Here is a 123723-nt window from a genome sequence, read left to right on the forward strand (position 1 = left end):
ACCCTGGCCCCATGAGAGTATCTCCCCTAACTCCCAATCAATAATAGGGTTATGTCTCTTTAGCCATGGGTAACCCAGGACTATGGGAACAGAAGGGGACGAAATAAGCATAAGCGATAAGTTTTCCTCGTGTAAGATACCAACAGTTAAGTTAACGGGTATGGTTTCATGAAAGATAACAGGCTCAAGTAAAGGTCTACCATCTATGGCCTCAACGGCCAAGGGTGTATCCCTTAACTGGGATGGGATAGTGTGTTTAGTAGCAAAGGCCTGGTCGATAAAATTCTCAGCAGCACCGGAATCTATCAAAGCCATGGTCTTTAGTACTCCCTTCTCCCAAGTTAAAGAAACTGGTAGCAGAAGCCTGTGATCTTTATAGTTATGAGTAGAGGACAAAATAGAAACACCCAAGGCCTGTCCTCTAGAGAAACTTAGGTGCGGGCGTTTCCCGAGCGATTAGGACAATTCAGGCGTAAATGACCTCTGACTCCACAATACATACACAATCCCTCCCTTCTCCTGTACTGTCTCTCCTCCTCTGAGAGGCGAGTATTGCCTATCTGCATAGGTTCAGGAAACAGTGAGGTAGTGGAATCAGGACTTTGAAATGCGGGAGCTAATTTAAAGGAAGGTCTAAAGTTCCTCTCTCGAGTGTTCTGTCTCTCTCTTAAACGCTCATCAATACGAGAAATGAACGAAATTAAATCCTCCAAATTTTCAGGAAGCTCTCTAGTAGCAACCTCGTCAAGGATTACCTCTGATAGGCCGTTCAAAAATACATCAATATAAGCCTGCTCATTCCACTTAACTTCTGCCGCCAAAGACCTGAACTCTAGTGCATAATCCACAAGTGTTCGGTTATCTTGTCTCAGGCGCAAAAGTAATCTAGCTGCATTGACCTTTCTACCAGGAGGGTCAAAAGTTCTTCTAAAGGCAGCTACAAAGGCATTATAATTATATACTAACGGGTTATCATTCTCCCATAATGGGTTGGCCCATCTCAGAGCTCTCTCAATGAGTAAGGTAATAATAAATCCAACCTTCGCCCTATCTGTAGGATAGGAGCGAGGTTGTAATTCAAAGTGGATACTGATCTGGTTTAAAAAACCACGACACTTCTCAGGTGAACCACCATAACGTACTGGTGGGGTAATACGGGAAGAGGCACCTACAGTGGCTACCTCTAGGCCTGAACTCACAGGGGAAATAGAAGTAGTACGTGTCTCCTCTGGTGGGTTATTAGCACAAGATAATAACGCCTGTAGTGCTAGGGCCATCTGATCCATTCTGTGTTCCATGGCATCAAACCTAGGATCGGAAGGACCAAGCTGACTGTTTGTACCTGCAGGATCCATTGGCCCTGTCGTAATGTCAGGATCGGGACAGGGATCCAACACGCAGAGTACAGACAGTAGAAAGGTACGTATACCGGACCTTAGAATGGCCGGACTAACGTACGGAGAAAGATAGAATGGTCAAAGGCAAGCCGAGGTCGAGGGAACGAGAAGACAGGTAAGCGAGGAACAAGCCGAGTCAAAGGGTAACAGAGATAAGCAGAGTAATATAAACAAGCCGGGTCGGAACCAAAAGGAATCACTGGAATACAAGAGCGCTGGGTGACTAGACAGGCTAGAACCACGACAGGGCAATGAGCAAATGGAAATGGAATGTATTATGTTTTTTCGTTTTCAGATGTTGTTTGTAATTGATAATGTTTTGCTGTAGTTTGATTTCCATGGACGGATACAGGTCATCCGTCTTGTGGTTTTTAATTTGGGTAATCTCACTCTTTAGTTTGAGGTTGCAGGCTTCAAAATTGTCAGTTTCTAATTTTACCAAGAAATCCATAAGTTTAAAGGAGCAGCTTAGAAGGATCGAGTTCCATTCGCCAAGCTGTTCCTCGGTTTGGACTTTATCTGGCAATAAAATCTCTGGGCGTAGACCTCTTGGTACTAGTTTCTGTTCTAGGTACTGTCTGAGGCTTGTTAGTTCCCAGAAACTTCTAACAGCCTCTTACGGCTTAGAACCACTAGCTAATCCCTAGAGGACACTGGGGGAAAAAAGAGTAACCACATATCTGTGCTCTGCGAGAAAAACTGCCTTATCCGGAACACATGTTGACAAATAAATGTGGTTACAAATACATTGCGCTATACAAGGTGACCTACATCTGTATTCATTCACCTGGAATACTTGGTGATATAGTAACTTGGCTATATACGTATTACGCTACACAAGGTGATTTGCACACTTGTATCCATCCCAATGGAAGTACTAAAAAGTAGCGAAATATTTGTTCTCTGGAAAGGTCTTTAATACATTACCTCATCTGGAACATCTATTAGGGTATTTACCTGGTTACAAGTGCATTACGCTACACATTTTGACACTTGTTTCCATTTAAAGTGTAGAAAGTTATTCCACTTGTAGACCCATACTAGAGGAATAACGATATTTGTGCACACAGAGTTGGATTATCACACAACCTGCGTCCACATTTTATGTTGTGTCTTTCCCTCAATGTCTACCCCCCTACCTACACACCCCGATTTTTCTCGTGCTAGTAAGTCTGGATGCTAGCTAAGAGCTAGCCATCACACTACTGCAATTTAAATTGGTGACTGTTTACGTTAGGATCGTCTATTTCCCTATTAAAGTATTATGTTTTAACGCTTTTTTGCTTCAGTACACCAAATTCTTTTGGGTAAATAACCCTAAGAACTTTTGGCTCCTAACAAATTAGGAAGATCTTGTCTGAGACTAACATCCCTATATTAGGAACTTCATAAGGACAGTCTCTTCTCCCTTTGCACATTAAAAGCTAAGTTTTAGATTTTACTGAGCTGGATTTTCTGTGTTTACACTAGTTATCCCATTTTTTGGGATATTTTTTCAGCTAATCTCTAGACATTTCTTCCACCCCATCACCCTTTCTTTTGTGTTCCTGTAATATTTTGACATCCAGACAAGATGAGTGCAAAAAGAAAGAGCTATTCCGTACATGAAAGAAATTGTGGAGGACTCCCAGGGCAAGAATCTTACAGCTTTCTACAAATAGAAGAAGTTGGATCGCCGTATGGTCTGAAAATTGCAAGCTGAGTCAGATAACTTCAAGCAACAGGTGGACAAGGGATAAGTCAAGAAGCGCAGGTTTGAATCAGGTCAGCATCCATTATTTCCTGAGCTGGAAGGCATCATCTGTGAATGGAGAGCAAAGGCTTTAGTTGTGCACAGGGCTGATATTCAAGCAATGGCACCAGTGTTAGAATTATCCCCAGAAGATTTCAAAGCATCACAACACTGGCTGGATGACTTCCTTAAGCGACATGAACTGTCTCTAAAAAGATGGACAACACTGTTCAAGCTGGAAGATACTGAAATTATTAAATGTGCACTTGCATTCAATTCCTTTGTTGATCTCATTGCCTTTTCTAAGTAATAACTCTCCAATATTATTGCTATGGGTGAAACTGCAGTGTTTATGGGTCAAGCATCTCAAATGACAATTGATCAGAGGGGTGCCTCGTTGTAATAAGTGGGGGGATGTGATTAACATCCAAACTGTATGCCGATTAAGTGTTATTGTGTTCTAATACAGGGATTCAAGCCCCCATTCTAATAATGGAGTCCTCTGTGAAGCACATGGTCTTTCACCAGGCAAATTCAGTTGGGTTGTTGATAAACTCCTCCTCCATCCCCATACAAAGCAACCCCCCTTCCCCCAGTAGGCACTCTGGTTCTGTTACATCCTAAGGTATTGACTGAGGAAGGTGTGTCCAGCAGAAGGGGGGGCTAACCTGTTAAAAACCCTATGATTAGCACATTTTCGCTCTCTTTGAATTACCTCTCTTCACCTTCTCTCTCTCTCTTCCCTCTCCCCACTATACACACCCTATCTCTCTTACTCTCAGTTGATCAATGGAGTGGTAACTTTATCACGTGTCTATGCCTGTTTTACTATGTTAATTTAGCCTACTTTCCATTCAGTCAATGATTAGTTTTAGTAGCAACATATACTAGCATATTTCAAATGTATATGTATTGTTTATTTGTTTGATTAGCCTCTATTAATAAATATTATTGAATTGCCGAAAGCAAGGAGTGTGGACTCTGACTTTACACTCGGTTTTTAAGTTATTATTTTTAGTTATTAATGTTATTATTAATTCCAAGTTTATTCCAACTTGCGAGTTAAAAGTTTATTACACTTGTCAATCCACATACCCTCCACTTGTTATGAAAGCACACGTGTTACCTGTATTTTGGCAATTCGTCTGGATGGAAAGCCCCACCTCTAATCGACAAGAAAGATAAGATTGAATGTGTATCATGCATTTATGTTCCTAAAACCAAAAAAGCCTGGTGCACACAAGCAGTTATAAGGAAGTGAGTCGATTTAATGCTGCCACTTGTTTTGCGAGGTGGCCAAAGAGGTCTGGGATTCAACCAGCACTGGCTATCTCCAGACTCTTGATATTGCAATAAACAAGCCATTCAAGGGCCATTTATGCATGTAAATCAATTACTACATTGAGAAAAGAATGGAGAGAAATCAGCGTAGAAACTTTGTGAAACTTAGCCTGAGATCGTGACATGGGTGAAGAATTCATGGGATAAAATCATTGACAGCTGTGTTGCCAATGCACTATAAGCAGGATACATGGACAAGAAGTAATTTTTTAAGGAGAGCTATATTGCTAGACACGAGAGATTGGGGACAAAGCTTCTACAGGAAATAGAGTCGCAAGAAACTCAGGCCAGAATTCAGGGTTTTTAGAACTATGACGATGTTCCAGAAGAAGATGACATGATTTTATTTGAATAAATGTTTTGTCGTACATTTATTTTTTTACCGTATAATAAATGTTTTGTTGTACATTCATTGTTGTACCGTACATTAAAAATAAGACATCCCCTGAAAATAAGCCCTAATGTGTTTTTTGGAGCAAAAATTAATATAAGACCCAATCTTTTTTTTCGGGAAAAACGGAATGCAAACTAAACCCGCTGCATATTTGACTGACTTAAACCAGCGTAATAAAACAATCTGTAGGGCACCACTCTTGATTTTTTTTTTTTTATTCCGTACAAAAGGATCAGATCACAAGTCCTCTGCTCTATAATACTCCTTGACATTACTACCACTGTCACTTAATGCAAAAGACAGATATCTTGTAATATGTTGTACATCTTTAATTTAAATTTTATTTTCTTTAATCTTGCCACGTGATGCGATTTGCTCAGGAGGTAAAGGAATGACTGTCCAGACTGCAATATAGAAAAATTATGCCTTTCAGGATTCTAATTCTGCTTAACCTGACAGCTAAGCAGCAGCCAGAGATAATTCAATCATTACACTATAGCTCCCTGCCCATGGAGACTCAGGTATAAATGTATTGGACCTTAGGATAATTGGAAAAGACTGAGTATTGAATCTTAGCTCAATAGCACAACAGCATTGACACAGTGTCTTAGCTTTATACTTTTGAGAGTCTAGATGAGACATTATAACATAGAGGAAAAAAGAGAATACGAGAATTCCTCCTGCTACATAGGGTTTTTTGTTCCCTCTGTTCCATAAACCAGGTCACATGGCAAAATGTCAGACATCCAGGGTGTTTTAGCAGCTAAGCAGCAGTATCAACACACTAGCCATATCTTTGCACTGCATGCACACCTATTACCTTGTTTAGAAGAGATTGTCTACCTAATCGGTGAGTAACACCCCCAGAAATCATTACGTGCTTACAGAGACTGAGACAGACAGAGACAGACTGTCTCATTTGTGAGCAGTAATCACTTGCAGTGGGAGGAAAGGGGAGACCGAAATGTTAATGTAATGCAAACGCAATCAGAATCTACGTTAATGTTGTTGTCCTACAGCTGAACTTTCTACATGATCCCAAATGTATTTAATGCTTAATTTTATTCTTAATGTTTCTTAAATATTTTCCAAGATATATTCAGTTTACTTGATTCGAAATCAAGACTTCATGAAGACGAGGTAAAAACCAATGCTGATTACATGTAATGTGCACTGTTTGAGTCAACATCACTCTAATTTGATATGATTTGTGATTACAATTTGATTCCTTTTCACATTTCTGCATCGACTTGCAATAACCCTTATATATGCCATTAAACTAGCTGTTAACATTATATATTACACTGATTAGCCACAACATTAAAACTACTGGCAGGTGAAGTAAATAACATTGATTATATCCTTATATTGGCACCTGTCAAGGGCTGGGATATATTCAGTGGTGTATTTAGCCCAAGGAAAACTAGGCATTTGCCTTGGACAGCACTAACCAGGGGCCGGAAAAAAAATGCCACCCTGAAACACTCACTTGGATGTCCCCTTTGTTCCCCCCTGTCATGGGGGGTCCAAGACCTGGCCTGCTGGACACCATTTGGAACGCCCAGCGTGCAGCTGTATTGGAATCTGAGGCGGTGAGGGAGCTCTGATTTTCCTGCTCTGCTCCCTCGCCGATTGCGGTCATAGCCTGGCTACATCAGTAGACGGCCCACGATGCGTGAGGGAACAAAGCAGGGAGATCAGAGCTCCCTCGCTGCCTCGGCTTCCAATACAGCCACATGCCTTCCAGCAGCCCCACTGGACCCCAGAGACAGATCCACACCAGCTCTCCAGGTAAGGAGGCTGGGTGGAAATTTTTTAAGTAATTTAATAATATTAACAATCAGCGACTGGATGTGTGTGTGTGAGTGTATGTGTGTGTCTGTGAGTGTATGTGTGTGTCTGTGTGTGTGTCTGTCAATGTGTGTGTGTGTTTGTGAGTGTCTGTCAAATCAGTGAGAGTCTGTTTGTCACTGCAACTGTGTGTGACTATCAGTGTGTGTCTGTCAATAAGTGCCTGTCAGTCTGTCTGTCAGTGTGCGCATCTGTCAGTGTGCGTGTGTCAGATCTATCTAAAACTAATTAATATCAATGCTGAATATTTTTGGAAGTAGTTTTTAGATTGTTTTTAGTTATAGCTATTTTAGGGGGATATCTGTGTGTGCAGGTGACTATTACTGTGCATAATTATTAGGCAACTTAACAAAAAACTAATATATACCCATTTCAATTATTTATTTTTACCAGTGAAACCAATATAACATCTCAACATTCACAAATATACATTTCTGACATTCAAAAACAAAACAAAAACAAATCAGTGACCAATATAGCCACCTTTCTTTGCAAGGACACTCAAAAGCCTGCCATCCATGGATTCTGTCAGTGTTTTGATCTGTTCACCATCAACATTGCGTGCAGAAGCAACCACAGCCTCCCAGACACTGTTCAGAGAGGTGTACTGTTTTCCCTCCTTGTAAATCTCACATTTCATGATGGACCACAGGTTCTCAATGGGGTTCAGATCAGGTGAACAAGGAGGCCATGTCATTAGATTTTCTTCTTTTATACCCTTTCTTGCCAGCCACGCTGTGGAGTACTTGGACGCGTGTGATGGAGCATTGTCCTGCATGAAAATCATGTTGCAGACTTCTTCCTGTACCACTGCTTGAAGAAGGTGTCTTCCAGAAACTGGCAGTAGGACTGGGAGTTGAGCTTGACTCCATCCTCAACCCGAAAAGGCCCCACAAGCTCATCTTTGATGATACCAGCCCAAACCAGTACTCCACCTCCACCTTGCTGGCGTCTGAGTCGGACTGGAGCTCTCTGCCCTTTACCAATCCAACCACGGGCCCATCCATCTGGCCCATCAAGACTCACTCTCATTTCATCAGTCCATAAAACCTTAGAAAAATCAGTCTTGAGATATTTCTTGGCCAGGTCTTGACGTTTCAGCTTGTGTGTCTTGTTCAATGGTGGTCGTCTTTCAGCCTTTCTTACCTTGGCCATGTCTCTGAGTATTGCACACCTTGTGCTTTTGGGCACTCCAGTGATGTTGAAGCTCTGAAATATGGCCAAACTGGTGGCAAGTGGCATCTTGGCAGCTGCACGCTTGACTTTTCTCAGTTCATGGGCAGTTATTTTGCGCCTTGGTTTTTCCACACGCTTCTTGCGACCCTGTTGACTATTTTGAATGAAACGCTTGATTGTTCGATGATCACGCTTCAGAAGCTTTGCAATTTTAAGAGTACTGCATCCCTCTGCAAGATATCTCACTATTTTTGACTTTTCTGAGCCTGTCAAGTCCTTCTTTTGACCCATTTTGCCAAAGGAAAGGAAGTTGCCTAATAATTATGCACACCTGATATGGGGTGTTGATGTCATTAGACCACACCCCTTCTCATTACAGAGATGCACATCACCTAATATGCTTAATTGGTAGTAGGCTTTCGAGCCTATACAGCTTGGAGTAAGACAACATGCATAAAGAGGATGATGTGGTCAAAATACTCATTTGCCTAATAATTCTGCACTCCCTGTATATAGGGTGCCCTGTGTGTGCCAGGAATGTTGTGTGTATAGATGGTGCAGTGTGTGTCTATAGGGGATCCAGTGTTTGTGAGCGGTGTGAGTGTGTTGAACCTGCATTGTCTGTGGGGGGGGGGGGCGGAATGAGAGGGGAGCAATTTAATAAATATATATTTCTTTAAAATAAAATAATACATTTAAAGGAACACTATAGTCACCTAAATTACTTTGGGTAAATAAAGCAGTTTTAGTGTATAGATCATTCCCCTGCAATTTCACTGCTCAATTCAATGTCATTTAGGAGTCAAATCACTTTGTTTCTGTTAATGCAGCCCTAGCCACACCTCCCCTGGCTGTGATTGCAGAGCCTGCATGAAAAACAAACTGGTTTCACTTTCAAACAGATGTAATTTACCTTAAATAATTGTATCTTAATCTCTAAATTGAACTTTAACCACATACAGGAGGCTCTTGCAGGGTCTAGCAAGCTATTAACATAGCAGGGGATAAGAAAATCTTAATTAAACAGAACTTGCAATAAAGAAAGCATAAATAGGGCTCTCTTTACAGGAAGTGTTTATGGAAGGCTGTGCAAGTCACATGCAGGGAGGTGTGACTAGGGTTCATAAACAAATGGATTTAACTCCTAAATGGAAGGAAAGTGTAAAGGATTGAGCAGTGAGGCTGCAAGGGCATGTTCTATACACCAAAACTGCTTCATTAAGCTAAAGTTGTTCAGGTGACTATAGTGTCCCTTTAAGAATGTTTTATTCTCCCCTCCCTTCTTCTTATCCTTGTGTAATAGGGGGGAGGCACTGAAAGCCTTGGTGGTCCAGTGGTATGTGGTCACTGTAGACCTACACCTCTGCCGATGGCTAGTCTGAGCCTGTTTACCATTAACCCAATTATTCTAAGTACCCCTTATACCACAAGCAGGGGCGGACTGACAGGTCGGGCAGTTCGGTCATGGACCGAGGGCCCGAGGCAGTCAGGGGCCCGGCAGCACAGCCATGCTTCTGCTGTGGAGGTCAGAGATCTCCACAGCAGAAGGAGTTAAACAAAAGCAAATCCACTAAAAGGCTGCAGGGGGCCCATAATGACTCGAAGGGCCCCTGCAACCCATCACTATGTAAACAACCCCCCCATCCAGTGAGAGACCTGGCAGCATACCTTGCTCTCACTGCCAGGTCTCCTCTCTCTCTGCTCAGTGCTTACTGCTTAGTGCTCCGTGTGAGGATGGGAGGCGGGGCAGGAAGTGACATCACCCCCTGTTTCCCTCTCACACGGAGCACACTGACAGCATGGATGGAGGGTGAGAAGGAGCCTGTCTGCCCCACTGCTGCTGGAGGAAGAAAACAGCAGATTGTACAGGTAAGCAGGCCCATACACACACATTGCCCCCCACACATACACTGCTCCCATACACACACTGCCCCCCCCACATACTCTGCCCACCCATACACACACTGCCCCCCACATACACACATTGCCCCCCACACATACACTGCTCCCATACACACACCCCATATATACACTTCCCACCCATACACACACTGCCCCCCCACATACTCTGCCCACCCATACACACACTGCCCCCCACATACACTGCCCACCCATACACACACTGCCCCCCACATACACACATTGCCCCCCACACATACACTGCTCCCATACACACACCCCATATATACACTTCCCACCCATACACACACTGCCCCCCCACATACTCTGCCCACCCATACACACACTGCCCCCCACATACACTGCCCACCCATACACACGCACACTGCCCCCCCCACATACTCTGCCCACCCATACGCACACTGCCCCCCCACATACTCTGCCCACCCATACACACACTGCCCCCCACATACTCTGCCCACCCATACACACACTGCCCCCCACATACACTGCCCACCCATACACACACTGCCCCCATATATACACACACTGCCCCCCCACATACTCTGCCCACCCATACACACACTGCCCCCCACATACTCTGCCCACCCATACACACACTGCCCCCCACATACACTGCCCACCCATACACACACTGCCCCCATATATACACACACTGCCCCCCCACATACTCTGCCCACCCATACACACACTGCCCCCCCATACACACACTGCCCCCCACATACTCTGCCCACCCATACACACACTGCCCCCCACATACACTGCCCACCCATACACACACTGCCCACCCATACATACACTGCCCACCCATACACACACTGCCCCCCCACATACACTGCCCCCCCACATACACTGCCCCTCCACATACACTGCCCACCCATACACACACTGCCCCCCATATACACACTGCCCCCCCACATACTCTGCCCACCCATATACACATGCCCCCCCATATATACAGACACACACTGCCCCCCATATATACACACACTGCATACATTGCCCACCCATATATAGACACACACTGCCCCCCCCCATATATACACACACTGCATACACTGCCCACCCATATATAAACATACATGCCCCCCCCATATATACAGACACACACGGCCCCCCATATATACACACACTGCATACATTGCCCACCCATATATACACACATACACTGCCCCCCATATATACACACACTGCATACATTGCCCACCCATATATACACACACTGCATACATTGCCCACCCATATATACACACACACACTGCCCCCCATATATACACACACACACTGCCCCCCATATATACACACATTGCATACACTGCCCACCCATATACACACTGCCCCCACATACTCTGCCCACCCTTATACACATGCCCCCCCATATATACAGACACACACTGCCCCCCATATATACACACACTGCATACATTGCCCACCCATATATAGACACACACTGCATACACTGTCCACCCATATATAAACATACATGCCCCCCCATATATACAGACACACACAGCCCCCCCATATATACACACATACTGCCCCCCATATATACACACACTGCATACATTGCCCCCATATATACATACACACACTGCCCCCATATGTACACACACTGCCCCCAAACACATACACTGCCCACCCATACACACACACACACTGCCCCCCCACATACTCTGCCCACCCATACACACACTGCCCCCCACATACACTGCCCACCCATACACACACTGCCCCCCACATACACTGCCCACCCATACACACACTGCCCCCCACATACACTGCCCACCCATACACACACTGCCCCCCCCACATACACACTGCCCACCCATACACACACTGCCCCCCATATACACACTGCCCACCCATACACACACTGCCCCCCCCACATACTCTGCCCACCCATATACACATGCCCCCCACATACACATGCCCCCCCATATATACAGACACACACTGCCCCCCATATACACACACACTACATACATTGCCCACCCATATATAGACACACACTGCCCCCCATATATACACACACTACATACACTGCCCACCCATATATAAACATACATGCCCCCCATATATACAGACACACACGGCCCCCCATATATACACACACTGCATACATTGCCCACCCATATATACACACATACACTGCCCCCCATATATACACACACTGCATACATTGCCCACCCATATATATACACATACACTGCCCCCATATATACACACACTGCATACACTGCCCACCCATATTTACACACATTGCATACACTGCCCACCCATATTTACACACATTGCATACACTGCCCACCCATATATACACACATTGCATACACTGCCCACCCATATACACACTGCCCCCCCCACATACTCTTCCCACCCATATACACATGCCCCCCAATATATACAGACACACACTGCCCCCCATATATACACACACTGCATACATTGCCCACCCATATATAGACACACACTGCATACACTGCCCACCCATATATAAACATACATGCCCCCCCCCATATATACAGACACACACGGCCCCCCATATATACAGACACACACGGCCCCCCATATATACAGACACACACGGCCCCCCATATATACAGACACATACTGCCCCCCATATATACACACACTGCATACATTGCCCTCATATATACATACACACACTGCCCCTATATGTACACACAATGCAAACACTGCCCACCCATATATACACACACACTGCCCCCAAACACATACACTGCCCACCCATACACACACACATACACTGACCACCTATATACACGCGCACACACACTGTCCCCCCCCACACACATACACGGCCCACCAATATACACACACACACTGCCCCCACACACATACACGTCCCACCCATATATACACAAACACTGCCCCCACACACATACACGTCCCACCCATATACACACACACTGCCCACCCATACACACACACACTCACTGCCCACCCATATATACACACACTGCACCCCCACACACACACATTGCCCCACATACACTGCCCCCATACACACACATTGCCCCACAAGCCCTACACATTCACTCACTGCACCCCCACACACACACTGCACCCCTCACACATTGCACCACTCACACACACCACTGCTCCTATGCCCTACTACAGCCTGATATCCCAGCAGACCCCAGGTAAGTTGTCAAACTGTTCTTAAATGGCTTGACTACTTACTTTAAAATAATTTTTAACATTTACTTAGTCCTTAACCCCTTAAGGACACATGACATGTGTGACATGTCATGATTCCCTTTTATTCCAGAAGTTTGGTCCTTAAGGGGTTAAAGGACCACTATAGGCACCCAGACCACTTCGGCCCAATTAAGTGGTCTGGGTGCCAGGTCCCTCTAGTTTTAACCCTGCAGCTGAAAACATAGCAGTTTCAGAGAAACTGCTATGTTTCACTGAGGGTTAATCCAGCCTCTAGTGGCTGTCTCACTGACAGCCGCTAGAGGCACTTCTGCGATTCTCACTGTGAAAATCACAGTGAGAAGACGCTGGACGTCCATATGAAAGCATTGAGTAATGCTTTCCTATGGGCGGTTTGAATGCGCGCGCGGCCCTTCAGCCCAGAGGGTGGGGGCGGACCTAATTAGCTTATAGTGCCAGGAAAACAAGTTTGTTTTCCTGGCACTATAGTGCTCCTTTAATATTTTGTCTTCGAAGGGCCCTGGATTTAATTTTGTCCGGGGGCCCAGAAAGCTGTCAGTCCATCCCTGACCACAACTATAACCACTTGCAAGCTTTTAATCCTTAAACACTCTATGTAATCTTACTCTGATGTTAACCCTCCTCATACCTTAAAGTGGCACTGTCATGCCGAACTTACCTTTCCTCAATCTCTTCCTCTTCTCCCCCTCTCTCAGGATCTGTTCTTCTTTTCTTCCTGTCTTCTTTAGTTTTCTTTAAAATCATAAGACGAAGTAGGGACTCTTTGCCTTATGGAGATTTCCTCCGCTTGATCAGCTTTGACCAGCGGAGGAGCAAAGTGTGCTTCATTTCCGCTGGTCAGAGCAATTTTCCCATAATTCTTACCTTTCCTCAGTGTTCCCGTTATTCTTCCTGTCATTTTAGACGAAACTGCCTAACTGAATGAGAACACTATGTTTGTTTCTTTTAGAACTCAATTCGGCACTTTGTTTGTATCAGAATTTCATTCGAATTAATGAAACTCCGATACAATTTGTGCAGTGGCTGCATCTTGCAGCTGCTTAGTAGATAACTCCCTAATTCCCACGGTATCAGGGAGCTATCTACCAAAAGGCTGACCTAAATTGGTCTTTCAGCCACATTTACTAATACTAAGTAAAGATTACTTAGTATTAGTAAATTATGCCCCTACTCACTATACCGCGAGTAGGGGCATGTCTGCTAACTGTAAAAGAACAAACAAACATTAAAAACCTATTGGCCCCCACCCTTGCGCGGTGGGTGGGGGCCATAAATTACATTGGTGGGACACCTACTGTCCTCCCCTCCCCGGCCCCCACCCTTGAGCGGTGGGTGGGGGCCATAAAGATAATGGGGGGACCTACTGTCCTCCCCACCGGCCCCCACCCTTGAGCGGTGGGTGGGGACCATAAATTACAATGGGGGGGACCTACTGTCCTCCCCCCCAGGCCCCCACCCTTGAGTGGTGGGTGGGGGCCATAAAGATAATGAGGGGGGGACCCACTGTCCTCCCCCCCTCCCCGGCCCCCACCCCTGGGCGGCGGGTGGGGGCCCTAAGACAAATTCCTCCGCCCCCCCTGTCAAAGGTTACTAGGTGTTCCCAAGCCCCTAGTAAAAAAAAAAGTAGCCCCCTACCTACACCCCTCACCCTAAAAAATAGTGAGGGGGAATAAAATAACTAACCTGTAAAGAAAAATTAAACTTACCATTTGACGTCTTCTTTTTTCTAAAATCTTAATTTTTCAGCTCCAAAAAAGGCCAAATAAAAAACCATCATACCCGTCGAACTTAAAATAAAATAAAAACCTGAATGCAAAAAAAAAACCTGACAAAAAGAAAAAAACGAGCGCAAAAAAAATAATCCATCTTCACTCATGGAGGGCTCCAGGGGCGGACTGACAGGTCGGGCAGATCGGTCATGGACCGAGGGCCCGAGGCAGTCAGGGGCCCGGCAGCACAGCCATGCTCTGGCTGGGGAGATCAGAGATCTCCTCAGCCAGAACAACATGATTTCTCCGTTATTCTAGTGATATGCTGCAGGACCCCTGCAGCATATCACTCTATTAACCCCCTCACCCGTTTCCCCTCTCTCAGGGAGACCTGGCAGTGAGTATTCAGTTCTTGCTGCCAGGTCTCCAGCCGTGCGGTGCTGTGTGTGAGGAGGAAGAGGCGGGGCCAGGAAGTGACATCACGTCCTGCCCTGCCTGAAGAGCAGCCGGAAGATATGGAGCTGCAGCAGCCTGGCAGACAGCACAGGTAAGCTTCAAATAATTTTAATTCAGCTCAGCCCCCTGTACCCACCTCAGCCCCAGTACCCACCTCTGATCCCACTGTACCCACCTCTGATCCCACTGTACCCACCTCTGATCCCACTGTACCCACCTCAGCCCCAATACCCACCTCTGATCCCACTGTACCCACCTCTGATCCCACTGTACCCACAACTGATCCCACTGTACCCACCTCAGCCCCAGTACCCACCTCTGATCCCACTGTACCCACCTCTGATCCCACTGTACCCACAACTGATCCCACTGTACCCACCTCAGCCCCAGTACCCACCTCTGATCCCACTGTACCCACCTCAGCCCCAGTACCCACCTCTGATCCCACTGTACCCACCTCAGCCCCAGTACCCACCTCTGATCCCACTGTACCCACCTCTGATCCCACTGTACCCACCTCAGCCCCAATACCCACCTCTGATCCCACTGTACCCACCTCTGATCCCACTGTACCCACAACTGATCCCACTGTACCCACCTCAGCCCCAGTACCCACCTCTGATCCCACTGTACCCACCTCAGCCCCAGTACCCACCTCTGATCCCACTGTACCCACCTCAGCCCCAGTACCCACCTCTGATCCCACTGTACCCACAACTGATCCCACTGTACCCACCTCAGCCCCAGTACCCACCTCTGATCCCACTGTACCCACAACTGATCCCACTGTACCCACCTCAGCCCCAGTACCCACCTCTGATCCCACTGTACCCACCTCAGCCCCAGTACCCACCTCTGATCCCACTGTACCCACCTCAGCCCCAATACCCACCTCTGATCCCACTGTACCCACCTCTGATCCCACTGTACCCACAACTGATCCCACTGTACCCACAACTGATCCCACTGTACCCACCTCAGCCCCAGTACCCACCTCTGATCCCACTGTACCCACCTCAGCCCCAGTACCCACCTCTGATCCCACTGTACCCACAACTGATCCCACTGTACCCACCTCAGCCCCAGTACCCACCTCTGATCCCACTGTACCCACCTCAGCCCCAGTACCCACCTCTGATCCCACTGTACCCACCTCAGCCCCAGTACCCACCTCTGATCCCACTGTACCCACCTCAGCCCCAGTACCCACCTCTGATCCCACTGTACCCACCTCAGCCCCCTGTACCCACCTCAGCCCCCTGTAACCACCTCAGCCCCCAGTACCCACCTTAGCCCCCAGTACCCACCTCTGCTCCCACCTAAGCCCCCATGTAACCACCTCAGCCCCCTGTACCCACCTCTGCTCCCACCTCAGCCCCCAGTACCCACCTCTGCTCCCACCTCAGCCCCCCTGTGCCCACCTCAGCCCCCCTGTGCCCACCTCAGCCCCCTGTACCCACCTCAGTGCCCACATCAGCCCCCCTGTACCCACCTCAGCCCCAGTACCCACCTCTGCTCCCACTTGAGCCCCCCTGTACATACCTCAGCCTCACTGTACCCACCTCAGTGCCCAGTACCCACCTGTGCTCCCACCTTAGCCCCCCTGTGCCCTCCTCAGCCCCCCTGTAACCACCTCAGCCCCCAGTACCCACCGTAGCCTCCAGTACCCACCACTGCTCCCACCTAAGCCCCCCTGTACCCACCTCAGCCACCTGTACCCACCTCAGCCCCCAGTACCCACCTCTGCTCCCACCTCAGCCCCCCTGTACCCACCTCAGCCCCCAGTACCCACCTGTGCTCCCACCTCAACCCCCCAGTACCCACATCAGCCCCCCTTTACCCACCTCAGCCCCCAGTACCCACCTCTGCTCCCACCTCAGCCCCCCTGTACCCACCTCAGCCTCCAGTACCCACCTGTGCTCCCACCTCAACCCCCCAGTACCCACCTCAGCCCCCCTTTACCCACCTCAGCCCCCAGTACCCACCTCTGCTCCCACCTCAGCCCCCCTGTACCCACCTCAGCCCCCAGTACCCACCTGTGCTCCCACCTCAACCCCCAGTACCCACATCAGCCCCCCTTTACCCACCTCAGCCCCCAGTACCCACCTCTGCTCCCACCTCAGCCCCCCTGTACCCACCTCAGCCCCCAGTATCCACCTCTGCTCCCACCTCAGCCCCCCCTGAACCCACCTCAGCCCCCAGTACCCACCTCTGCTCCCACCTCAGCCCCCCTGTACCCACCTGTGCTCCCACCTCAGCCCCCCTGTACCCACCTGTGCTCCCACCTCAGCCCCCCTGTAACCACCTCAGCCCCCAGTACCTACATCAGCCCCCCTGTGCCCACCTCAGCCCCCAGTACCCACCTCTTTTCCCACCTCAGCCCCCCTGTGCTCCCACCTCAGCCCCCAGTACCCACATCAGCCCCCATGTACCCACCACTGTACCCAGTACCCACCTGTGCTCCCACCTCAGCCCCCAGGTTACCACCTCAGCCCTCCTGTACCTACCTCTGCTCCCACCTCAGCCCCCTGTACCCACCTCAGCCCCCCTGTACCCAGCTCAGCCCCCAGTACCCACCTCTGCCCCCACCTCAGCCCCCCAGTACCCACATCAGCCCCCCTGTGCCCATCTCTGCCCCCAGTACCCACCTCTGCTCCCACCTCAGGTATGTGTGGCTCTCACGCAGCCATTCTGTGTGCTGGGCAGCCTACACATAATATATGTGTAAAAGCGGCAGAAAGAAGGGGGAGAAGAGTAGCAGGGGCCAGAAAACCAGGAGGGCGGGCCCTTGATCACCCACTGCCCGAGGGCCCTGTGAGGTGTCAGTCCGCCCCTGGAGGGCTCCATGCAGACTGAGCTCTGCAGGGTGGGGGAAGGCTTATAAAGCCTTGCCCCGCCCTGCAATTAGGCTATGAACACTCTGATTGGCTGGTTTAAGAGTGAGGGGGCACATGGGGGGCTTAGAAAGTGGTGGGGAGCACTGCTCCCTGCTGCTTTTATCTTTACATATTACAAGGAGGGAGCTGCACGCCGGTAGCTCCCTCCTTGTGCTAAACTGCACGAACAAACGAACACTGATATTTCTTTCTTTCTGACGAATTAATGAATAGATGAAATTCCCGTTCGCATGTCCAAGTGTTTAACTGGGCATGTGCGGGAATATCACAGTCTATCTAGTGTGGGCAGATGATGTGTCCTACAGGGACTTCATCTATCCACACAAAGATGGTGGCGCCCTAAATATAGATCGGGGCAGAAAATAAAGATATGGGGGGCTTAGGGGCGTTTGGGGGTGACTAAGGGGTCGGTTAGATGTAGTGGAGTTGGGAGGGGGGTTAGAAAAAAAACGGGATTCGGCCACGACAGTGCCGCTTTAAATCCTACTTTACCTTAACCACTTAACATTATCTTTAACCGTTTTTGCATTAAAACAGCTGCATACATTCACATATTCTGAGATATTTCTAAAATAAGCATAAAATAATAATTTTCTGTAGCTCTAGGATAAGTTGTAAAGGATAAACCCAGAAAGAATGACCTTTGGTAAGGCAACTGCTATACCTGCTAGGCTGCTACACATTACTAGTGTGCCGACTTGAAGTGAGCATTCATTTGTTCTTTGAAGGAGCAATGACTGCCATCATTGTATTAAGCAGTTTCACTCATTAGTTTTAATTAATAAAATTCCTGTTGAACTACATATCCCATAACCCCCAATATTTTATGGTAACCAATTAGACCCATGGACCAGAACAAGAGGCTAGTGATAGCTGCTGCTGCTGTTTGCTGTTTAACATACATTTTTATTTACACTTTCTTGCAAATGCTTAATGTATTATTTATGTAAAGTGGTGTGGATGTGTTTCTTGCGATCACTTAGTCATTGATTAAAGGACCACTCTAGTGCCAGGAAAGCATACTCGTTTTCCTGGCACTAGAGTGCCCTGAGGGTGCCCCCACCCTCAGGGACCCCCTCCCGCCCGGCTCTGGAAAGGGGAAAGGGGTTAAATCTTACCTTTTTCCAGCGCTGGGCGGAGAGATCTCCTCCTGCTCTCCTCCTCCGATCCGCCTCTTCTCCTCCCCGTCGACTGAATGCGCACGCGCGGCAAGAGCTGCGCGCGCATTCAGCCGGTCACATAGGAAAGCATTCATAATGCTTTCCTATGGACGCTTGCGTGCTCTCACTGTGATTTTCACAGTGAGAATCACGCAAGCGCCTCTAGCGGCTGTCAGTGAGACAGCCACTAGAGGAAAAAGGGGAAGGCTTAACTAATTGATAAACATAGCAGTTTCTCTGAAACTGCTATGTTTATAAAACAATTAGTTAACCCTAGCTGGACCTGGCACCCAGACCACTTCATTAAGCTGAAGTGGTCTGGGTGCCTAGAGTGGTCCTTTAAGTATGAATATTATATTAATATTTTTTTTAAATAATGAGGGACATTTTTACATACATATATAAACATATTGCAATAGACTTCAGCAGGCTACATTCAGGATTCCTAATCGGCAAAGCGCATGATGTCAATTTATCTTTCTAAGGAACCGTTTGTTAAACTGCATTTTATACAGATCAATATTAGTGCATCCAAATGCAAATTTGAATCATGGTTAGGCAATGCCATTGCTGAGTTAACTACCGTTGAGAGACTGCAGTTCCCATCATGCACAGCTGGTTTTCAGTTAGAACAAGAGGCTGCCTGGTCCTGTTTTACATTTACTGTGTTTGATGCTACTCTTCTATCAACCATGTTCTACAGCAGCAAGAAACTTTCCAGATGGAAACAGGAACTTGTGTTTGGTTGGTGCATTATTGTTATGTTGACCTTGTTTCCTGTATTTGTCAAGATCACACTGAAAGCATTTTAGGCCGATAACGCTAAATCAGGAAACAACTTCCCACAAGACGAGCAAGCGGAGAAATGGCTTGTACAATTTACAATATTCCAGATGTCGCTGAAGGTTCACAGACAGTAGAGAATTTCTACTGCAGGAACTGTGCTGCGCTCTGCCATGTAATATTATTTGTACTACTCTTTAATAATAGTAAATAAAGGGTTACATAATCTCAATGCACACAAAATTATACAGTACAGTACCATTTCTGCCAGCGGTTGAATGGGCAGGGGAAGAAAGTGAGTGATTTAGAGTGACATTTGTGACCCAAAGCAAGATATAAAACTTACAATGGTAGGACCGGGAACCAAACCTAGAGAATCCCACTGGAAGTGCGACTATTAGGTATGTATCAACTTGCAAGCCATTAAGGGAGACAGTTTAGCAACTAGCTCTTAGAGAGACCAGGAGGTTTGGGATAATTCTTCTCTTCAAAATGCACACTTCAGGCAGCATCGCGTATCCACAGATCAAGTCATTTTTATTCCTTCTCCAGTATTCATGTGATTCTATTATTTAGGTTAAATAAAGGAGACTTATACAAAGATGCTACTAGAATCAAACTGGTTGACAGCTGGTTGACGTTTACTCTTAGAGACCATAAGCTGTAGCAGTCTGACTGTGCCATAAGAAATCCATTCCTGCCTAGAGCTCACAGCAGGCAGGAATAAAGTTTAAAAGAGCTAAGCTGCTCTGGGACCCTTTGCTATAACTATTATTCCTCCTCAGCTTCAGATGTTTCAATCCACTGTGTACAGGGCAGAAGAATGCAGTTCACATGACCAGACTGCAGTCTTTCAACACAGCACTATCTTCTTAGCTGTGGTCCTGAAGGGATTGAGAGATAGATAATAATATTGAAAATCCTTAAATTCAAGGCTTTAAACCACAATAGGGTCCATCAAAATGGCAAAATTTATAGTTTTTTAATTATCAAACCTTTTGTCTCCACCTAGATTTGTAACTAGAAACCACGGGGACCAGGTGCAAAAACTGCCCTGGGGTCCTCCATATGTCACCACCCCCCCTTTTCTCAGCCTTATGTGTTTCATTCATGCCCCGCAGGGTGAGTGTGGCATGGTTGGGGGGAATGAGTATGACAGAATTGTAGGGGCTCATGTGATAGGGTGAAAGGGGGCGAGTGTGACAGAGTCATTGAGAATGAGTGTGACAGTGCTAGAGAAGGTGAGTGCGATATGCAATTACAGTGTGTGTGGTGGGGTACACAGACACACATGCAGATAGACAAACACACTGACATACATGCAGATACACAGCATATAACATACAGATACATCCACGGACACACATACTGATACACAGACACACATACAGATAAAGATGCACAGATACAATACACAGACACACAAACTAACACTCAGATGCACAGACACATATATACATGCAGACACATGCAGATACACAAACACACAGAATAAAACTCCTACGGATACAAACCCAGACACACTGACTGGCTGTCAATAAGAAACTGAAGGCACTATACTCTTTGTTCAGTTAAAAAATAAAAAAAAAAGCCTAGGTAGGTGTGGCTAGGGCTGTAAGTTATGTGAGTTAACTCCTGAACTGCAGAGAGTTGATCAGTGAGACTGCAGGTGCACGATCTTCATGCCAAAACAACTTCATTAAGCTGACATTATTTTGGTGGTTAGATGTAATATTATTTTTTTTTATTATTATTATTGGTGTGCATTAATCAAATTGACAAGCTTAGTAAGACACAGTATACAGAGTAAAAATAATAGTAACCATAAAGATTTTCCTACCATGTCTGAGAGGAAATGCTGCACGTTTCTTTTGTGTACAATACTGTCTGGACATGCACGCAAATGCAATAAGAGAATACTGAGCTTATGAGCTAGAAAAAGTGCCTAGACCTGATAAGTAAGTTGAGTAGCATTAATATATAGCATGCTGGTTGAGCAAGTAAATAAGGCAAAGTTTAAGGTAAGTTTAGTTAAACAATGAATAATTAATAATACCACTGGGTGCTATATTGCATGATGTGTCATAATGCAAAAGAAATCAAAGAATCAGGCAACTGCCACAGGGAGAGAGCCGTGGCTACTAAACCAATGAAATGCATAAAAAGGTTCAGCCTATACCCGTCATATAGTGGATACTGTCCAGATAAAATTGGTGACCTGACCTCATAGGGGTACCTCACCAACTCCAGACGCCGTTGCACTCCTGTTGCATGGCTCTGTGGAAACGGCAGCGTCCAACTTCAGGAGCAAGATTCCAGGCTTGTCTTGTTGCACGCCATATGCCTTACTGAGCGGGAAACCTCCGAGTGTGCCCGCGGGCTTCTTCACCCCCAGGGGGGGTTGTGCGGGAGCATGGTATCGCGGCTTTGTGGATGGTTTTCTGTGGGATTGCAGGAGTTGTGGCTTCAGCCATCTGTTCTTTACCACCCTTCGTGTGCTGTGGAGTTGATGTGCAAGCTTTGCCAGGACAACATTTGCAGCTTTACAGGCTGTCTTCGGCTCAGGTTGGGTAAGTGTTGGTCTTCGCTCAGTGAGACAGTACCAGAAGGCCTGTCAGATTGCCTCAAACCTAGCTTCAAATACCTCTCTCCAATTCTGGCCTATTAGGCTTGTTTAGCTGCTCTTGGATATTAATGCGGTGGCCATCTTGGATGAGCCGCATGGCTTGTGAGTTTCCGTCCTCTGAGCTTTGTGGAGCAGGCTTAATGGACCCAGTGGAGACCGTTGTAAACCCCACCAGTCCAAAGGGGATCTGAGCTGTATGTTGCGCGCCTAGTAGTGGGAGATCGGCCGCGTCTCCTCACCATCAGCACGCCAGGTGCAGTAGGCCTCAGACGTGAAGTCCTGCTTGACTTTAGAGTGTCAGCTTATAGTTTGCAAAGCACTTTTATATAAATAAGCACTGTTTTCGCGTAGTTATGACCCAGATCGTGGGAAGCTACAGGCAAACATGTCCGGTCATGTTGGAGGTCAAGCCCCGCCCCCAGTTAGATGTAATATTAATATTGGTTAGATCATAATCTCATATTATATTTTAAATCCTCAGTATTTGTTATAAAGGTCCATACTATTCAAGCATCACATTTCATTTTCTTTATTATGATCCTGTTCAATTAGTTTTACACCACGGATATTAAACAAATAAAGTCAAAATATGGCCTAAAATACCTCACCAATAGCAGTACCATTTAGACTTGACTCACTATGTTGCTTCAGACAAATTAACTGTAATATCTGCTTTAGAAGGCAGAGAAATGTTTTGGCATGCTAAGCAGTGAGGACAAAGACATCAACTTGGCAAATCATTTAATATCCTTTTAACTGATTAAAATAGGAAGTTAGCATTTTGTTATTCAGCTCACTCTTTCTGTTTGATAAATTGATATTGAGAATTCCCAGAATATACGAATGCTGACCACAAGAATCTAATGTAATGCAATTTTTCAAACCTTTAATGAAATAAAAATAATAAATGTATCTTCATGTATGCTGAATTCGTAACAAATATGGTGTAGGTCTACTGAATGTTATTTTTTCCATACATTGCAGCCAAGAACTATGGGATACATAGCATACAGAAAAATCAGAAAAGTCAGTCTCTTAACGGTTTGTTACAATTTTATGGCAAGACAGAAGTCTTCGTATTTCCTTTAACCTTCTTTATTGAACCTTCCAGCAGCAAAGAAACAGTTAAACACATAGAGAAAAAAAATAAACCAATCAGAATACATCTTAGAATATATTAGTATGTGAGGCTTCTCCCAACTCCTCTTTCTTTGCTGCTTGTCTCTCAGATGAGTCTACTCAAAATTATAGATCTGCATTTATTTAGTCTGCATTGTCACTTTGTTTAATGGTAATATTTTATCCATTTTATTTACTTATTTACTTTATTTTTTTTATGTTTTATGAAGTGATTTGTGGTTATTTTTTAACTCTCACTTTTATTTGACCGACATTCCTGCTGGTCAGTCCACTATCCAGGCTCTTTCCCCTGTGGTATTTTGCCTATTTTCTGTCTTGGTGTTCTTTGCCCTTTAACTATCAATTTTTCTGGCTGCTTGCTTCGCGCTGCACAGCTGCTGTGGCTGCGACCCGACAGCGGTCACGCCCGCTACCAGTCCTGGCCGCTCTCTAACGAGACGCGCAAACCTGCCCCCATCCTTCTTGCCGGCGGCCTTCTTTACTTTCAGTGGTTTGCTCGTGTTTCGCACGCTTTTTTTCCACTTTGGTTCTTCTAATTTTTGTTAGATTTCGGCTCTAGAATTGACCAGAGTTTCATCTCTGCCAAACAAAAGTATTCTTTGTCTAAATTTATGCTTTCTAAAATTAGAGCATATCAGTTACTTTGGTGACCAATTTACTTATTTCAGCCTATTTGTTTATTTACAGGCTTACACCTCATTAAATACAGCTACTGTGCCTATTGAGGGTGACCACCTCGTGCCTTTTCTCTGAGGGTGACCCGCTCTTGCCTCTTTTATGAGGGTGAACCCCTCTTCCTTACTACTTTTACTCTATAGGGTGAATCCCTTGTTAAAACTGATTACACAGGTTCCACCTATCATTCTTACATTGGCAGTCTACCTGCCATAATACTGTGGATGAACTCCACTGATGCCTTTTTGTTTCAGTTTCCTTTAACAGTGACCAAAAATATTTTACCACGGTGAACCCCAACAAGAGAGTCCATTGTCTTTGTTTTGTTGTTTGGGTGACAAGTTTCTATAAAAAAATTAAATTAAATTAAAATATATATTTAATTATATATATACTCGTTGGTATACTAGTTGTGGTGATCCCACTACCATGAACTGGTCACCGTGTCTTACCAACCAGAACCTGCTGTGTCAGCGGAACTAAAGGCCTGGCTTCAAGCTGCAATTACAGACTCTATTCCCAAGGCCTTAGCAGCATTCCGTGAGCAACCATTATCAGCCCATATGGCCACCATTGCTCAGTTGTCTGATTCTGATGATTCCAGGGTCTCTGAACATGATGAGGCCCCATGCAAGCACCCTTGGAAGGGAAACTGTGCTTTTGCTTCCAAAGGCAAAGCCCCAGCAAAAACTGCTAAATTGTCTCATGCCAAATCCACTCTTAATAAAGAGTTTGACCCCTTAAACGGTTTGACATCTAGCTATCACCTACAACTGGTGGACATATATGGTGCATGGTACTTAGATGAGGACCTCCCGCCTTCTGATTATGTTATGGAGAAGTTTCACCTATCCCAAACCCAGTCTTTACAGGACACTGATCCCATGGCTAACACTCAAATTGATAATAGTAAGGACGATATCCTACTGGATACCACAGGCTGTCCTCTTTTTGACCCACAATGTATTGGACACCCTCGCTCTGCAGAATGGACACCTCCTGATCACATTGCCAAATACTGCAGATTATGGCTTCCTAAGCAGTTAGAAAAGGAGGCTAGAGACAAATTAAGGGCAGAATGCCCACGGCCTAAAATCCCTGATATGGTGGCTGTCACCTCTGAACTTGACCCTATCCTGGTCACTTTTCTAACAAAAATGGATAAAGATCCCCGTAAAGACATCAAAGTAGTCTTAACCCCTTAAGGACCAAACTTCTGGAATAAAAGGGAATCATGACGTGTCACACACGTCATGTGTCCTTAAGGGGTTAAAGGCCACACAAGACAAGCTGATGGATATTGCGGGCCTGCTTATCCAAATTTTTATAATTGCTGCCAAAACCTTGGCATGTGGGAGCTTGATGCACACATGGTGCATGAATGGGCTCAGCTAGCATTATGCCTTTTAAACAACACCAACGTAGCCATTTCAATAGAACGGCGTAAAGCCGTATTGTATAAAATCAGTGGCAAATTGGCAGAGCTAGGCACCAAGGAACTTGGTCCAGAGGCTAACGGATTGTTATTAGGGGACAGATTCATACGTGACCTAAATAAACATTTATCCATGTTTACATCCCTCAATAAGGCACAATCGTCCCTTCACAGGGTATTTAGAACCCAGCGTTTTTCTGGGAGAGTTGGTCACTATAGAGGCCGAGCGACTGGCAGAGCAGCCTTGAGGCTTCAGGCCTCAACCATCAGACGCATCGAATTCGGGCAATGCCCGTTTCTACCACAAACAGTTCTTTCAATCTAGAGGATCTATCTATCTGCTTCCCTCCGTGGCTGCACAGGTACAAGTAATCGACTTTCCTTATTCTCAAGTTCCTATTGCAGGCAGATTAACCCTTTTTTTTCCAGACAGTGGTCTTTATAAACTCAGAATCCATGGATCCGTCTAACTGTATCAGGTCTCCCTAAAGATTTTGCAAACAACCCTCTGCAGATGTTTTCCCCTCCTCCTCTACACATGTCTCAAGAGGACACTGTGACCATAGACGCCGCGCTCAGCGACCTTTTCATCAAAGCCCCTGTAGAACATTTACTGTCCCCTCACAGATTCATAAGCAACATGTTTTTGCCCTGAAAACAGTCAGGAGACTTTCGACCAGTTATCAAGCTGAAAGACCTAAACAAATTTATTGTTTACAGGCATTTCAAAATGGAGGGTATCCATCTCTTACGAGACATAATCTATGAGTGAGACTGGTTCTACCATTTCAACTTAAAGGATGCTTATCTCACAGTGCCTATAACACCAGCCCATCGCTGTTTCCTACAATTCAGATGGCATCACACGCTTTCCATTTGGACTATGTTCCGCACCTTGGTGTTTCACCAAGCTGATAAAACAAGTCATGGCTTTACTACACTCTCAAGGGATTCGCTCCATCATATATCTGGACGATATCCTCCTTATGACACAGGACCCGGATACTCAGACAGCCACGGCACTATTACAGAATTTAGGGTTCGTGATAAATGTACAGAAATCCGCCCTCGTTCCGACTCAGGCAGTTCAATTCCTCAGATTTCAAATAGATTCTCTTCTGGAGGTCCTACAACTCCCTTCAGTCAAGATCAAGAACATCAATAAAAACATCCAGAAACTTCTGGCCTCACTGAATATCCGTCTGCGTGATTGGACTCCGCCTCTATTTAGGCAATTTTCCCAGCTCCTCTGCATTATTGAGCAATGCAACGACTGAAAACCTGTTTTTTAAGTTTCTCTGCATCTTATGATCAACAGATCTTGCTGATGGACATGGTCCAACTCGAACTGAACTGGTGGCTTCACCATATGGATGCATGGAATGGGAGAGCCATCTTTGGTTCACAACCAGATTACATCCTAGAGTCAGATGCCAGCCTTCTGGGCTGGGGTGCGACATGTTCCGATCTCTCTACCGGAGGTCTTAGGTCCCCATCGGAATGTACTATGCACATCAGTTGCCTCGAGTTGAATGCTGGTCCGTTTGCGATTGGCAGCTTCGCAATTATTTCCTAGTGCTGAGGATGGACAACATCTCAGCTGTTCAATACGTGTATCGTCTAGGGGGATCCCGTTCCAAGATGCTCTCAGACCTCACAACGGACTTTTACCAATTTTGTCTGGACAGGAACATGTCTCTTTGAGCAGAATATCTGCCTGGTTCCAACAACCTAGTCGCAGATTGGTTCTCTCAAAACTAGATGGACTCCAGCGACTGGCAACTGGACCAACACGTTTTTTATCTTCTACATCTACTTCAGGGTCCCCTCAACCTCGACCTATTTGCGTCTCGGCTGAATCGTCAGACAGACACCTTTTTCAGTTGGTTGCTGGATCCGACCTCTCTAACAGTTGATACCTTCCTACAATCCTGGCTGAGGACTGGAGATTATGCCTTCACTCCATTCTCCATGATCCCTCACACCCTCCATCATCTCAGGACTCTAGGATCCACAATAACACTGCTGACCATTTTATGGCAAACCCAACAATGGTTTCCCAGTCTGTTGGAGATGTCAGTGGTTTACCCACTATTATTACCGGCAGCATACGATCTCCTCAAAGCTCCAACAGGCAACTTTCATCCTCTCGTGTTGAAGGGTCAGCTCCAGCTAGTGGCCTGCACTGTTTCAGGGGATCCTGGAACGTCTCAGGACTTTCGGATACTGCTCGAGAACTCCTATGGGACTCATGGACTCCTGGGACCAGACGTTCTTACCTCTCGGCCTGGCGAGTTTGGAATTGCAGGTGTTTGGAAAGGGGTATTGATCCCTTTTCAGCTTCTTTGATTAATGTTATGAACTTTCTGCCCTCCCTCTTTGATTAAGGAAAATCCTACAGATCTATTAATGTGTTTCGTTCAGCGATTTCGGCAGCTCATGTTCCTATTGACAATGTGGCAGTGGGGAAGCATCCCTCTGTCTGTAGACTGTTGCAAGGCATTCGTCTTGCTCGACCCCCTGCTTCTAAATATTATCAGTTTCGTGATGTCGCTCTTGTTTTGTTCTTCTTAGAAACATGGCCATCAAACAAGGCACTTTCTATTTGACAACTGTTGGCCAAGTTAGCTCTTCTTCTCTGCTTAGTTTCTTTTCGGAGAGTATCTGATATTCAAGCATTTGTTTTCCATGCAATTGACCAAGGTGTACGTTTTAACATTTCTCGCTGCACTAAAGCTAATTCCTCAGCAATTATTTACCCTTATTTCCCAGACAGACCGTCTCTCTGTGTTGCTCGCTGTGTTCAGCACTACGTCTCCTCTACGACTCCTCTACGTACTCCTACTGGCCCCCTGTTTATCTCATATGTGCGACCACACAAACCAGTGTCTTTTCCCACGATTGCTCACTGGATTAAGTGGCTCCTCAATTTGGCAGGCGTGGTTTCAACCTTTGGAGCTCACTCTATTAGAGCTGCTGCCGCCTCTTCCGCCTTTATTGCTGGGATATCCCTTGCTGATTGGTCAAGTCTACCTTCCGTACCTTTTTATTTTAGACAATTGTCCCATGCTTCTTTTTCCTTGGTTTCCACAATTTAAAACAGCAAATATGAAGCCTCCTGTCTTGCCATAAAATTTGGGATTATTCTAGTTTACAGTGACTGAATAATCTAAATTTTATTAAAGAAAGAAGGCAAATATTTTCCCACCCACTTTTTATTCCATCCCAGACACTTTACGTCAGAGATATAATTTTCCTTTCAATGTTCCTAGACTTTATTTTAAACTTCATGTTTCTGCTTGTTCTAGTTAGGTGACTCTTAATTTATCTAGCTGTGGCTATTTTGATTTTTGCAATATTTAATACTCGTGATATCCATGTGTGGGCATATCTGTATATATATATTTATTGCAGACATTCAGTCCAAGTGACTATACTTTCACGATGTTTCTCTGTTTTTTCTAGGGTGAAGTTTTGTTTACACAAGCAGCTTTATTACCCTACAGACTGCGACCCAATGGTTTACAGCATCGTCTTCATTCTGGTTTACATGGTTGACTCATCGCTCTTGCTTACATGGTTTATTACACGTTTGATTGGCTGAATCAAGAAAGAGGAGTTGGGAGGAGCCTCACAGACTAATATATTCTAAGATGTATTCTGACTGGTTTATTTTCTCTATGTGTTTAACTGTTTCTTTGCTGCTGGGAGGTTCAGTAAAGAAGGTTAAAGCAAATATTCGCCTCCTGTCTTTAGTAAGGTTTATTTTATTTGGTCACTGTAATCTAGAATAATCCCAAATTGTCATCTGCTGTGCAAGGTTAGGAAAGGTTGCAGTTTCCTATCAATGTATAATGTTTATATAACTACACCGAATGCATTTTTTTTTTTTTATTGCATGTCACTTATTCCACATAATACCTAGAATACTTATATGGCATATTTCTATAGCTGAAGATGTTACCAGAGTGTTTTCTATGATTTAAAGATCTCATGGGTACCTTTTCCTATATATACAATCTTGAAGGAACTAGATACCATTATATAGACTAGTGGTTTCAACCCAGTTTTCAAGAGGAACCAAAAAAACAGGATTTTATGGTTTCTCAGTTATATTTCAAATGGGATGCGGACAAAACCTGGATCATTGATGTGCCTTGAGAACAAGGTTGAGAACAACTTATGGGTCCTGTAAATGTAAGAAGTGTATAATCTTTTTAAAAGGACACCCCCTCTCCCCCCCCCATAACAACTTGTATTGTTATGGGAATAGGAGGTTCTGGGCGCCTATTTACTTTTAGGGGTTAAACTGCTTATCAACATAAACCAAAGTTGGAGCGCTGAGGGCACTTCAGCTTCCCATATACCTTCTGCTCTGCACTGCAGTATGAGAAAGAGTTAGCTAGGCGGTGCTGTTATGCTGTGAGTGTCACCTGATACGCCCAGTCTTCCAATGGGCACCCATTTAGAGAAATAATATTTAGTTAGATATGTCCTATGTATTATATGAATATTACACAATTGAAGGCATGTATTTGCCTTCTGTTGTCATTATAAATGAGATGGTTAACATATGTATTTGCTTTCTGTTGTTATTATAAATGATATGGTTATATATATATATATATATATATATATATAGAGAGAGAGAGAGAGAGAGAGAGAGAGAGGTGTGTATATATATATATATAGAATGAATAAAATAGAATGTAATGGCAGATAAGAACCATTCGGCCCATATAGTCTGCCCAATTTTGAAATACTTTCATTAGTCCCTGGCCTTATCTTATATTTAGGATAGCCTTCTGCTTATCCCACGCATGCTTAAACTCCTTTACTGTGTCAACCTCTACCACTTCAGCTCGAAGGCTATTCCATGCACCCACTACCCTCTCAGTAAAGTAATACTTCTGGATATTATTTTTAAACCTTTGCCCCTCTAATTTAAGACTATGTCCTCTTGTTATGGTAGTTTTTCTTCTTTTAAACATAGTCTCCTCCTTTACTGTGTTGATTCCCTTTATGTATTTAAATGTTTCTATCATATCCCCCCTGTCTCGTCTTTCCTCCAAGCTATACATGTTAAGATCCTTTAACCTTTCCTGGTAAGTTTTATCCTGCAATCCATGAACCAGTTTAGTAGCCCTTCTCTGAACTCTCTCTAAAGTATTAATATCCTTCTGGAGATATGGTTTCCAGCACTGCATACAATACTCCAAGTGAGGTCTCACCAGTGTTCTGTACAATGGCATGAGCACTTCCCTCTTTCTACTGCTAATACCTCTCCCTATACAACCAAGCATTCTGCTAGCATTTCCTGCTGCTCTTTTACATTGTCTGCCTATCTTTAAGTCACCAGAAATAATCACCCCTAAATCCCTTTCTTTAGATGTTGAGGTTAGGACTCTATTAAACATTCTGTACTCTGCCCTTGGGTTTTTACGTCCAAGATGCATTATCTTGCACTTATCCACATTAAATGTCAGTTGCCACAACTCTGACCATTTTTCTAGTTTACCTAAATCATTTATCATTTGGCTTATCCTTCCTGGAACATCAACCCTGTTTTTTTTTTTTTTTTGTCAATCTTTCTTTTATTGAGGCAGGAGTTAAATAGGGTACAGAATAGAGAAGAGGGGATGCACAGTATTTGTACAGAGTGGGGTCACTTTAACACAACAATACATCTCCTAGAAATGGCAGCCTCATTTTGTATTAAGCAAGCTTGTCAAAAAAAAATTAATAACACGCATAAAATTTTAAGTTGAGTAAACAAGTGTAAATCAAATGTAATACCATCCATGCTTGCCGTTGCTAAACTAGGTATAGTAAGTAGTTTGGTCAAGATATTTCACAAATTAACTTTTGTGGAGCAAGAAAGCAACTTAGGTAGGACATATAAAATAGGCAAAACGTTGCTAGTAGTAAGGTTGCTTAGGCAATAGTGAAGATTAAATAACATGCTGGACAGGGCACCACTGCGATTACTTGTGTCGTTACATGCTAGGTAATGCGCGGTTGGCCTCGTTTAAGTGTTAGTCGAAGTCAATCAGGCTGGGGACATACGACTAAAGCGAGTAGGTGCAGCTAAATTAGTATAACAGGATTTTCTAGGCATATGGGGTGTTAGCATAATACCAACATACAAATTTACGTTTTCTGAAGGCACTCAAGTAGTGTGGGGAGTGGGTGCAGGTAATGCCTTAACGGCATGTGTGTGCTGCCTTACGTCAGATCGATTCTAGCGAAGTTATAGGTTGGTGTCATAAATATGTATAAACCAAGGTAAGGGATGAAACTGAAGCAGAGTAAAGGTAACGTTAGCGTCACTAGGCGGCTATACAATTACAGCCTTGTTAAAGCGTCCCAAGTCCTTTTCAGTGTCTAGACTGGTGTTTGGGGTGCGGGTGGTTGAGACATTTCACCCGATGCCACTGGGACATTTCCGGAGGCAGACCACCCCGCGGTCCGGTGCGGTGCTCTCAGCATCGTGTCTGCCTGGGGTCTCCTGATTCCCTGCTCTCCGCCCGCTCTGTCCTGGCACTTGGTGTCTGGGGACCGTGTGTCTTCGGCCCGAGGCCTTAGTAGGGGTTCTTGCCACAGTTCCATTGACCCCATCAACAGGGTCGTGGGCCCGAGGGTTGGCCGGTGCCCGGCTCTCTCGTCGTGGGCCCGAGGGTTGGCCGGTGCCCGGCTCTCTCCACGGGTGTATGGGTGGCGTGGGAGGGTTACCTCTGGACGAACCCCCAGCTCGGAAGAAGAGCGTGTGGCCCCTTTAGTGGCTGCGTGCGTTTGGCGGTTTGCCCGGGATGTGCTCAGGAGCTCGCATGGGTCGTGTCCTGCCTCCGACCCGTGTTTGCCAACATGGTTTGGTGAAGCCTCGCCTAGGCTGTGTTTCCGCTGGGAGGCCGTCTTGGCTGTTCGTGGGGGGATTACCCACATTTGGCGCCGAGTGGCCGGGCGGATCCAGGCCGCCATTTCTCTGAACTCTCGTTTGCAAGGCTGTCCCTTGGAATTGTGCCCCCTCCACAGGCGTGTGGATAGCTGGTTTAGGAACTCCAGGGCGTCCCTGGGTGGCTTAAGAAGTGTGCACTGTGAGGTTCCCGCCATTTGGTTGGGCCCAGAACATCCAGAGTCTAGTCTTGATTTGGTAGCTGCAGTTTCTGAATGTACGTTTGTCCCATTGGTGGGGACCGGGATAACCCCCGCCGGTCCATAGGGGGGGGAACGGAGGCACCAACCTTGTCCCGTGGCTTGCTTCAGCGGCAAGAGAGCGGCCGTCTCCCCCACCGCCGCCATGCTCGTAGGCCGCAACCTCGTGCTGGTCGGGACCGGTGCAGAGAGCAACCTTCTTGGTGTCTGCACGTAGGTCTCGGTGGCCCCAGTCGTTTGGGAGTTGCTAGGATGCGGTTTACAGCCTCGGTTCGTCGGTAATCGGCAGCGAGCACGGTTGAAAGCTGGAGCAGCAGCGACATGCGACTGCTCCGTTCCGCAGTCCAACATCAACCCTGTTACATATCTTGGTATCATCCTAAAAAAGACATACCTTACCATCAAGACCTTCTGCAATATCACTAATAAAAATATTAAAGAGAATAGGTCCAAGTACAGATCCCTGAGGTACCCCACTGGTGACAAGCCCATGCTTCAAATATACTCCATTGACTACAACCCTCTGTTGCCTGTCACTCAGCCACTGCCTTACCCATTCAACAATATTGTAATCTAAACTTCAAGATTGCAGTTTATTGATAAGCCTTCTATCTGCAACAGTGTCAAAAGCCTTACTAAAATCTAGGTAAGCAATGTCTACTGCACCACCCTGATCTATTATTTTAGTTACCCAATCGAAAAAATCAATAAGATTAGTTTGGCATGATCTCCCTGATGTAAACCCATGTTGTCTCTGATTTTGAAATCCATGTGTTTTAGATGTTCAACAATCCTATCCTTTAACATGGTTTCCATTACTTTCCCCACTACTGAAGTAAGGCTTACTGGCCTATAGTTGCCGACTCCTCCCTGCTACCTCTCTTGTGAATGGGCACAACATTTGCTAACTTCCAATCTTCTGGGACTACTCCTGTTAACAATGATTGGTTAAATAAATCTGCTAATGGTTTTGCTAGTACACCCCTAAGCTCTTTTAATGACTTTGGGTGTATTCCATCAGGTCCCATTGACTTATTTGTCTTTACTTTTGACAGTTGAAATAGAAGCTCTTCCTCTGTGAACTCACATGTAACAAATGACTAATTTGTCCTTTTTCCTAACCGAGGCCCCTTTCCTTCATTTTTATCTGTAAATACTGAACAAAAATATGAATTAATACAGTCAGCTAGACCTTTATCCTCTTCTACATACCTTCTTTCTTTTGTTTTTAATCTAACTAATCCTTGTTTTACTTTCCTTTTCTCATTTATGTATCTAAAAAATGTTTTGTCTCCTTTCTTTATGGACTGTGTTATTTTCTCTTCTGTGTGTGATTTGGAAGCTCTTATAACTTGCTTAGCCTCTTTTTGCCTACTCTTATAGATCATTCTGTCTTCCTCACTCTGGGATTTTTTTATAATTACTAAATGCTAACTGTTTTTTACTATTTTGGCCACGTCTGCAGAGTACCACAGTGGTTTCTTGAATTTTTTGCTTTTACTGAAAAGCCTAATGCAATTTTCTGTTGCATTCAGCAGTGCAACTTTTAAATAATCCCATTTCTCTTGGACTCCATTTAAATTGCTCCAGTCTGATAATGACTACTTTACAAATATTCTAATATAGAAATTTAATTTAGAAAAGTCCATTTTTTTTAAAGTCTGAAACTTTTTTTTTTTTTTTATAATTCTTTATTTTTGTTGTGCGGGAGGTTACAAACATGTCAGCAGACGCCACAACAGCGTATCTCAAGATTTACATATATTAAACAGTGGCGCGATATTTCGCACATTTTTGTATAATTTACACACTTAAATAATCCGTTGTATCATCATAGACAGGTGTAATTAAGATAATTAGCATAAAGAAAACATACATTTATATATGTATATATTGGAAGTCGTTTGGCAACAGAGAGTGTCGGCTAGTGGCACACAGAGTAGGTCTAGTTCGCTGTTTTGGTTATGAAATACACTTCAACGTCTGAACTTATATACTTGTGGAATGAGTATGTGCTAATATATTGTTAGACATGGGTTAAAACAAGTTAAGGGAGGTTAGAGTGCGACTTCTGAGCATTATCGTATTTCCATTGCTAGAGTCGTGCACGTGACCCTTAGTGAGCCTGAGAGAGGGGAAGGCTGTTGCTTATTCTCTGGTAGTGGAGGGTGCCCTTGCACCTGTACATATTTAACATAGTAACACAATAAACTTTGAGACAGAATCATGGGGCTATACACTGGAGAAAGCAAGCAGGTTAGGGTCATTCGTGGCTTTGAGGTACAGCAACGAAAAATTACAGTAGAGGAGGTGGCAATAGATTGTCAGGCACAGTTTTGGTTTTCGATACAACTTTACATCCAGGCACATTTTGAAATTAACAAAAACATTAGTTCAACAGTGTGGAATCCCGCATATGAAATTATGCTGTGAGAGCATTAAGACCTTAGGAAAACAATGCCACTGAGGCAGCGCTTATAACCACACTATAAATAATATAAACCATATAATTAAATGTTGATTTGTAGATCACGCTAGTGTGGAGGAACTGTTTAAGTACGGATTATGTAGCAACAAGCTGACCCGTTGTTCCCTAACTATCTGCGGGCGTGGAATGCATTAGACACGCTAGGTAAACCCAGTGTCGTTTCCTACTGGTCAACCTGGGTGGGCACGTTTGCCGCAAAGTCTTTAGGCGTAGTAGAGTAAGGGGTTTTTGTATGTTAACTTTGGTTGCTAACTTAGTGTCTTGCTGTTTTCATGTTTTCTATTAAGTAAGAACATGATGGCTCCCCAAGGAGGCAAGGTTGTAGCAATAACAGTTAAGGTAAACGGTGAGAATTATTCATCATGGAGCAAAGATTTGAAGCAGGTGATAAAACAAAAAACTGTACAGTAAAGGAAAAGTAAAGGGTGCAAGCCATATGGGGGCTATGGATTGTCTGTAGGGAGGTTGTCAGCCTGTGCCTGTGTATGGATTGTCTTGTCAGTTCTGCGCTTCTGAGCCTTTCAAGATGATAGAGGTCAGCGAAGGCGGGATTGCATGCATGGGGTTTCCTGGGGGCCTGCCGTGCCTCTCCATCATATATTATCATATACCCCAGCAGGGTAGTAATAGTCTGGCAGGTAGCGTGGGGCATTAATATGGTAGGCAAAAGGATTCCTCTTAGTTATATGCGAGGGATAATAAATGCAACCCTGGGACTTCTCCAGCTGTGCTAGAGCTCCAGAGATATTTGGGGATGGGGCCTGTGAGCTAACTGAAGGTGACATGTCTCCGTGCATTCCCAGGTAAAATCTAGTTATGGGAGCGTGGTTAGGCAAGAGGGCCAGGAACTGAAACAATAACATAAAACTAACTTGAGGTACAGGATGGGTAGGCCTCTTATGAGATGTGCAGCTAGTCCTAAGGAAACGACATGTGGGGCAGCCCTTGGTTTGGGGTAGTTAACTCCCAATTTACCTTGCTGTGTCAAAGAGGACCAGTGCTATTCTGTATGCCAGTATACGGTAAGAGCTACCTCTTTCAGAGCAGTAATATAGAAAAAAATGTCCAGCAATCAATCAAGGATTGTGGGGTCTCCTATGAACTTTTAGGCAGATGTTGGTGTATGTTATTCTACCTATTTGTGTCCATAGTCCATTTATTTGTATTGTTTATGCTGTGATAATCTGCGTCCAGCCGGTAGGGCAGCACTTTACCGTTCCGCATGCCCTTCAGGTGGTGAGTGCCACGTAGGGTTCGGGTGTGTGACCTGTCGGCACAAACGGGACGGATCTCGCCGGATCCCATAGGTGGTGAGGGGATGTGGCGCTCTCTTGGGCTGTCTGTGCGAGGGAGTCCAGTGGTAGGCCCAGTACCTGTAGAAGCGGCGTTGCGTCGCTCAGATCCCTGATCTGATAAGCGGTCGTCCCCTGTTGTACGGTGAGTGTGTGGGTCACTTGCCATCGGTACTTGAGGTCTTTTTGGCGGAGAAGCATGGTAAGAGGCTGGAGGGAGCGTCTCCAAGCCAGGGTGCCTCTCGAGAGGTCGGAGAAAAAGGTCAAAGTCATCCCTTCAAATCGGAAACTTTTGTTTTTGTGTGGTGTGACTGTGTCACTGTTCTTATATTAAACCACACTGACTATTATGATCACTGGATCCTAAAATTTCACCTACAGTAATATCTGATACCAAATCTCCATTTTTTAACACTAAATCTAGTATGGCATCTTTACGAGTTGGATCATCAACGACTTGTTTAAGAGACAATCCCAGTAGGGAGTTTGGAATATGTGGAATTTTGGTTTTCCAAATTCTAACGTAACCCAAACGGACTCTATGTTCGCCTCACTAACTTTTATTAGGCTAGATTTTATGCTATCATTCAAATACAGGGCCGCCCCTCCCCCTTTCTTGCCCTCCCTGTCTTTTCTATATAAAGAGTACCCTGCTATTGCTATGTCCCAGTCATTTTTCTCATTATACCATGTCTCAGTAACAGCGACTAAATCTACACTATCAGTTGCCATTATTGCCACAAGTTCATGGATCTTATTCCCTAAACTGCGAGCATTTGTAGACATGACTCTAAGCTTATCATTTTTTAACACACTTGCTACAGGCACCGTCTGTCCTTGTTCGGGAGGGGCAATTGGATTGATGTTTTATCACCCTTTTGCCCCCACCTCCCCCACCCCCTCCTAGTTTAAATACATCCTAGCAAAACCTCTGATGTGCTCACTGAGAACATGTGTTCCCTTTTGAGAAAGATGCAAACCATCTTTTTTTGTACAGTTTATTTCCATTCCAAACAGAGCTACCATGAGAAATAAAACCAAACCCTTGCTCCCGACACCATTCTGCACTGGCAGAACTTCAGAGAATGACAGTGTGGAAGCAACCTGCCGTATATCATTGGCAAAAACACTAAAAACTTCCTTTATCTCTGAAACCTCATTGCAAGCAGAGTAATTTGTCCCTAGATGGACAAGTATATCCAATTCCCATTCCTGCTTTGCTCGCTTAACAATATTACAAATATATCTCCTGTGTCTGTGAGCAGTAGCTCCGGGAAGACATCTCACAAGACCACCATTGTCCATCTTCACACCTCTTATGATAGAATCAGCCAACAACTGCTTTATATTAGGCCTCACTATAGTCTCTTATAGGCATGTGCATAGGGAAAATTTTCGGTTCGGTTCAATTCGGGACTTCAACACTTCGGAACTTCGGCAACTTTAGCACTTCGGCACTTCGGAACTTTGACACTTCAGAACTTCGGCATTTCAGAACTTCAGAATTTCGGGACTTCGGCACTTCTATTGCAGCCGCTTAGTAGATAACTCCCTAATTCCCACGGTATTAGGGAGTTATCTACCAAAAGGCTGAAAGACCTAAATTGGTCTTTCAGACAAATTTACTAATACTAAGTAAAAATGACTTAGTATTAGTACATTTTGCCCCTACTCGCTATACTGCGAGTAGGGGCATATCTAGTAAACAGTGAGCAGCCTGAGCGGCGGGTGGGGCCCCTAAAAAAATGTCCGTCCCCCCCCAGGTGACAAGGGGTCCCTAGGGTTTTTTTTAACAGTGAGCAGCCAGAGGCTGCTCACTGTTTAATAGACATGCCCCTACTCGCGGTATAGCGAGTAGGGACATCATTTACTAATACCAAGTAATCTTTACTTGGTATTAGTAAATTTGTCTGAAAGACCAATTTAGGTCTTTCAGCCTTTTAGTAGATAGCTCCCTAATGCCATGGGAATTAGGGAGTTATCTACTTATTCATTCCTGTCATTACATTGACTGGCCAAGGAACTTACATTTTATATGAATGTATGTTACTTGATTGTTGTAAGTGTTGCAAATGCTTACAGGTGAATCCTGGCTATGTTTGTATACTTTTTATTTAAAATTGTATACAATGTAAAAATGTTCTTCTTTCACTGGGTAAGTATATTAGTACTTAGGCAATACTGTGCTTTGAAACTTCGACACTTCGGCACTTTCACACTACAGAACTTCGGCACTTCGACACTTTGGAAATTTGGTAATTTCGGAACTTCGGGACCTCGGCAATTCGGCACTTCATCAATTCGGACATTCGGAAGTACCTGAATGTCTGAATTGCCCGAAATTCATCCAAATACATATTCGGACCGAAACTAATTGCACATGTCTAGTCTCTAAGCCTGTCTCCACAACACCACTACACTTGGTGCCTGAGCCTGTCTCTATAACACCACAACACCTGGCGCCTGAGCCTGTCTCCATAACAACATTACACTCTGAAAGTGCAGAAAATGAATTATGTAGAGCAACAGACTGTGCAATATGCCTTTTATCCACAACTCTAAGTCTACCATATCCTACAGTAATCCATCTGCCATTCCTAGTACGTCTCTGCAGCAGTGGCTTTGCAACAGTTCCATCCTGAGTTTATTTACCAGATAATTTACAAATCTCAGACTTCAAAAATACAATCTCCTGCCGCAATATAGAGAACTGTCTGCAGATTAGACAGCATCCAAATCTCCAAAAAGTGGAACGTGAAACAAATGCATAACAACTATTACGCTGAACCAAATCTGCCATTTTAATGAGGTCAATAATTTAAATCAAACTTTAAATGTTTTTGTCCTCCTGAATACCTCAGATTACCTCCAGAATATCTCCAACCACACACTTAGAAGCAGCACTTAGATGTAGCAACCAAGCTAATGACAACAACCCTTATATAACTCCTAAAATCACCACCCAATAGGAATGTGTAACACCTGGGTAGGCCTATGCTTATTTGCAAACAATAGCTAATTAACCAGCAATCAATAGAAAGTAACTAGCTTAATCAAATCAAATGCCTTACCAATAACCAACAGGAAATCAAACCTTGTGCAATCAGTAACCTTTTCCTATAGATGAATCTTACCAATTACCAACTGTTAATCAAACCTTGTGCAATCAGTAACCTTTTCCTATAGATGAATCTTACCTGTAACAGCAAAAACGAAAATTCTAAGCAAAATCTTAGACAGTTGAAGATTCTGTAAACCTCTGCAGAATATCTCAAATCACACACACACAGCACTTAGATGTAGCTACCAAGCTACATTTATAGAGAGAGAGAGACAGATAGATAGGGATATATATATATATATATATATATATAGAGAGAGAGAGAGAGAGACAGAGAGACAGACAGCTAGATAGATAGGGATATGTATATATATATATATATAGAGAGAGAGAGGTGTATATATATATATATAGAAAGAGAGAGAGAGAGACAGACAGACAGAAAGATAGGGGTAGAGAGAGAGAGATCTCTCTATACATACATACATACATATATATGTGATTAGGTGCAAATAAACTGGACACCACTAAGCAAGAAAGTACAAATTTTTCATCTAGCAATAGATGCCTCTTCTCGTGAAACACATATTAATACACATAAAATATTTTTGGCTTAATGGTGTCCCCCGTTATTTCCTTTGCCTCTATTTGGATTTACTTTATTTGTACATTATTTTGTTTACTGTCTGGTGCATTTTATTATCTTTTTTTCAAAATAAATAAGCAATTACATGGATTATCCATGTTCATTACTTTGGAAATTCTCAAGACTGCAATATATTTCTCATTTTTCATTCATCTTTATATATATTGACCTTAAACTGCTTAAATTTAACAAAAATTTGAAAAGTCACTTTTTTTAGTTCTACCCATCTAATGCAGGATATTAGAAAGGTTAACATAATCTCAACAAATGTACAAATGTTTGTTAATCAGCCATAATATGTGAATACCAGTTTTGACTATTGTTTACTTTACAACTCAAAATCTTCTATTTAAGACTCACTATCCAGTCATCTGTATGCATATACAGGCATGACCTCATCATAGTAATTTATTATATTGGGCAGACCAACTCCCCTCTTGATGTTTCGTTTCAAAGGATTTTGAATGAGAAAAATGATGGTTTATCTAAGCAAATACAGTAGTTAAACATCCTTTAGGTATTTAAGGAAAAACTCTTAGCAGAAGCACACTAAAGAGATAGGTAAACGTTTTATGTTTTTAAAAAATAATTTCTCACTATCCATGATAACTTGAGATCTCTCCAATCTCCAAAAATTTAATGGCTGGAAATATGTCCAATTTAGGTGTACCTTGGGTAAAATAATTAATCTGAGAATTTCACAAGTCTCAAAAATGGCACATATGGCTCTGTCTGAGAAGTTATGTTCACTGAAGATTAATTTATATGCATTGGACCATATTCCCATTGCATCTTTATTTATTTATTATCTCTGTTGCCAAATGAGTCCAAATAATTTCATATACGAGAGGATTTAGCAAGTAATGTGTCTATAGAAATTTTCAATATAAATTTGTTTTTACATCTAGTGGACACTTCTCACTTCGAGAATAATACCAACATATATTGCATATCCCTTTAACAGCAATAATATTTTTTTCATCAATCTTTTTCTTTTCTTTTTTTTTGGCACCATGCACAGATTTCCAAATCATAAAACAAACAAAATTACTTGGCCATTCCATTTGTTTTGGGATTCATCCATATGGCAATGTGGAGTTGCCTTATTCAGACTAATTGATAATTGGCCAAAAATTGGAGGAATCAAATAGATTTTTTGGGGGGTTTGTTGGAGACAATAGTATTCCCTAGTGTATACTGTTTATATATACATCAGACTTCCCTTCTCCTCTTTAGGTTACTCCCTATATTGATAATGTGTTCTAACTACTCTTGTAGAAAGAGTACAGTAATCGCTCTTTAAACAATATTTGTAAAAAAAAATATGTTTAGGGGTTTATGTTGTGAAGAACACGGCTGTGATCAAACAACTAGAGAAGGGTAAAAATGTCTTAAAACTAGAGCAAACGGCAGCTTTAAAAAATAGCAGCTCTTTAATCTTTTATAAGTACATTTCAATTCTCTTATTAATTACTGGTAATGTTATTACAATTTAATAAAAAACAATGTAACATTTAAAGGATTAAGTATTTTATTGACGTTAGTAAACATGTCAAACAAAAAAGCTGCTCTTAATGGATATAATTTTATTGTTTTGCTACGTAGCAAACACTTTTTATATTTTATTTACCACACACAGATGTTTTACCTTCAATCAATAACTGCAATATAATATTTGACTTTATGCTACTACAAATTAGATATGTCCAAGAATAATGAAACCTCGGTCAGAATATTCAATGATATTGATTTCATGATTGTTGTAATTATCTGCAGCTTGACAGCCGTCTCCTTATTTATCAGACAAAACCAGCTCTGAATACGACTGCATTTAAACAAGCATTTTATAAAAATGAATCCTTTTGGGTATCTCTGTGGAATGTGTTCTTTAAATGAATCTTAGTGGCCAAAAAAGCTACAAGCGAATGTGCATTATAACGGTCTGAACAAATAGATTAGGTTTATGTTTTATGCAATATTAGATATTATCTGGGATGAGCTTGTTTGGGTTTTGGCATTTTGGTTTTAGTTATAGTTATGTTGGTTATTGTGACGAAATGCCTTTTGGCACTGGGTTTATTGGTGACAAGCTGCCCTTTACCCCTGGCTGTTGGAGGAGCCTGATTGCTAGCCTCTTACCTGTTGACTATGGTCCCTGGGAGATTTGGCCCTTCAGGTGCAACATTTGGGCATATTGGATTTGTATGGTGCTGCTGCTGGCCCTTTAAAAACCATCCGTGGACATATTATGACTTTTAGGAACAATGTCCCTTTAAGACTGTGTAGCAGATTGCATTCAGGCTGTCTTCAATATTATGTATGCTATTATGTGTTTGGTAAATTGTAAATGTGTAGGTTCTATGTGATAAATGTAACAGTATGTATTTTTATGTCTTTTATTGTCCTTTGTCTGCCATGTGGCTAATGAAGTTTTGCCTCTGTCCTTGGAGATAATTGGATTACTTCCCAATTATCTCCAGGATAGAGACTCTGTGGAACTTGTTTTGGGCAGAAAAGCCATGCTTCATTTGGTCACAAAGGACTTTCCCTTAACTTTTGAACCACTGGTCTGATTCGTGCCATTTTTTTAATATGTTGTTCCCCTGAATGGATTGATTGTGGATATGGAGATTGGATGTATGGTTTTAGAGTTATGAAAGTTGGGTAAAAAGTATGTTTTAACTGTATGTGTAATTGGGTTACCTCCCAGGATAAGGGGAGGGAATCTGTGGGTTGTAACTGAGATGTTATTGGTTGTTTTATACCTCCCTGTGGGCGGTCCTGTATTGGCAAAGATTGTAATAAAAACCAGACTGGGTGTGCCAGCACCTCAGATCATCTTGTACCTTCATGAAGTTTCGGCTCATGTTTGGGGGATTGGAGAACTACACTCTGGGGATTGCTATAATCACTATACTCCCCAGGGTATAATCGCTGAGCTCTGCTAAGAGCTTGTTCCTGTTCCTGCTCTCTGGAATTCGGAGAGGTCTACCTACTGGAAGCTGGACGCTGGTCTTGGGTCCAGAGTGAGTGGAGTCGGCGAGACCCCAACCAAGCTGCGGCGGTTCGTGGGGTCTGCAGTGGTTATGGTGTCAGGCAGAGTGCTTGTAGACCTCGGAAAGCACTAGGAGCATCCGTCAGCGGAGGGTACCCGGTCGGGGTGTCAGCGGTTCCGTTACAGTTATAGTGTCTGAGGTCTCCTGGTACCGTCATTTCATTCAGCATTAAACAGTTAGTAATGTTTTTATGTATTAATGCTAAATGAGAGTCCCCAACAGTGCCTCCCCTCTGTGCAGTTTGGGTTATGAAGAATTATTAGACTAGAGTAACATTAGAGTAACAATGGGTAGCTGTGAATGGCTGAGAGTGTCAACTGATTGCTTTTAGCCTATCAGAGCTCCAACTGACGGTATGAATGGGTATGACTACAAGGAGGTGTGTGATCGATGCCTTAGCCACACCTCCAGAAGGGGCTGGACTGCGGTTGGCCAAGGAATCTTGTTTAGTGTGTAACTGCTCTTAAGCAATTTAACACTACATGGAAAGGCAGTGCCAGGCACTATAACAAATTCAAAGAGATGAATTAAACTGTTACATATGTTATATTCTTGACAGTGACTTACATGTTTTCCATGGGTGTAACAAATCAATAATGATCACTTCCATTACTCATATGAATAATCATTGAAGGTTAATGTGTTACAAAGACCCCAGTGTACAAAAAAAATTATTCTAAAGATTGCTGCAGACAATTTCAAAGAAGGTAGTTCAGGTTGAGTGATATAATCTACAACTACTGTCAAGAAACTGGTATAACCACCCGTGTGTGAGTGTGTTTGAATGTGATTTATTATAGGATGTGGGGAGGTATACTGGGTACAGTGAGGGAAAAAAGTGTTTGATCCAGTGCTGATTTTTAATGTCTGTCCACTGACAAAGAAATTATTAGTCTATAATTTTAATGGTAGGTGTATTTTAACAGTGAGAGACAAAATAAAAAAAGAAAAATCCATAAAAACGCATGTCAAAAAAGTTATAAATTGATGTGCATGTCAATGAGTGAAATAAGTATTTGATCCTCTATCAATCAGCAAGATTTCTGGGCCCCTGGTGTCTTTTATACAGGTAATGAGCTGAGATAAGGCGCACTCTCTTAAAGGGAATGCTCCTAATCTCAGCTCATTACCTGTATAAAAGTTATTAATCAATCAGATTCCAAATTCTCCACCATGTCCAAGACCAAAGAGGTGTCCAAGGATGTCAGGGAAAAGACTGTAGACCTCCACAAGACTGGAATGGGCTACAAGACCATCGCAGCTTGGTGAGAAGGTGACAACAGTTGGTGTGATTATTCGCAAATGGAAGAAACACAAAATAACTGTCAGTCTCCCTCGGTCTGGATCTCACTTCGTGGAGTTTCAATGATCACAATGAGGAATCAGCCCAGAACTACACGGGAGGATCTTGTTAATGATCTCAAGGCAGCTAGGACCATAGTCACCAAGAAAACAATTGGTAACACACTATGCCGTGGAGCACCGAAATCCTGCAGCGCCCGCAAGGTCCCCCTGCTCAAAAAAGCACATGTACAGGCTCAAACTTAAACAAAACTCTTTAAAGAGGTGATGGGTAAAACAAAATAAAAAAGCAGCTCAAACATATAAAGTGGAATACCCTTATTTCCACAATAAATTAACAATATATAGAAATGTAGTGTGAAATACATATAGATAGATGGTTTTGGTGAAAATGAGTGACGAAAGTAAAAAACTGAAACCACTCACATGGTCTGGAGCCTATATAATATTGGCACCGTACGTAAGCCTATGTGCTCCTTGGACAGCAACACACCCCTTCCTCTGAGATGTACCTCCACAATGACAAGGAACCAAAAGGAGAAAGAGACCCAATGGGTGGTCATGGCCGGTTTAAGCGTTCGTGTTACGATTTTGATGCGAGACAGTTATCTTTACAATCCGCAAGGTGTTCTGTCTCGTTTTGAGGGCACCAGGTGCTTCTTAAATAGTTTGGTTGTGTGGGATTGTTGATTTAATGTCCAATGGTGCCGGAGCTTTCAAAGAGCGCATTCGGCCTTCTTAGCAGTCAGGCCCCGCCCCCCTTATTTACTATTTTTATACTCCAAATTTCTGGTTTTATATTTACTTTTTATTTGGAATCAATACATTTTCTTTATCCATTGAAGTCCTTGGAGCCTCTGGGAATCTTTACAGGGAAGTGCCATCCCTTCATACTGGCACATCGCTGACCACCCTCAGAGCCAGGATTTGAAGGCTCTCAACTAGGTGAGGATAACATTTACCACATATATATTATCTGCCTGTTTGCACATATACCACCCATTGGGTCTCTTTCTCCTTTTGTTTCCTTGTCGTTGTGGAGGTACGTCTCAGAGGAAGGGGTGTGTTGCTGCCCAAGGAGCACTTAGGCTTACATACGGAGCAAATATTATATAGGCTCCAGACCATGTGAGTGGTTTCAGTTTTTTACTTTCATCACTCATTTTCACCAAAACCATCTACACTATATGTTTTTGTATCTCTTTTTTCCCTTCTTTGCATGTTAAAAAGCATATTCCTGAATTTAAGACAACACAACATTGTTGGGGTAAGTGAACCCCTCTATCACATGTACAGGCCCATCTGAAGTTTGCCAATGAACATCTGAATGATTCAGAGGAGAGCTGGGTGAAAGAGTGACCAAAATGATGAGACCAAAATCGAGCTCTTTGGCATCAACTCAACTCTCCATGTTTGGAGGAGGAGGAATGCTGACGCAAAACACACAGCCAAGGCAACAACATGTGGCTCAAGAAGAAGCACACTAAGGTCCTGGAGTGGCCTAAACAGTCTCCAGACTATAATCCCATAGCAAATTTGTGGACAAGCTGAAGGTTCGAGTTGCCAAACGCTAGCCTCAAAACCTTAATGACATGAAGAGGATCTGCAAAGAGGAGTGGGGCAAAATCCCTCCTGAGATGTGTGCAAACCTGGTGGCCAACTACAAGAAACATCTGACCTCAAGGGTTTGCCACCAAGTACTAAGTCAAAGGGGTCAAATACATATTTCACTCATCAACATGCAAATCAATTTAAAACTTTTTTGACATGCGTTTTTCTGGATTTTTATTTTTTTTGTTATTCTGTCTTTCACTGTTAAAATACACCTACCATTATAATTATAGACTGATCATTTCTTTGTCAGTGGGCAAACGTTTAAAATCAGCAGGGGATCAAAAATACTTTTTTCCCTCACTGTATGTGGCTGTGAAGACATGTACTGTGTAATGTGGGCTGATTTACTATGGAGATGTCAGGAAATGTGCTGTGGGGAATGTGGAGAGATGTACTGGGGATATGGGGAGATGTCCTTAGGAGTACAGGGAGATCTGGGAGAAGATGTACTGTAGAAGAATATAGGAAATGTACTAAGGATGTAGGGAACTATACTGAAGCGATGATGGTACATGAACGGGTGAGAGATGTGTCTTGGAGGGAGATGAACTAGAGATGTGAATGGGGAAGATGTTTTAGGTAGGGATGTAGCTGATATTAGGTACGCTTGAAATGGATGTGGCTGGGGGAGATATACTGAAAAGGGATTTAGGGAGGTTTTCTGTGAAAGGATGTGGCTGTGTGTAGATGTACTTTGAGATTTTGGAAAATTATGTGCCCTGAGCAGTGATGTGGCTGTGGGTGATGTACCATGAAGGGATGTAGGGAGAGGTTTTGGCAAGACATGTGGCTGTGGTGAGAAGTTATTGGTCATGTTGGGATGAATTGGAAAAAGGGCATTTGATGAATATGCTAAAATGCCAATAGAGGATGGGCCAGGGATACTTTCTATGTTTGCTTATGCTACCCAACTATTTCATGCCTTCTCATATATAATCTGACCTTTCCAAGCAAGTCTATCATTGGCATACCACAATATAAGAGAGTGAATTGAGCTTCTTGCTTTCAAAACTTCTATTTAACGTTTAAATGACATGTCATATGTGTACACATCTAAAACTTATTTAAATGGACATATGGATTTGAAATAGTGTGCAGGTATCCTATATTGATTTTATTGTGTTTATACATTTGGGCTGATGAATACAGTAGCCATTGCTGTTGCCCAAGAATATTTTGCCAGCAAGACTAATTTATGTATTAAAACGGAATACAACATTTTTCATCGCCTACACAAGAAATATAAAGGCTACTAAATTCACAATTTAAGACTAAAATGTTAAAGGCCCACTGCAAGGGTTGTAGGGATACATGCTACTTGCAAATATTGAATAACAAACATTATACATACATGAGAAATACTGCTCAACTGTATTTTTAAGAATTTATGAACAATTAATGGAAAATTTGAATGACCAAACTACCAGCACAATATGCAAATTAAGTATCTGCCATTGATTCCACAGACATTATAGAGTTGCCCATATATACAAGAGATATGTTTTAAATATATGGAATACGAGACTGATATTGTAGCTTGCTGGTACCCTCTGCCTCCCTTAGTTGTCTCAGTGCTATAAATCACTGTGAAGTTCGGTGAGCCTGAAATATTGTTTACAGTTTGAGAGAAGGGATAGATATAAAATCACATTCATTGTCTCATTCTGCAGCAGACAGATTATATGAGAAAGAATCCTTTCTAAGGGACAAGCATCATCATTGGCATATTGACGTAGTTTATAATTTCGATCCGCTAAGGACAAGCCTCATCTCCGATATCAAGTGAAAGAGTCATTTTGAGAAACAATTGTGTAGGAAACTCTCTAAAAGCAGTTTTTTTTATTTTGGAACCACAAACCAAACAACTTGGATGTGTGCTCAAAAGTTGACAAAAATCTTTATTAATCATAAATCTGATGGCACTCTCCAGATGTTGAATTTAGTGTCCATATATAATTAATAGTACAAAATGCAAAACACTACGAATGTTTATAAACATTCATCAATGTAAGTGTGAAATATCCTAGCTAATAGTAGATGGGGAAGATGAACAATCCAACCACTTACAAAAAATAGAGCATGATCTATAAACAGTGTTTAAGAATAACAATCCATTTAAAGGTAAAAACTCTTCCTTCCTCAGGTATATGAACCACCTGGTAATGAGGCACGCCAACAGACACATGTTCACTTTTATTCCCTCTGTTCTTGGATGTATCAGCGAATATGGAGGGACAATAGGCTAGATAAATCCAAAGAAAGTAATCACATTTATTGAAGAGACATAACATTCTTACATTTAAGTAAAACTTGCATAGTAAAAAGCACTGCAGACAAGATGAACTCGGCAAGTGTCCTCAAACCTCACACTAGACTGCTCTCGGTTAATTAGTAAATCCCCAGCTGAGATTGATTTAGTCAGGAGTGGGACTGATTGTATCAGAGTGTTGCTGTGGTAACCCATGGCAATGTTCTGACACCAGAGCCGGAATGGGACAAAAATTCAGCCCGGGCATTTAAAGGCAGAGCATCTCTCTGAGGGGTAAGGCCCAAGAGGGTGCATATTGTATCATCGCCAATAACATTCATGCCTAGAAAAAGTGGACACATTTGTTTAATACCCCTCAGGGCAGTCCATGTGTAGCGTTTGTGTGAGGGGGAGACAATAAGGGATCTTGTGTGAGGGTGGAATAAGAGATCTAGAGTGTGGAAGGGGAAAGGGGGCTGCAGAGTGTGAGAATCGACATGGGGCTGCATGGTGTGAGAAGGGGATATGGGGCTGCAGGGTGTGAGAGGGGCCAGGGGGCTTCAGGGTATTGAGAAGGGACATGGGGCTGCAGGGTGTGGGAAGGGCACATGGGGCTGCAGGGTGAGAGATGGTGTCATGGAGCTTCTGGGTATGAGGGAGAAAGGGCTTGCAGGGTGCAGGGACGTTTTACAAACAAGGCATTTGCCTTGGGCGCCATTTTCCAGGGGGCGGCAAAAAATGCCGCCCCCAAATGCCCAGGGCAGCACAACACCAGGATACACCACTGGCAGGGTGTGAGAGGGGACATGGGGCTGCATGGTGTGAGAAGGGGACATGGGGCTGGAGGGTATGAGAAAGGGACATGGGGCTTCAGGGTATTGAGAAGGGACATGGGGCTGCACGGTGAGAGATGGTGTCATGGAGCTTCTGGGTATGACAGAGAAAGGGGCTGCAGGGTGTGAGAGGGGACATGGGGCTGCATGGTGTGAGAAGGGGACATAGGGCTGCAGGGTGTGAGAATGGGAACGTGGGGCTGCAGGGTGAAAGATGGTGTCATGGGTCTTCTGGGTGTGAGGGAGAAAGGGGTTGCAGGGTGTGAGATGGGACAGGGGGCTGCTGTGTGAGGGGGAAGCAGGGGCTGCTGTGTGAGGGGGGGCAGCGGCTGCTGGGTTAGAGGGGGGACCTTAGGCTGCTGGGTGTGAGAGGGGACATGGGGCTGCTGTGTGAGAAGTGGGCAGGGGCTGCTGGGTGAGAGGTGGGGACAGTGGCTGCTAGGTGAGAGGTGGGGACAGTGGCTGCTAGGTGAGAGGTGGGGACAGTGGCTGCTGGGTGAGAGGTGGAGAGGTGGAGACAGTGCTGCAGCGTATAAGAGGGAACTTGTTGCCGCAGGATAAGAGTGGGGCAAGGGCTGCAGTGTAAGAGAGACAGGGGCTGCAGGGTAAGAGGTAGGCATGGGCTGCACGGTAAGAGGGGGCCCGGGGCTACAGGGTGGGAGGGGGAAGGGGCTGCCGGGTGAGAGGACTGCAGGGGCTTCAGGATGAGAGGAGGGCAGGGGCTTCAGGGTGAGAGGGGCTGCAGGGTGAGAAAGGGACAGGGGCTGCAGGGTGTGAAAGGGGGCATGGGGCTACAGGGTGTAAAAGAGGGAGGGGCAGGGGCTGCAGGGTAAGAGGGGGGCTGGATGAGAGGGGGACAGGGGCTGCAGAGTGAGAGGGGAAGAGGGCTGCAGGATGAGAGGGGACATGGGTCTTCTGGGTGAGAGGGGGGGCAGGGGCTGCAGGGTGTGAACGAGGGAGAGGCAGGACTGCTGGGTGAGGAAGGGGGACATGGGCCAAAAAAAGAAAAAAAACTGACATACTCCCCCATCCCTCTTCTTTACCTTGATCCTTGGCTGGAAAGGATGCTGGGAAGGAATTATTTTCTCTGGTGAATCAGTGTGCAGGTTGGTGAGAGAGATCTTTGACCTCCCCACCACATAGAGCTCCCACTATAGGCCGAAGGTTAGGCAGCACCAGCCCTAAAGGGGCCGGCTGGGGAGATCCTTTGATCTCTCCTGTCAGCCTCGGCCCATGGAATTTGCCCGGTTTGCCCGATGGCCAGTCCGGGCCTGTCTGACACTATCCAAGAGCCCAAACTAGCAACAAAAATTTACAAGGTCTGCGCCCAGCAGATGTGCAGACCAGAACAGCCCACTACTGGACCACCAGAAATCTCATATGGTCTGGTACGATGGAGGTCAATGGGTGGGCGACACAATGAGTGAGTGCATTGGGTGACTACAACGCATGTGATGCCACTGCTTGACTGTTATTATTTCAATATTTTGCAGTGCTGTCTTCCTGTCTCATTTCTGCTGCCATCTATTTCTTTTAACATGCTACTGTCAAAAAACCTTTAAACCTAACTGTTTTGTCCAACTGCTGCCCTATCTCCCTATTTCCTGTCATCGGTTTGGAAATCGAATATATTGAGCTGGTAACAACTAATGTTATTTATGTTTTACAAAATGGAATGTATCTGTTATGAGGTTTGCAGTTTCTTCCAACACTCTTGTTGATACCTAGTGAATATGCTGAAAATTATGTCATGATTGTGGGCTAATTTACATTGAGTCATTTTCAAAAAATACCCTATTCTGAAGGTGTAGACCTCTCAGACATAAGTAATCTGTTCTAATAATATTCTGACATCACTCATTGGCATTACATTGGGCTATAACATTTTGGATGTCCTAAAATACATACTGTCCTGTCGTCTAGGGTTGTCATTGGCTCAAGATAAGAGGTGAAGCTCTTTATAATTAACACCCACCCTTGGTCTGCCTTTTACTTCTCCTTCAGTCTTCTTTGATTTGCCCTTTGTGAATACGCTTCCCCAAGCAGTCAAGATTCCTCTGTGACGCGGACTTAATAGCTTCATTGAAAGCATGCTGGCATCTGAACAGAGTTACATTATTCACTACGTTCCTATCAGTTGCTTCACAATGGGAGAGCCTGGTAGCCCCAAAACTCTTTGCACTGACAGGCTCCACTGCCCTCCTTGCTAGTCTTACCTAGGAGTTAGACGGGACTGGTGTCAGTACGGTGGAAAAGATACAGGAAATATAAGACTATTGTCATATGCCCTGTGTGTCTCTGTTCCTGTCTCAGCTGACACTAACAGAGGAGATTAGGCAGAAAGAGCACTGTCTGTGCCTCTATATGCCTGTCTGTCTGAGTGTGTGTCTGGTGTGTGTATGTGCATGTCTGTATGTGTGTGCACCTGTTTGTGTCTGTAACTGTGAGTTTGTCAAGAGACGTGTTAAGGGGTAGAGTTTGGGAAGAGGCCAGAGGTTTTGCTTTAGGAAGGGAGTTTGACACAGCCTTCTTGCATCATATTTTATGTAGAATTGCCATACTTGTGTCATTCTAGCAGCATAAACAATGCTTGCGGCCATCTGCCAGCTGTTACGTGCCATTCTAGCATTGTTTTGGGCACTTCTCAATCCAACCTTACATCTAACTATGAAGTTGAGACATTCTAGATCATTTCTGATGTGGATTCCTCTACATCATTTCTGTGAACATTTCTTCTTTTGTTTTTGCAGAAATTATGAAAAGCAATCACAACAGACGTTTTAATAATTTTACATAAGACCAGCCATCTCTAAGGTCCAGTAATACTTATCTATCAATTAATTATCCTATCTACCTTGTGAGGTGTGACAGAATTGTGCAAGTTCGACCATGTCCTATATTATTATTGTATACTGACAAAGGAAATCACCAAATGATTTTGGACTTAAGCACCAGGTTAACCCTTGCAACATTTCTAGTCCTCATACTCTTTAGCCAACATTCGGAGCATCAGCTAGGGGGTTACCATGGCAACCACAGAGTATGTGCTGTGGTTGCTATGTGTAGAGAGCAGAAGGACTTTTGAAAGGTCTTTTCTGCTCTACCTTGTCAGTCAATTATTCAATGTGAGTCGATGCTATCTAATCTGCTAGCAAAACATATAGATGTAATTCTAAGCTCTGTAAAAAGAGCACAAGTTGTAGGTACCATGACAGGTACCCTTAAAATGGTTGCTGTTTTCCAAATAAGTATACCTATAGGTTAATAGTGTTTAACAGGCCATGACATCTTATCGGGTTAGAGTTTGAAGACATAGAGTTAAATGAGCAGAGACCAACGAGTCAGGGTTTGTGTCTTGCGCTTCACGATCTTTAAACTTCACCAGCTAATGCTGTTTAAGGCATATCTGACTAACTCGGTTCATTGTTTCTGCTACTCCTGGCTCTCTGATGAAATATAGCAGATAGATGATTAAAAATGTTTTGACCTTTCTGACACTGTTGACATTGTGTGACTCCAAATCAAGAGAAAGACAGTAATTTGCCCATCCTCAAGATTCATTAGAATCATTTTAGTTGTTTGTTCATAGTTCGTAGTATGATTATTATTATTATTATTATTATTATTATTAATAATTTTCCCTAACTTTAAAGTCTATTGGTATTTAGCATGCAAGCCTAAGACAATCCTATAAGGAGGAGGATTTGGTGTCCTTAACTTTATTCCTGATATTTGCATTAAATCCATGCATTATAACTATCACCTGATGTCACCTAGTAATGGCATCTCATGTATGATCATTTTTACATTTCACTTCTTCCCCAGCAATGCATAAAAAGTTAAGATTAGAGATGTTAGGATTAGAGATGTCCCGAATAGTTCGCGAGCGAATAGTTCCTGGCGAACATCGCTTGTTCGCGTTCGCCACGGCGGGCGAACATATGCGATGTTCGGTCCGCCCCCTATTTGTCATTATCGAGTAAACTTTGACCCTGTACCTCACAGTCAGCAGGCACATTCCAGCCAATCAGCAGCAGACCCTCCCTCCCAGACCCTCCCACCTCCGGGACAGCATCCATTTTAGATTCATTCGGAAACTGCATTCTTAGTGAGAGGAGGGACAGTGTAGCTGCTGCTGATTTCATAGGGAAATTGATAGCTAGGCTAGTGTATTCAGTGTCCACTACAGTCCTGAAGGACTCATCTGATCTCTGCTGTAAAGACAGCAACCCAAAAAGCCCTTTTTAGGGCTAGAACATCAGTCTGCTTTTTTTTTCCTGTGTAATCTAATTGCAGTTGCCTGCCTGCCAGCGTGTGTGTCAGGCTCACAGCGTATACTGTGCCCACTTGCCCAGTGCCACTACTCATATCTGGTGTCACAATAGCAGTAGTGTACATTAAAAAAAAACTAGAAATTTGACTGTGAAATAATAGCAGTCATTTTCCTTTACACGTGTGCGTTTCAGGGCCTGCCAGGGCACAGTGTCACACCAGTGCAACTCATATCTGGTGTAACAGTAGTGTACATTAAAAAAACAAAACTAGAAATTTGACTGTGAAATAATAGCAGTCAGTTTCCTTCACACGTGTGCATTTCAGGGCCTGCCAGGGCACAGTGTCACACCAGTTCAACTCATATCTGGTGTAACAGTAGTGTACATGTAAGAAAAAAATAAAATTTTGACTGTAATAGATTGAATAGCAGTTAGTTGTCTGCAAGTGTGTGTGTCAGGCCTACAGCGTCTACTCTGCCAACTTCTGCCAGTGCACAGTGCCACTCATATTTGTTGTCACTGTAGCTTGCACGCATAGTACCACTAATCGAAAAAAAAATGACAGGCAGAGGCAGGACACCCCGCAGGGGCCGTCGTGGTCGTGGTGCTGTGATTCCCTTTGGCCCTAGAATAATGGCCAGTGTTCAGAGGCCTCCTACCCTGAACTCGAAAAGTTCTGAGGACATAGTTGAGTGGCTAACACAGGACACCCAATCTTCTACAGATTCCGCTCGGAACCTTGACGCACCATCCTCCTCCAGCTTAGCTTCGGGCACCTCTCAAGTTACCACTCACCCGCCTGCCGCCACCACCAACACTAGCACCACAGCCGTTTCACTTGATCTGTCAGAGGAGTTATTTACACATCAATTGGAAGAAATAAGTGATGCGCAACCAATATTGCCAGAGGATGTAGATAACAGGGATATGTCTCAGTCAGGCAGCATTACACACATGGATGTACAGTGTGATGATGATGATGTTGCTTCCTTTGCTGAGTTGTCAGATACAAGTGAAGCAATGATGATGATGATGCGTCCGTGGATGTCACGTGGATGCCCGCTAGAAGAGAAGAAGAACAGGGGGAAAGTTCAGATGGGGAGACAGAGAGGAGGAGGAGACGAGTTGGAAGCAGGGGGAGGTCATTGCAAGGAGCTAGTGGCACAGTCAGACAGCATGCATCGGCACCCGGGGTCAGCCAGACAGCAAGCCAATCAACGCATGCTGTTGCCACCACCAGAATGCCGTCATTGCAGAGCTCAGCAGTGTGGCATTTTTTTTGTGTGTCTGCCTCTGACAAAAGCGATGCCATTTGCAACCTGTGCCAAAAGAAACTGAGTTGTGGGAAGTCCAACACCCACCTAGGTACAACTGCTTTGCGAAGGCACATGATCGCACATCACAAACACCTATGGGATCAACACATGAGTACAAGCAGCACACAAACTCAAAGCCGCCATCCTCCTCCTGGTCCAGCATCTTCAGCCACGTCAACCACTGCTGTCCTCCTTGCCCCCTCTCAACCATCCGCCACTCCGTCTCTCGCCTTGAGCAGTTCCTGCTCATCTGCCCACAGTCAGGTGTCTGTCAAGGACATGTTTGAGCGTAAGAAGCCAATGTCACAAAGTCACCCCCTTGCCCGGCATCTGACAGCTGGCTTGTCTGAACTCTTAGAACGCCAGCTTTTACCATACAAGCTGGTGGAGTCTGAGGCATTCAAAAATTTTTAGCTATTGGGACACCGCAGTGGAAGGTAGCCGGCCAAAATTTCTTTGCACAAAAGGCAATCCCCAACCTGTACTCAATTGTGCAAAAGGAAGTAATGGCATGTCTGGCACACAGTGTTGGGGCAAGGGTCCATCTGACCACTGATACCTGGTCTGCAAAGCATGTCAGGGCAGGTATATCACCTACACTGCGCATTGGGTAAACCTGCTGACGGCTGCCAAGCATGGAATGCGTGGCTTTGCAGAGGAGTTGGTGACACCGCCACGACTTGCAGGCAGGCCTGCTGCCACCTCCTCTACTCCTCCTACTCCATCCTCTTCCATAACCTCCTCGGCTGAGTCCTCTTCTGCTGCTGTGTCTTGCTCCACATCAACGGCACCCCCGCCAGCTCCTCAGGTACTATTCCACATCCCGGATACGGCAGTGTCGCGCCGTCTTGGGGTTGACTTACCTGACCTGAAAGCAGAGAGTCACACCGGACCAGCACTCCTGTCTGCCCTGAACGCACAGGTGGATCAGTAGCTGACTCCGCACCAACTGGAGATCGGCAAAGTGGTTTGTGACAACGGAAGAAATTTGTTGGCGGCATTGAATTTGGGCAAGTTGACACATGTGCCGTGCATGGCACATGTGTGTAATCTGATCGTACAACGCTTTGTGCATAAGTACCCAGGCTTACAGGGCGTCCTTAAGCAGGCCAGGAAGGTGTGTGGCCATTTCAGGTGTTCCTACACGGCCATGGCGCACTTGTCAGATATCCAGCGGTGAAACAACATGCCAGTGAGGAGCTTGATTTGCGACAGCCCGACACGTTGGAATTCAACACTCCTAATGTCGGACCGCCTGCTCCAACAAGAAAAAGCCGTTAACGACTCTTTGTATGACCGGGGTGCTAGGACAGCCTCTGCGGAGCTGAGAATTTTTTTGCCACGTTACTGGATGCTCATGCGCAATGCCTGTAGGCTCATGCGTCCTTTTGAGGAGGTGACAAACCTAGTCAGTCGCACCAAAGGCACCATCATCGACATCATACCATTTGTTTTCTTCCTGGAGCGTGCCCTGCGAAGAGTGCTGGATCAGGCCGTAGATGAGCGTGAAGAGGAAGAGTTGTGGTCACCATCACCACCAGAAACAGCCTTATCAGCATCGCTTGCTGGACAAGCGGCAACGCTGGAAGAGGATTGTGAGGAAGAGGAGTCAGAGGAGGAATGTGGCTTTGAGGAGGAGGAGGAAGACCAACCACAACAGGGTGCTCATTGTCACCTATCTGGTACCCGTGGTGTTGTATGTGGCTGGGGGGAATAACATACCTTCAGTGAGATCACTGACGATGAGGAACGGGACATGAGTAGCTCGGCATCCAACCTTGTGCAAATGGGGTCTTTCATGCTGTCGTGCCTGTTGAGGGACCCTCGTATAAAAAGGCTGAAGGAGATGACCTGTACTGGGTGTCCACGCTACAAGACCCCCGGTATAAGCAGAAAGTGCCTGAAATGTTACCTAATTACCGCATGTCGGAAAGGATGCAGCAGTTCCAAAATAAATTAAAAAGTATGCTTTACACAGCGTATAAGGGTGATGTCACAGCACAACGGGAATCTAACAGGGGAAGAGGTGAAAGTAATCCTCCTCCTCCCACGACCACGCCGGCAAGGACAGGACGCTTTACAGACGTGTTGTTGATGGAGGACATGCGGAGCTTTTTAAGTCCTACACATTGCCACAGCACTTCGGGGTCCACCCTCAGAGAACGACTCGACCGACAGGTAGCAGACTACCTCGCCTTAACTGCAGATATCGACACTCTGAGGAGCGATGAACCCCTTGACTACTGGGTGCGCAGGCTTGACCTGTGGCCTGACCTATCCCAATTTGCGATAGAACTTCTGGCCTGCCCCACTTCAAGTGTCCTGTCAGAAAGGTGAGGTAATCTAGACTTTTTTGACCTAGGCGACTTCACTTCTCAGTGACAATACCTCCTGCTGCAGCAGGAGGTGTTGTCACTGAGAAGAGAAGTCGCCTAGGTCAAAAAAGTCTAGATTACCTCACCTTTATTAAGATGGATGAGGGATGGATCCCGAAGGGACTGACAGTGGGCGATACATTCGACTAATAAAGGCCTGATGAGAGGGACGTAACAGGGATTAAACTGATAAGAATAGTACTACTTAACACACCACTCCTATCTGGTGGCACATTAGATTGCACGCGCAGTGCCCCAAATTTGAAGTAGGAGGACAGACCAAGCATCTTTTTCCATCTCCCTGTTCCTAAAATCTATGCCATATACACGACCCCTAATAGGGGACGTAACAGGGATTAAAGTGATAAGAATAGTACTGCTTAACACACCACTCCTATCTGGTGGCACATTAGATTACACGCTCAGTGCCCCAAATTTGAAGTAGGAGGACCAACCAAGCATCTTTTTCCATCTCCCGGTTCCTAAAATCGATGCCATATACACGTCCCCTGATAGGGGACGTAACAGGGATTAAACTGATAAGAATAGTACTACTTAACACACCACTCCTATCTGGTGGCACATTAGATTACACGCGCAGTGCCCCAAATTTGAAGTAGGAGGACCAACCAAGCATCTTTTTCCATCTCCCGGTTCCTAAAATAGATGCCATATACACGTCCCCTGATAGGGGACGTAACAGGGATTAAACTGATAAGAATAGTACTACTTAACACACCACTCCTATCTGGTGGCACATTAGATTGCACGCGCAGTGCCCCAAATCTGAAGTAGGAGGACCAACCAAGCATCTTTTTCCATCTCCCGGTTCCTAAAATCGATGCCATATACACGTCCCCTGATAGGGGACGTCACAGGGATTAAACTGATAAGAATAGTACTACTTAACACACCACTCCTATCTGGTGGCACATTAGATTACACGCTCAGTGCCCCAAATTTGAAGTAGTAGGACCAACCAAGCATCTTTTTCCATCTCCCGGTTCCTAAAATCGATGCCATATACACGTCCCCTGATAGGGGACGTAACAGGGATTAAACTGATAAGAATAGTACTACTTAACACACCACTCCTATCTGATGGCACATTAGATTGCACGCGCAGTTCCCCAAATTTGAAGTAGGAGGACCAACCAAGCATCTTTTTCCATCTCCCGGTTCCTTAAATCGATGCCAGGGATTAAACTGATGCCAGGGATTAAACTGATAGGAATAGTGCTACTTAACACACCTTATAATAATGCAGAGAGTGGCAACGCAGAGAGAGGAGTCTGAAGAAGAGGAGTCAGAGGAGGAAGGTGACTTTGAGGAGGTGGAAGACCAAACACAGCAGGCGTCCCAGGGGGCTTGTTGTCACCTTTCGGGGACCCTTGGTGTTGTATGTGGCTGGGTGGAGGAAGAGACCTTCAATGACATCAGTGAGACAAGGAACGGGACATGGCTAGCTTGGTATCCAACCTTTGCAAATGGGGAGTTTGCGGTTGTGCAAATGGACTGTTTGCGGTTGTTTGCGGTGCGTTAAACAGGGAGTTTGGTCTGTCACTGTGAAGCGGGCATAACCCTTACACTACCTGATCGATACAACATCATACCAGATGTTTTAAAGCACGTTATTCCAAACAATTTAGGAATTTTAGGTGATTTATGCCCTTTATGGATTAAAACCAGACTCTGCATCAACTATGTAATTTTCCATGGGAGTTTTGCCATGGATCCCCCTCCGGCATGCCACAGTCCAGGTGTTAGTCCCCTTGAAACAACTTTTCCATCACTATTGTGTCCAGAAAGAGTGCCTGTGGGTTTTAAAATTTGCCTGCCCATTGTAGTCTATGGCGGTTTCGCCCCGGTTCGCCCGTTCGCGAACATTTGCGGAAATTCGCGTTCACCATTTGTGAACGGAAAATTTTATGTTTGCGACATCTCTAGTTAAGATGAATCTTCATTAGCAAGCCAACGAGGTCAAGACAAATAGAGACAGTCTAGCAATTGGATTATAGCTGCAAGGGCATGCATCCCATCCTTTAAGTATGGCTATCATAAAGTCTCCCAGATACATCTTTTATAACATATATTGACATGGGAGGGGGAGGAGAGCAGTCTCAGGAGCTGTGGGAATAAAGGTGATGACAGAGGATGAGAGAATAAATATACTGGTTTAAGAAAGACAAATGAGAACAATGGCTCAGAAGGACTACCAAATCTGTCTGACATGAATATATGAGAGAGTGGAGTTAACAAAACAGATCTATGCCTTATGTAACAAAATGCTTGAGCCAGCCCTAGTTGATTTTAAATGCCTCTGCTTAAAACTAACTACATTCATAAACCTAGGTTCTGTTTATGTTGTTCATCAGCAACTGATGAAGTCCAGTGGCCACAGCAACACAAAGGTTTAAACTGAGTGGATGTTGTCAGGTGGTGAACAATCTGTGGGTAATTCAAAATGTACTTTCAATTCCAGGCTTGTTCAGCAAGTTATGAGCCTGTTATACTTTGATTAAGTCTCACTATGTTAACTAATAGTGTGGTCTATTTCACGTAGACTGGAAGAAAGGAGATTTAGTCTAAGGTAAAGGAAATATTTTTTACAGTAAGAACAATAAGGTGGAATTAGCTGTCTGATGTTTAAACAACAATTGGATCAATACTTGCAAAAAAACAATATTCAGGGATATCATTTTTAATCTGTGGGGTAATAGCTTCTTGATCCAAAGAGATATCTAACTGCCATTTTGGGGTCAAGAAGGCTTTTTTGCCTAGTTTATTGCAAAATTGGAAGCGCTTCAAACTGTTGTTTTGCCTTCTTTTGGATCAACAGCAATAAGACATGTTAGAAAGGCTGAACTTGATAAACACGTGTCTCTTTTCAGCTATGTAACTATGTCAGTCCATCAACATTATCAGCATCATAGAAACACATAAAAATAGAGCAATGATTAAGCAACGCTATGATGCCACTTCTTTTTTAAGTGTACAGCGCAATTACAGAGCTATACATAATAGTTAAATTGCAGGCTGTTCTGTTGTTATAAATTATAAACTGTGCATTATTGATATTGCGCTATTTATGAATGTATTTTCATTGTAATATCATTTTAATGACACCTGGCATTTTTAAAGTACCATTTTAACAGTACCATTTGTACTGTCATACCAGTATCCATACAAAGAGAACATTTTTAACTGATATCCCTCTAGATTGGAAGCCTCTAATCTAACAGCAGCCAACCTCAGCCTGGAAATATACTTTTCTAGAGTCCCTCTTTTTTTAAGTATGCAGATTTGGAACTAATGCCAGTACAGATGGGTGCTGTGTCCCTATGCAGCATGCAATGGTGCCTCCCCCTATCTAGAACTGATCCCCGCCCATTAGACTCCAACAAGCAGTCGGTGCGAAGCTCTGACAGACCTACTGCTGAGAGTTCTGTGTCTTTAGGCTGCAGAGCAATTGTTGAACAGTGGAAGAATAATAACTGGAGACCAGGAAGCCTAACAGAGCGTCACATGAGCTGACACTGTGGACAAGATGTTCTGTACCAAGCTGAAAGACTTAAAGCTATCAGGGGAATGTCCTTTCTCTATGCTCACACAGAGCCAGGGTTCAGAGGAGGGGGATGAAGTGTCCAGCAATGCTGCTGCTGCCAGTCTTCCAATCTGCAAAGAGGTCCATGAGCTGAGCACCAGGAGAACAGGTGACCATGATGGACTCCCACAGAGGAAGACCAGCCGGGGCAGGGTTTATCTGCACACTTTGGCAGAGAGCCTTCGCAAGTTAATCTTCCCAGAGGTAAATCACTGTCAAAGGGTCTGGATACAAATTAACTGCATTCTGAACTCTTGATGACCAGATACATGTATCAGTCAGGGTTCTTTAGGCATGGAGGAGACAGTGTGCAGCTGTTCATCCCAAAATTAGTACTATTACCCGGCTGGGAAGGAGTTAATATACTCAGATCTTCAAATAAACCCCCTTAAAAAAAATAAACACAGAGGAAACTGATTGTTCCACCAGCCCACGCTGCTTTGACTTTATTACTAATTATTTATGGTTATTTTGTTTGTGTTTATTTGTGTCGGCACCGTTTCAGCAAACGTAAACAGAGGTTTGGGAAAATCAAGAATAGTGCAATCAAATTTGATTCATAATTGCAGTAGTGAATGCAGTTCTAATACAGTAAAGATTAAACTTACATCCCAGCTGCTAAGGACTATTCCCCAGGATGCACAGCCAGCCCATTGACTGTCTATGCATCATTATATTTAAAAAAAAAAATCTTCAACAGTTGGAGTGTCACAAGTAGAAATGCCCTCAGTGGTCAAATGGCTTCGTTTGGTTAATGCATTTGTATTGTCTGTTTCCCATTTTAAGCATCGGCATCGTTATTAGCTAATGATGCTTTTTGACGTTGTTTCTTTTAGTCTCAAAATTAGTATGCCCACTAGCTAGCAAGGTGTGTGAAACCCATACCTCGCTGCCTTTATCAGCTGTTGATGAATAAATGCTGTATCCAGCTCTGCCTGAAAACAGAAAATTACACATTACCCAGTGACTGCTACGGCTCTCTCTTATTTGCCTGTTTAGAATGAGTAACCCTTTCAGTGCCATCAGAATGAACAGCAAATAGCATCTAACAGGTCCTTATAGAGTAAAATGTACTTTTTGTATTATTATTTTTTTTACAACATCAATATTTAACAAGTATCGTGTGTTTAGATTTTTCATACATCTATGGCATTTTCTAATGTGCAAATGTGTTTAAAATAAGTGCAGTATCCAGTGGGGTTTACCATCTGATGTATATGTGTATTTTCTAGATTAACAAAAAGCTTCACTTTTTGAGAAAATATGGGGGCAGGGATAAGCAACTTTTGGCACTCCAGATGTTGTGCACTACATCCCCCATAATGCTCTTACACCCATAATGCTGGCAAAGCATCATGGGAGGTGTAGTCCAAAACATCTGGAGTGCCGAAGGTTGCCTATGAATATGCTATAATCATTTTCACTGGTCCGTGTTAAACACAGACTATAACAGATGTGGTTTTCTGGTCTTAATGCATAAGGGAAACGCAAAGCCATAACAAAACTCTAATAATATAATGGTATGTTTCTTTTAGTGTTGATATTTGTCTATCTATGGATCTATGTATCACATAAACAAGGCAGTCTCTCTTTATAAATGTCATAGTGCAAGTTACTTCCTATCTTACAGGAGAAAGCCAGAACCTTTATTCACCCAAATAAAGCACTGGCATGCTATTAACTGTATTTACTTCTGAAGATGTTAAAACATATACATCTTGCTATAGTTATAATAAACAACAGCCCACTAGTCATTGCCTATGCATGCTTGCTGTGTTCTCCAGAACAGATTTATTTTAAACTGCTATATTAAAGTATTTTACTACAATTGTGTACTGTGGACATTTTATACCCCCTAGTTACAGATTTTGGGCCATGCAATAAATATATTCTCGAAAATATATTTATTATACAGACCAAAATTTGTATTATATATATATATATATATATATATATATATATATATATATATATATATATATATATATATATATATATATATATATAAAATAGTAAATAAAGGCTTGCACTCACGGTCTGTAGATAGGTAAAATATTTCTTCTTTATTTCAATTCATTTAAAATATGGTTGCTGCCATCATCAACGTTTCAGCCACCTCTGTGGCTTTCATCAGGATCAATTCAGCATAAATAACATTCCAAATACAGATTTCTGCTTATATATAGCTAACCAGATTTAAACAATAATATTTATATAATGCAAAATTTGTATATATACATGTTACCTGTCCTGATGAAAGCTCCATGTTGGAGCTGAAACGTTGATATTTTATATGGAATAAATAAAAGCTAAATTTTACTACTTCAACCAAGTCCCAGGAGTGCGATTGTTTCTACACCCATATATATATATATATATATTTATTTTTAACTTGTTGTGCATATGTAAACCAGAGTAAGATGCAGTGTGACCTTTAAACATTCCAGCACTCATTTATCATTTTATTAGGCATAGTAACCGCAATGTTACATTGTAGCTGCAGACATTGAAATAAAAATAGTTCTATAAAATCATAACAATATTAATGTTATAAAATATATTTTACAAAAATTATGCCTGGGCACATAGAATGTACTGAAATAAAGAACATATTTGTTCTTCGATCTGAATTGTGATTATAAAATACACGTTGTAAGCTTGGAGACGATTCAGAGACATGTCTTCTCAGTGCCCAATTGATGACCCTTGTGGGGCCTTGTCTGCACCCCAAAAACAGTAAATATTTGGGCATTGCACCAGATGCTAAATGTTATGATTACTAGTTAAAAGTTTAATAAAGATAATTACATAAGAAGCATTGTAGGAAATAGAAACCGTTAGGTTATGCTAATTTATATGTTCTATTTTTGTAGTCAGTTGTAAACAGTGTTAACTTTATAGTTAAAAAAAAATAGCCAATTTGATTAAGTTAGTAAGATCTTAGTTCATGCCCCACACCAACCATCTTGTTTTGTGCCATTTTGAATGTTTATGATGTCTAAAGCAAAGTGATGCTAGCAGCTTCAATGTGCAAGGTGCAATTGTCTGATGTGTGAAATAGGATTCCTTGAAGGTTCAGTCATGCAGAAAAAAAAATATGCCCATTTAAAGAGACAGAATTATTTAAAATGGTCTTTCTTCATTTTCTAAAAATGTTTGGGGGAAAAAAATCTTAACCACTTTTTTATTTCTTGCAAAGATACTGCAAATTAAAGCAATGTAACAGCTAATAAAAAAAAAAAAAACTTTACATAATTCAGAACCATTTATATAACTCTTAGAGATCAAAAAATGAAAGAAAAAAATATATAATTATTTGTAACTAGCAAAAATAATAATTAACTTAATCCGGATGGCCTCCATCTGAGAAAAGCATCAGAAGATGTATATCAGATAATTACTATGGAGTTTATTCCCTGAAACCTGAATTAGCCCACTGGAATAGTTCATGAGAGGAGGTTATTATAAGTTGTTTTTAGGCTACTGGGACAAGGATGAGTTGATGGAAATGTTAAAGTCTCTAAGAATTAGGGATGGAATATTATTTGAAAGGAATTAGGGAAGTCAGCCAGCAATGTGGTCAATGAAAAGAAGAAGGAAATTAGGTGGCTGGTAAATACCAGCAATGTTTGCAGAGATGGGTTTGAACAGATGAATTGAGTGAACTTAAAATGAGGAGAAAGAGATGGATGAGATGGTGGGGAGAGGTTTGACAGAGCAGTGGGGTGAGAGCAGAAACCCTACTGCTCCACAAACTCTATCAGGTTGCCTCGGGCCATTCTAGAGCACATCACTGGTTGCCTCTCTTCTTATCTTTCCTACGCAAAATACTAATCCTCCTCTTTCGCTCTCCTTGCAAGTTGATTGTACCCGCATCAGCCCATCCTTGCAAGCTCACTGTCTTGGAGTTATATTTGAATCTGACCTTAACTTAGGTCCAGTCTGTTGCTAAAATCTGCCAATTCAACCTAATAAACATTTCCCACATTCACCCCATCCTTACACATGATGCTACAAAAAAGCTTGTTCATACCCTTGTAATTCCTCTCATTGATTGCTGTAATTTTCTTCTAATGGTTTCCTCAGAAACCATACTGCCTCGGTACAGTCTGTAAGGAATGCTGCTGCCAGACTGATTTTTCTCTCCCTTTACTTCTCTCACACCTCACCCCTCTGCTAATCCTTACATTGGCTCCCTGTACACTATAGAGTTCAATTCAAAATACTAACTGTTAAATATAAAGTTCTAACAACTCTATCCTCATTACATTTCCTCACTAATTCATAGGCCCACCCCTTCTCTGTCTCTCCGCTCTGCCGTGGACCATCTCTTGTCTGCTGCTATAATGTTTACTGCTAACTCGCACTTGCAAGACTTCTCGTGGGCTGCTTCTCTCCTCTGGAAAGGTCTGCCTGCCACCACTCTTCCATGGTCTTCAATTATTTAAGAAAGCCCTCAAAACCCATCTCTTCAGGAAAAGATATGGCGTCCATAGTGATATTTCACAAACCTACCTCTTACTTAAAGGGCTACACTCTCACCTTATGATACTGCTGTTTCCCGTCCTATCGTTTGGTTGCTAGCTCCACAGTGCCCTTCCTCTTGTGGTTTTATACCTCAACTCATCTGGATTGTAAGCTCACCCTATTGTGTTTTTATACCACACCTTTTCTAGATTGTAAGCTCTTTTGAGCAGGGTCCTCGTCAACCTGTTGTTCCTGTAAAATTTTGTATCGTTAAAACCCCCCTTTGTAATATTGCAAAGTGCTGTGGAATATTTTGGCACTGTGTAAATTACGATGATAATAATAATAATGAGCCTTCCCTCCATCCCATGGCCAGTAGGATAGAGAGTAATAATAAGGCTGGGCTAAATGGTCCTAAGGAAATTCCAGGTTCTCTGCTCTGAAAATGCTTAGATCAAGATGGTGCCTGATGTCTCAGATCCTATTAAGGAAGCACTCCAGAAATGTATTTAATTTTTTTTTAACCATGTACCACCTCTCAAAAAAACCTGCAGTGAATAATTTTTGCATATTGTGGGAATGGGGTATATGTAAAAACTAGCTTACATTAGAAACATAGAAACATAGAATATGACGGCAGATAAGAACCATTCGGCCCATCTAGTCTGCCCAATTTTCTACAGCTGTCATATACCATCCCCTTTTTTGTCCAAAACAGACTTCTGCTTGACATTGTCCTGTCAAAATGACTTTTCATTGAGAGGGCTTGCAGACAAATCGTGCATGCGCCTGCCTGGCCAATCATTTTCTTCTGAATGAGCTGTACAACAGTTCATTAAGAAAAGAATGAACAGCAAACATTAAGAAAGGTACAACCCCTCTTGTCTGCCTTGAACAAGAGTTCAAAGTGAATGATGCATCGAAACCTCCAGGCTGTCTGTGTGACTAAGCTGTTTTCTAAACATGCTAAAAATTGACACTTTCAAAAAAATAGGGACAGGCAATTTCGCCATAAAGCACTTCAGCATTGATGCTTAAATGTGTTCTGGTAAAAAAAAACAACATGTTATCAAATATCGTACAATGGAATGTCTCATGGATGGCTTTGCATGATAACCACTCACAGTGCAGTGAAACTAGATTCATCCGAATTATGGGTTGATAGATAATTAATTTAAATTCACTAACTTAAAAACACAATATGGACGCCAGAAAAACATGAGGGGACAACTGGGGAATAATTGCAGTACACTAAGAGTCACATTTTTGTGCAATTTCGGTTCAGCTGAACTGTTTTTCCAAAAATGATCACATGAATACATGGCAATAATAATAATAATAATAATAGAATTCTATTGATCCTAATCATATTTTGGGGGGTTGATTCAGGTTAAGGCAAAGCAAATATTTAAGTATAGCTGAAACCTCTTTAACCTAGCAGGAAGAAATAAATGTTTTCCACTTGAGCAGCTGGAGGCGTGGTGATGGGGCTTCAAATTAGATGATTGGATCTGCACGGGCGCAGTCGGGAGATTGTCCGCCTCCCCTGGCCGACTATCATGGTTTCAGAATCATGTCAGAGATCTCTGGTATCAGAGCCGTCTCTTGTATATTCTGTTAGCTATTAGGTACTTTTCAGTCTCATAGGCTAAAGAAAAGCTGAGAGAACCAGAAGCTCTCAACAAACACGTCTGGCCATCTTCAGAGTCAGGCGCGCCGCCCCTTCAGTCATCTTTTGGTGTCGTTTTAGTCTTTGGTCAGACAACCAGCTTACACGATCAATACCATGCATGTTATCAAGAATACCATGCATGTTATCAAGAATACCATGCATCTATGAGTCCTTTCATTAACCCCTGACATCAAGCAACTTAAAAAATAAACTATATAAAAAAAATCAGAGATGGTTTCAGACCTTTAAATATTGCAAGGTCATAGCAAATATGCGGTGCTTCTAACCAAAGAATACTAAAAATGGCAAACCCCATACAGCAAAGAATAGCCATGAAGTTCACAAAAAATTCCAATTAACTTATATGTGTTCATTACAAAAAAAATACTAGATGAGGATGCAATACATGTAATATTTCATTTCCACATATAATAGAGTAAATATTTAAAATTTGTTTGTAACAGAAATCTTCACAGCCTTGGTAATTTTTTTTTACCAAGTTGAATATTTTACTAACATTGTGAAAATTGGGGCAAGTGTAATTTATTAATAGTTAATTAATTGTAATCGGAAATATTTTATATACCATCTACAACTCTCTATACCCAATACTGATCATTTTTAAATCGATTTTCCAATATAAAAATTAAGGATTTCCTGCTCATTCAAAGAAACATTTTCTGTTTCCTGTTCAGTGGACGGCTGAGAGCTACTTTGCAAATAAAAGAATTGGATTGGCTGCTAACATCGCATGCTCTCTGAAGTGGTGATTTATATTTTTAACAAATTCATACATTTCAAATATGGCCACCTCCATCACACAACACTGACAGGGCCAGTGCAAGGGTTTTTGACTACACAGGCGAAGATGCATTTTGCTGCCCCTCCTACCCCTCCCCCCCCCCCCCCCAAAAAGAAAGGAATTTTTACATGTGTGTCTTTTAAGCCACTTCTGAATTTCTTACCTACTTTTGTGTTTCATAGTTTCATAAACTCTCGTCCTCTCTTTTGAACATCTCACCCTGTATGGTGTACCCCGTTTTTGTACCTTAGATCTCTATAGTGTATGTTATCCTCCATTTTTCCCCATTGTGTGCCTCTACACGCCCCCCCCCCCCTGTGTGTCTCCTACTCCTTCCCTCCTTTGTGTGTCTTTCAGTCCCCTTCCCCTGTGTGTCTCTATTCCCCAGCCCTTTTGTTTGTCTCTTCCACTCCTCTTTGCGATCTCTTCCATTCCCCCTAGTCTTTGTTGTTTCTTCCCTCCTCTCCTTTTCTGTGCCCCCTTATCTGCCCTTTGTAGCATGGCTGCGGACCACAGTAGAGGGTCTTCTGTACCATCTTCCCGGTCTGACAGGAAGTTGTTTGTTGCTCACAGAAAGCACTTCTTGTCAGCCTGCTGTAGAGGATACAGAAGATCCTTTACCGCAGTCTGCTTGGCCATGCTTCTTGTGTGATTAGCAGGAGTGGGAATGCTGTGCACTGTCCTCCTGCCAATCAGCCATATTTTGCACCGTCTGTGCCGTCTTATGGTTGCACTGACCCTGCTGACAGACTTTCAAGTGCCAATATCAGCTAAATTTACTATAGCTTGGTTAGACTAAACTAATATTAGTCTATTTGTTGAAATGGTTACTCCAAGCATCATAACCACTACAGCCTACTGTAATGGGGTAGTTGACGACTCTGCCAATTAATGACACTCTGTGTGTAGAAATATGTAGAGAATTGACATCAGCCACATGGAACTCTTGTTCCAGGAAGGCTAATGATGTCCCAATGCCACACCCGGAGGCAAAGTTACCCCTCAGGGGACAAATGGGATAAACGCAGTATGTGCAGTATTTGAGTGTGTAATGCTGCACACACAGACTCCAAGTACCATGTCCACTTCAAATCACTGAAGTGGCCATCTTCGTGGTGCTTGGAGTAACCCTTGGATTGTTTAATGCTGAGTTCTGGAAATACATTTTCACGTGCCAGTAAAGCTTTAAGCAAAGACGTGTGTTAATTTTGCAACTTAGTTAAAAAATATTGCCATAATAGTATTGCTGTAAAAGCAGAATTTGTTTTGAGCAAACGGCAGGGAATTTCCAATTTGGGGATATTTTAGCAAACGGTTTGAACTACACTGGTCAGTTCATCAACTCACCGTTCATTGAATACACCACTTCAAATGTATGTAAAAATTATTACACTTGTTTTATTATGTTTCCTTTATAATTTTTAAAGGGTAGCTTAAATTTATGGGACATCTGCACAACCTAAAAACTAATTAAAATTTAACTTTGGATCACGCTATTTTTTTCCAATTGAAGAGATGTATTTGACTGAGCATATGTCGCAGGAAATATTGAAATTACTCCTGAAAAGAAAAGCACGAATGTAAAATAAATATTTCAATTGTTTACATTGCAATCCTAGGATAAAAATTGCATTACTTTGTTAATTTTGGATGTATATCAACAGTACTGGTAGAACTCTTTTAAAATGATAACTTGTTGCATTTCATATTACATGTTAACATGTTAAATACAGCCTAAAATGATTATTATACATCTGTTTAGATGTCGCACTTTAATTTACTTTTTTACTTTTATTTGTTGTTACAGTTTGAAAGGCTGAATCTTGCACTTCAGAGAACAATTGCAAGACATAAAGTGAAAGAAAATGCTAGCAGGTAACCTGTCTGAATGATTATATTTCATTGTGTCATTTATTGACAGAGTGGCAAAATACACATATTTTCTGGAATAGTCTCCAATGGGCAAAGAGTATGAAGATTTAAAAAAAATAATAATAATAATACCATGAATGCAGAAGCTGTGGAAATATCTGCTCAGTAGACCTTGCAATCTAGAGGGAACATAATGTTCTACAAACTTACAAATGCAAATTGTCAAAACACATTTTGTTAAATACATATATTTGAAAAGTAGCACACAGACGAGTAGAGAGGACCGCTAGCATACTTCTGATTTTCATGCATGGCGGTTTTGGTTCTATACCCTAAATAAAAATAGATGTGTATAAGTACCGTTAATGCTCCAACTCGTGAGCTGTCTTTTCAAACCATCTAAGTTAAAACTAAGTGTATTAAAAGCAAACACATGGTGGGCAAAGCCAGCGGCCGATCGCAGCAGATGCACATGCTAAGAGCTCCTGCGAGAACAACGCTTAACTTGCACATAACCAGGGTAAAAAAACGCTCGATACTCACCCACTAGACGCCCAGACACTATAGGGAAAATGTTGCTTCATCACAAAACATCGCCACATTGCTAAGGGGAACTCCGATACCACGGCCTACTAAAATGGCGCCGGCGAGGGAAGATTCCAACATCACATCAGAGGAGAGCGAAACAGAGGATTTCCCCATCCCCAGCATACAGAGTTCAACACAGGCAAACTCTGAACCTCAACACCTACCTGCAGGTCAGCGGGCAAAAACCAGCCCCAGCCTGGAACAAACACCAGCAAGCAAGGCCGACATCCAAAACCTGCTGAAGGAAATTAAAGCCTTATTTGCAGCGGAAATCGCACTGGTCCGGGAGGACTTAGGGGGCATAACAACTAGATTGCAGGCACTGGAGGACTCCAGAACAACTGCGCAAAGCAGGCAAGATGCACAACAGTCCGAGATAGACAAGCTCCAGCAAGCAAACCTTCTCATGGAAGGTAGAATTGCAACACTTGAAGACTCCAAGCTTTAGCGCAATTTCAGGATTCGAAATGTCCCAGAGGATATTACGGACGCCGAAGTCCTGCAGTACATCCGACGCCTACAAAGCTTCTTAATCTCACTATCTAAGGCCATGGCAGCCATGCTGGAAAACTATTTTCAGATACCCAAATTAACTAAAGCCCCGGACGGGGCCCCAAGAGACTTGCTGATAAGCTTCCAATTTACTACAGAATAAGCAGCTGCTGCAGGCAGCAGTCCAGGACTTCCCGACTCACCACTATGAAGGGGACCTCTCCTTCTATAATGACCTGACTAGGTCCACCATGGTTTGGCAACAAGATCTTCGCCCTGTCACTCAGCACTTGAGGGAACCTAGTGTGGCATACCGTTTGGGCCCAAGCTGGAAATTGTCAGTGCTCCATGACGGGAAGTGAATTTAACTACTACAACAGTCCGAAACAGGGAAGTTCTTTAAATCACTAGGAATCCCTTTGCCAGAGGCTATGCTCACCACTACCCCGGGTAAAAGCTCCCAAACCCAGGTGTGAGATATGCGCAATATACGACCCTTCTACCCAAAACCCAGACAAGCAGCAGGAGAGTCAAATCTGACGAACACCTGAGAATGAGAAACACCGCGACAGAGGGCACAAGGACATGCCTTATGATACCAGTTGCCAGTGTTTTACCCATCACTGCACCTTCTCTAGGCTGTACATGACTTGAAACACATTGATAATACGTTTATCACCTTCTATACGTTTATAAGTTAATAGTAATTCCATCTGTTAGCATATGCTTTTTCACGAATGTCCCTATGCCAAGGTTATCTCTCGAGACTCACTCCCCCACTAGAAGCAGATTGTTCCAGCCTTATACAGTACTACTTATCATAAAATGTGCACTGCCCGTCTGATAATACCCTATCGGTATACAGCTTAATTATATATATATTAATATTTCGTATATTTCGTACTATTTGTAACCAATTATTGCTGTTTACAATAAGTTGTTGACTGCACTTAAAAAGTGGCAGGCTATGCCTTAACCAGTCTGCATTTTAAATAATCTGCTACAATAAAATATAGAATACAAATAAATATAAATAAAAGCAAACACACATGTTGAATACTGTACACATTCCACGGCAGCTTTAAAAAAAATAGCAAACTGGAGGAAATTCAGCATTCAAAAACGTAAAAAAAAATATTCAGTTAAACAATTTCAAACGAATTGACAATAAAATGAATAAAGAATTATATATACAATTATGTCTGAAACAAAATCACAGATGTGAGTAGACATCATAAAACATATTTTAGTTTATTTCCAATGAATTCAGTGTAACATTTCTAAGTAATAAGCTACATAGCTTACATACATGTGTACATTAAAGCTGTCAAAGTCCAACACTGATGGAAAGATAGCTTATCCTTTGTCACTGGGTTATAGTGATGCTGTGCATTTATAGAATGTGGCATGTCAGGAGATTAAACAGAACTGCAGTTCCATTGGCTCATCAAATGACTTAACAAAGCACTGTTACTTGGCAGTGTCACAAAGGATTATCTTATCTCTGAAAATATTACACCTACTGCAAAAAAGCACAAAGAAATAGAAAATACCTGTTACAGCTCCTAAATATTTACCAATATGCCATCAGTACAGCAGGAAAGATTACAAACATGGAGGTCAAGAACATGTACACACCTTCAGACCATGACTACCATAGCAAAGCCGAGGCATCTTGAACCTTTTAACATGCACATATACACAAACACACATTCATATGCACACAGAGACACACACATTCACAAATCCACACAGATTCATATACACACACATTCTTACACATACACACTCAAACACACAGTTTTATATACACACACACATGTAATGTTGTTTTTTTTGTGTGGAGAAGATTCACGGTGAGAGATAAACATAGAAACAAAGAATGTGACGGCAGATAAAAACCATTCGGCCCATTTAGTCTGACCAATATTTTGAAATACTTTTAATTAGTCCCTGGCCTTAGCTTAAGTCTAGGATAGCCTTATGCCTATCCCACGCATGCTTAAACTCCCTCACTGTGTTAACCTCTACCACTTCAGCTGGAAGGCTATTCCATGCATCCACTACCCTCTCAGTAAAGTAATACTTCCTGATATTATTTTTAAACCTTTGTCCCTCTAATTTTAGACTGTGTCCTCTTGTTGTGGCAGTTTTTCTTCTTTTCAATATGGTCTCCTCCTTTACTGTGTTGATTCCCTTTATGTATTTAAATGTTTCTATCATATCCCCCCTGCCTCATCTTTCCTCCAAGCTATACATGTTAAGATCCTTTAACCTTTCCTGGTAAGTTTTATCCTGCAATCTATGACCGAGTTTAGTAGCCCTTCTCTGAACTCTCTTAACAGTATCAATATCCTTCTGGAGATACGGTCTCCAGTACTGTGTACAATACTCCAAGTGAGGTCTCACCAGTGTTCTGTGCAATGGCATGAGCACTTCCCTCGTTCTATTGCTAATACCTCTCCCTATACAACCAAGCATTCTGCTAGCATTTCCTCCTGCTCTATTACATTGTCTGCCTACCTTTAAGTCATCAGAAATAATCACCCCTAAATCCCTTTACTCAGATGTTGAGGTTAGTAGGATAACAAATATCCTATACTCTGCCCTTGGGTTTTTACGTCCAAGGTGCATTATCTTGCACTTATCCACATTAAAGGTCAGTTGCCACAGCTCTGATCATTTTTCTAGTTTACCTAAATCATTTGCCATTTGACTTATCTGTCAAGCATCCCCTTTAATACCTTAAAATGGAGAATGTGTGGTCTAGTGGGCAGCTCCATTTTTCTCTGTATTGATGCTGGGGTTGAGATTATGTCACATCCCAGCCCCAAAATTAGTAAAGGGTGATCATGGCATCCCAATCAGGAATGAGCTTGTAGACAGTTGCCTGCTCTGGGGGAGTTCTGTTTGCACCCTCCTGCTCCCTGTCACATGAGGCGAACCCACCCCTTAATACTTTTCCATCCTCACTACTATGCATGTGTATCCATATGTCTTCAGTAAAGTTACGTTTTTTTCACCCCTAAGACTGCAGCTAATTAATAATTAATGGATTTTCCAGATAAAGCCAATGAACCCTTAATATATTCTAGTAATGTGCAGTCTACAAGGCCTTAAACCTGACTGTGTCACTCCAATCTATTGTATTCACACAAACTTTGCTATTATTATTGAATACCATCCTTGTCCTCTGAGAGCCTCTGAGAGCCTCATGATAAAGTTATTTGTTTTGTGACTTATTGACAGGGAGTTTGTGGTAGCTTTTGTTTGCAGGGCATTAGGAGACCATGTCTGTTGAAAGAAAATAACTTAATATTAAAGTTGTTGTTAAAGCTACAGGTGATAATAAATGTCTTCATTCATTCTATATTTGAGTTCCTAGTTTGTGCCTGATTTGGTTGATTTAATATCCATGCATCTAATTGGTTATTTTCTTTCTTTTGCATTTCTTTTTGTAAGTAAAATCCCAACTTGAAAAGACAGAAAATCAATTTTTGTTTTTGGTTTTAATTTTTTTTTAATGCAGGTACAATAATTATGACATATTTAATATTACAATATAATAATACTACAACTTGGGGAAATGATGCACATGTTCCCTTTGTAACACTGAATTGTCTACATTGGATTCTCTTTTGCTCTTTGGCAACCGCAAGTTGGGTATAGAGCCAACAAATCAATCTTTGAACACTTTTTAGAAACTCTTATAAAATGTTCCAATGTTATAAGTAATTTTAGTAAGATAATTTGCTTTCCTGTTCATTTTTAAATGTCTTATATGGTTATTTACTAAAGTGAGAGTTCAAAGTGAATTCAAAGCGTATTTTCCCATTTTTAAGGCCACAGTAACCAAAATGAAAGCATAGCTGATTTACAGAATGTAAAGTTTGTCAAATTTTACCACAAATTGGAAAATGATTATTATTACCGATGGTTTTGTTTTGTTGTTCATTGTTTTGAAAATCTACAAAACTAATGAAAAGTAGTTAATTCAATTCTGTTTAATTATATATTATTTTTTAAATTGAATAAAGATAATCATTATAAAAGACAAATACAAATTACATAATAGCTGTAGTAAAGCAGTGGTTAGACACTGTAGAAGGATTATTGTGGCTAGTACATAACAAAATATACACCACTGGTACAAGCAGAACCTTTACTACGCTCAAACGTTAATTGTTTTATGCCTAGGCTAATACATTACTCAATCATTCATTGTGAATGTTTGCAATAGAAGGAGTGTGAACTCAGTATCACAGGTTCCATTCTTGGAAAGTTCACTTGAAGCTTTCAACATTCCAAAGCCAAGAACGTAAGCACCATTGCGTTGGCTAGTCATAAAATCTATACACAGTAAATACAGAAAATCTAGCAAAATCTTACTTAATTATTTACCTTTTATAGTCATTGTACTGTAATTTGTGACATTTCTTTTATTGCAGATCAGCATGTGTTAGTTTTAAGCTACCCAGAATGCCTGCTTGTGGTAAAACTGTAGAAAAAGAAGATTTTGAAAAGGTTTTGATAGATCAATCAAATGCAGCAGGTAAGAGTTCTCAGAATAGGTTATGTTTTGCTTGCTATTTCTGTGGAATCGTTTTTTTAATGTTGCAGTATTTTTCATGATGAAGGATACCTCAGATTATGGGCTTCTCATATCTGGACTTTGTCTATTGTTTGGGTTTTACTGTCAAAAATAATGGCGTATTGTCTTGTTTATGGAGCCCATTTTGCTGTCCATTATCCACTTATAAGATGTGGACAGCAGATGATTCTCATAGATTAATACAGTGCAGTGTCTGCAAAGTAAAGACAGTTTCTGGTTAACAAATCCACTGGATCCTTTCACATGATGAAGCTACAGTTGCAGTCAGACATTTTGAGTTTAATAAGAATTTATTAATCAGTTGAGTCACCTGTACATAGTATAAAGTATGTTAACAAGCAATAAGAAACTATATATACAGTTGTGGAAACAGTCATTGCCCAAGTACTGAATTAACTACTATTTTGAGCCTATACAAATAATAAAGAAATAGTGAACTTAAGACGCAGACCAATCTAAATCCAGCCCAGAATCGCCTCTGACAGTGTACGTCAATAAAGATCAAGTGAAGTGTGTTGGTGTACACTCATGTGAACTGAAACCAAAAAAGACAAAGAATAAAATATTAACAGAACAAGCAAGAACAATTGTATGTCAAACATCAAGCTAAGTTCCCCGTAGTGAGTGAGTTGTCAGAAATTTTGGATGTCTGAGTGCCTTTGTTTTGTAGGTGTAGGAATCCTACATCATCTTTACTGCCTTAAAATTGAAGCATTAAACTGGTCTGCAACGTTTTATTTTCCATGGTAGATTCCTGGAAAGCTGTGAAAGCTTTTCTTAGTATTTCTTAGCTTTCACCAAGACATGGCCACGATAACATGAATGATGGCATCACACTAAAATTCATGATTTCCTTTGTAGTCCATTCCAAAAATGGATATATATTCTATTGCAGCAATGCCTGGTGGGAAGATACAGATGCTATGTTAGTACATGCATTATATTAATGCCACTTTTATAATTTGCTACTATGTCTTAAGGTTATCATATAAATGCGGTAGTTTTTTAGGTGATGCATGTGTGTGAAAAGCAGAAAAGTTCTATTGCTCTACACACGCAATAATTTTTATGGGATGCTGGCATATATTATAATAAATTATTTTATTATACATTTCCATCGGCAAACTTAAGAGTTTTCATAGTTCTGAAGTCTAAAGCAACTTTTCATGTAAATCAAATATGCAAATGATAATTAGTCTGCCATAACTATCTGTTTATAGTTAGCTCCTCTGTATTGTGAGCCCCACATGAAAATATGTCTCTTGTTATTTGAATACAGTGCATATATGTTAATGAATCACTGTTTGTTATCTATACATTTTCCTGATGACTAGGATGCACTATTAATTAGTCTGGCAAAGTCACATGCACAACAAGTCCAAGATTGGGAGAGTATTTGTAGTCTACAAGACCTAGAGAGTTCAGAGTGAAAATCAATTTATCCCTGTTATAGGTTTTGCTTCTGCGAATATAGTTTAGCTTAATGAATCGCAAAAATGTACATGGTTCATAAAAATATTTAATGGCCTCCAGTTAATCATATTTGCGGGCATTGCTGATATCTGGTTACATATTTTTTACCTGATCAAATTTAGCATGTTATGAAATTGCCAAGTTGAAAACACTGCATATACGTATAAACATGTAATAATACAGAGACAATAGCTAGATGAAAATAAAATATTATACTATGTTTTAGCATGATTCTTATAATTATCAGATGTGTAAAACAGCAATTAATATAATGACAATCAACATTTTAAAGTTGACACTTGTTAAAAGAACACTACCAACTCTATAAACACTATAGCTTTCTTGAGCCCCCTATTTATAATTTATAAAAGGGCAAAATTATATTTCAATTTCTATACTTTTTGTAAAATGCAAAAAAAATGACATAGTCTCCATACATAAAGCACTTCAGCAAGCTAAAGTGGTTTAGGGGTTTGGATTGTCCCTTTAACCCCTTAAGGACCACATTTCTGGAATAAAAGGGAATCATGACATGTCACACATGTCATGTGTCCTTATTACTGTGAGTGTTATTGCTGTGGAGCTCTGTTATACACTCAGACCTATCAACAATATGAAACTCCCTAGAAAAGAGCGACACTAGGATGGAAAAGGGGGACAGAGGGATTTGGGCCCCAAATAGGGACTGTGCCTCCTAAATAAGGACCCTAGGGGCATAAGAGTTTTAATACACTCTCAAACCAATGTTTGTATATATGCATGTGACCTTTTTAATACTACACCTATGAGTATTATTCTTTATGCACCTAGGCCTCAATTTAATATTTTGCGGTACATTTTTCAAATGATTTACAATTATTTTTCAAATGATTTACAATTATTTTTCAAAATATTAGAATATTAAAATATGCAAAAAGCTATAGCATAAAAATATTTTTCTACTCGTCAACCGTGGCATGGACTGTAACTATCTGAAGGGAAGACCACACAAGGGAGTCGGCTGAACACCTGGCATGTGCAAGGGGACTATGACAAGCAGAACCTCAGCTACACCTGCAAATATCGACTATAACACATGCCCGTAGATTTGTTTTGCTTCAGCCTGTTGCGTTTTATTTTATTTAGATAATGCCATGACAATACCACGCCACCAAGTCACACCCCCTTGTGGAGCTTCTTAACGTTGTCAGCAACCTGTAACTACTAGCCCCGAGCTGACCAAACATTCTCAATGGCCTCAGTGGGTTAACCCTACCCTCTATATGACACAATACTAACCTTACTAGCTCACTAGCATAACCATGCATAGAGAACGATTAACAAGTAGTGCAAACCGGTCGTATGTTCTATTTTAAGTGCGGACCTGTACAACTTTTTTTTTTTTTTATTTGACAATTTGTATTGGTTCATAAGATTTTCAACGCTGACATTGCCATGTATAAACATGTATTTGAAAATTGGTGCAAGAATATGTCATATGGATCAAAGAGTACTTAGTTATCTTCACATTACATGAACCAAGGTGTTTTCACTAAACAACAGAATGTGAGAAATAAAGAAAGATCAGAGAGTAGGAGCATACAGTTGTCCCAAGGAGGGGACAGGGAAAGTAGCGGGATAGAGAGGTAAAGAAAGAGGGATCAGGGGAGAGTGGGGAGTGGGGAGTGGGGAGGGGAGCTGCTAGGAGGAGGGGTGAGGTTAGGTGGGTATAGGCGCGAATCTCAGGCATCCCTTCAAATTGCCTCCGTGTTGTCCCTGCTTCATCCGTCAACTGTATTATCGGCCATTGTGATCTCGTATAGGGTTAAAGCTCTTAGCGATTGGATGTTTTTTTTGTTTGTTTGTTATAATTCGCATTATGGGTTTATTTATGTTCCGTTCTTAACAAACTCAACCCATATCTCTTTGGCCTTCGCGAGCACCAGTTTATGTCTGAATTGGTGTTGGTGCATGGTCTCATACATCCAGTTGAGTGTGATTTGGTGTATTAAATGGGTGAAATTTAGTGGCTTTATGGATTTCCACTCTCTAGGTACCAGAAGGTTCGCTGAGACTAGCGAATGGTAAAGAAGCGCTAGTTGGGTTTTGGGCAGTCTGTAAGGCAGGATGAATAGCAAATATATCTCGGGCCTAGGGGCCACTTGGGCATGAGTTACATCTGATATAAGTCTAGTCACTTTGATCCAGAAAGGTTGGATCGTGGGACATGTTCGCCAAATGGGGATCATTGACCCCACTGCCTTGTCACACCTCCAGCACAGGCTGGGAGAGTTTGCCCAGATCTTATGTATCCTCTCCAGTACAAAGTACCAGCGGTATAGGATTTTCCTTTGGATTTCCAGGTGTTGAGCACAGGATGTGAGGCCTTTGTGTATTGTAAATGCCCTCTTCCATTGTGAAGCACGGATCACAAACCCAACTTCTCTATTCTATAGCTCCTTGTATGACTTGTGTGGTGGTGTTTGAATGTGTAACAGTAGGTTGTAGCATCTAGACAATGGTCTTTGAGAAGATTTAGGTGTCATGCAGGTGGTTTCGAATTCTGATGTGTTATCAGTGGCCTTTTGTGTAGGCCTTACTGGTGTATTATCTGATAGGAGTGATTTTAACTGAAGGTAGGGATATATGAGTCTGGAAGGGAGATTATATTGCTCTTGCAAGTGTGGAAATGGTTTGAGGCAATGCTCTTGATACAACTGCAGAACCTGCGTTATACCGCTGTCTATCCAAGTTTTTGGGTTGAATGCTGGGATTGTGAGATTAATGGCTTGTAGAGGCATCGCCATTGGTATGTTGGGGTAGCCAGTCAATGACTTCCGCACCCCGTTCCATGTGTTCATAAGCAACCGAGTGGTTGTAAGGTTTAGTTTTTGGACTCTTTCTACGGTCTATCCTAAATATTAGGTGCAGTGAGGTGAGTTTTATCCAATACTCTTCAATTCCGGTCCATTGTGGACACGAGGTTTGCCATGCAGGGTGAGTATCGTACTCAACAATGCTGCTTTGTGTTACTGTTGTTGATTTGGTATCCCCAGCCCCCCTCAGTCACCGGCCTATGCAGGACTATTGTGGAAACTCTAACTTTTTTGTTTTGCAATATAAATTTCAGAAATTATTTCGAAAGCGACTCCAGGTAAGTGGGCGGCAGGTCTATCTGGAGTGTCCTGAATAGGTACAGGAGTTTGGGTAACAGCGACATTTTAACAGCAGCTATATGGCCAAGCCAGGAGATGAATTTCCCCTCTGAAGCCTTAAGCCTGTTTTTGAATTCTTTAAGTAGGTTGCTATAGTTGGCTTAAAACAAGTGTGAGGGTTTCCTCGTAAGTATGATTCCCAGATACGTTAAATAGTCTGTTCGCCAGTCCAGGGGGAATGCCTCATTTAGCCTCTCTCTCTCGCCCCTTCCGATGCCCACAGTGTGTGCCTGTGTTTTAGTAATGTTTATTTTAGAGTAGTGGAGTCTGAAATTGTCTATTTGTTTCAAAGGATTATACAAAAATTGGAATACAGCTAGATTCTAAAACATAAAAACAAACAATACATAGTGATGTATAGTATTAACTGTGAGACATGGCAGTTTATAGATTGCACTCACGAGATGGAAATTCAAGAAGTGGTTCACAGCCAAGAACAGGGCTACAATGGTCCGCTCGCCACCTTAAGTAGTAATGGATAGCCAGCAGGCACAGGAACTTCAAAGGACAACGTCAGGGATCAGGTACAAATTGGGTATTTATTAGGCATAAAACACCTGATTAAAAGTATATAATAAAAACAAATCCAAAAGTATAAATAAAATATCTAACACATTTCGTTCACTAACAATGGACTTCTTCAGAGATGTAAGTGAACAGCAATAACTGAATAAAAACATGCATAATCCCTCAGTCCCATTTGGATCCAGTATGTTGATTGAAGTGTCCTCCAGGTGAATAATATTCTGTGCCAATCTGATTCGTTGATGAGGGGACCAACTTTCCTCATAGGTCCTCACATGGTATCTTATCAGATGTTAATAAATTGTTCATAAAATTTCCTGCGTCTTCGCCGAGTTCGTTCAGCTTGCGTTCCACAGGATGGCTTATGTGTTCCACGGGATGTTTCCGCTTCCGGTTTGAGAGTCCTGAACGCCATTTGATTCCATTCCTATGGCAACATGCGTTCCAAGTACACTCCAACTGTATATATAGCAGTAGTGTACGGAACTGTTAGATCTTTAAATGAGGAGAAAGTATGAAAATTGCTTATTAGATAGTGCATAGAAAACGTATTTCAGATAAAGTAGAGAAAACAATATCTCACTGTAAAATGCCCTTAGTATATATCTGGAGTAATCTCGAAATTATTGACTGTATGTGGTAAATATTATACGTTAAGGAGTATATTAGAATGAAAAAATAATCATAAACGATAATAATATAAAAATAATTATATATATAAAAAATAAATAAAAAATATCCACCATATAAGTGGTCTGTTAGATAAGACATATCATATGCCAAATTCTTGCTAAATAAATGGCAAGATGGTCATAGGTGTTCCATAGAAATATGGACAAATAAAAAATTAAAGAATTATATAAAAACTAATATAAAAAAATGTTTATGACAATATGTACATGTACATTTAAAAATGAAAAGATATATATATATATATATATATATATATATATATATATATATATATATATATATATATATATATTATTGACTCAATGACAAAATTAATCAGTAAGGAAAGGTGAGATATGGAATGCTCCTTTATAAATGATATACAAAAGCAGACATTCAGCTTTTGGACATAATGTCTTAAATTATATAAAAAAAACCTGTATATAAAAGTGATGAGAAAATAAAAGAAACAGAAAACATATGAATAGGAGGGTGTAGTGAAAACCATCAACCACAGAGTTAAGACATAAAACAGACCAGATCCACATCTACGTTCATACCCTTGGGTTTTAGAGTTGATATATCCAGTATGTCTCTCTTTGGGATAGTTTTAATTCGCTATCACCCCCCCTCCAATAGGAAGATACCTGTTCAATACCCATACCACGGAAATCCCTCATGTTGAACACAGGACATGAATTGCAGTGGACAGGAACAGTATGGGTGGTAATGCATTTCCTGATGGTGTTGATATGTTCCATCAGACGTACTTTAAGATGTCTTTTGGTTTTCCCCACAAATAGATAACAAAGTCCGTATGGCAACTGATCCCAAATTTTATTGGGAAATTGTTGTGGCTGACATTACTCTCAGAATTCAAAAATTGTCCCAGATTCATTCTAGAACACACCCTGCACATTTGACATCCTTTGAACCCTTTATATGTGTGTCGGATGCTTTTATTAGTTGTAGAAGTGCCCTTCTTAGGGTAACTAGGTGTTATAAGGTTTTTTAGGTTTAGATTTTTTTTGTATATGATAGGTGGGCGATTAGGTATGACACTGCCTTTAACTGGGTCCTGTAATAATATAGGCCAGAATGTATTCAGGAATTTTTTTTATCTTCCAGTGATCAGTGTAATACCTTGTAATAAAGGAGTATTTAAACTTTTCATTGGGGATACTCCTTGGATGGTCCATTAATAGATCGTTTCTGTCCTTGTGGGCAATAATCTTAATCTCGCTCTCGATTGTGTTCTTATCGTACCCTTTTTTGACCAATTTGTTTTTGATATGTCCTGCTTGAATCCTAAAATCTTGTCAGTTAGAGCAATTGTGTCTTACTCTAGTAAGTTGACTCTTTGCAATACTTCTCAGCCACGGTTTGTGGTGGCAACTTTTTCTGTGCACATAACTATTACCATCAGTTTTTTTAAAATAACATTTTGATTTTACTTTATCCCCTTCGTAAAATAAAGTAAGATCAAAAAAATGTATTGTGTGTTTATGCCATCCTGGTGTAAATTTTAAATTAAAAGAGTTTTGAATGAGGTATTCCACAAATATATTAAAAGACTCATGGGACCCATTCCAAATGCTGATCCTGTCATCTATATATCGCCGCCATAGGACTAGATTCCCCCTCCAGGCATGCCCGCACCACACGAAAAGGTCTTCCCACCTTCTCATATATATGTTGGCATAACTGGGGGCGAACCTGGTCAAACTTCCCATTTTCCCATAAATAGGTTAGCGTAGCTAGGCGCAAATCTGGTCCCCATGGCACTGCCTTCAGTTTGAAGGTAACATTTTCAGTTTGCCCCAAAATAGTTGTGACTAGGATGCCACACATCTGACCAGAAAATCTATCTGGTAATTTTTGAGTTCCGAATATGTGGCTAGGGAGTATTGAATTGCTTTGCACCCCTGTAGATGCTCGATCACTGTGTATAGTGATGTCACATCCGCAGTAACGAGTATGTATCCTTTTTGCCATTTAATCTTGGAGAGAATGTTGATAATTTGTGTGGTGTCTCTTAAATATGATTTCAGCTTTGTTACAGGCTCTTGTAAAAATGTATCAACATACTCAGAAAGATTGGACGTCAAAGAACCAATGCCCGAAATAATGGGTCTTCCCGGGGGGTTGTCTAGCCTCTCATGAATTTTTGGGAGGTGATAGAAGACCGCCAGCCTTGGATGTTTACAGTTGACATAATCAAATTCCTTTCTATCGAGAATCCCTCTGGATTTACCATCTTCTAATAGGGAAAGTAGTTCATTCTTATAGTCTTCGCACAGATTATTCAATAAAATAGAATAGGTGTTGGTATCACTAAGGAGCCTTTCACTTTCCGCTATATAATCGCATAGGTTCATGACCACTAGGCCTCCACCTTTGTCTGCTGGTCTGATGATTATTTGATCGTCCTCCATGAGAACTTTCATGGCTGTTCTTTCTTTCCTCGTCAAATTGTCTTTTACCGTAGGTTTGTCTTTCAGAGTTCTTAGATCTTTGACCATCTGTTTTTCAAGCACCTTGATATAATCGTTCTTCACTTGTTGGGGATAAAAAGTTGACCTCGGATGCAATTCGGTGGGTGAGTAAGACGAGGGATGATCTTTCACTTGAAAGGTGTTTTCAATAAAGAATTTCTTGATAGTAAGTTTCCTCAAAAATTTGCGTAAATCGATGAAGATGTTAAATTTGGAATTGTTAGAGTTAGGGGCAAATTTTAGTCCTTTCTGTAATAATTGGAGTTCATCATTAATCAGGACTCTGTCTGATAAATTGAAAACACCTATAGGTTCCGTCGGCCCGGACTCTGGGGTCTTCCTTCGTGGTCTTCTTCTTCTTCCCTTCTTCCCCTTTTTCTTAGGATGGGAGAACGGTTTGGGTCCCTCTTCTCTTGCCAGGTTCGTTTGGGGGAGAAGAGTTTTTCCCTGCGTTGGCCTAAAAAATCAGTCAGGATGGGATGCTTGGAGACATGAGCATTTGGGATAGGGTTGGTAGCTGTGTTCTTAGGTTGGGGGATCTCTGATTGAGGATCAACTCTCTCATCAGATCTTCTGGGTGATGTATACCTTCTGATAGGTGGATTCACATGTTTTGTTGTTTCTTTTCTTCTATAGGATGAGTGAACTTCATACACTCTTCTTGAGTGCTGGTCTCTTCTTCTCTGTGGTGTATAATTGTCATGGTTCCTACTTTGATGAAAATAGGTGTGAGTTCTAGAAGGTTGGTATCTTCGCTGAAATTCAGGTTGGTATCTTGACGTTCTATATTGCTGAACAGTTGGAGGGCGTCTATTCTGATGATTCAGATCTCTATGTTGGTTTCGGGTCTGATCTCTAGATCTATTCCAGTTCCTTTGTCTCCTTTTCTCATAGTCCTCTTTATCTCTCAGCAATTTTTTCTTCTTAATTTCCGTGATTCTGATTTCTAAATCTTTGACCTTTCTTTCAACTGAGTCTAGTAATTCAGTATAAGAACCCTCTTCTACCATAGGGATAAGGGTATCTCTTAACTCCTTAATTTATTTTTCTAATTGTTCTAAGTCTTTCTTTTTCTCATTAATTAGAAAAATCATCAGTAATAGGGAACCCTTATGAAGAAGTTGGTCCCATTTAATATGAGTATTAAGGTCATCCTTCTTATAATTCAGCGGTTTGTATAATCTAAGTCCCCTTGGAACTAGGTTATTGGACACATAAAATTCGAAGCTGGCCATGTCCCACCAGACATGGACTTCCTTCTCCATTAGTTGGCCTAATTTGTGAATTAGTGATCTGGTGTCTATAACTTTAGGTATTTCTAAAGTGTAAGTAACTTGGATTGTTTCTGGCAGACTTTCAGTTAAAATATGATCAAAAAATGTCCTTCTGACAGATCTACGGTAATATGCTCTAAATCTCTATTGAGAGCCATAATCTCAACACTTAAAGGTAATGGGGATGGAGATATACTAGGCTTGGTTAGAAAAAAACTAGCCCTGATAAGTGGAGAAAATGGTAAGGATTAGTGATGAAAAATAAAAAGATCTCAACTAGTATAAATAGCCCCCCAAAAAGGCATAAAAGGTAATATCAACAAATATAGGTGGTTAGCCCTACACGTACCAGGAGATCTAATAAGAAGTGAAAATGTAAAGCAATGTAAAAGTATAAGGAATAGGTGCAGAGGAAATTGATTGGTGTGCAAAGTAAAAAAAGAAATTGAACCAATATAAGATTTAGGAAATAAACTTGGAGATAAAGAATAAAGAATGAAAATAATAATTAATAAATAAAGATAAATGAATATGGAAAGGACATAAATCAATATAGAAATATAGATAAAAGCAGCAGTAAGAATAAGAGCATAGACCAAGAGAGAAATCAGAAGGAATGTATAAGAGACTGTAAAAATGCTAGTATGGATATAGATAAATAAAAATGTAAACTAAAAAAGGGAAATACGAAAATAAATAACTGTAAATAATAATCAATGGTCTCTGCCGACATAGTAGGGTTTGAATGTTGTTTTTTGAAATTATATATTGACTAATAATAGGCCGCAAATGAATTGTTGATAGCTTTAGGAGCTATGCTTTCTTCTCCTGTAGCTGCTTGGACATATGCTATTTTAGAGGTGGCTTGCCTGTCTCTGAGTCTTTGAGTGAGGACTCTACTCACTCTGTTCCCTTGGGAGTAATGTGTGGCTTTGAGTTTTCGCATTGATAGTCCCACCTTTTGGAGCGTGAACGCTTGTAGGTTGTCTTGTGCCTCTTTGATTTTGTGGATTAACTCCATGGATGGAGTCAGTTGGTTTTGTTTGAGGTCGTGCAATGTTTTGTACCATTTAATGTATTAGACGGGCCAGGTTTGTTTAGAAAAGTGTGCTCTCCTAATTAGTTCACCCCTAATAACAGATTTGTGCGCAAACCAAGTCATCTCTGGAGATGCATCCGATATAGTGTTTTCCCTGAAGTAATTGGTAAGGGAATCTTCTATGTGTTTGGTGAATGTAGGGTCATGCAGCAGGGTTTCATTTAGACGCCATGGTCCCTTGTTATGGCTATTGAATTTGTGTTTCAAGTCTAAGGTTAAGGGGGCGAGGTCTGACTATGTGATGGTCGCTATGGTGCTAGCTAGCACCTGAGTAAGATGTTGTCCCTCAACCAGAAATCTATCGATACGGGTGTAGGAGTTATGCACTTGTGAGAAGTACGTACAGTCCCTCTCGTTTGGATGAAGAACTCTCCAGGTGTCGTATAGGTTGTGTTCATCCAGCAGTTTTTGGTACGTTTGGCAAGTTTGTGTGTTATGTGTTTGTATCAGAGCTGTCAGTCCCCTGCAGGAATCTAGTCCGGGATCTAAAATGTGGTTAAAGTCCCCACGTACTATCAACATTCCCCTCCAGACCTGCACTGTTTAAACTCTAAATTAGAGGTTTAAGGCAAGGGTGCTTGTCAGGTGTGTCTCCTGGAAGCATACCACGTCTGGTGAAGTCTTGTAAAGGTCACGGTACAGGTGATGGCGTTTTACTGGGGTGTTCAGCCCCCTAACATTATGGCTAAGAATTTTCATAATTGGATGTGTAACGAGGTATGTGCTATATGTCCCTGCCAGATGATCCGGTGGTTCCCCGCGTCTCGCCCCCAGGAGGCTCGTCGGTGGGAACCCCGGATAGTACAATGAGTGTAGAAGAGGTAATAAGTGTGTCTGGACTACATTCTACCTTCGTCACATCAGTCTTGTTGAGATTTGACCAGATCACAAGGCATGTCGCACCCCAATGCACTCGGTCCTCATCCAGTGCTGGATAAGTAGTGTCGCATATCCCCTAGCTGGCATCGGGAAGGGCAGAAGAATAGAACAGTTAGAAAAAGGGGGCGGAAGAATAGAACAGTTAGATAAAGAAGAAGATAAAGATAGTAGATTGCGGTGGAAACCGCTATGCCTGGAATGGGCTCAGTGCCTGCAGTAGGCACTGTGAAGGTTGGCAACTGGAAATAATTGTGCATCAAACAATAAACAATAGATCACAGGCAACTAGCCCATTACATATACTCATAGGTACCTAATGATCCGAACCAAAACATAAAACATTAACAAGTGACAGTCTTGGAGTTTCTGAGTCACTATAGAGTACAGAGCGTTGCACTCTTAGCCTTTCTTAGTAGGGTTGTTAATGTTCCTTAGGGATTAAGGTCTTAGGGGGACCCGGGTTATGCGGGCCATGGCGTTACTCCACGTGGGGGGTTGTGTTAGCTTTCCCAGATTGCAGCTTGAGTGTGAGGTTTATCTCAGACTCTGTAAGGCCGTGGAGGGTGTGAGTAACATGAAGGATTTGTGAGACCCCTCCGAGTAGTTGTGGCAATTGGCTTACTCTGAGGTGCGTTACATTCATGATACCTCCCACTTCCCCCCTTTGCTTCCCCCAAAACCTGTAGAGCAATTAAACATTGTCATTTGTGGTACAGGTTCCACTTGCTTTACTGTCCTCAAAATCAGCTATTTTTAGGTTGAATGCCGCCAGTTGTTTCTCTAGATTTTGGACATGGTCAGCCATGAAATTATGGGCTTTAGAGTATTCACCCATGCGGTGCTCAATATGCGCTGTTCTCTCCCGCAGCTCTTGTAGATCTTTTCGCAGTTCCTTAACGGAGGATTGAATGTTCCTTAGCAGCTTTTCGGACATTTCCTCCAGACATGCCTTGAGCATGTCTTGCGTGACCGGCATGTTTCCCGGGACAGGCGATGCCTGTAAGGGCAGTGTATCGTCCCAGCCGCCATATTGGTCAACCTCGTGCGGGCCTGAGGCCTTAGCTTGAGCCGGTCGGGCCGCAAAGAAGCCAGGCTTGTCTCCCCGCTCGGGGTGCTTCTTACCCTTCTGCTGGACCATGTTATGGAGGTATGTATCGGCTATTATCGGGTTGGATTGTAGTGTGAAGTCGCTTTTGAGCTAGTCTAGAAGCAGAGCTCTAGTGCAGTGCAACCATCCGCTTCAGCGTTCAAGCCACACCCCCTGTACATCTATTTTAAGCATCCTATAATGCCTAACATGCTCGATGTTAACCCTGCCTCTATTTCACTAAACGCATTATGTTAATCATCCACAGTGCATATAGCCTGCATCTCTCATGACCCACTGTTTAACTCAATTTGTTTTAAATATTTTTTATTGGTTCATATGAAAAGCAGTTTTCCCACGCAGGGGAGGTATGCGAACCATAATAAACATACTTAATAAGCACATGCCACTAAGTGCATTATATATGAACAAATTAGAACAGTCAATGCCTAGTAAGGCGAAAAGGTTAAAGCATTTGAACATAAGTTACATACTGAAGGTTAGGTAGATAACATAATGCACATCAGTTCCGACATTAGTAATAATAAGCCATTCTAAGTATCCTATTGTTCAGTCGGCATATGTGAGCAGTAAAAGTTTGAGCTAGATCTGAACTGAAGTTTATGCACTGCAGTTTTTGCTAAATTCTAATGGGCCAGTCTAAAGTATGTTAAATAAAGTTTTATGAATCTACTTAGTATTACTAGGTAATGTGCAGCACCCCGATAGTACGTCCACTCATGTTGGCAGCGATGAGTTAAACTATGGCTTAACTAAAGGGCACATCATTAAACTATGACTAAACAGATAGTGCTGTATTTGATAACAAAGTCTAGCTAAAGAAGTGAAGATCAGCTCAGGAAGGCTCCCATTTAATGTTTGGTCTGGCTTTAAAGCAGTTTAACACCAAGTAATTACTGTCGATGAAGCCAAGTCCTAGCTATATAGCCTTAAACACATGCGGCAAGAATGTTATATAGTAATCAGGCAATGTAAGTCAGCGAGAAAAAGTTAATCTTTTGCTTTTAGATATTAAATTTACGTTTTGGCGCGTGTTTAAATAAGCAGCTTTTCAAAATATATCATGTGATAGTTAAACTAAGTGGATATATATGCCAGCTAACTATTGAGTAGATGTGAACGTAGAAATGAAAAATGTGAGTTATATTGCTCAATGTTCGTTTACCAGAGTGCAAGAAAATAAATGAAAAATGGTAACTATGCATGGCTGGATCACCATGTCGGCCTGCTTGGCCATCTGAGGGGAGTCTCTCACTGCGTCGCTATCATACTGTCCCCGGGTCACCAGGCCTCCTTTTGTCTTCCTCTTGCCGACCTCCACCCGCCTGCCAGGTCCCCCGCGGCACTGTGGGCACTCAGGAGCGCAAACTGTCCTCTGGACCCCAACACAAAAGTCCGCGGGTCGTCCGCTCCCTGCACCTCCCCAGCTTCACGTGAGTCCTTTTAGAGCGTGCACTCCGTTGTCTCACCCGGTGCCGGCCACATATTTGGAGCTTGTGGCCATCCTCCTCGACCACCGGCCCGTCGGGAGGTCAGTGTTGGTCCCGCCCCACCGGGCTCGCGGCATCAGAGACTAAAGCTCTCCGGGGACCCCTCAGACCCAGAGGCTCAGGTGCTCAGGGTCCATCCGGCGCCCGGTATCGCCAAAGCCTGCATGAGGTGCCTAGGTCAGTCTCCCCTATTAAGTCCTCTGCGGTCCCCCTCCTTTGGGGTAAGTCTTCAGGCGGGCCCCAGTCTGGTGGCCTTTGCCTGTTTAAGGGATCGGCGTAGTCTCCACGCGGTATCTCCCGCCCTGGAGTGTGTCTTCCCCATGTGGCCGGGATTACCCCCACCGGCCAGGGGGGGGAAGCGGGGCCAGGCCCCCCCTCGTGTCTTTGTCCTCTGTGGAGGTACTGTAGCCGGGAATCCGTCTACCCTGGCCTGTTGGGTTATTATCCGTGTGCTTTCAGGTGCCTCACTCGTTCAGGCTCTTTATGGTGCGTAGGCCCGCTTTAGTAAACTCAGTGTTCCCATTTCATTACTTGTTTCAGTTTGGCATCTTCGGATAGCTTATGTGTTTCTCTCCAATTATATGTCGAGCAATCCAGCTTAATGGCAGTTTGTGTGCTGTTTTTTAGCCATTTTCCTGGGCCCAGGCCAGGAGCCATGATGTTCTGCTGCTGTTCAGCCTGGCGACCGGCCCCGCCCCTCTTTAACTTAATTTGTACTTTGTAAGACTCTCTTATTTAACTGATAAACTGCGCTGAACTACCTGTTAACTACTATGCATCACCATATAGAATAGTTTGTTATTCCTAGCAAAGAATCTTGTTTATCCTCCTCCGTTAGATGCTCACCCAGTCTCCACTCCGTCAAAAAATCGTTAAAAACCCACTTCTTCATAAAAGCGTATCAATTAAACTGTTAATAGCTCCTGACTGATTCCTCTTCTGCAACTGTCACTAGTCTAATACTATCCTTACCTTTTAGTGTAATTTTACCCCATTCCCTCTAGCATGTAAGCTCATTGAGCAGGGCCCTCAACCCCTCTGTTCCTGTGTGTCCAACTTGTCTGGTTATAACTACATGTCTGTTCGTCCACCCATTGTAAAGCACTGCGGAATTTGATGGTGCTATATAAATATCATAATAATAATAATAATCTACATAAAACTTGAAAAAATTAGACAGTTTGTTCGAGAGTTAATATGTCATCTACATAATTGGAACATGTATACTTGCATTAACTCCACTTTTCCTTTCTGTACTGATTAACATAAAGTCTCAACAAAATAAAGATTTAAAAAAAAAAAAATTCTAAAATATTACATTGTTTGAAATGTTATCCAAAAATATTAAATCAAGGCCTATTGTTTTGAGATTTTTCTGAACAAGGCCCTTTAACCAAGGCCCAAAAAAGCAAATTGCTAGTTTACACAGTTCAGAAACCCTTTATTTTGGCTTTTGTCCATTACTAATTTAACAAACTATATCTCAACCACATATTGATATGTTCAAATGTTTTCCAATTTCAGGTGTTCCAGTAGAAAGTATCAAAGCATGTCTGGGTGAAGAACTCTTTAGATTATGCTATGATGAAGATGAACATATTTTGGAAGTAGTGGCAGGCACGTTGAAGGACTTCTTAAATAGCTTCAGTACTCATTTGAAGCAGAGTGGCCAATCGCGGTCACAGGAAAAAAGTAGTGGACTAGAGGAAGGCTCAATTTTGTGCTTGGAAAAAGATCAAGATTTCTTAAATGTGTACTATTTTTTCCCTAAGAATATAACTATATTAATCCTACCTGGAATAATTAAAGCTGCAGCATATATTATGTATGAAACTGAAGTGGAAGTGAAGTTGATTCCGCATTGTTTTAGTGAAGGCAACGAATTTATTAAGGAACCCTACTTACTGTACTCTGCTCAAATGAAAAATATTCGCCCCTCCTTATCACCTTGTAAACCACAGTCATATGTTGTTATTTCTGCTCCAATTTTCGCCAAGACTTTTCCATTTCATTTTATGTTTGATAAGGATATGACCATGTTACAGATTGGAAATGGTGTGAAGAAACTGCTTAACAAAAGGGATATACCTGGGAAAACCAGCTTTGAAGACCACTTTGATATACTTTCCCCTAAAATAAGAAGCACATTTAGTGGGATCATGACAATGTTGAATATGCAGTTCATTATAAGAATAAAACGATGGGACTCCACTATAGAAGAAGCATCAAAGGTGAGATAAAAATGAAGCTGCAATAATAATGTTTTACGTCAAATAAATAAATGTAATGCTCCAGTTAATGTGATGTGGAAGCCAGTCATTTGTCCTTCTGTACCAGTGTATATGGCCGTTCACAAGAAATCAGGGCCTGGTGCTGAAAATTATAATAAGTCTTATTACAGAATCTTAGCAACAGAAAACAGTAAAGATGGCATACCTCCCAAGTGTCTTTTATCCGGTGGAGGAGGTGCCAGAAAGAAATTCATAGAATGTATTTATTAAATACAAATATCCTACACTAATCTCTTGCTTTCATCTCTCAAACCTATCCATACCCCCAACATTGGTGTCTTGTGAAGCGTAAACTGGTGGACAGGGTAAAAGTAGGTAAGACGGTGATGCAAATCACATCACAAGCACCACCCAAAGGGGCAAACCCAGCTGGAAAGGAGTCAGGTCTGCCTGAGGGACTGCATGAGCAATAAGTTATGCAGGCATGCAACTAATGACAGTAAAAAAAATAAGAAAAAAATTATATATAAATCAACGGGCCTATTCCTGGGGCATGTGCCTGGAGCCTCAGCTCCTTTAGCCCCTATGTTAATCCAGACCTGCAAGAAATGTATTCTACAGTTAATCCTGTGGTTCTCATTTTTTTTTATTTTTTAAAGGGGCATATCAATCACATTAGCTTTTTCAAAGTAAAACAATCATAATGGTCCTTTCTATTATATACTAAGATAAACTATTAATTCAGCAAAATAGCTACATTACAATTTTCAGAGAGTCAAACTGATCTTAGGAAAGCATTGCAGCTACAATAGAAAACTTGATTGTGGGAGATATTTATATATATAAATATATATATATATATATATATATATATATATATATATATATTATAAAAACAGAGGGGAAGAGTCTGCGCTTAATAACAGAGAAGAAAGCAGCAACCCTAAAAAGGGAATCCCTCAAGACCCTTAGTAAGATAGGAGGAGAAAAGAGGAGTTAAGGGCTGCGCTATTGTACAGAAAACAGTACCATAAAATAGAAACCAATTGGTCGAAGTGTATAATCAGCAAGTGATAAAACCTGGGTATAGTAGTCTCTACTGCAGTTATTTATATAGTAAAAAACTATTAAAGGGACACTCTTATGTAGCAAAATGACTTCATCTTAATGAAGTGGTTTTGGTGCATAGATGCTGTCCCTTTTTTCAGGCAAAGTGAAATATTTGTCCGAAACCTAAATGTACAGAGGTTGCTTTGAGGTGATGGATCCATTAATGGAATAAAGCAGAGTTTTATAGTAATTTTTACTTTTTTTCTTTTATTGTGTATTAAGTGCTTTTTTATATTTTAACAATTTGAATGCTATTGTTTTTGAATACTTATTTTGCAGATTGTTCATGAGTTTCTTGAGCACACACAAGGGAATGAGTTAATGAAACCACAATTTTCAATTAAAACAAGAAAATACGATTACTTTAACACTTCGAGAGTTTATGCTGTATAAATACATTGAAAGCGCAGATGTGCAAATTAGTTAATAATGCATTTTGAATTAATATCCATGCCCTGAGTCAATGCACATATTATAAGACTGCAGTCTTTCATGGTTTACTTGTGTATTCAACATTTTAGCTAAAATTCAGCACCTCATTATATTTGGAGTACACATAACCCATAATGAGTTCTGACAGGTTTGTAGTCAGTGTCAGGCTGACTTCCACTGAGTCTTGGATTTTTGAATTATATTTTTATTTGAATGTTTTTTGAAAATGACATTTTAAATTACAGCTAATGTGGCAACATGCATATTTTGAGCCTGGAAAAATTGATAATTTGCACATTACATATAAAAGAGGATTTTCTATTTTTTTTCTACATGTCATTAATCTTGTGCTATTTGGGTTTGTAGCAGAGTGTGTGATACAATATTAATAGTAGAGAACATTTCATATGTGAGAAGAGTCCTGCATGCCAATAGTCCAGGTTGACAAATATTTACATTTCAGCCCCTCAAGATGACACCATCTTGCTTTTATGTCCTAATTAGATAATACAGATAGCTTTGTGTTGTAAGGCAGTATTACCTACAAAGAACTTCATATCATGCATGTTTGAGAGGGAGCTAGACTAATCTCTGAGCTGCATTCAGGCCTCAAAAAACCTTTAGCGTCTACTAGCCGTCTACTAGCCATGGATTCTGTGTTATTTTGAAAAATCTGAACTGTATCAGTTAAGAAGAACTGAAAAATGTTAGTAACCAGTTTCACTTAACAATAACTTTGAATCAGTAATTTATAGTTACTGTAATTTACACTTTACAGGCACATAGAATCCTTAATTCTATGGCTTTATCAGCTATTTCGGATCGACCCAAGTTTTCCAACTGACCCATAATTCAAAAACCAAAAATTACTAAAAAAAATTTAAAAATCCTAACTGTATCAATTTGGAAGAATTTAAACATTCCACAAGTCTACTGTCTATCTCCCAACCCCTTGCTATGATGATCAACAGGGGCCTGGAGAGTTCGATGCTGGAGTAATATGATGTACAACATTGTGATATTTTCTACATATTTAAGAATTTTTTTGAAACATAATGCACATACTAAAATGACAGAATTTGCCTTTTATTTATTTTAAATTTAACAATTTATCTGCCAAGTGATTTTCTTCACCATAATGTACCCTTGCAGACAGGCAGTACTGATTTTTAGCTTGACAGCACTAGAAATCTCTGATACCTTTACCTGGGTCAGTGGCATGCAGCCATTGAATCATTTTAGGACACAGTTAATAATAAAAGACAAGAAGAAGTCCTTACACAGGAGTTTATATCTGTCAGCTGTTTTTCTGCACCTTCCACACCTTGATTACTCATATGTCTTTTCCAAATAAATAAATAAAACCATTGCATGTAGTGACATAACCTTTGTCTGGAAATGCAAGTGGAGGTGTTGAAAGCCTCAACTGGCCGTGGCTGACTGTATATTTTTAATAGGTCCACCTTTGTCATTTTATTACTGTTGGCTGCACTTGCATGAACAATACAGTTGCTCACATTTCTTTTGCACTTGAAACATACAGTCAGGTCCATAAATATTGGGACATCTACACAATTCTAATCTTTTTGACTCTATACACCAACACAATGGGTTTGAAATGAAACAAACAAGATGTGATTTAACTGCAGACTTTCAGCTTTAATTTGAGGGTATTTACATCCAAATCAGGTGAATGGTGTAGGAATTACAACAGTTTGTATATGTGCCTCCCACTTTTTAAGGGACCAAAAGTAATGGGACAGATTAACAGTCATAAATCAAACTTTCACTTTTTAATACATGGTTGCAAGTCCTTTGCAGTCAATTACAGCCTGAAGTCTGGAACGCATAGACATCACCAGACGCTGGGTTTCATCCCTGGTGATGCTCTGCCAGGCCTCTACTGCAACTGTCCTCAGTTCCTGCTTGTTCTTGGGGCATTTTCCCTTCCGTTTTGTCTTCATCAAGTGAAATGCATGCTCAATCGGATTCAGGTCAGGTGATTGACTTGGCCATTGCATAACATTCCACTTCTTTCCCTTAAAAAACTCTTTGGCTGCTTATGCTTAGGGTCATTGTCCATCTGCACTGTGAAGCGCTGTCCAATGAGTTCTGAAGCATTTGGCTGAATATGAGCAGATAATATTGCCCGAAACCCTTCAGAATTCATCCTGCTGCTTTTGTCAGCAGTCACATCATCATTCAATACAAGAGAACCAGTTCCATTGGCAGCGATACATGCCCACGCCATGACACTACCACCACCATGCTTCACTGATGAGGTGGTATGCTTTGGATCATGAGCAGTTCCTTTCCTTCTCCATACTCTTATCTTACCATCACTCTGGTACAAGTTGATCTTGGTCTCATTTGTCCATAGGATGTTGTTCCAGAACTGTGAAGGCTTTTTTAGGTGTTGTTTGGCAAACTCTAATCTGGCCTTCCTGTTTTTGAGGCTCACCAATGGTTTACATATTGTGGTAAACCCTCTGTATTCACTCTGGTGAAGTCTTCTCTTGATTGTTGACTTTAACACACATACACCTACCTCCTGGAGAGTGTTCTTGATCTGGCCAACTGTTGTGAAGGGTGTTTTCTTAACCAGGGAAAGAAATCTTCGGTCATTCACCACAGTTGTTTTCTGTGGTCTTCCGGGTCTTTTGGTGTTGCTGAGCTCACCGGTGCATTCTTTCTTTTTAAGGATGTTCCAAACAGTTGATTTGGCCACACCTAATGTTTTTGCTATCTCTCTGATGGGTTTGTTTTGTTTTTTCAGCCTAATGATGGCTTGCTTCACTGATAGTGACAGCTCTTTGGATCTCATATTGAGAGTTGACAGCAACAGATTCCAAATGCAAATAGCACACTTGAAATGAACTCTGGACCTTTTATCTGCTCCTTGTAAATGAGAGAATGAGGGAATAACACATACCTGGCCATGGAACAGCTTAGCAGCCAATTACTTTTGGTCCCTTGAAAAGTGGGAGGTACATATACAAACTGTTGTAATTCCTACACCGTTCACCTGATTTGGATGTAAATACCCTCAAATTAAAGCTGAAAGTCTGCAGTTAACGCACATCTTGTTCATTTCATTTCAAATCCATTGTGGTGGTGTATAGAGCCAAAAAGATTAGAATTGTGTCGATGTCCCAATATTTATGGACCTGACTGTATTAATGGGTAACTTGAGTACAAAAGGAATTGAACCATTATTAGCCTCAATTTACTTGTGCTAGAAGAGTACTCTTCTAATTAGCATGCATACTTTCCTTTCTATCTATATGATGTCATATACACACACATTTGAGTCCCTAGTATGTTTGGTTTGTTTAAATGAGATTCCCTGTAATATGTAGGAAGAGTTGAGCCTGTTCCTGGTTTGGGAAATGCTAACGTAAACTATACAGAGGTACTATTTTTTTAATAGATATTTTTTAAAATGTGTTAAATATTAAACTTGTGCATTCAGATTCAAACAAATTGAGGTTTGCAATTTGGGTGATCAGCGTATCATCTTAATTCCTTAACTCTGAAGCACCATGTGGATGAATTTACAAAACATACTAAAAGGACAATGAGCAAACAGTTTTGTTTGAATTGTGATTCTGATTTCTGTCCATGGGGTTACAAAAAAAAATCCTCCCTGGCTGTTTGTATGACAAACAGGGGGTATCAAATAGTGTAATTATAAAATGGCCAACTTCTCATAGAAATCAGCACTTTTATAAACTGGGATTAACATAGGATACTCCTCACCCAGAAAGCAACCTTAACCCCTTAAGGACCAAACTTCTGGAATAAAAGGGAATCATGACATGTCACACATGTCATGTGTCCTTAAGGGGTTAAAGGACCACTGCACACACCAAAAGCTGAAGTGCTTTCGGTGTGTGCAGTGGTCCGTTAAGGTTGCTCAGGGCCCTAGGCAGGGTGTCAGATTGGGACTCCCTCCTAGAGCCAGGGGCTCTGTTTCTGTGAGTGATGTGTGTCTGTAGACTGGGTGTTGTGTTTATGAGAATGTGTGCTGTGACTCTGTGTGGACAAGGCTGAGAGCTGTATGGGGGGCTGAGTGCATCTGTGTGTCTAGAGTTATGTACATGTCTATGTGTGACAGAGAGAGAGAGAGAGAGAGAGAGTGTGTGTGTGTGTGTGTGTGTGTGTGTGTGTGTGTGTGTGTGTGTGTGTGTGTATTACTCTGAATTAGTGTATCTATTTCTCTGGCATTGTGTACCTGTGTATGTGCCTGAGCATACTTGTGTGTAAATGTGAGTTTCTCTGTCCATGTTTTTTTTTTTACTGCTCCTACTCCTTTTCCCTCTGTTGATTACTTCTTCTCACTTGATCTATGAAACCGATGTACCTAATATCTGTACATAATATTTATATTTTGCTTTACACTGATTGGCCCATTTTTGTGCTCTTTTATTTCATCTAAATTATTTTTCCCAAAACTATTGAATGGACGAAATTTGAACCAAAACGCCACATGAATGAATAAATGAATTCGGCCTAAACAAACTATTTTGCCTTGAACAAGTATATTAATATTGGGAAATGCTTAGGCTAGAGGAATTTCCTAGATAACTAGGGAAATTATTCTGTAGCTATATCTCAAAGAAAACAGCAAACTGTGATTAAAGTTCTCTCTGGCTCTTCTTGAAAGCAGGTGGCCCAACAGAATGCTGAAAGTATGGCAGTGGCACCCTTCTCTTGAAATTAAATCTGCCAAACATTACATGCATTTTCTGGAGTAGGACCTATCCAGCTGGACCAATACATAACTAAGCTTTTGGAAGACTATATACTTCAAGTGTTGGAGGAATGGTTATACTCCACGGGTATGAAGAAATGTTAAGGGAGTCCAGATATCATGAGAATACACTGAGACCTAAAGCTAATTATTATGAGAATGAAAATGATGCAGATTGTGAGAAGGATATTTCCTTTGCTTACATTACAGTCAAGCAATAGAAAAATGTAAGGTCTACCTGGGTAGCTAGCTAAGTAGTCACCTTAGCAGTATTAATAAAAACAAGTTAATAAGGGTCAAATATTTAGAACGGTACCAATCATTTCTGAAGAAGTACACCATCAGACTCACATTGTCTCGAAGCCCATTATGATTTGTGCAGTTAATTGTTTCCATGAATGAACAGGAAGCTAATCTATTGGTCATTTAGATACAATGGACTTTCCTTAAATATATTTTATCTTGTATGGTTTCTGAAAATAAATCTGTAAAAGAGACAACAGTGAACATGAAAAGATTGCATGACTTGTCTACTCATCTGTGAAATAAGGGGGAAATTGAAGGAAGGATCCAGCAAATTCAGATCTATCTGTGTTTCCAATTTTTCCAGCCTTCTAAAACATTTGCAGAAGATCTGGCCTTTGCTGCTGCTGAAAAAGTGATATATTTTGAATCTCTATATTTCCTGAATAAACTGGTAGCATCCTGCTCTAAGAAAGAAAGTGATCTGTGGATCTACACGAATCAGCTCATAATAGTAAGGATTTGTGCTCAAGAAGAGGTGGATTGCAGTGGTCATATTGTCCTATGCTATGCTGTAATTTTTGCAAATATGACTCTGCTAAGGTCCATAAATGGTCCAATAAGATGACTTCCAATTAGGATATTATATCCAAATTGACCTTAAACAACGATGGACTATTATGGGAACAGTGCAAGCTTGTAATATTTAACAAGTTACATCGCCTGAAGTGTTTATCTAGAGATTACATTTTGAAAGTGAGTGTTAATAGCAGCATGGTCGCTCAATACATTATGCTGCGTATTACTGCCATTGCAAGTTAAACGGCTCCTCCACTCCCATAACAATGTAAATTAGCAGAGAAGAGAAATGCAACTTTTTCAGGCTGTTTTTGTATGAACAAATACATAATTGAAGGGGCGGAGTCAGCAGGGCAATGGAGCGGACGCAAATCTTGGAGCTCCGGCACTGATTCACTCTAACGAGGCTTTTTATGGTGGAATCCAAAAGCGGACAAAAGCTCCCAAGGGAGAGATATCAGGGACATGCTGCGGAACTCACAGCAGGCCGCATGGTCCAAAATGGCGCTGGCCGACGACCTCACCTCCTACTCCTCAGAGAAGTTTGCCTCAGACCTCCTGGAAGGAACATCCCCTGGGCCCATGCCAGACCACAAAACGGTACCACAGAAAACCGGGGATCCGGTCACTGCAGACCAACTTATGAGGATGCTGGCAGATCTCCGCAAAAGACCTGGCGGCAGACATGGCTTGCTATAAAAAGGCCATTGAAGGGGCTGCATCAAAAATCTCACAGCTGGAGGCCTGCTCAAGTACTCACGACACCAGACTCTCCAGCTAAATGTTGGGAGAAGTAAGATAAAAGCAGATGTTGCTGTTGAGATAAAAATAAGTAATAGATCAGATTGACAAGTCCTAAAGTATTGGTTGTATGTAAAGACCAAATATTTATAATACTGAGGACTTATATATGTCTTGTATGTCTTATAGAATGTACGGAGATATAGTTATTGAAAAAACGAAAGACAAAATTTAGATTGTGTCCAAAATTAGACAGTCCTAAAGGGTTGAAATCGCATTAGTGGTATACGAATTCCAATACTTATAATCGATGGAGGCTTAGAATGATATCCTACCATCTTAATAAATATCATGGGATAGCATGTACCTTGACGGAATAAAGCTGTGTTACTTGAATAGCTTAATGTAGATATTATAAATGTTATAAATGATAAAGCAAGATTAAATGGTCATTCCTGACCTACAGTCCTACAGTGTTGGGATCGCACTAGTTGTATGTAAAGACCAAATGCTTACATATACTAGACTATAGGCTACTTTAGCTTTGTTTATTCCAAGATACATGGTAAGTAGTTTTCAATAATTAATTGATGTAAATTTCAAATGGATAGAATAGTATTCTTGTTTATGTTACCTTGGATTAAAAAGATAGCATGTATCTTGAGAGAATAGTAACATTGTTACTTAATTAGCTTTGTGTAGCTGTTGTAAAGATATTAAAGAATGAAGAGGAAATATAACAAGTTCGCTGTTTAGTGCAGCTATTTGAGACTTCTAGCAATTAGATGTAGTAAGCTCATTATAACACCCATGCAGGATCAGGAGTGATAAAGACTCTGGATTTATCCCATAAATGATTTATGGATAAAGGGTGTAAAATTAAATTCCTCATTGAGGCCCTCTGGAATTAATGTTTTAAAGTGTTATTAAAATGACCTTTCCTGGAGTTCATAGTAAGTCTTTCTAATGCCTGAAAGGTTAGATGTGTGGGATCTCCATTATGAAATTTTCTAACATGATTAGAGATTGGAGTTGACACATTAGGATTCGTTATTGAGCAAATATGTTGTAGGATTCTTCGTCTAAGCCAGTGATGGCGAACCTTTTTGAGCCAGAGTGCCCAAACCGCAATACATGCCAACTTTTATTTCCTTAAAGTGCCAACACGGCAATTAAACCCAAATACTGAGGTTTAAGTTTAGAAAAAACAACTCGAACTGTTGTCCAAACTAATAACTTTTGTTTTAAAAGAACACAGAGAGTTCAATTATACAAATTTTAAATAATGATATAAATAGATAAAATTAAGCTTATATTTATTAGTATCTCCAACAAATGCAATACATACACACACAGACTGCTGAATACATACACACAGTCTGCTGAATACACACACACACACAAGACTGCTGAATACAGAGACTGATGAATACACACACACAGTCTGCTGAATACACATACAGACAGACTGCTGAGTACACACACACAGACTGCTGAGTACACACACACAGTCCGCTGAATACACACACACAGTTCGCTGAATACACACACAGTCCGCTGAATATACACACACACAGACTGCTGAATACACACACACAGACTGCTGAATACACACACAGACTGCTGAATACACACACACACACAGACTGCTGAATACACGCACACACACAGACTGCTGAATACACGCACACACACACAGACTGCTGAATACACACACATACTGTATTGAGGTGTGAGGTGCTGTGTGTGTGTGGGGGGTGCTGTGTGTGTGGGGGGGTGCTGTGTGTGTGTGGGGCGGGTGCTTTATGTGTGTGTGTGTGTGTGTGTGTATGAGGGGTAATGTGTGTGTGAGAGGGGTGCTGTGCTGTGTGGAGGGTAGGGGTGCTGGGCGGGGGTAAGGGTGCTGGGGGTAGGGATGCTGTGGGGGGTGGCCCGGTGGTGGTAAGCACTGCAGGGGGAGGGATCTGTGAAGCAGCTCCCCTGTCCTCCTGTGCGATGCTGTGTGGAGCGCTGCCATGGTAACGTTCGGCAACGCTCCACACAGCATTGTGCGGGAGGACAGGGGAGCTGCTTCAAAGATCCCTCCCCCCTTCCTCCCGACACGGAAGCAGAGTAGGCGCCTGCCCAAAAAAGGCAGGCAGGCAGGCAGGTGCCTACTCTGCATTGATGGTGAACCTATGGCCGCGTGCCCACAGAGAGGGCCCGGCATGCCACCTGTGGCACGCGCGCCATAGGTTCGCCATCACTGGTCTAAGCTGCATGTTATTAGGTAGACCTGATAACATGCAAGTTATCAGGTATACCACTCGTACAGAGCCACAATTGCATGTTATCAGGTAGACCACAACTGCATGTTATCAGGTAGACCACTCGTACAGACAACTGCATGTTATCAGGTAGACCACTCGTACAGAGCCACAATAAATACATTCTTTGATCTTATGCTCTTTCTGAATTCTTGTGCTCATGACTGATTTTGTGGGTTTAATAAATTTACAGGCCCTACAATGGCCGCATTGATATGTTCCTGTTGTCTGTGTTAGCCATGTGGGTTGTGGTTTTATTGGTTCGATATGGCTATGTACAAGTTGGTCCCTCAGATTCTTAGATCTGCGTGCTGTTATATTTGAAAACTTGCAGATGTTATCTTGTAGATCAATGTCATTTTGTAGAATTGGCCAATTATGGTACATGATGTTTAACACAGGATCCCAATATTGGCCATAAGTACCCACACATCTAATTAGTTTTTGTTCCTCCTTGGGTCTCATGGCTCTCAGACTTTCACCTCTATTTTGGGCCAGTGCTTGTTGAAATGCCTTTTTTAAGATTCTATTTGGATATCCTTTTTGTTTGAGCATAGTTCTTAATTTCTTTGCTTCATAAAAGAAGGCCTTATCATTTGAGCAATTTCATCTGGCCCTCAGATGTTGCCCATATGGTATTCCTGACAAAAGTTTGGTTGGATAGTGGCTAGTCCAGTGAAGCAATCTATTTGTTGCTGTCAAGGAAAACTAGGTGTTCTGCATCAATAAGGTATGTAAGTTTGAGTCCCAGCCAGAAAATCAGTATATCATCTATATAGCGATGCCAGCTGAAGATATATGTCCCGTAGTGATCTTTGATGGTTTCTTCTAGAATAGTCTCTTCCCACCAGCCTAAATAGAGGACAGCATAACTTGAGGCACAGGCCATACCCATGGCTGTGCCCCTAAGCTGTATATAGTATTGTCCATTAAACACAAACAAAGTTGTGCGTAAGGATAAATTCAAGTAATTGTATTATAAACTCCCTTTGGGCTGGTGTGAATTTAGAGATTTTGTTTAGGAAGTAAGAAGTAGCTGTGAGGCCCTTATCGTGTGGAATGTTATTATATAGTGCTACCACATCAAGACTTCCCAACATGCTGTAGGGGGGTACTTCTAAATTCTCCAGGAGCAACAGCGTGTGTTTTGTGTCTTGCAGATGAGATTTAAGACTGGTGACCAATGGATGTAGTAGTCTCTATAGGACGTGACTACCTATTTCCGTAATTGAGCCATTTCCAGAGATGATATGTCTTCCTGGAGGGTTCTGTGCATCCTTGTGGATCTTCGGTAGGCAGTAAAAGAGGGCAATTGTTGGATTTAGATGTGGTAGAATAAATTTGTATTCTTCTCTAGTAATAATGCCAACCTCTACTGCTGGTTCCAAGATATTTTTAAGTTCAAGGGTCCTTAGGTAATAGTCTGTAAGACTCTGGATCTTTCAGATGGTCAATACAGAGCTCAATATATTTCTCCCTGTCTAATAGAACTATATTTCCCCCCTTTTCTGATGGTTTAATAATTTAATTCTGTTCTCTAAGGGCTTTCCGTTCTAGAGGAGTTAGATTGTCATGTACCCTGGCTGGGGTCTTCAAGGACTTAATTTCATCTGTGGTCATTTTAATAAAGAGGTCCACACTAGATACCTGTTTCAGGTTTGGTGTGAACCAATTTTCTGGCTTAAGTGTTGTAAGTAGTTGTTCGATAACCTGTTCATCCAACAGGGACTGTAATGTTAGGTAGTGTTGATAGTCCTCTGGGGATAAACCCGCTTATTTAGCTAGTTTAAATTTTTTTCTTTTATGTACCACATTTAAAGCCAGTTTCCGACCAAAGAAGTTCGTATCCTTGATCCACTCAAATTTATCAGTGCTTGGTGTGGGTATAAAGGAAAGGACCCATGCCCAAAAGGGAGGAGTGATGTGGTTGGAGAGTAACATTTGAAAGGTTGACTATCTGGTTTAAGTTATTATTTGTCAGATCTGATTTATTCCTCTGTCTGGTTTGTACTCCCATCGTCTTCTGTCTCTTAATCTGCGTCTCTGTGGAAGGGGACAATCCTCCTCTAAAAAAAGATGATGTCATGGTTGTATCTATTCTTGTTGTAGTTTCAGTAGTAGCTGCCACAGGAGTATCTGGGAAAGTCACATTTCTGTTTGTATTTTTTAAGATGCTTTTGTTTTTGTAGGATTTGGAGTAGTCTCTATTACGTTGGTTTCTGTTAGGTCTAGAATTTCTGGAATCAGAATCAGTCCAATCAGCATTTCCTGATGTGGAACTGCTTCTGCTATTAGTACATATTCTAAATTTTCCTTTGATTCTAAAGATATTTCCTTCCTTAAAATCCTTATGGTCTCTTTTTTGTATTTTTTTTTTCCTTAACATGTTTTTTGAAATTATCCAAAAATTTTTGTAATTTATTTTCCACGAGCAGAACTCTTGACTTGTTTTTTGTTTAAATACAACAGAAAATAAATGTATCATTATTTATTATTATCAACAGTGTTAGAATAAGTGAACCTCTATATATTGGTGTGAACTGTAAATACTGTATAATGTTGGAGAATGTGAAGGACTGGTGAAGGTCATTGGCAGAAGTGGCTGTAATCGGGAGAGTAAAAAAACAAGTTACTGTTGAGATATAAAGTGATTCTTTGCGTTGAAAACATGTGAAATAAATTGTGTTTTGAAGTGACAGCATTGAAGGATAGTAAGAATTTAAATATGATTACTAAAACAAAGAGGACAAACAGAAAAGGACCTTAATTTAACATGAGGGGAAGTGTAACTAGAATAGGTGGGTAAGTGGACCATTCGAATTGGAAGAGGGAAATTAGGGAAGCCTAAAATGGAGGGTGAGTAAGAAGATGATAAACCATAGTACTTGCATTGCACACTGAAATAGAAGGAGGGATAGAATGGTGAGATATTGATGGAAAGAGGAATAAGTAGTGAAACAGAAAAAATGGACAAAAAAGGCGGTGACGAGTGATGTATTTAATTAAAGGAAAAATAGACATCTGTCATAATCACTGTGCAAGTCGCAAATAATACTTCTTTTCTTTGCATTCACAGACAATGAATCTGAAAGGCCAAATGATCTACGTCTTTGAATCCAGTGCCATTTTGTTCTTGGGATCTCCATGTGTGGACAGACTGGAGGATTTTACTGGATGTGGGCTGTATCTGTCAGATATTCCCATACACAATGCTTTAAGGGATGTTGTACTTATTGGAGAACAAGCACGAGCACAGGACGGATTAAAGAAGAGGTTGGGAAAGCTTAAGGCTACTTTAGAAGTGACACATCGAGCTTTAGAAGAGGAGAAAAAGAAGACAGTTGATCTTTTATGCTCAATCTTTCCCGGCGAAGTGGCTCAGCAGCTGTGGCAAGGGCAGACAGTGCAAGCCAAGAAATTTAACAATGTAACAATGCTATTTTCAGACATTGTGGGGTTTACAGCAATCTGCTCACATTGTTCACCGATGCAGGTTATCACAATGCTTAATGAACTGTACACACTTTTTGATTATCAGTGCGGGGAACTGGACATATACAAGGTAAAGTAACATCTAATTTTTAGGTTGACGGTCACAGATTGAATAATTATTATTTCTTGTTTTATTTTGATATATATATATATATATATATATATATATATATATATATATATATATATATATATATATAAATCAATCATTATATATTGTGACAAACTTACTTCCTTGTGTGTGTTTGTCCAGGATCTTTTGGCAACTGCACAGCCCTCTAGACTAGGGTAAGGAAGCCAGGTCAAGACAAAGTCCAGTTTAAAAGGCCTCTGGCATGTTTCTGTTGGTAGTAAGTAGCCAGGTATATCAGGGTACAACAGGATATATATAGCAGCAATGCTTACAAATAGTAGAAAACCTTCCAACCTTATTTCTCCACAAAACACTTCCTCCCTTCACCCTGCTTTAAGAGCAGTTACAAAGCTGCTCACAGCCCCTACAGGTGAGGCTAATGAGCCAGAACTCAGAACCTTGGCTGGACTCATGCACAGCCACTCTGACAGTGGGTGGAGAATCGGCCCACCCTACTCTTCTGAATACTCCACCCCAGGGACCCAAATAACAACATAGAAAAAAATTTAAACGTAACTTTCCCTGGGGCTGTATGTGCTAACCCCCCTATGTCAGGATAGTGGCTGCACAAAAGTCTGGGTGCCAGATATACACCCCTGACCACCATTCCCAATACTCTGTCACAATATACATTGTATTATTTATCTACTTTTTAGTTCATATACACAGCTCTGCACAATTTAAAACTGTATTTTATTTACTTATAGTTATCATTTTCCTTATCTGGATCTTTTACTATTTTAGTAATCTGTGACATTTAGAATCTTATTCTCTGAGAACGCATTCGCCAATAGCTGAAAACTCAGTATGACTCACGTTAATTAACAGCTAACTACAGTGTTACAAGCACACAATGTTGGGTTGTCTTTAAGAAAAATTGGGCATTTATTGTGGAGACGAATAGTCATTTTTAACCCCTTAAGGACACATGACATGTGTGACACGTCATAATTCCCTTTTATTCCAGAAGTTTGGTCCTTAAGGGGTTAAAGAGACACTCAATTTTTGCTAAATGGCATGTTTCCGCGTAGCGATCGTGTCCCTGCAGTCTCACTTCTCAATTCTCTTCCATTCAGGAGTTAAATTTAAAGTTGATTTCTAACTTATCTTATACACAGTGTGTTTCATTTAAAATGTCTTGGCTCCTGCTCAGTTAGTAGCCGGACACCGCCAACATCAGCATCTAAGATTATTGATGGGAAAAAAAGATCATTCATGGCAAGAGGGCAGCCACCAATTGTTAATTTATTCACAGACCAGGTGAAAAGTGACAAATAGAGGGAAAAAAGGAGTTTCAGGAAATTTTTTTATCTATTTATATATTATATACCATTTAAATATAGATTTATTTTTTTACTGCCCCTCCTCTTTTTCTTTCTATTGGTTACTTTGTCTCTCTTTGTCAGGATTACTGTAGATCCAGCACGCAGAAATAGTATCACACCTAGGACTAAGGATAACGTCTAACCGGACCTTAGAATGACCGGACTTAACGTATCCAAGAATAGTCAAAATACTTGCCAAGGTCAGGGATACAGAATGAAATACAAGGATGAGGGAAAGCCAAAAGTCAAGGATACCAGAAATCAGGGAAGTCAAAATAAAGCCAAAGTCAAAATCCATAATAACACGATCAGGAACACACTCTCGGAGAACCAGCAAAGATAAACAGGGTACTGACAGAAAGATAATTTGGGTTTAAATACCCCTCCTTTTACTGTAATTGGCTGCCTCCGACCTCTGACCCCAAAACATGCATGCGTGTCTATGACATGACGTTACATGCACATTTATTACAAAAATCTGAACCGCAACGGGTTGCACCCGCTGGGGACCGGACCGAAGGGAGGTCGGGCAGTGATCTGGCATGAACAAGGTAAGTAAGAATTGTTTCTGTCGGCGTGGTTGCTTACTTTATGTGCAACCACGCCGACAGAATCACATGACACTCTTGAAATGTGAACCAAATGACAGGAAAATGCTCCTATCAGTGGACTATAAAATATTTATATTCTGTATAAATTTTGCAGCACACCGACTGGCCCATTTTTGCTCCCTTTTGGTTCTTCTGATTCATTTTCGCAAAAATCTTTTTGGGGAAAAAAATTATTGCGAAATAAAACATCACATGTACAAAATTTGGTGGAAACAAATCTAATTCATATAGATGTGTTAGAACCTTTGAGATTAAAGGGGCAATCTAAGCACCATAACAACTACAGACCACATTAATGGTTACAGTGTTAGTTGGCTGCGAAATTATCTGGTTCTGAGTCAAGCTGTTTAGAAGTGAAAAATGCTTGTAAGTGGTTTAGCCCACAACTAAGGCATGACAACTGTGCCATAACCACTATAATCGCAAGCAGTTGTTACTATGCTAAGACTGACCCTTTAGCATGGTGCTTCCTTGAGATATTTAAAGGACCACTATAGTGCCAGGAAAACATACTCGTTTTCCTGGCACTATAGTGCCCTGAGGGTGCCCCCACCCTCAGGGACCCCCTCCCGCCGGGCTCTGGGGAGAGGAAAGGGGTTAAAACTTACCTTTCTCCAGCCCCGGCCGGGGAGCTCTCCTCCTCCCATCCTCCTCCTCTCCTCCCATTCGGCTGAATGCGCACGCGCGGCAAGAGCTGCGCGCGCATTCAGCCGGTCTCATAGGAAAGCATTATCAATGCTTTCCTATAGACGCTTGCATGCTCTCACTGTGATTTTCACAGTGAGAATCACGCAAGCGCCTCTAGCGGCTGTCAGTGAGACAGCCACTAGAGGATTTGAGGGCTGGATTAACCCATTTATAAACATAGCAGTTTCTCTGAAACTGCTATGTTTATAAAAAAAGTGGGTTAACCCTAGCTGGACCTGGCACCGAGACCACTTCATTAACCCCTTAAGGACCGGACTGTTTTTGCGATGTTGTACATTTGCGACCAGGCATCTTTTTGACACTTTTATGGTGTTTTTGTTTAGCTGTAGTATATTGTTTTTTTCAGGACAAAAGGGGCTTTCTTTACATACCATTATTTATATAATCTCATGTAATTTAATTTAAAAAAAATGAAAAAATATGATGAAAAATTGAAAAAAATACATGTTTTTTGACTTTTATGTGAAAAATCTTTTACTCATCTAAAAAAGCCAATGAAAAAAACTGCTAAATAGATTCAAAATGTTGTCCTGAGTTTAAAAATACCCAGTGTTTACATGCTTTTTGCTATTTTTTTGAATGTTATAGGGCTATAAGTACAAGTAGGATATTGCGGTTTCAAAACATACATTTTTAAAATGTATCAATAGTGGCATTGTAACACTATTATCTGTCATAAATCTCTGAATACCACCCCACATGTACATATTTTTTTTAAAGTAGACAACCCAAGGTATTCAATATGGGGTATGTCCAGACTTTTTTAGTAGCCACTTAGTCGCAAACACTGGCCAAAGTTAGCGTTCATATTTGTTTGTGTGTGAAAAAAGTAAAAAACTAAATTGAACGCTAATTTTGGCCAGTGTTTGTGACTAAGTGGCTACTAAAAAAGACTGGACATACACCATTTGCAATACATTGGGTTGTCTTCTTTTGCAAATGCTATGCCATCATGGGGGTAATTCTCATTCTTCGGCTACCATAAGCTCTCAAAGGCAACATAACCAACCTGCCCATTTTCAATGTAAAAATATTTGACCCATATATTTGACCCAGTAACTTTCAAAAACGCTATAAAACCTGTACATGGGGGTACTGTTATACTCAGGAGACTTTGCTGAACACAAATATTAGTGTTTCAAAACTTGAAAATGTATCACAACAATTATATCATCAGTAAAAGTGCTGTTTGTGTGTGAAAAATTTAAAAAAGTAACTTTCACTGACAATATCATCGCTGTGATATGATTTACTGTTTTGAATCACTAATATGTGTTCAGCGAAGTCTCCCGAGTAAAACAGTACCCCCATGTACAGGTTTTATGGTGTCGTAGAACGTTACAGGGTAAAATACAGTGCTAACAAATTAAATTCTCTGGACTTTCGACCTGGGTTGGCAGGCAGGTCCCTTAAATTGCAATCAATAAAATTACTTAATTATGTAAAAATATTACATAAATACACATGTAGAATTTAAATATATATGCATATTTATATATTTGAAGTCTACGTGTATATTTATATAATTATTTATGTAATTTTGTATATGGACATATGTATATTTCGTATTCTTTTTATTTATTTATATACATAGATATATATACAATTTCATTCTAAGTGTATTTTGATATATATATATATATATTAATATCAAAATACAGTTAGAATAAAATTTCATATAGAAAAATATTTTTTTTTTAATTTTTATTATTATTTTTACTTTTTTTATTTAATTTAAATTACTTATTATTTGTATTTTATAATAATATATATATACAATATATATATAGTTATTATATATATTATATATATATATACGTGTGGAATTTAATTATAAGTGTATTTTTATATTAATATATGTACATATTAATATAAAAATACACTTAGTATGACATTATATATATAATATATAGACGTATATTATATATATATATAATATACGTCTATATATCATATATATATACACATATATAATTATTATTTTTATTTATTGACTTTAACTTTAATTTTTTTTCTGATTTTACACTGGCAGGGAGACTGCCTGTCAGCACAGACAGTCCCCCTGAAGGCAGACACATGGACACCTATTGTGACCATGGGGTCGCCCTGTTGGGCGATCACATGGCCACAGGGGTCCTAATCCGCCATGGGGAGACTGTCTGGGCTGCAGGCAGTCTCCCCACAACGGGAGCACCGCCGATCGCCGCCGGGGGAACGACGGCGATCGGGTAAGTACATTAGACCGTTAGGACGGTTCAGGACCGTCACCGGTCGGCAACGCAAAAATGCCGATGACGGTCCTGAACCGTCCTCGGTCCTTAAGGGGTTAAGCTGAAGTGGTCTGGGTGCCTATAGTGGTCCTTTAAGCATTAAAATTGTATTTTACCTATACAATGCGTACACAGAAACTGCGTGTTAATTGGCTGTTCATGGAAAATGTCTGTTACCATGTGTTACCATGGAAAATGAGCTACTAATTATTTAAGCCTTAAACTACCTTTCTAAGAAGTCAAACTAACCCTTGTTGAAGATCATTATGATGATGTTGCAAGGTACCAGAAACACCTGGGGCTTGATCTCAAAGGAAAACCTGAATATCTCTACACTAACAGAGAGAAGGGGATGTCATGACATATCCCTGCCTCTCTATGTTATGTTCCATTCTCTCTACCTATGGTTATGGACAGAGTCAGCCCGAGACATTGTGCTGCCTGGGTCCAAGGATGAAATGCTGCCCTTTCCCCCCCACACCTCCCAAAAAAATACTACGCCCACATCCATTATGTTAGATAAGGGGTAGTCAACCTTTTAATAACTACTGCTCAGTTTTGTATCTTTGTTCATGGTAAAATTTCCTTACCACCCACTGGTGCTGCAGTAACTCAATTGTTTAGCGCAAGTGCTATTTTTTTTTTAGAAAGGAGGATTTTTTTAAAATATATGTACTCACATTTATCTATGTTTTTCCCTTTTTTCTTTTTTCTGTTCTATTTTTTTCTATGTGTGTGTGTGAGAGGTGCTGTGTGTGTGTGTGTGTGTGTGTGTGTGTGATGGGTGCAATGTGTGTGTATAGGGTGAAGTGTGTGAGGGGTGCTGTGTGTGTGAGGGGGAAGTGTGTGCGAGGGGTGCTGTGTGTGTGACCCACCACCGCCCACCTAAAAGCCTGAATCGCCCACTAATTGGCGGTAGGGACCAAGTTGATGACCCCTATGTTAGATCATAATAAAATAAAACTCAATAATGAGTTAATTCACTCTATGTGGATGGCAAGTCAAGTGCTTCCAAGTGGAACTTGGAAGCACTTGTTATATGTATGGAACAACTTGGAAGTACTTGTTATATGTATGAAACTGTTTTAACCCTTTCCACTTGGATAAAATTTCAGTGTCGTTCGCCAAATTTGCCAAATTTATTTATAGAAAATGTAAATGACCCGCACGGTGGGACAGTTCAGGGTAAAGGGTTAAAGCCAATGGAGGCCAAATGACAGACCTACAAATCCCACGATGCTTCACCAGCCTTATGTTGGCAAAGCATCTGGGGGCTGTAGTTCCACAATATTTGGCTTCCCTGGTATAAAGGGACACTGTAGTCACCGGAAGCATTATAGCTTAATGTAGTGGTTCTGTTGTCTATAGCCTTTTTCTGAAGGCTTTTCAATGTAAACACTGCCTTTTCAGAGAAAAGGCAATGTTTACATTACTGCCAAGTAATACTTCTAGTGGCATTCACTCAGACGGTCATTAAAGATGCTTCCTAGTGCAGTTGGCAGCACCTACATTAATTGTCTCCACCCTCTGCATGGAGACGCTGAATATTCCCCATAGAGATGCATTGATTCAATGCATCTCTATAAGGAGATGCTGATTTGCGCAGCAGTTGTTTTTCCACGCTTGTGCAATAGACTCCCAATGCTTTCCTTTGGGAAAGCATTGGCTTGGCTAAGATCATCAAGATTGATGAGCTCAGTCATGGAGGCAGGGCCAGCCAGGACAAGACCGGCATGGCCTGGGTAAATAGGTTTCTCATGCCCTGTATTAAGATATTCCATCCAGAGTTGAAACGGATTTGCAGCATTACTTTTATGTATTGTATTTTGGGACATTTTGCTTACCTTGTGGTGTTTACTTAGGCTTTACTGTCCCTTATTTTAATTGTTTCTTAATACATTTTTGATTTATCATTTTGTATCCTGTGCTGCTCTCCTCGAGGATATTGCTTTAGCCTCATTATGCACCCTCCTGCATATCATATAGAGCCTGGGACGGCTCTGCATCCTGTGAGTTGTATCCTGTATAGGGGTTTATTTAATATATACACAGTTTGCACTATGTTTTTATATTTGTGTTTTTAGATTGATCCTGTTATTTGCATTATGTTGACTGATGCAGTATTTGTTTTATTGCTTCATTATTTCATAACTAAAACTAATATTATAATAAAGTGAATAATTGTGTTCCATATGCAGAGGAAAATCAGCACTCATTAACCTCATTCAGGTTGATGGTTGAATGTTATAGTCTACTAGAAGATAGTTTTTGGAAGACATTAAGTCCATTTAAAAAATATATATATATAATCATGCCCTTATTACCATTGAATCAGAACTACATTCAATGTTTTAATCCCTTTCGGCCAATTATGTTTCTGCACTGTAAAAATTTAACTTGACACAAATGAGAAGAGAACATTTTAGAGCTTTACAGCATAGCCGGCTTAGTTTGACCACACTACAAGAGCTTTGATGCAAACAATACAAGACAGTGTTATAACGAGAATGCATGTGTTTTAGTTACAAATCAGTGGTTATAAATACAAATTCAGCAGTCATCTCATTGGAATACATCACATGAGCACTGTAAAGCATGTAAAGAAATGTTTAATCGGTTAAATTGTTCATTTCAAGTTTATATTAATTTGGAAATATGAAATGCATTACATTGTGTCAGGTTATTTGCATGTTTCTAGTGACATTTTGGGGTTGTGTGAAAGACAAAATGACTCCACAATGACACCGACATTTAGTTTGTATTTCCTATTTTAGTGTACTAGGTCCAGTGGCAGCTAATCCCCTGTCCAGTTTCTGTTAAAATTTAAAAAATCACTTCAAAGCAAGTCAAACATTTGAGGTATTTGTGGAAAAATGCCCCAGTCTGTGGATATAGACTTTCCAGGCAAGATTTGTTTCTTTTAATTGGAATTCTGGTCTCACCTATTGGCTGTGGACTGTCAGATATTGGAAACTCTAAAAGAAAAAAACTTTGCACAGGTACTCCTCACTTACCTACTTACCGACTGCTTGGACATACTACAAGCTCTCTGGCATGATGAATCCCCTGAATATGAGTCATGGGAATTCCCTCAAACATAGATTCAAGGGATTCTCCACGCTAGAGAGCTGATCTATGTTTAAGGGAATTTCCCTCGAACATAGATTCAAGGGATTCCTCTTACTAAAAGCTGGTCTATGTTCGAAGGAATTTCCCCCGAACATAGATTCAAGAGATTTTCTGTGATAGTGAGCTGGTCCATGTTCGAGGGAATTACCCAGACATAGACCTGCTCTCAAGCATGCAAGACTTGGTTGTTGTGCCAGTGTGAAGGATTCTCGCTTACTGACCAATTCGCTGAACGACCTAGTCGTCGGAACGGAACTCGGTCGGTATGTGAGGAGTATCTGTATATTGTTCTATCTTCTAAAGCTGTAAGTAGGTAACAGCATCATAGGGTGGAGTCTGACCACTTTAAAGTGTGTGTTGCTTCCCAAGTATGTCTATCTATTGGCTTATGGTATTGAAGTGTGCATGACCTTTCATCATGGTCAAGAATTAAGTACCTGGGATTATTAACATAGAGCCCAAGAAGTCATAGAGCAGAGTTAATTTCCAAGAATACAGTCTTTGTATGGCTAGGTCTCGGTTTCTTAACCTTTTCAGTTATAGTACTGTTCCTGGGTTTTATTCATACAAACACAAACATGTCATACAAAGCATATGAGGAAGAGATAGTCATAGCAAAAGAAGAGTACACTAAAACAAAATGCAGTACTCCACAGGAAGGCTGTCTATATGGGGAGACTGTGAAGGAGGAGTGTGCATATTTTTTGTGGGATGTGTGCATGTGGAAAATGTGAGTGTGAGGCTGTTGATTTGGATGATTGTGAATGTGGTAATGTATGTGTGTGAGTTGTTTGCTTTGTGTTATCTGTGTGGGAAACTGTGTGTTGTGTATATGGGACATACACTGTGTGCAGAATTATTAGGCAAATTAGTATTTTGACCACATCATCCTCTTTATGCATGTTGTCTTACTCCAAGCTGTATAGGCTCGAAAGCCTACTACCAATTAAGCATATTAGGTGATGTGCATCTCTGTAATGAGAAGGGGTGTGGTCTAATGACATCAACACCCTATATCAGGTGTGCATAATTATTCGGCAACTTCCTTTCCTTTGGCAAAATGGGTCAAAAGAAGGATAGTGAGATATCTTGCAGAGGGATGCAGCACTCTTAAAATTGCAAAGCTTCTGAAGCGTGATCATCGAACAATCAAGCGTTTCATTCAAAATAGTCAACAGGGTCGCAAGAAGCGTGTGGAGAAACCAAGGCGCAAAATAACTGCCCATGAACTGAGAAAAGTCAAGCGTGCAGCTGCCAAGATGCCACTTGCCACCAGTTTGGCCATATTTCAGAGCTGCAACATCACTGGAGTGCCCAAAAGCACAAGGTGTGCAATACTCAGAGACATGGCCAAGGTAAGAAAGGCTGAAAGACGACCACCACTGAACAAGACACACAAGCTGAAACGTCAGGACTGGGCCAAGAAATATCTCAAGACTGATTTTTCTAAGGTTTTATGGACTGATGAAATGAGAGTGAGTCTTGATGGGCCCGTGGCTGGATTGGTAAAGGGCAGAGAGCTCCAGTCCGACTCAGACGCCAGCAAGGTGGAGGTGGAGTACTGGTTTGGGCTGGTATCATCAAAGATGAGCTTGTGGGGCCTTTTCGGGTTGAGGATGGAGTCAAGCTCAACTGCCAGTTTCTGGAAGACACCTTCTTCAAGCAGTGGTACAGGAAGAAGTCTGCATCCTTCAAGAAAAACATGATTTTCATGCAGGACAATGCTCCATCACACGCGTCCAAGCACTCCACAGCGTGGCTGGCAAGAAAGGGTATAAAAGAAGAAAATCTAATGACATGGCCTCCTTGTTCACCTGATCTGGACCCCATTGAGAACCTGTGGTCCATCATCAAATGTGAGATTTACAAGGAGGGAAAACAGTACACCTCTCTGAACAGTGTCTGGGAGGCTGTGGTTGCTGCTGCACGCAATGTTGATGGTGAACAGATCAAAACACTGACAGAATCCATGGATGGCAGGCTTTTGAGTGTCCTTGCAAAGAAAGGTGGCTATATTGGTCACTGATTTGTTTTTGTTATGTTTTTGAATGTCAGAAATGTATATTTGTGAATGATGAGATGTTATATTGGTTTCACTGGTAAAAATAAATAATTGAAATGGGTATATATTTGTTTTTTGTTAAGTTGCCTAATAATTATGCACAGTAATGGTCACCTGCACACACAGATATCCCCCTAAAATAGCTATAACTAAAAACAAACTAAAAACTACTTCAAAAAATATTCAGCTTTGATATTAATGAGTTTTTTGGGTTCATTGAGAACATGGTTGTTGTTCAATAATAAAATTAATCCTCAAAAATACAACTTGCCTAATAATTCTGCACTCCCTGTACATGTGTCAGGGAAGTTGTGTGTGGTTTGTGTGTTGATAGTGTACAAGGAAACTTTATATGTGGATTGTGTGTTTTGTGTGTAGAGAGACTGTGTGTTTCAGCCTCCCATCAAATTTTGGTACAACCTTTTTTAAAACTATGCCTACCTTACCTTCAGGAAGGGATGGGTAAAATCCCTGGCAGTGTGGTGAGACTGCTTGCAATATATCCCTTATCATGGTTTTTCATCCATGGTGGTTCAGTTTTGATCTCATATTGACTTTGGGGGCTGGAGGGTGCACCATCTTCCTATCCCTAATACATGGTGTGTATAGGGTAGGTGTGTCACAAATTAAAATACAAGGTGCTAAAAAATTATTTTTCTTGTACGTGGGTCAACTTAATTATCATTATGCTAAGTGTTTGAATATGTTGATAAAGCACCTGCCCTTATTTTGGCAAGCCCTACCTAAAATAAATCAGATAAGCATTGGGCCTTGCAATAGTTACATTGTAGCAAAAAAAAATACTTAGATCCATCAAGTTCAATCTTTCATACATCTGCTTATGCTATTTATCTAAAACAGGGGTCCTTAAACTCTGGCTCCCCAGATGTTGCTGAACTACAACTCCCATGCTTCTCTCGCTATCTATGTAATTCAAAGAATCATGGGAGTTGTAGTTCAGCAACATCTGGGGGGGGGGGGGGGCGGAGTTTGAGGACCCATGATCTAATAGAAAGCAAAACACCCAATTTGAAGCAATTTCTAATAGTAGCACAAAAAGGGAGAGAACTCGTTATTGGAAATCAAAACTCTTTTTGGCAGAAAATTGCTTCTTCTTACTGTAAAGAAAATTTACTATTGCTGTAGTTGAATTCACCTTTTTACAAGTTTCGATGAATAACATCTGTTTTAGTTGCCAATCAAATTTACCTGCAATCCATCAGTAAAATTAATCCCACACATGTCAAACAGCTGACATCATGGACAGAGGAGAACAAAATGGCTGTACCCACGAGTTGAGATCTGGCACAAGGAAGAAAAGATAATATATTATATAAATAAAAGCAAGTAGCAAGGGAGGGAGTATGATGATTTAAATACAGGATGCATAAGGAATGGAAAACCAAAATCAAAATTAAAAAAAAAATGACCAGGCCTCATTGAGCTATGAACGGACAACATATTTTAATTCTCTGTAATTATAAACACATGGAAAGCTATTTTTGAGAAACATTATATGATGGGTAAACAAGGATTTATTTTTTGTAGGAAAGGATTACAAAAGCAATGCTTACAGTTTAGGCACGAGTGAGTGTTATATTCAATGTTTCCAAATTATTCTTGTTAAATATAACCTCCCAGATGAAATGTAATAAATTATGCTGAACATGTGTCTTTTTCTAAACCCTTAACATGTATATTTTTAGGTAGAAACAATTGGTGATGCATATTGCGTGGCGGGAGGATTACATAAAGATAGCGAGACGCACGCATTTCAAGTAGCTCTTATGGCTCTAAAGATGATGGAGCTCTCAGACAAGGTGACATCGCCTCATGGAGAACCTATCAAGGTCAGTTTACAGTTAGTCTCCACTTTCTTTTGCGGAGTTGAAAAACAATTACTTTTTATAGTCAGGCACTATATTCATTAAAAATCTAATGAGAATCTGAAAGCATGAAAACCCGTATGATGCCCAATGATCAGTATCTTGTTGCACGCAAATGTTGTATTTCCGACATTAGAGACTCTTAGAAGTAAAACATTTTATAATTCTTGCATAGGTTATTGTGCAAGCAGGTCCTTATCCTTGTCCCATGGACATAGTATCTGTTTAACGTCAGCAGATTCACAGAAGCAATTAGAAATACTAGGAAATTGCAAGAAATTGCAAAAGGAAAGTTGCAATAAAAAAACAGGGCTTCAACTTTAAGTGTCAATTTTATTATCCCATAGAGAATATCTACATACTGCCTATTCGTTAAAGGAACACTCCAAATGCCAGGAGCACTATAACTGAGCTGCTATGGTGCTTGTAGTGTTCCTTTAAATCGCTTGCTTACATAGTTGTCAATGTAATATGCTTTTCAAATGTTTCAATGATAGCAAAAATTAAAGTCTATGGGATTTTTTTGTAAATAAATCATTTGGGAAATTGTTCTGATAGTACTGGATTATCTGGAAAGTTTATTAAAACAGACTTGTTTGATTTACCACTTTGATCAAAATGAGTAAGCAAGACCAGAGTTGACTAAAGCAACAGAGATTAATGTTTTGTAGTTAAACCATATCTATATTTAGATTTTGATATCCTGCTTGGTGTTGGGAAATGTTTGCTAAATTCCTGCATCACCCATTTTAAGGCAAACGAGAAATATAATGTTCCTCTCCCTTTATCAATTCATAAAGACCATCCAGTGAAAATTCCAATCAGACAGCAGTGATCTCCCTGATACATTGCAACCATCCTTGTTTGTTGCTATAGGCAGTGACGTTTTATATGCTGTTATATAAACTCTTGTTTTGCTGTAGTAGTTAATCATCTATTATTTATAATGAGAGCAAAGACAAATTCTCGGTTTTCAATGGAGTGTATTAACCTGTTTATGACAGCTTGGTAGTAAAAAAGAAACTGCCAGATTCAAGAGGCAATTAGTTTGAAAGAGAAAATACTTGGGTTGATATTTTTCAAGGCAAAACAGATGCTATTCTAGGGCAAATGGCTAAATAAGGACCAGACTCATCATAGATACGAATACGGTGTTTCTGAACATTTAGAATTTTGCACCTTAATTAGCACTTATTTTGCCTTGATTCATTTACCCCTTTGTTAGATGAGCAATAACACTTCTTGAAATTGACTTGTGTTCGTTCACAAGACTGGGACCTTTTCCTACACTGTATATACACCTAGAGAATCACTGTACAAAGTAGGTGAACACAATAAACAGGAGGTTTATCCACTTCTTTCTATGAGCTGTCTTTTGATAACCATTTAGTTTTACTTTACTTATATTATGCTTTACTTCAAGAAGGGAAAATGCATTTACTGTACTAAAGGTAAGGTGCCAGTCTGAACTAAAGAAGACACTGAAACGATCTAATAGTTTAAATGGACAATCAGAGGAACCATGGCACTTGTGCAGATAATAAGGAAATCAGAGTAAGAAGTGTGATAAATGCTATTGCTCTGCCTTTTATTAAAGGAATACTCTGAGCACCACAACCACTATAGCATGATGTAGTGATTATGGTGCCCGGAGAGCCCTTTAGCACCATTGCAAGTAGACAAACCCATTTTTGACTACTTGCAATGGACAGGGGGTGCCAGGGCACTTCAACACACTGTAGTGGTAATGATATTTGCGTGTTTTACATTGTATTTATGTTTTTCTTTAAAACAAATAATGTTTTCCCTTTTAAGATGAGAATTGGTCTACACTCGGGATCGGTATTTGCTGGTGTTGTTGGAGTAAGGATGCCACGATATTGCCTTTTTGGAAACAATGTAACTCTTGCCAATAAGTTTGAGTCGTGCAGCGTGCCAAGACAGATCAACGTGAGCCCTACTACATACAGGTGGGAGTATAGAACTATCCTACTAGGCAAATTAATCTTTTATATCCAAGCAATTTATTGGAAAATATATCTTATGCGAGATGTGAATTGCTTAGTGCCATCTGGTTAGTTAATCTTTTTTTTTAGACATCTTTCTTTTACAAAGTAAAAAAAGAAATGAACTTATATTTTAAGAATAATAGATCGCTCACCTTAATGGAAAGCATTTTATTGCTGCTCTACATTGGCATCGGTGGCTAAGTAAGCCATCATAGGCTCTTGTGATGACAGAGTCAAAAACCAATGTAACGTGTATAAATCACTGCACTTTAGGAGTGCGGGTACCTTGTGCCCTGGAGTAAATAGTCTCCTGAGGCTGAGCATTTTATAGAGAGAAATCAATTATTCAAAAAAATGTATTTAAAATGTGTACGTTTCATTATTTAATCATCTGTATTCATTTTTTCCCAGTATGCTGAAGGACTATAAAGGATTCAATTTTACACCTCGATCGAGGGCAGATCTACCGCCAAACTTTCCTGATGACATTCCTGGTATCTGTTATTTTCTTGAGGCTTCTGATCAAGAAATGTTGAATGCGATTTGGGTCCAAAAAAAGACTGCTGAAGATTTATATTTTAACAAAACAAAATGATGCACACATCTGTTTTGTGGTGAAACATTTCAAGAATGCTAATTATTAATTTTGCAATTTGAACATAAATAGGCAAAAAACACACCTGATCTTTATTCCACTGACAATTTTATATTGTGTCACAGTTCATTAACAAAAATGTAATAATGATCTGTTGAGACATTCCTAATGATGTACCTTTTTGCTAGTTTGTGTCATTAGTAACTGACCTATCATGTTTTCATAAATAACTTATTTTGTGAATATTTTTATATATAAATCTCTCTCTCTCTCTCTCTCTCTCTCTCTCTCGCTCTCTCTCTCTCTATATATATATATATATATATATATATATATATTATGTATCAACACCACCACCACCAGCCTGTATATTTTAGACCAAGTAGGGTAGACCATGTATTAAATTCGCTGATTGCAATTTGTGACCCACCTGTTTGCAAATCAGGGAAAAAATATAAAAACCACTAGACCAGGCCATGTTTTCCAAGCTGCAGCTGTTTGCTTTTTCTTAATTGATAAAAATGGAACTCATCATAGTCATTAGCTACTGAGCTAATTCTCTTGAGGAGTGTATGCATTGAGCATTCAGAGATGCCCATCTGCACACCACTATTTTAAAGGATATATGAGTAATTGCCCTTAAATGAGCCAACCTTGTCAATATCAGAGGATGACAGCCTATAACATAGTCAATGGCACTGTGATTCAGAGTAATTTGGCAATGGGGCCTACCCTCTTTGTCTGGCAACCATGCAAGGGACTTCACTTTTTGAATTACCTGACTGGAGGTGACCCTGGCCTGCTGCCCACTCTCTAGTAACTAATTGAATGCCTCGCTCCACTTTCACCAGGTTATTGTGCCAAGCCAACCCATCTCCCATCACATTAAGGACAATATAGCAAGTAGGAACCACACTCAATCCTCAAAAGCTAAGGGTGCTAAACCAGACTATGGGCCAGCACAATCCAATAAAATAGAAATGTAAATAGTAGAGTAAATGTCCAGGCACTCCAATAGTGTCAGGCGCATTTATTAGAACAAAACTTGACAATGACCCAATTTTGGGTCAAAACTTTGCAGTGCTCCTTTTGTTCTAATAATTGTTACTAAAGCTATTGGAGTGCCTGGACATTTACTCTACTATCTACAATTACACTAAGGACAGGTATATCCTAAAGAGACAGGGACTGGGAGTCTGTGTGCTTCTGAGATTAGAATTTGTGGTCACATGAGTCACATGACTGTGTAGGCTTGACCCACCCAGTGTTTCCACTGGAGCTGATGGTAATGGATTGACAGTGAAGTGCTGAGAGAGAGATGAGTACAGGAAAGTTTAAAAGAAAATGGGCAAGGGATTTTAACTAGTCTCAGGGAGGGAGGGAAGGAAACCTGGCAAACGTATGTTACTGATAGAGTAAATAGAAAGCAGCCTGGCAGGGGTATGTTACTTTTGGTGGGAAGGAAGAGGGACATGGTAGAGATATTCTGCATTCAAAAATAAGGAGGTACTGGAGACCTGGCAATGGTATTTCTGTTTTGGAACGAAAATGGACTTGAAGAAGAGGAGCCTGGCATGTGAATTTTACTACAGGGGGTTAAGAATGGTATGGGGACAGCTACTGGACTCCTAGTCTACATACTGCAGTTTTTAAGGTGGCAGAGCAACAAAACAGAGCAGAAGTTAGCAGAGCAGCGATAGGGAGTAGTGCAGGCCTTCAATGCCAGCAGCATTGTTGTGGAAAATGCCTTCCTTTACTTATTTGGCAATATCCATGGTTGAGTAAGAGGCCCAAGTCATGAAGACATTTTTATATGAACCTTTCTATAATCTTGCACACATCTGTTATTCTTCTATGATTCTGGTGTTTTTGACCAGAGAATTGATCTCACTGGAGGTTTTTGATTATCACATACCCCGTACTCTAGAAATTCTAATGTGTGAAATTCCCACAAGGTTGGCTGTTTTTGAAATGTTGGAACCACCATATCTAGCACCAACAATAATTCCATGATGAAAGCCAATCATGTTTCCCATTCTAATGACTGACCAAACAGGCTTCCTCACGTTCTGTGCATATTTAATATACTGAGTTATAGTGACATGACTTGTTTTGTTAAGAGCATTGATTAACAGATGTACCTAGTAGAGTGGTATTACATGTACCCACATACACACAGACGTTTTCATTTTTTTTATAAGACTATTATGGAGTAAATTGTTATAGAAAATAATTTTTTAGATTTTAATGTTAGTGTCCCCTTGTCCTTAATCTTTAGATAATTTTCACAATGCACAGAAGGATATAACTCAGTATGAAACAATGTCAATCTATAGATCTATCAAAGCTACACTTCTCTGTCATGAAAACGTGGGGAATTAATATTTTATGTAAGTAAATAAATTAGATAAGGATCTACTAAAACTATGGTATATTGGTTCAGCATTTTAACCTAGGTGAGGGATTTTTTGCCAGTTATAAGCAACTAAAATATGTGCAGGGATGCCTCTTGAAAGTGGCATCCCAACATACAGAAATTGCGCAGGTCTTTTGCTAACCCAGTATAGTGTGGATTTGTGCATAGGGTGCAGGCAAATGTGTTTAGATATGCACAGATTTCTGTTAAAGGACCACTGCAGGCACCCAGACCACTTCAGCTTAATGAAGTGGTCTGGGTGCCTGGTCCAGCTAGGGTTAACCCTTTTTTATATAAACATAGCAGTTTCAGAGAAACTGCTATGTTTATATTAGGGTTAAGCCAGCCTCTAGTGGCTGTCTCATTGACAGCCGCTAGAGGGCTTGCGTGCTTCTCACTGTGAAAATAACAGTGAGAAGACGCAGACGTCCATAGGAAAGCATTGCAAATGCTTTCCTATGAGACCGGCAGAATGCGCGCGCGGCTCCTGCCGTGCATGCGCATTCAGCCGAGGAGGCGGAGAGGAGGAGGAGAGCAGGAGGAGAGCTCCCCGCCCGGTGCTGGAAAAAGAGGTGAGTTTAACCCCTTCCTCTCCATCCAGCCCGGCGGGACTCGTTTTCCTGGCACTATAGTGCCCTGAGGGTGCCCCCACCCTCAGGGCACTATAGTGCCAGGAAAACGAGTATGTTTTCCTGGCACTATAGTGGTCCTTTAAATATCCGTCAAGCCGTGCAAATTTTTCGGATGAGTTCATGGGAGATTTGATGTCAACACTCATCTATATATATTGTTTGCTCCGTGTGGGTAGAACAATCTACAAAGAG

At 41.3% G+C, this 123723-nt stretch overlaps 1 protein-coding gene across 1 annotated transcript; it reads left to right on the forward strand.

The window, feature by feature from the left end:
* Positions 1 to 60959: 60959 nt before the first annotated feature.
* GUCY1A1 (guanylate cyclase 1 soluble subunit alpha 1) lies at positions 60960 to 120729 on the forward strand. The gene is made up of 8 exons (XM_063460102.1): positions 60960 to 61358; positions 69903 to 69970; positions 75496 to 75599; positions 91393 to 92099; positions 105340 to 105825; positions 117700 to 117843; positions 119695 to 119849; positions 120300 to 120729. The coding sequence occupies exons 1-8, from the start codon at positions 61098 to 61100 to the stop codon at positions 120481 to 120483; spliced, it is 2109 nt and encodes a 702-aa protein (XP_063316172.1). The 5' UTR covers positions 60960 to 61097; the 3' UTR covers positions 120484 to 120729.
* Positions 120730 to 123723: the final 2994 nt, after the last annotated feature.

This window comes from Pelobates fuscus, chromosome 6 (genome assembly GCF_036172605.1).
Source record: "Pelobates fuscus isolate aPelFus1 chromosome 6, aPelFus1.pri, whole genome shotgun sequence".
In the NCBI taxonomy this organism is placed as follows: domain Eukaryota; kingdom Metazoa; phylum Chordata; class Amphibia; order Anura; family Pelobatidae; genus Pelobates; species Pelobates fuscus.

Excerpts from the sequence above, each read along its gene's own strand:
- GUCY1A1 (XM_063460102.1), top strand. The coding sequence starts at position 61,098 with ATGTTCTGTACCAAGCTGAAAGACTTAAAGCTATCAGGGGAATGTCCT. Across the intron at positions 75,600-91,392 it reads AGATCAATCAAATGCAGCAG|GTGTTCCAGTAGAAAGTATC; the intron begins GTAAGAGTTCTC and ends TTCCAATTTCAG. Across the intron at positions 119,850-120,299 it reads GTGAGCCCTACTACATACAG|TATGCTGAAGGACTATAAAG; the intron begins GTGGGAGTATAG and ends ATTTTTTCCCAG.